The 121,896-nt window shown below is 53.5% G+C and overlaps 1 pseudogene across 1 annotated transcript; it reads left to right on the forward strand.

Moving 5' to 3' along the window:
• Positions 1 to 56,358: 56,358 nt before the first annotated feature.
• Positions 56,359 to 121,690, forward strand: LOC307100305 (bifunctional heparan sulfate N-deacetylase/N-sulfotransferase 3-like; annotated as a pseudogene). The gene is made up of 10 exons: positions 56,359 to 56,513; positions 56,546 to 57,300; positions 68,203 to 68,275; positions 79,137 to 79,295; positions 109,630 to 109,814; positions 111,323 to 111,446; positions 113,959 to 114,029; positions 116,528 to 116,702; positions 119,764 to 119,915; positions 121,540 to 121,690. The product of its transcript is annotated as a bifunctional heparan sulfate N-deacetylase/N-sulfotransferase 3-like (transcript).
• Positions 121,691 to 121,896: the final 206 nt, after the last annotated feature.

The raw sequence follows: 121,896 nt of genomic DNA on the forward strand, positions 1-121,896 counted from the left end.
TGAGAGCACCCTGGATTAAGTGGGACCCTAAATACGAGGACAGGGGTTCTTCTAGGAGACAAGGCAGAGGCCATGGGAAGGCGGAGGCGGAGATGGGGGGACACAGCCCGGGACCCTGGGAGCTGCAGACCCTGCATAGAGTGGTCCCTGAGGGAGGGTGCCCTGCCAACACCTGGAATTTGGACCTCGGCCTCCACACCTGTGAGAGTAAGTACGTGGCTTTTGTTGCCTAAGCCACCGCTGTGGCCATTTGTACGGCCACCACAGGGAATGGATACGTGTGATCCTGTCCTTACAGTAACGACGAGAAGTGGATGTAGCGTCCCCGTTTCTACACCGAGAAACTGACCCAGGTCCCCGGGCTGGAGGGAGGCTGAGGCAGGGCTTCCGCAGAGAACTGTCCAGGTTTAAGGCCGTTTGAAAAAAATAACGAGGACATTTTAAACCTTTTCTTGAAAACATCATTCCCTCTTCTAAGTCCACGGCAGGAGCATCTCACTGTGGCGTTTTGTCACCATCTCCTGGGGGAGGGGGTGTGTCTGTGTGCCATGTGCACTGAGTTCTGTTCTTCATCCCCATGGTTCCTGCCAGGGAGCTCTGCAGGTGCGCAGAGCAGTGAGGGTTGGGGTGGGGAGTGGGGGAGGGATCAGCTCAGGAAGTGAGCCAACATCACGCAATCCTTCCCCTCTTGTCCTGGATCTCAGGTCTGATCCTCCCTGTGATTGTCCTGGATCCCAGGTCTGATCCTCCCTGTGATTGTCCTGGATCTCAGGTCTGATCCTCCCTGTGATTGTCCCGGATCTCAGGTCTGATCCTTTCTGGTTGTTATTGTCCTGGATCTCAGGTCTGATCCTCCCTGTGATTATCCTGGATCCCAGGTCTGATCCTCCCTGTGATGGTCCTGGATCTCAGGTCTGATCCTCCCTGTGATTGTCCTGGATCTCAGGTCTGATCCTCCCTGTGATTGTCCTGGATCCCAGGTCTGATCCTCCCTGTGGTTGTCCTGGATCCCAGGTCTGATCCTCCCTGTGATTGTCCTGGATCTCAGGTCTGATCCTCCCTGTGGTTGTCCTGGATCTCAGGTCTGATCCTCCCTGTGGTTGTCCTGGATCCCAGGTCTGATCCTCCCTGTGATTGTCCTGAATCCCAGGTCTGATCCTCCCTGTGATTGTCCTGGATCTCAGGTCTGATCCTCCCTGTGATTGTCCTGGATCTCAGGTCTGATCCTCCCTGTGATTGTCCTGGATCTCAGGTCTGATCCTTTCTGGTTGTTATTGTCCTGGATCTCAGGTCTGATCCTCCCTGTGATTATCCTGGATCCCAGGTCTGATCCTCCCTGTGATGGTCCTGGATCTCAGGTCTGATCCTCCCTGTGATTGTCCTGGATCTCAGGTCTGATCCTCCCTGTGGTTGTCCTGGATCCCAGGTCTGATCCTCCCTATGATTGTCCTGGATCTCAGGTCTGATCCTCCCTGTGATTGTCCTGGATATCAGGTCTGATCCTCCCTGTGATGGTCCTGGATCTCAGGTCTGATCCTCCCTGTGATTGTCCTGGATCCCGGGTCTGATCCTCCCTGTGATTGTCCTGGATCCCAGGTCTGATCCTCCCTGTGATTGTCCTGGATCCCGGGTCTGATCCTCCCTGTGATGGTCCTGGATCTCAGGTCTGATCCTCCCTGTGATTGTCCTGGATCTCAGGTCTGATCCTCCCTGTGATTGTCCTGGATCCCAGGTCTGATCCTCTCTGTGATTGTCCTGGATCTCAGGTCTGATCCTTCGGATATCAAGCGTGTCTGTTCTTGGTGGAGGGCGTGCCCGTGTGATCACAGGCCCTCCAGCCACAAAGGTGAACTGAATTCTGGAGCATGGCATGACAGGGCATTCCATGATGTGTCCTTACACCCATTCATCTCCATCCCACACCCTGCACTTCTACCCCAGAGACTCGCGAAACTGAAGGTCCCCATGGGTCACAACAGATCTCCAGGGCCTTGGCCGGCACTTCTGCCTGGATGCTCCCTCCACGTCCCCATCTGGAAACCAGCTCAACGTCCTTTGGGACCCAGTTTATGCCTTTTGTGGGAGCCGCCCTGACGTGGCCCTGCTGATTCCAGCTCGAATGCTCTGTAACTTTTTAACTCTGGATGTAACTCCATGATGCCCATCAGAACGTGGTAATTGTCCATGGCTGACTCCCATCTAGATCAAAAACACATTATGAACACAGAAAATGTTTTTCACCAGTGTGAGCACCTATTCGATGTTTGTCTGAACACCTGCGTGAAATGGCCAGATGAATGAATGATGCATAATGAATTGGCTATGAACAGAAACAGCAAAAGATAAATGTTCATGAGTCTTGAAGCAACAAAAAGTCAAAGTCAGAACAGGATCCACATTGGTTTTTAATCAGAATTAAATAAATGTAAACTCATGCGCTGACTCCATCCTGTCAATGCCGATGGGAGTCACTTGAACAATTGCACACAGAGTTGTAGAGTGACAGCCACACAGGTAATCTGCCCTTGTCCCCATCTACCTGCAGAGTCTCCAGTCTTCTTGAAATGTGCCCCCGGTGTTTCTTAGGCCTCCCCAGGGGAGAGGACCCTGGGCTGGCAAACGGACCTCCAAGCTATAAAACCTGCCCCACCTCCGGCCTCTTCTCCTGCCCGGGCCTCCTGGGCAGCCCTGCTCCCTCCCCTGGCTGAGTGCCTCACGGGCATTTCCCTCGGTGCCCCCCGTGGTAAGTCAGCGGGATGCTGTCTCCCCAGAGTGCAAAGCCGCTGCCCACCCAAACCAGGGCCCCTCCCTCTGCAACCATCTCCGCTACCCTTGCTCTCCGGGGAACTGGGGTGCTCTCCTCACCGCGTCTGAAGAAGCGTCTCATGAAGACAGAGCTTCATCCTGCACCTCGTCCACCGGGGCCCAGACAGTGCGCAGGAAGCTGGAGAGAGGACTGGGCGTGGTGATCCCTTCTCCGTCCTTCTCCGTCCTTCTCAGCCCTTGAGCACCGAGCCCTTCTCCTCCCTCTGCCAACAGTTAGGCTGCCATAGACATAGACCAGTACATGCCCGAATCACAGGTTCCTCAGACAGACCCAGGAAATCTGGACTCTCTCTGGGCTCAGCGAGGATTAGGATGAGGTCATAATTTCAGAATATTGCCCCACAATGTCATTGCTTCTTCATGTGCAGGAGAAAATAAGGCTGAGCTGGGACAACAAACTGTGGCTGTTGACGTCATGGGTGGGGAACCTTGTTTCTACCAAGGGCCATTTGGATATTTATAACATCATTAGAGGCCATACAAAATCATCAACTTAAAAGTTAGCCTGCAAAGAATAAAACCAAAAGTAATAATAACACACACACACACACACACACACACACACACACACACACACACGAGCCTGCTCTATTTGGTCAAACATTTAACTCACCCCTAATGCCTTGGCAGAGCCAGAGCAAGTGATTTCTTGGGCCCTCGGCTCGACGTTCCCCACCCCTGGCTGTACTGAGTGACCCGGGAGGCACACCTCTGTTGCATTGAAGAGGGACATTGTTGGGAAATGAGAGGACAAGCCAGAGAGACCACCCAGAATGAGATGTCTCACTCCTGGCAGATTAAAACATTGCAAGTTCCCAAACACCAAGGAGAATGCTGATTGTGTTTTAGTCATGACAACAAATAGCCCCTAGAATTGGTTTTATCCCTGTAATCAGTCAGGGACCCTTGCCCCATGAACACACTTCTGCCACCCACATGGACAGTCTCATGTGAAAGTCAGCCGATTAGCTATGGGCTCACCCCAACACGCAAGCTCCTAAAAGCCAATCCACCAGCCCCGCGCTTACCCAGAGGCCCCTGTTTCAGAAGCTGACACCAGCCCACCAGTCCGTCTCAAACACTCCACCAGCTCCCGGATTCAGCATTTCCCAGGGACCCTACAGCCAGCATGACAAACCCAAAGTCTACCACAGGCCAAATACACAAGGTGTAAGTGTATGTGGCCACAAAAAAACACACAAAAGCTTCCATTGTCATAGAAATGTAGGTTTATTTCAATAGAGACATGCTGAATACAAAGGGCTAAAATAAATGAGTCATCGTTAACAAAAAAATAATAGAACATTTTAATAAAAATTAATATTTTTTCTTGAACATTAACCTACCGGACACTGAATCACTGCACAAATTAATAAGTGTAACGCCAATAAACCTATTTTTCTTGTTCTCTGAAAGCTAAATAGTTCCTGTTGCGCACACCCAACAAGTCAGTCCAAGACTAATGAAGTGGCCATCGGCTGCTAAAATATTCGCTGCTGGTGTTAGTGGAGAGAAATGGTGCACCTGCACATAAGGTGTGTAAGGGAAATGAATGCAACACGATGATAGTCATCAATCATTAGTGAACTTCGTAGTTTGTGGGGTTTTTTAAATTTCTTTATTGATTAAGGTATCACATATTTGTCCTCATCCCCCCCATTCCCATCCCACACCCCTCCCCACGCATGCCCCCACCCCCCTGTTGTCCTTAACCACTGGTTAGGCTCATATGCATGCACACAAGTCCTTTGGTTGATCTCTCCCCTATATCCCCACACTCCCCTACCCTCCCTCTGAGGCCCGACAGTCTGATCCATGCCTCCTTGTTTCTGGGTCTGTTCTTGTTCATCAGTCTATGTTGTTCATCATTTCCCCTAGATGAGTGAGATCATGTGCTACTAGAAATACACTTATAAGAACCGAAAATGAGACAAGCAATAATGATTATGCTGAAAGGCAAATGAATCATGATGTTTGTAGTGAGTTTCTTTCTGGGCCAACAGTTCTTTTGAGACCCAATGTCCAACAGTTCCTTATGTGTACATGTCAGCACTGACATTTCAGTTCTGGATGGTGAACAAATGGTGGTAATGCAGGTCCGACCCTCTCTGGTTTGGTCTTGTGCAACCTGCAGTGATGCACAGCTGCTGACTGCTAGTATGGCAAGGCGACGTCAGCATCTTCCATCTCTGGACTGCTTTTCTTCTGTCTTCATGGCTGGAGTAGTCCTGTCGATTCCTCTCTGTTGCCGGAATCCACATGGTCTCGGAGTTGTTTTCTGAAAATATACAAACATATTCTTGACCAAAAGTTAATAAAGGAATATTTTCTATAAATTTGACTTGGGATCCTATTTCATTTTTTTCCCAAATTATTTTCCTCTGGCTTGTTTTGACACCATGTGTGTTTTTCATGAGTGTCTTGCTTTTAGCATTACAATTAATTTTCTAAAGTACAAATTTTCTAGATGTAATTTACTTACAGGATATTTTTCCTTACATGATATTCTTCTACTATCCCCCTTTTTTGATTTAAATATTAGGAGGCTTTTGAAAATTTTATAATGTAGTCTTGATAGCTTTTAAATTTTAATTTTTTGCACTATAATATGACTGCTTTAGGTTCATTATATGTTACGCAATTTTATCATGAGATGAACTACCAATAAAAAATTTTAGTTAACATTTTAGGAACTGCTTTTTGTCCAGTACTATTAATTTTTCTAGAATATTCGCTTGTTTCAATTAGCCAATTTAAATTAGCCTGAAAACTTGACTACTATTTTACTGTCAAATTTATTACTCTAACAACAATCTTATTTTACCCTGTAAATATTAGTGGAAAGGATTATTTGCCTTCTTGAGTAGGCCCTGAGCATTCCTGGTGGTAGGCTGGATTTAGATCTCAAAAACCCTCTTCCCCACACCATGGGTTCAAGACAACTCAAACAATTCTTGTTGCAGTGAGAGGGCAGCTGCTGTCGACCAAGTCTCTGTTTGTTACCCAGGTCCCGATTTGTGTAGTTTGTTATTAATAACTATGTATAACAGGACATTGTAAAAATTAAGTTATGAAATTTTTATTAAAACGTTTCTTACATACCGTCACATTGGCTGGGCCGCAAAAATATTCGTTGTGGGCCGCGAGTTTGACGTGCTTGCCCTACACAGTCAGTGCCTATAGAGCTCAGAGAGGACTGCTGAACCAGCCTAGCTCTTCTTACCAAGCAAGGAATAAACTCATCAGTGTGTGTGTGTGTGTGTGTGTGTGTGTGTGTGTATTTATACTGGTGTGTGGTGTGTGTTTGCATTGTGTTTGCATGTATGTGTATGTGCTGTGCATGTGTACATTTGCAGATATTAAGTGGTGGTCTTGTCCTTAGATATCACCAAGGCTAACCGCGTAGCATTGGTCGGAAGCTGTGCAGGCATGTTCAGAGGGTGGCAACAACTAAAAGGCAGAGTTTGACCCACTTGGGGCCGCTTCCACTGAGTACCTTTATGAGTCACCCCCTGATTCTGACTCTAGCAAGCTTTCTGATTTTGTGCGACTTACTTAGATCTCCTTAGCCTCTCACTCCTCATCTGTAAAATGGACATACTGTCTGTGTGTTAATCTGATCTCTAAACTATGTGATAATACAGGTGTTAGACAAGACAAAGCCTCCCAAGGCTAGTAAACATTCGTTATCAATTCACACACCCCCTTCACTCTGGATCAAGAAAAAGAAATAGAGAAAAAATAGATCCCCCTTCAGCCCCCGTGGTATCTCCTCTTCCTCTCTTAACTCCAGACACAGTAGACGCTCTTCTGGCCATGTTCCCACGCTAACATACACATGAGGGTATAATACGTACATCACACACACATGCATCCTCTTCTGTGGCTAACTTTTTCACTTCCCCGTAGGTTCTGAGGCTCGTGTCCGTGCTGACAATCCACAGGGCTGTTGCGTCATTTGTAATGGCGGCGTGGCACTCCACACCGTTTCAGAGCAGATCCAACCTACAATCCGCGCGGCTGTCGGTGGATCCCAATCCTGGGCTGTATCAAACGTCTTCTCCTAATGAAGTTAGATACATTTCCACACATGCTGCTTAGCTAAACTGCAGGAAGTAGTTTTCAAGGTAGGATTGCTGGGTAAATGTGTCCGTATATGCATTTAGCATTCTAGTTGATATCATCGAAGAGCCCTCCATCGAGCTTTGGCAATTTCACACTGCCCTCAATAGAAGAGAAAATAAATTTCCTGCCCAGCTATTTACCAGTTTTTTACTAAAAATTTCCTCAATCCAATAAGTGAAAACATGTTTTTTATTTAATATAATTTGTGCATTTATTATATGTAAACTTGAATATCTTGCTTAAAAATCATTGTTATTTTTTCCCACAAAATCCAATCATGCTATTTACTCATGGTTTAATTGCCTTTATATAGTCTTTCTAAATAGATTGGTAAGAGCTTTTTTATGTTTTGTAGTTAGGTCTTTCTCATATATTTCCAGATATTTCCCATAGTTCACCATTTGTCTTCTGACCTTGTTTATAGTATTAATCTAATTAGAAGAGTTTATGCATTTTTATCAGCATTTTGTGTCTTTTAAACGTTTCTCATCTGAAATAACACTTAGCTTTCAGGTGAGGTGCTTGGCTGTTCCGGAAATGCAGCCGATCCCCTCCAAAGAATGATAATTTCCCATCCCCTGGCCCCTCTGTTGCAGACGGTGACCCCTCAGGAGTGTGAGACTCAGCCCTTTGGCGCCGCCCTGGAGGCGGGTGAACAGGGCATCTGTGGGAGCTGCCTGTGCCGAGCGGGAGGAGAGGCCCTCCCCCTCTGAGAGCCAGCGCTCCGCAGGAAGAGCCACACAGCTGCCCTTGGGGTGAAACCCCCGGGGCCCGTGCCCCTGCTCTGCGCCGAATCTCCTGGAGAAGAAGGACGGAGCGTCTCGCTCTGAGCCAGCGCGCTCACCAGGCACCCTCCCTTTGTGAGGAGACATGAGCACAGAAGCAGCAGTGTGTCTGTCATAGAGACAAGGACAACCTCAGAGAAGGCTTGAAGGTGCCAGAGGACCCCAGCGCTGGGCGGGACGCTGGGCGGAACGGCAGGTGGCAGGGACGGGCCATGTGGGAAAGCGACCCATGTGTCGGGGGTACGGGGGCTGGATGGAGGGGGTCAGAGAGGAGCCACCACCGAGTGGCACCTAGTGATGGCACCAACCCAAACACTCAACGCCTTTTGTCTTCGTGTTTCTACCCAAGATGAACTGCAGTCTTCATGCTTTCATTCCCCTCGTGTCTCAGTTCTACACCCATGACTGATGCTTAACAAATGACTATACATGAACCAATGATGCTAATGATTATGTATCATCTATTTATCATTTATCACCCATGTATCATCTATGTATCATCTATCTATCTATAATCTATCATCTATCATTTATGTATCATCTATCATCTATCTTCTATGTATCATCTATCATCTGTGTATCATCTCTACACTTACCTATGTGTCATCTACCTATCTATCTACCATCTCTGTAGGTATCATTTATCTATCATCTATCTATTTATCTACCTAGGTATCATCTATCTATCATCTATCATCTATCTATCATCTATCTAACGATTATATATGTGTCATCTGTATTTCATCTATATATATCTCCTCTCTAACTAGCTGGGATTGAGAAGTGTACATAATAACATTTCCCTAATTGCTTTGCTAATAAGGTTAGTGGCAATATGAAAATTAGAGTCCCAGTGCAAATCATCCAATCTCAATTGTCAAATCATTAGAATACAATTTGGTTTTTAAAAAGGAATTTTTTAAAACCTTAATTCACTTTAAAGAAAAATATCTAATATTTCTAAAGTCCTAACGTAAGTCTGCATATACATAAGTGGGAATAATGTTTCATGACAAAAACTTGTCAATGTCCATATATTAAGCTATAATTTAGCATCTCCCATCCTCCTTGTAATTTTATCAGGCCTACAAATATTGGCAGAACTTGGCTTTATAATTTAAAACTGGAATGTCCTTGTAAATGATGCTATTTTGGGACTGAATGCCCGAGCCGTATCCAGCTGGCCAAGGATGGTGTAAAGCTGAAAGTGCTCGGAGAGTGAAAGTGACGTGCGCACATCTGGGGCATCTGCTCGGTGCGCGGGGAGAACCCGGGAAGCCCTCCCGTGTGCATGCAGGGCCCTTACTCCTGCGACACCTGCTCTCCCTCGCCCTCACCCACAGGCCTCTCCACAGGATGTGGCTTCCTGACTTTCTCCAGGGGGAAGGCTTGCGGCCTCCGTTCCACAGCAGCCTGATAAACACCCGCATCGAAGGTAGATCACTTGTCAAGAGAAGTGAATTAGGTCTTCCACAGGAAGAGCAAAGGCCGCCTTGCCATCTGCAGTCCACCCCAGCAGGGGATGGTAAACTGAAAGAACAGTGGGGCTGATAATGGCACCACGGCCACCACGGCTCACTGAGGGGTTGGGAGGTGAGTGGCACCCTCCACGAGATGCATATCAGTCTGCATCGTGACTCAGCCTCACGGGACTGCATCCAGTTCCAGGGCCAAGCCCATCAGTCACATCCCCCAGTTTCCCTCTGACCCAGTGAGTCACATACCCCAGGTCCCATCTGACACTGTGAATCACATCCCCCAGGTCCCCTCTGACCGTGTGAGTCACATCCCCCAGGTCCCCTCTGACACTGTGAGTCACATCCCCCAGGTCCCCTCTGACCCTGTGAGTCACATCCCCCAGGTCCCCTCTGACCCAGTGAGTCACATCCCCCAGGTCCCCTCTGACCCTGTGATTGCCAATCACCAAGGTCCCCTCTAATCCTGTGAGTCACATCCCCCAGGTCCCCTCTGACCTTGTGAGTACCCATCATCAAGGTCCCCTCTGACCCTGTGAGTCACATCCCCGAGGTCCCCTATTACCCTGTGAGTCCCCAACACCAAGGTCCTCTCTGACCCTGTGAGTCACATCCACCAATCCCATCTGATCCTAAGAGTCACATCCCCCAGGTGCACTTTGACCCTGTGAGTCCCCAACATCAAGGTCCCCTCTGACCCTGTGAGTCACATCCCCCAGGTCCCCTCTGACCCTGTGAGTCACATCACCCAGGTCCCCTCTGACCCAGTGAGTCATTTCCCCAGGTCCACTCTGACCCTGGGAGTCCCCATCACCAAGGTCCCCTCTGACCCTGTGTGTCGCCATTCCCCATGTCCACTCTGACCCTGTGAATCCCCATCACGAAAATCCCCTCTGACCTTGTGAGTCACATCCCCAGGTCCCATCTGACCCAGTGAGTCACTAACTCCAGGTCTCCTCTGACACTGTGAGTCACATCCCCCAGGTCCCTTATGACCCTGTGAGTCACAGCCCCAGGTCACTTCTGACCCTGTGAGTCACATTCCCAAGGTACCATTAGACCCTGTGAGTCCCCATCATCATGGGCCCATCTGACCTTGTGAGTCACATCGCTAAGGTAACCTCTGACCCAGTGAGTTCCCATCACCAAGGTCCCCTATGATCCTGCGAGTCCCCGTCACCAAATACCCCTCTGACCCTGTGAGTCACATCCCCCCGGTGCCCTCTGACCCTGTGAGTCCACATTCCTCAGGTTCCCTTGACCCTGCAAGTCACATCCCCCATATCCACTCTGACCCTGTGAGTCTTACCCCAGTTCCCCTCTGACCCTGTGAGTCACATCCCCCAGGTCCCCTCTAACACTGTGAGTCACATCCCCCAGGTCCCCTCTGATCCTGTGAGTCATATCCCCCAGGTCCCCTCTAACCCTGTGAGTCACATCCCCCAGGTCCCCTCTGACCCTGTGAGTCACATCCCCCTGGTCCCCTCTAACCCTGCCAGTCACATCCCCCAGGTCCCCTCTGACCCTGTGAGTCACATCCCCAAGGTCCCCTCTGACACTGTGAGTCACTTCCCCCAGGTCCCTTCTGATCCTGTGAGTCACACCGCCCAGGTCCCCTCTGACCCTGTGAGTCACATCCCCCAGATCCCCTCTAACCCTGCAAGTCACATCCCTAAGGTCCCCTCATACCCTGGTAGTCACAACAACCAATCCTCTCAGATCCTATGAGTCACATTCCCCTGGCGCCCTTTGACCCTGTGAGTCCCCATCACCAAGGTCTCCTCTGACCGTGTGAGTCATGTCCCCCACATCCTCTCTGACACTGCGAGTCACATCCCTCAGGTGGATATGACCCTGTGAATCACATCTCCCAGGTCCCCTCTGACCCAGTGAGTCATTTCCCCAGGTCCACTCTGACCCTGGGAGTCCCCATCACCAAGGTCCCCTCTGAACCAGTGAGTCCCCATTCCCCATGTCCACTCTGACCCTGTGAGTCCCCATCACCAAAATCCCCTCTGACCTTGTGAGTCACATCCCCCAGGTCCCCTCTGACCCTATGAGTCACTAACCCCAGGTCCCCTCTGACACTGTGAGTCACATCCCCCAGGTTCCTTATGACCCTGTGAGTCACAGCCCCCAGGTCCCCTCTGACCCTGTGAGTCACATCACCTAGGTCCCCTCTGACCCAGTGAGTCATTTCCCCAGGTCCACTCTGACCCTGGGAGTCCCCATCACCAAGGTCCCCTCTGACCCTGTGTGTCGCCATTCCCCATGTCCACTCTGACCCTGTGAATCCCCATCACGAAAATCCCCTCTGACCTTGTGAGTCACATCCCCAGGTCCCATCTGACCCTGGGAGTCACTAACTCCAGGTCTCCTCTGACACTGTGAGTCACATCCCCCAGGTCCCTTATGACCCTGTGAGTCACAGCCCCAGGTCACTTCTGACCCTGTGAGTCACATTCCCAAGGTACCCTTAGACCCTGTGAGTCCCCATCATCATGGGCCCATCTGACCTTGTGAGTCACATCGCTAAGGTAACCTCTGACCCAGTGAGTTCCCATCACCAAGGTCCCCTATGATCCTGCGAGTCCCCGTCACCAAATACTCCTCTGACCCTGTGAGTCACATCCCCCCGGTGCCCTCTGACCCTGTGAGTCCACATTCCTCAGGTTCCCTTGACCCTGCAAGTCACATCCCCCATATCCACTCTGACCCTGTGAGTCTTACCCCCAGTTCCCCTCTGACCCTGTGAGTCACATCCCCCAGGTCCCCTCTAACCCTGCGAGTCACATCCCCCAGGTCCCCTCTGACACTGTGAGTCACATCCCCCTGGTCCCCTCTAACCCTGCCAGTCACATCCCCCAGGTCCCCTCTGACCCTGTGAGTCACATCCCTCAGGTCCCTTCGAACCCTGCGAGTCACATCCCCCAGGTCCCCTCTGACACTGTGAGTCACTTCCCCCAGGTCCCTTCTGATCCTGTGAGTCACATCGCCCAGGTCCCCTCTGACCCTGTGAGTCACATCCCCCAGATCCCCTCTAACCCTGCAAGTCACATCCCTAAGGTCCCCTCATACCCTGGTAGTCACAACAACCAATCCCCTCAGATCCTATGAGTCACATTCCCCTGGCGCCCTTTGACCCTGTGAGTCCCCATCACCAAGGTCTCCTCTGACCGTGTGAGTCATGTCCCACACATCCCCTCTGACACTGCGAGTCACATCCCTCAGGTGGATATGACCCTGTGAATCACATCTCCCAGGTCCCCTCTGACCCAGTGAGTCATTTCCCCAGGTCCACTCTGACCCTGGGAGTCCCCATCACCAAGGTCCCCTCTGACCCTGTGAGTCCCCATTCCAAATTCCACTCTGACCCTGTGAGTCCTCATCACCAAAATCCCCTCTGACCTTGTGAGTCACATCCCCCAGGTCCCCTCTGACCCTATGAGTCACTAACCCCAGGTCCCCTCTGACACTGTGAGTCATTATCCCCCAGGTCCTCTCTAGCCCTGCTAGTCACATTCCCCAGGTCCTCTCTAACCCTGTGAGTCACATCCCCCAGATCCCCTCTGACCCTGCTAGTCACATCCCCCAGATCCCCTCTGACCCTGCTAGTCACATCCCCCAGGTCCCCTCTGACCCTGCGAGTCACATCCCCCAGGTCCTCTCTAACCCTGCGAGTCACATCCACCAGGTTCCCTCTGACCATGTGAGTCCTCATCACCACGGTCCCCTCTGACCCTGTGAATCAAATCCCTCAGGTCCCCTCTAAACCTGCGAGTCACATCGCCCAGGTCCCCCTGACCCTGTGAGTCACATCGCCCAGGTCCCCTCTGACCTGTGTGTCACATCCCCCACGTCCATTCTGATCCTGTGAGTCACATCGCCCAGGTCCCCTCTGACACTCTGAGTCACATCCCTAAGGTCCCCTCATACCCTGTGAGTCACATCACCAATCCCCTCTGATCCTATGAGTCACATCCCCCTGGTGCCCTTTGACCCTGTGAGTCCCCATCACCAAGGTCTCCTCTGACCCTGTGAGTCATGTCCCCCACATCCCCTCTGACACTGCGAGTCACATCCCCCAGATCCCCTCTGACCCAGTGAGTCATTTCCCCAGGTCCCCTCTGACCCTGGGAGTCCCTATCACCAAGGTCCCCTCTGACCCTGTGAGTCCGCATCACTATGGTCCCCTCTGACCCTGCGAGTCACATCCCCCGGATCACCTCTGACCATGTGAGTCATATCCCCCAGGTCGCCTATGACCCTGCGAGTCAAATCCACCAGGTCCCCTCTGACCCTGTGAGTCACATCCACCAATCCCATCTGATCCTACGAGTCACATCCCCCAGGTGCCCTTTGACCTTGTGATTCCCCAACACCAAGGTCCCCTATGACACTGTGAGTCACATCCCCCAGGTCCCCTCTGACCTTGAGAGTCCCCATCACCAAGGTCCCCTCTAAACCTTGAGTCCCCATTCCCCATGTCCACTCTGATCCTGTGAGTCCCTATTGCCAAGGACCCCTCTGACCCTGTGAGTGCGCATCACCAAGTTCCCTCCTGACCCTGTCAGTCACTCCCCCAGGTCCCCTCTGACCTTGTGAGACACATCCCCCAGGGCCCCTCTGACCCTGTTCGTCCACAACACCAAGGTCTCTCCTGACCCTGTCAGTCACATGCCCCAGGTCCCTTCTGACCATGTGAGTCACATCCCCCAGGCCCCCTCTGACCCTGTGAGTCACATCCCCCAGGTCCCCTCTGACCATGTGAGTCACATCCCCCAGGTCCCTTCTGACCCTTTGAGTCACAACCCCAGGTTCCCTCAGATCTTGTGAGTCACATCCCCCAAGTCTCCTCTGACCCTGTGAGTCACATCCCCCAGGTCCCCTCTGACCCTGTGAATCACATCGCCAAGGTCCCCTCAGATCTAGTGAGTCACATCCCCCAGGTCCCCTCTAACCCTGCGAGGCACATCCCCCAGGTCCCCTCTGACCCTGTGAGTCACATCCCCCTGATCCCCTCAGACTGTGTGATACCCATCACCAAGGTGCCCTCTGACCCTGTGAGTCACATCCCTCATGTCCCCTCTAACCCAGCAAGTCACATCCCCCAGGTCCCCTTTGACCCTGTGAGTCACCTTGCCCAGGTCCACTCTGGCCCTGTGAGTCACATCCCCCAGATCCCCTCTAACCTTGCTATTCATATCCCCCAGGTCCCTTATGATCCTGTGAGTCCCCATCACCAAATTCCCCTCTGACCTTTGAGTCACATCCCCCGGTGCCCTCTGAAACTGCGAGTCCCCATCACCAAGGTCCCCTCTTACCCTGCGAGTTACATCCCCCCGGTCCCCTCTGACCCTGTGAGTCACATCACCCAGGTCCCCTCTGACCCTGCGAGTCACATCCCTAAGGTCCCCTCATACCCTGTGAGTCAAATCCACCAATCCCTTCTGATCCTATGAGTCACATCCCCCAGGTGCCCTCTGAAACTGCGAATCCCCATCACCAAGGTCCCCTCTTACCCTGCGAGTCACATCCCCCCGGTCCCCTCTGACCCTGTGAGTCACATTACCAGGTCCCCTCTGACCCTGCGAGTCACATCCCCCAGGTCCCCTCTAATCCTGTGAGTCATTATCCCCCAGATCTCCTCTCACCCTGCGAGTCACATCCCCCATTCCCCTCTAACCCTGCGAGTCACATCCCCCAGGTCCCCTCTAACCCTGCGAGTCACATCCACCAGGTTCCCTCTGACCATGTGAGTCCTCATCACCACGGTCCCCTCTGACCCTGTGAATCAAATATCTCAGGTCCCCTCTAACCCTGCGAGTCACATCCCACAAGTCCCCTCTGACACTGTGAGTCACTTCCCCCAGGTCCCTTCTGATCCTGTGAGTCACAACGCCCAGGTCCCCTCTGACACTGTGAGTCACTTCCCCCAGGTCCCTTCTGATCCTGTGAGTCACAACGCCCAGGTCCCCTCTGACCCTGTGAGTCACATCCCCCAGATCCCCTCTAACCCTGCGAGTCACATCCCTAAGGTCCCCTCATACCCTGTGATTCACATCCACCAATCCCCTCTGATCCTATGAGTCACATCCCCCTGGTGCCCTTTGACCATGTGAGTCCCCATCACCAAGGTCTCCTCTGACCCTGTGAGTCATGTCCCCCACCTCCCCTCTGACAATGCGAGTCACATCTCCCAGGTGGACTATGACCCTGTGAATCACATCCCCCAGGTCCCCTCTGACCCAGTGAGTCATTTCCCCAGGTCCCCTCTGACCCTGTGAGTCCGCATCACCATGGTCCCCTCAGACCCTGTGAGTCACATCCCTCAGATCCCCTCAGACTGTGTGATACCCATCACCTAGGTCCCCTCTGACACTGTGAGTCACATCTCCCAAGTCCCTTATGATCCTGCGAGTCCCCATTACCAAATTCCCCTCTGACCCTTTGAGTCACATCCCCCCAGTGCCCTCGGACACTGTGAGTCCCCATCACCAAGGTCCCCTCTTACCCTGCGAGTCACATCCTCCAGGTCCCCTCTGACCCTGTGAGTCACATCCCCCAAGTCCCCTCTGACCCTGTGAGTCACAGCCCCCAGGTCCCTTCTGCCATTGTGAGTCACATCCCCCAGGTACCCTTAGACCCTGTGAGTCCCCATCATCATGGGCCCCTCTGACCCTGTGCGTCACATCGCTCAGGTCCCCTCTGACCCAGTGAGCTCCCATCACCAAGGTCCCCTATGATCCTGCGAGTCCCCGTCACCAAATTCCACTCTGACCCTGTGAGTCACATCCCCCCGGTGACCTCTGACCCTGTAGGTTGCATCACCATGGTCCCCTCTGACCCTGCGAGTCATATCCCTCATATCCCCTCTGACCCTGGGAGTCATACCCCCAGGTCCCCTCTCACCCTGCGAGTCACATCCCCCAGGTTCCCTCTGACACTGGGAGTCATACCCCCAGGTCCTCTCTAACCCTGCGAGTCACATCCCCCAGGTTCCCTCTGACCATGTGAGTCCTCATCACCATGGTCCCCTCTGACCCTGTGAGTAACATCCCTCAGGTCCCCTCTAACCCTGCGAGTCACATCCCCCAGGTCCCTTCTGATCCTGTGAGTCACATCGCCCAGGTCTCCTCTGACCCTGTGAGTCACATCCCCAGATCCCCTCTAAGCCTGCGAGTCATATCCCTAAGGTCCCCTCATACCCTGTGAGTCACATCCACCAATCGCCTCTGATCCTATCAGTCACATCCCCGAGGTGTCCTTTGACCCTGTGAGTCCCCATCACCAATGTCTCCTCTGACCCTGTGAGTCATGTTCCCCACATACCCTCTGACACTGCGAGTCACATCCCCCAGGTGGACTATGACCCTGTGAATCACATCCCCCAGGTCCCCTCTGACCCAGTGAGTCAGTTCCCCAGGTCCCCTCTGACCCTGTGAGTTCCCGTTCCCATGTCTACTCTGACCCTGTGAGTCCCCATCACCAAAATCTCCTCTGACCTTGTGAGTCACATCCCCCAGGTCCCCTCTGACCCTGTGAGTCACTAACCCCAGTTCCCCTCTGACACTGTGAGTACAGCCCCCAGGTCCCTTCTGACACTGTGAGTCACAGCCCCCAGGTCCCTTATGACCCTGTGAGTCACATCGCCAAGGTCCCCTCAGATCTTGTGAGTCACATCCCCCTGATTCCCTCAGACTGTGTGATACCCATCACCAAGGTCCCCTGTACCCTGTGAGTCTCCATCCCCTGGTTCCCTCTAACCCTGTGAGTCACATCGCCAAAGTCGCCTCAGATTTTGTGAGTCACATCCCCCATGTCCCCTCTGACCCTGCTAGTCCCATCGCCCATGTCCCCTCTACCCTGTGAGTCACATCCCCCAGGTGGACTATGACCCTGTGAATCACACCCCCCAGGTCCCCTCTGACCCAGTGAGTCATTTCGACAGGTCCCCTCTGACCCTGGGAGTCCCCATCACCAAGGTCCCCTCTGACCCTGTGAGTCCCCATTCCCCATGTCCACTCTGACCCTGTGAGTCCCCATCACCAAAATCGCCTCTGACCTTGTGAGTCACATCCCCCAGGACCCCTAGGACCCTGTGAGTCACTAACCCCATGTCCCCTCTGACACTGTGAGTCACATCCCCCAGGTCCCTTATGACCCTGTGAGTCACAGCCCCCAGGTCCCTTCTGACACTGTGAGTCACATCCCCCAGGTACCTTTAGACCCCATCATCATGGACCACTCTGACCCTGGGAGTCCCCATCACCAAGGTCCCCTCTGACCCTGTGAGTCCCCATTCCCCATGTCCACTCTGACACTGTGAGTCACATCCCCCAGGTCCCCTATGACCCCAGGTCCCTCTGACACTATAAGTCACATCCCCCAGGTACCCTTAGACCCTGTGAGTCCCCATCATCATGGGCCCCTCTGACCCTGTGAGTCACATCGCTCAGGTCCCCTCTGACCCAGTGAGTTCCCATCACCAAGATCCCCTATGATCCTGCGAGTCCCCGTCACCAAATTCCCCTCTGACCCTGTGAGTCACATCCCCCCTGTGCCCTCTGACACTGTGAGTCCGCATCACCATGGTCCCCTCTGACCCTGCGAGTCACATCGCCCAGGTCCCTCTAACCCTGCGAGTCACATCCACCAGGTTCCCTCTGACCATGTGAGTCCTCATCACCACGGTCCCCTCTGACCCTGTTAGTCACATCCCTCAAGTCCCCTCTAACCCTGTGAGTCACATCGCCCAGATCCCCTCTGACGCTGTGTGTCATATCCCCAGGTCCCCTATGACCCTGCGAGACAAATCCCCCAGGTCCCCTCTGACCCTTTGAGTCACATCCACCAATCACCTCTGATCCTATGAGTCACATCCCCCAGGTGCCCTTTGACCCTGTGAGTCCCCATCACCAAGGTCTCCTCTGACCCTGTGAGTCATGTTCCCCACATACCCTCTGACACTGCGAGTCACATCCCCCAGGTGGACTATGACCCTGTGAATCACATCGCCCAGGTCCCCTCTGACCCAGTGAGTCATTTCCCCAGGTCGCCTCTGACCCTGGGAGTCCCCATCACCAAGGTCCCCTCTGACCCTGTGAGTTCCCATTCTCCATGTCCACTCTGACCCTGTGAGTCCCCATCACCAAAATCCCCTCTGACCCAGTGAGTCAGTTCCCCAGGTCCCCTCTGACCCTGGGAGTCCCCATCACCAAGGTCCCCTCTGACCCTGTGAGTTCCCGTTCCCATGTCTACTCTGACCCTGTGAGTCCCCATCACCAAAATCTCCTCTGACCTTGTGAGTCACATCCCCCAGGTCCCCTCTGACCCTGTGAGTCACTAACCCCAGTTCCCCTCTGACACTGTGAGTACAGCCCCCAGGTCCCTTCTGACACTGTGAGTTACAGCCCCCAGGTCCCTTATGACCCTGTGAGTCACATAGCCAAGGTCCCCTCAGATCTTGTGAGTCACATCCCCCTGATTCCCTCAGACTGTGTGATACCCATCACCAAGGTCCCCTGTGACCCTGTGAGTCTCCATCCCCTGGTTCCCTCTAACCCTGTGAGTCACATCGCCAAAGTCGCCTCAGATTTTGTGAGTCACATCCCCCATGTCCCCTCTGACCCTGCTAGTCCCATCGCCCATGTCCCCTCTACCCTGTGAGTCACATCCCCCAGGTGGACTATGACCCTGTGAATCACACACCCCCAGGTCCCCTCTGACCCAGTGAGTCATTTCCTCAGGTCCCCTTTGACCCTGGGAGTCCCCATCACCAAGGTCCCCTCTGACCCTGTGAGTCCCCATTCCCCATGTCCACTCTGACCCTGTGAGTCCCCATCACCAAAATCGCCTCTGACCTTGTGAGTCACATCCCCCAAGTCCCCTAGGACCCTGTGAGTCACTAACCCCATGTCCCCTCTGACACTGTGAGTCACATCCCCCAGGTACCTTTAGACCCCATCATCATGGACCACTCTGACCCTGGGAGTCCCCATCACCAAGGTCCCCTCTGACCCTGTGAGTCCCAATTTCCCATGTCCACTCTGACCCTGGGAGTCCCCATCACCAAAATCCCCTCTGACCTTGTGAGTCACATCCCCCAGGTCCCCTCTGACCCTGTGAGTAACTAACCCCAGGTCCCTCTGACACTGTAAGTCACATCCCCCAGGTACCCTTAGACCCTGTGAGTCCCCATCATCATGGGCCCCTCTGACCCTGTGAGTCACATCGCTCAGGTCCCCTCTGACCCAGTGAGTTCCCATCACCAAGGTCCCCTATGATCCTGCGAGTCCCCGTCACAAAATTCCCCTCTGACCCTGTGAGTCACATCCCCCAGTGCCCTCTGACCCTGTGAGTTGGCATCACCATGGTCCCCTCTGACCCTGCGAGTCACATCCCCCATATCCCCTCTGACCCTGTGAGTCATACCCCCAGGTCCCCTCTAACCCTGCGAGTCACATCCCTAAGGTCCCCTCAAACCCTGTGAGTCACATCCACCAATCCCCTCTGATCCTATTAGTCACATCCCCCAGGTACCCTTTGACCCTGTGAGTCCCCAACACCAAGGTCCCCTCTGACACTGTGAGTCACATCCCCCAGGTCCCCTCTGACCCAGTGAGTTCCCATCTCCAAGGTCCCCTATGATCCTGTGAGTCCCCATCACCGAATTCCCCTCTGACGTGTGAGTCACATCCAACAGTGCCCTCTGACCCTGTGAGTCGGCAACACCATGGTCCCCTCTGACTCTGCGAGTCACATCTCCCAGATCCCCTCTAACCCTGCGAGTCACATCCCTAAGGTCCCCTCAAACCCTGTGAGTCACATCCACCAATCCCCTCTGATCCTACGAGTCACATCCCCCAGGTCCCCTCTGACCCTGTGAGTCACATCCCCCAGGTCCCCTCTGACCCTGTGAGTCACATCCCCCAGGTCCCCTCTGACCCTGTGAGTCACATCCCCCAGATCCTCTCTAACCCTGCGAGTAACATCCCTAAGGTCCCCTCATACCATGTGAGTCACATCCACCAATCCCCTCTGATCCTATGAGTCACATCCCCCTGGTGCCCTTTGACCCTGTGAGTCCCCATCACCAAGGTCTCCTCTGATCCTGTGAGTCATGTTCCCCACGTGGACTATGACCCTGTGAATCACATCCCTCAGGTCCCCTCTGACCCAGTGAGTCATTTCCTGAGGTCCACTCTGACCCTGGGAGTCCCCATCACCAAGGTCCCCTCTGACCCTGTGAGTCCCCATCACCAAAATCCCATCTGACCTTGTGAGTCACATCCCCCAGGTCCCCTTGACCCTGTGAGTCACTAACCCCAGGTTCCCTTGACACTGTGAGTCACATACCCCAGGTCCCTTATGACCCTGTGAGTCCCAGCCCCCAGGTCCCTTCTGACACTGTGAGTCACATCCCCCAGGTATCCTTAGACCCTGTGAGTCCCCATCACCATGGTCCCCTCTGACCCTGCGAGTCACATCCCCCAGATCCCCTCTGACCCTGTGAGTCATATCCCCCAGGTCCCCTATGACCCTGCGAGTCACATCCCCCATGTCCCCTCTGACCCTGTGAGTCACATCCCCCAGGTGCCCTTTGACCCTGTGAGTCCCCATCACAAAGGTCCCCTCTGACCCTGTGAGTCACATCCGCCAGGATTTCACTGACCCTATGACTCACATGCCCCAGACCCCTTATTATCTTGAGAGTCCCCAACACTATGGTCCCATCTGACCCTGTGAGTCACATCCACCAATCTCCTCTGATCCAGTGAGTCATATCCCCCAGGTGCCCTTTGACCCTGTGAGTCCACACCACAAAGGTCCCCTCTGACCCTGTGAGTCACATCCCCCAGATCTCCTCTGACACTGCGAGTCACATCCCCCAGGTCCCCTCTGACCCTGTGAATCACATCCCCCAGGTGCCCTTTGACCCTGTGAGTCCCCATCATAAAGGTCCCCTCTGACCCTGTGAGTCACATGCCCCAGATCCCCTCTGACACTGCAAGTCACATCCCCCAGGTCCCCTCTGATCCTGCGAGTCAAATCCCCCAGGTCCCCTCTGAACCTGTGAGTCACATCTACCAGGTCCCCTCTGACCCTGCGAGTCACTTTCCCCAGGTCCCCTCTGACCCTGTGAGTCACATCCCCCAGGTCCACTCTAACCCTATGAGTCACATCCACCAGGTTCCCTCTGACCCTGTGAGTCCTCATCACCATGGTCCCCTCGGACACTGTGAGTCACATCCCCCAGATCCCCTCTAACCCTGTGAATCACATCCCCAAGGTCCCCTCTGACCCTGTGAGTCACATCCACCAATCCCCTCTGATCCTATGAGTCACATCCCCCAGGTGCCTTTTGACCCTGTGAGTCCCCATCACCAATGTCCCCCCTGACCCTGTGAGTCCCCATCTCCAAGGTCCCCTCTGACCCTGTGAGTCCTCATCACCAAGGTCCCCTCTGACCCTGTGAGTCCCCATCACCAATGTCCTCCCTGACCCTGTGAGTCCCCATCACCAATGTTTCCCCTGACCCTGTGAGTCCCCATCACCAAGGTCCCCCCTGACCCTGTGAGTCACCATCACCAAGGTCCCCTCTGACTCTGTGAGTCCCCATCACCAAGGTCCCCCTAACCCTGTGATCCCCATCCACAAGGTCCCCTCTGACCCTGTGAGTCCCCATCACCAAAGTCCCCTATGTCCCTGTGAGTCCCCATCCACAGGGTCCCCTCTGACCCTGTGAGTCCCCATCCACAAGGTTTCCTCTGACCCTGTGAGTCCCCATCACCAAGGTCCCCTCTGACCCTGTGAGTCCCCCTCACCAAGTTCCCCCCCACCCTGTGAGTCCCCATCCACAAGGTCCCTTATTCGGAGACTGACATACCTTTATCCCGTGACGTGGCCCTGACAGGGCAGGGATGTCTGAGCTGTCACATGAGTGATTCCTGCTGGTTCTCCCAGTGCCTGAGAAAGGAATTGTCACACCTGCTACCCACAGCCAGAGGGCTGTCCACAGCTGACCCAGGTGACCGAGATCCCACGGTCCCCTGCCGTGGAGATGGAGCAGGAGCCATGCCCGTGGGGCGGTCTGAGGGGCCTCACAGGTGCACCAGTACAGGGTCACCCCTACCCTGTGGGAGAGCTGTCCCTTCTGCTTAAACAGCAGCAGAGGGAAGGGAGGGCATGTGAGCGGAAGGAGGACGTGTGCAGAGACAGGTCTGACCCTTGTGTGGAAGTGAACGCGGTGTGTCCCGATCCTCTGATTTCCCGCCTGGGTGATAGTCTATGTTCCACATTTACTCCAAAGCGTTCTTAGAACTGAGAGTGTTGACAGTTCGTTACCAAGATCGATTACAAAGTCACCTGAAAGCACAAAAGTCCTACCATCCTCCCATGTCAGAGAGAACCAAGGATCCTGTCACCCGGCAGGACTTTATTCTGTATTTAGCCAATGCAGAGCAGCATTCCTTACACGGTGCGTCTGCTAAGCCGTGACTGCCCCCCCACACCCAGCTGCTAACGGCCATGCGTGGGCTCTGGTAAGCACCTGTCACATCTGGCCCAGCCCCTAGAACATGCTGCGTGTGCATGCGCACTTTGCACGTTCTGCATCCAGGCTCTTCTGCGTCGAGGCTGGAACTCCAGTCTTGCCCACCGCGGGGTAAATGCGTGTCATGCACGATGTACCCACACAGGACTGCTGTCTGGGACGCGGTGACATGGGAACAGGTGCAGACGTGACCCGTCTCCCAGGGAACGTGCAGCAGAGGGGTCTGGCTCTTCAGGGTCAGACCCCAGGGCGGCCGGGCTCCGGCTCGGCGTCAGCAGTGACGGTGCAGCGTCCACACTCCGTGGCGGCAGCTCCGGCTTCTGGTCGTTTAGTGGCTGAGTGGAGGCCCTCAGTCCACAGCAGACGCTGAGGGGATATATACGTAATATGTTTATTGATTTCAGAGAGGAAGGGAGAGGGAGAAAGAGAGCAACATCAATGATGAGACAGAGTCATTGACCAGCTGCCCCCTGCACGCCCCACACTGGGGATGGAGCCCGAAACCTGGGCATGTGCTCTGACCGGGAATCTAACCATGAGCTCCTGGGTCACAGGTCAACACTCCACCCCTGAGCCACGCCAGCCTGGCGCCACATGAATTTTAATAAGCACTTTTAGAATCAAGGGTACTGAACTTGTAAAAACAGAGACCCTTTCTTCCCCAGCCCTCTTTAACTAAGAACTCGTTTAATTTCTTTTTAAATGCCATTGGCTTTGTGAGAAGCAGGGCGAGGCTCCCTCCTAAGAACGTAGATAAATGATGGCTGATATTCACAGAACTTGGCAGTTTTCACAGCAGTCGTACCCGCCTTTCCCCTCTAATCGCCATGGTGACCTCAGTGACGTGGGCAGAGCGGGTCTGTTCCACGCTCCGTTCCCACGGGCAGCACGGGCCCTGAATGACATGAAAGCGGGGATTAGCATCAGCAGGACGTGGGACCTGTGGCTTTCCCAGGACGCCCTGGAAGCACCCAGGGCCCTCATAAACAGTGTGTCTGAGTGGCTTGTTACAGCCCAAAACTAACCCGAGATCATAAACCAGCAAGTCCCGGATCCGTGTCTCACCATCTTCATTCCCAAGGTGACCTTCAGATTTCAAAAGTAATTTTCACCTCTCAACCCAAACCAGCAAGTTCACCTCTCAACCCAAACCGAAGCGCCTCCCCGTCCCGTGTCACCTGCTCGTGTCCTTGGGCGCCTGTAGCTGGGCTGCCTCACACCACACCCCTCGTTCCCTCAGTGACCCCCACGGGGCTCCAGAGCCCAAGCAGGCTGCTTGAGCGCCCGTGACGATGTCCAGGGGACAGCACCTTCTCTCCACGTAGATGGGACCCTGTGCACAGAAGGGAGCGGTGCCGGAAACAAATGAGTTTCACTAAAAGAGAGATGTTGACAGGAAGCCAGGAAGGCTGGTCAACAACCTTAATTGCTCTAACCACTCACCCTTTAGTTGAGATATTGTTAGCTGAAGCAGCTTCCACCTTGGTTTGTCCCATTAAGTTTTTGTTATTTCCTGCCTAAGGGCTACATGTATATTTCTGTTTATCTTGACTAAGATGTTTTCCCCAAAGCCTCAATAAAAGGGATGGCAGAGCCAGAGCAGTGGTCAGTTCTCCCACTAGAGGTGGACTACCGCCTGGCCCCCCATTTCGCCAAATTGAATTTCTTCAAGTCTCCATTCATTTGTGTGCGGCCCTTCTCCAGAACTCGAACCCTGAACCGGAACCCTGGACCACGCTGGACGTGGAAAGGGATTCCTACAGAGCGGTCACTCCCCCGGGAATGAGTCCCCGGAGGCCGTCCGTGTCAGACTGTATCTGACCCAGCGTCCATGGAGGCGAGCGGTGAGCGGAGCTGACCATCTGACCCCACCTCCTGGGAACCATGCCCAACCGGTGGCTCAGTTGGTTGGAGCATCACCCCGCTACGCCAAGGTTGCGGGTTCGATCCAGGGCCAGGGCACGAACAAGAAGCAACCGATAAATGCAAATATGAGTAGAACAACAAATCTCTCTCTCTCTCTCTCTCTCTCTCTCTCTCTCTCTCTCTCTTTTTCTCTCTCTCGATCTTTCTCAAGTCAAACAATAAATTAAAAATGGAACATAGTAGTCCTAGCTGGTTTGGCTCAGTGGATAGTGTTGGCCTGCGGACTGAAGGGTCCCAGGTTCAATTCTGGTCAAGGGCACATGCCCGGGTTGCAGGTTCGATCCCCAGTGTGGGGCGTGCAGGAGGCAGCCTATCAATGATTCTCTCATCATGAATATTTCTATCTCTCTCTCTCCCTTCCTCTCTGAAATCACTAAAAATGTATATATTTTTTTAAAATGGAACATAGTAGGTAAAATTATAAATGACAAGTTTAAACGTTCAACCTGTGAGTTTGCCTAACAAGACAGGGAGGGTGTTGGCTTACACGCCGGACTATCTCGAAAGGTACCCGATAAAGGGACTCGACACAGTGACTCCAGCGGTATCCTCCAGGCTCTGTGTCTTCCCAGGTGCACCACCCCGCTTCTGCCCTGAGCGCATGGCCTTGGCTCCGCCCACCCACCCAGGTGGCAAGGCCTGCGGGCCAGGAGTACAGCACAACCTTCATCACAAGGAGCCCAGGGCCAGTGCTTGGCGGCTCCTGGTCAGTTCGCCACTCCAGCCGGAGGGGAGCAGGTGAGCGCTCTCACTGTCGATAATAATAACTCATCCTGGGGCCAAACACTCAACACATGGGGAGGGAGCAGTTGTTAAAGAACAGACTAATCTAGAGCAAAGCAGAAATGCCACAGGGCACTGCTGCTGCTCATGATTCCTGCTGAAAGTTGCTTAGCTTCGTACAAACGTGCGTGCTTGGTGGGGAGTGGTGTTGTTTTTTTTCTGCGAACGGCAGTGGGGAAGTTTGAAAGGGGTACTTAGAACAAGACAAATGTGTCTCCTTCCCAGAAAAATCGGGGTGCTGTTGGAAATGCAACGGACCCTGGGTAGCAGCCGAAGGAGAAATAGATACCATGTGGCATTTATTTGCGACCCACTGATTTATCGTCTTTCTAAGATGCAAGCGATGTGCCCTTTTACTCACCAGTTTCCCAAAGTGAGAGCAATAGCCGTGTGGCAGGTGTTTCTGTGAGTCTGGAAAAGCGATCCTCTTTAAAGGCCATTGAAATCTCTCATCTCTGCCACGGGACGGGCCCGGGCCGCCGACAGGCTCCTGTGCCCTTTAACGAAAGGTCCCTGTGCCCACGTGCCAGGTGGTTTCTCCAAACTCTCAGGCTTCTCCGCTCAAGGTGCTTATTCCCATTCTACTCTGGAGACTCTCCGTACGGCCCGTCTCTGGCTGGTGTCCACGTGCACAGAGAAGGGAGAATGGGACAGAGCGGGCACACGGCTGGCCGCCGGGACCCCAGCCAGTCCCAGGCCCAGACAGTCCCAGGGGGGCCCAGCCAGTCACAGGCACCCAGTCAGTCCCAGGGGTGCCCAGCCAGTCCCAGGTGGTCCCAGCCAGTCCCAGGCCCAACCAGTCCCAGGTGGTCCCAGCCAGTCCTGGGCCCAGCCAGTCCCAGCCTCCCGGTCCTTCCCTGAGTCCGTGCTCCGTTTCTTCCCAGGTTAAAAGAAGAAAGATGGGAGGGTCCCCCTGAGAAAAGGCCCACCCCACAGGCCTGTTTGGGAACAGTCAGAGGAGCAGGGCGTTCTGCTGTCCATGAAGAGCAGGTGAGGGCACAGCACCTTTCACTCCTGTCTGGCCAGGGCCAGGCATGGCAGGAGGAGAGGAGTCCCCTGATGAAAGGGCATGAAGGAACACGAGGCAGGACCGTGTCCCGCCAGAAGACAGCAGCCAGCGAGGGAGGGACGTGCGCACCTCTCCATCCTGCGAGCCCTGCGCCACTGCCACAAGTTCTCCGTCTGGTTCGGTTGTTTGTCACGCTCCAGGTGGTCTCCCATTCCCTTCCTACGTCCTCTTCCGGGGTGCAGAGACCCGACCTGAGCAGGTGCAGAGTCCGACCAGGGAGCAGAGACCAGGTGCAGAGCCCCAACCAGGTGCAGAGTCCAACCAGGTGCAGAGACCTGAGCAGGTGCAGAGTCTGACCAGGTGGGAGAGGCCCGAGCAGGTGCAGAGTCCGACCAGGGAGCAGAGCCCCAACCAGGTGCAGAGTCCGACCAGGTGCAGAGTCCGACCAGGGAGCAGAGACCAGGTGCAGAGCCCTGACCAGGTGCAGAGTCCAACCAGGTGCAGAGTCCGACCAGGTGCAGAGTCCAACCAGGTGCAGAGTCCGACCAGGTGCAGAGTCCGACCAGGTGCAGAGTCCAACCAGGTGCAGAGTCCGACCAGGTGCAGAGTCCAACCAGGTGCAGAGTCCGACCAGGTGCAGAGCCCCAGGGGTGACGGAGGCAGCAGGGAGCACCGGCTCATGCTAGTCCTGCAACCTCTGTCAGGCTGCTTAAATCCTGTTTCAGTAAAACTGAGAAGAGTAAAGACCTACAGCCGTGTCCACTGAGGGAGCGGGCAGGTGTAAGATGCACCTGGTAGTGTCTGGTCGTGGTTGTTCTAACAGGAGGAGAGAGGCAGCAATACACAGGTGGTAACCGATGCTTAATTCCATCAGTAACACAGGAACACAAGAGTGTGGGCGTAGACCGGTTTCGCCCATCATGAGAGAGGCCGACCGAGGGGCCCGCCCCGCGCTGGGCAGGTGTGAGGTCCAGGTGTAGCGCCTGGGTGTGAACCCTCGGGAATAAAACAGTAACAGGCATGTCCATGTCCTGGTAGTACAGGGGAGTCCTGTGTGTGTGTGTGTGTGTGTGTGTGTGTGTGTGTGTGTGTGTGTGTGAAAACCTTTGACATTGCACAGGAACTTAGCAAATGAAAATAAAATATTTTTTAAAAATAAGAGGCAAAGGTGAGAGGGAAGAGGGGAACAGAGGCTTGGAGTCAGATGCTGAAATGGTCCAAGGCCGATTCCCTATAAACACACCCAGATGGCCAGCTCGGCTCCCAACGTGCCATCGCGAGGAATCCCTTCACAGGGCCAACCACGAAGGCGAGCTGAGCCTGAGGGACCCCACGCGGCGTGACTAATGTCTCCTCTGGCCCAGCTCTGAGCTATGGATCGTCTGGATAAGAACCTCCACAGTGAGACGCCACCCTCCCAAGATGCGGAAACAGTGGGAAGACAGGAGGTCGCGTCAGCGGCGGAGAGTGGAAGCCCAGAGGCGAGCGCCCGCAGAGCTGGGCGGAGGGCAGAGCTGCGGACGGAGGGCCCGCACCGTCCTCCTGCACGGACACGCCAGGTCCCCAATGGCCTCTGGATAAACCAAGACGCAAACGTACCGCACAGTCCCCAACGCCGGGGAGCTGAGGAGGAAGATAAATAGGAACCGCTCCTGCACCTGCAACAGCCCCGGCATTTAACAAGGAGGCTACTTCCTCCCTGCCAGGCCCCTGCCCTTCCCGGAATCCCAGTGAGTCCGGAGTTATAGTGTCTCCCTCCAACCATGTCCCACCGGAACCTCAGAGTCCGACCTGGTCTGGAATAGGGTCTCTGCAGATGTGATTAGGTGAGGAGTCTGAGAGCCCAGAGCAGCAAGGGCTGCCGGCCACCCCAGAAGCGAGGGGAGGCCTTGGGACCTTCTCCCCCACAGCCCCAGGGGCTCCAGCCCTGCCCACACCCTAAGCTTGGACTTCTGGGACGGAGGACTATGGGAGAATACATTTCTGTTGTTTCAAGACTCCAAAATAGTGTTAACTCAGTGCCATAGCCCAGGGAGCTATGACATGCTCCTTCCTTTACGTTAAAAGGATAATTCATGGTGTAACCGGCCAACCAGGGCGTCTGGCGCCTGTCACTCCTGAGCCAATTCCCCAGAGACAGGGTTGGATCCTATGTGAGTGTTTATTCCAGTCCTGCCGGCAGCAGGGGGAGCAGCAGGTCACCCACAGACATCTGCGCTGCCCCCCCATAAGCCGGCTGCTTATATGGGGTAGAAGGACAAAGATTACGTGAGGATGTAGGCAAAAGGGTACACCAAAGGGGCAGTTTACAGGCAATGGGGGCTGGGGTATGCAAAGGCCTGTGGGTATGCAAAGGCCTGGGGGTTTGCAAAGGCTGCTGGTGTGCAAAGGCTGGGGGTCTTCAAAGGGCTGGCGGCTCTGGTTTCTGCAACAGGTTGTGATCTTCCCATGATAACAGGCAGCTCCGGCTGGGGGGGAGGGGCCACATTTCCAGGGGAGCCCCCAGGGCCCCCTGCACCTCCCAGCCGGGCTGGAATGTGCCTCTTTAACCAGAGCAACCCAGTCATGGCCAACGGAGCAGGACTGACATCTCCTACAATTACCGCTGGCCCCACCTTCTGTTCCTGCCCCCGTCAATGGCAGGCACAGGACAGCATGTTGGCTGAAGGAAGGGAGGGTGGGAGGGGGGTATTCCGATAAATAAGAAAGAGTTATCTGTGTAATAATTAAATTAACGGGTCAATTTGAAAATATAGGACTGTCTCGGATGCTGAAAAGGCTTTTGATTAGAGAAAAGTGAGTGAAGCTTGGGCTGAAGGAGCCATCCTTAATGTGATAAATGGAGCCTGTGAGACATTTCCCCAGTGCCCGGCACCACGGCATCCCGCTCCCCGGGGCACGTCAGGGCGCCCCGTCAACACCAAAACCGTACCCTAACATGTCCACAGGATGCCAAAAGTAGACCAAAATAATGTTTCAATTGGAAAAGAAAAGTGAGAATAACTTTATATTACATGATTGCTTGCCCAGAAAGCCTAAGAGAACCAACTAGGAGATCCTTAGATTTCATGAGAAATGCAACCAAGTGGCTGAATGAAAACACACAGGAAAAGAATTTGGGGGCATCTTCCGTCTCTAATGCAATTTATCCTTTCGGTGGGCAACACTCGCCCCCATAAACGATCGCCGGTCAGTTAGACACACGGGATTTGCCGCAAACACAGGTATGCCACACGGCTGCAACAAAAAGCAAATAGAGTCAGATCTATCTAATTGCTAGATCCCACAAATAAAAAGCAGGAATCCTCTAAACATTTAGATTACAATAGTCGGTAACAAATTGTTTTTTAAACAATTTTAAACAGTCGGCGGGTTTCCTAAGCAGCTGGCGGCGACGCTGGCCTGGCTGTGTGGATTTGGGGATTGCCTAATCTAGAATGTCCTCTCATTGATTGTGCCTCCCAGATTTTCCTTCCAAATCAAAATGCCTGAGTTGTTCTGTGTTTTTTTTTTAATGTAAAATTCAGCAAGTCGGTGATTTCCTCAAGCTTTGGTGACATCAATGTTGACATGAGGTAAGATCTGGGTGGCAAGTTAGCAAATAGCTCCTCTCCTTCCTGCTCCGGGAACAGAGCTGCTGTAGAAAGAAAAGCCTGGTCACGTCTGCAAGCATGTTATTGCTTTCTGACAGATTTATTTTTTGTTAATCCTCAACCGAGGACATCTTTCCCCATTGCTTTTCAGAGAGAGTGGGAAGGAGGGTGGGAGGGAGGGAGAGAGAGACAGAGGAGAGAGAAACGTGAATGTGAGAGAGATACATCGATTGGTTGCCTCCCGCATGCACCCTGACCGACCCCCCGACTGACCGGGGATCAAGGCTGCAACCCAGATGCACACCCTTGACTGGAATTGAACCCGGACCCTTCCCTGCTCAGCTGGACGCTCTAACCCCTGACCCACACCAGCCAGGGTGCTATGCAAACATTTTAGAGATCTCCTTCTGTTTTTTTACATCAAACCAACTTTAGAGCTTTTACTTAGAGAACCAGATTAAAAGAAACAACCAAAGTGTCCCGCAATAGAGGACTGGATGCGGTCCATACACACAATGGAATACTACTCAGCCACAAGGAAGGATGAAAAAGCACCATTTACTCCACCACCGACAGACCTTGGGGGCATTATGCGAGGTGAAATATGTCAGTCAGAAAAAGCTAAGAACCATGTGACTTCACTCATACGTGGGATATGAAACTGAAACTCGTAGCACTAACAGCAGTGTGGGGTTGCCAGAGGGAGGGGTGGGGGGGAGGGTACCCTAATATGAGGAGTCAGGAGGAGATCTGACTTTGGGTGGCGGGCACGCGGTGCAGTACACAGATCTGTCACACAGAAGCCCACCCCTGGAGCCTGTACGCTCCTGTGGACCAGTCACCCATCAATGTAATGAGTAAAGTACAGGCTTTTTTAAATGCTTGGAGATTAAGCGCGGGTCCTAGAGGGACGGGTGGTTATGCTGCGCCGTGTTGGAGTGCAGCTTTCTCGTCACACACACATACGAGCCGGTGTGCGCTTTCTAGCGATGGAGTGCACGCAGCTGACGGAACAATGCGCCTTTCAGTGTCAAATTACTGAACTGTCCTTCCCATCTGACCTCCCAGCTCGCTGGCAGAATCAAACAAGAGAAACCGAAGGCCCTTCACACTCCTAAGCTCAAAGGCACCAGGGAGCTGGTTTTATGCAAAACGTCTGCCGAGGCTGAAGGGTGGAATGGCAGCCTTCCTTGGGCTCCTTGGGCCTCTGGCTCTGTCCCCGGCCCTTCCTGATGAAGCCGCAGTGGGACCGGGCGTGGCCATCCGCAGAGCGCAGCCCGGCACGCCTGCCGCACGCCACAGGGCAGCGTGCGTTTGTGAAGTTACAGCAAATGTCCTTTTCTACGCTGATGCATTGCTGTAGGCTCCCTAGTCCCTGACCCTGGAAGCCACGCTTTGTGCCCGAGTGCTTTAAGCAAAGAGCCGTGGAGAACGTTCCCGAGTGACCTCACACAGCGGCACGCGGGCAGGACACAGGCCGGCGCCTGACCACAGCTTGAACGTGACAGACACCACTGGCCATCCTTCAGCTGGAACCACAGAGGCACAGATCACCGGAAGACAAGGCAGACGCTTTCATAGGCTGGCTTCTGTCCACAGTGGGACGCAGCCCCGATTTCCTGCGGGAGCTCTGCCGTGAGGGTCACGGGCAGACACCAGCGAGAGGAAGACAGTGGTGAGAGCCAAAATCACATTCTCAGCCCGGCCGGCGTGGCTCAGTGGTTGAGCATCGACCTGTAAATGAGGAGGTCATGGTTCAATTCGCAGTCAGGGCACATGCCCGGGTTGCAGGCTCAATCCCCAGTGTGGGGCGTGCAGGAGGCAGCCGATCCATGAGTCTCTCTCGTCATCGATGTTTCTATCTCTCTCTCCCTCTCCCTTCCCCTCTGATATTAAACACACACACACACACACACACACACACACGCACACGCACACGCACACACACAAAAAACCACATTCTCATTAGACCTAAGACCAAATCCTTGAAATCTACAAACAAAGCAATTGGGGGGAGGTGTCTGCATTGCCCAGTAAGCATCGTCTTTTAGTAAGGCACGGGACACACTCGAGTGTGCACACATCACCGTGTTTGTGCATTTGTGAGCCGTGTGCCTTCCCGGGAGCCTGTGCACGTGCTGGTGTCAAGGAGGAGAACTAGTACAGCAGAAAGGAAAGGGAGGCCGGACGCCTGTGCGGAGGCACGGAATTCACCGCCCTCATCCATGGTCAGCAGTAAGCTCCGAGGGCTGTTGGAATTAGAAAAACTAGGCAGGACAGACCTAGACATTTCATGCTCAAAAAAACCCCAAAAAACCTTGGCTCGCAAAAATCATGGTCCAGTAAACATGAGGGAAACCAAGTGTTTCAAAGTCCAGCTGTTCTACATGTACTACAGGTGATGTCTTTTATTAAGTCACGTGATGGTAGCGACAGAGCCAATCGATCAGTTTGCGTGGGAGAAGGACTGGAAATATCATCCTGTAGATAATGCATACCATCAGCAGATGATGCATTAGTTACTGTCCTAATAATTAATAATTTATTTGAGACTGGAGCTTAAGTGTTAGCCCCTTGCTGTTCTTCTCTTCCTGTCTCTGGCCAGGCCAGTCCTTGGAGACCTGTCTTAAAGCTATTAGGAGAAGGGCGGAAGGAAATACATTGTGTAAGGCGCATGCTGCCCCGTATCGTGTGTCTGATAACGAGGTCAACTAGATGGATGGGGCGCCTGGGACAATGACCTCAACGCCTCCGATTTCCGCCACGCTGTGCATCCTTACAAATGTTTTGTGGTTATTTGTTTATCTGCTTTAAAAAAATGCTCCTGCCATCCGATGCTATGAAAAATCGAGATCTGGGATTTGTGGCTTTTTCATTGGTCGTTATAAGGCAATAGTTAAGCAGTGGTCACAACACGCTGGAATGTTCTTAGATATTTCTAGTTTTCCAGTTTAAACTCTTTATTTTAACCATCCGTGTTAGGAGACAGGAAAAAGTATTTCCTCCTGAATTGGAGGCTAGTAACTGAAGCCGAGAAACTCCCATCTGCCCCAGCCCAGGCCCGGGCCGAGGGCGCGTCCTCGCGATGGAGAAGGAAGATTCATGCTCGACCAGCACTTCCTGCAGACGGCCCGTGGGCCTCAAGGCAAAAGTGCTTCCATCTTCTCTCCTAATCCTGCGCCAGGCCTCCAGCTGTAAGGCCTGCCGGTATATATGTTCCCGCTAACTTCTCTCTGATGGAAAAGTTTACTCTGATCTCTCTCATGTAAACTCTCGGCATGTGAGAGATGAAGGTATTGGGGGACAGGGCCCTGGGGGGGTGGTCCCAGGCCTCAAACACTATCCCAGACAACCATGACCTCAGGTCTGCACCTGCCTTCCTCCTCTGCAGAATAAAAACACGTTAGTTCTGCTCTCTCCTCATCTTTACGGCGCATCTGTGTGTTTCCTCTGTGGCAGTCAGGGTGCCAGCAGAGGAGGAAGCCACGGGAAGAAGAAGCCGTGCTGTTTTTTAAAAATCACACGTGTGTGCCCTGCCAGCGTGGCTCAGTGGTTGAGCACCGACCTATGAACCAGGAGGTCACAGTTCAATTTCTGGCCAGGGCACATGCCTGGGTTGCAGGCTCAATCCCCCATGTGGGGCGTGCAGGAGGCAGCCGATCCATGATTCTCTCTCATCATTGATGTGTGTGTCTCTCCCTCCCTCTCCCTTCCTCTCTAACATCAATAAAAGTATTTTAAAATCACACACAATAAAGCTCCTCGGGGGATTGTACAGGGCTCGCTGCCCTTGGGAGCTTGCGGTACTCAGGGGTGGGAGGTTCCTCCACCCTGATTCAGTGCCCCCCCCCCCGCCCTCCCAGATTCCATTTGACTGCTCTCTTCGCCCCTGCAGCCTCGCCATCATTCCTGTTTACTGTCCGGCTTCTCTCGGGGACCAAAATCTCGCAGCAATCGGGCCTGACTGCGGGTCACTGTAGGGTTTGTCGGCAGCGCGGTCATTAAGATTTGGCTCTAGCCGGTTTGGCTCATTGGATAGAGCGTCAGCCTGAGGACTGAAGGGCCCCGGGTTCGATTCGGTCAAGGGCACATGCCTCGGTTGCAGGCTCGATTCCCAGCCCTAGTGGGGCGTGTGCAGGGGGCAACTTATCTGGGTGTCACACGGATGTTTCTCTGTCTCTCCCCCTGCCTTCCACTCTCCCTAAAAATCAATGGGAAAATATCCTCGGGTGAGGATTAACACAAAAAACAAAGATTTCGTGAGCAGCTCCTTTGTCTATCTTCCTAACTTAACACTGACGTGGCCCTTTCCCTGGGAAGAAATCTTTTCTGTATGTTTAAAACCAGGAGCCAAGGAATAGCACTGCTTCTTCAGACATTTTACGTGGAAAATAGCCCTGATGAGTTCATAACAGATGGCTACACTGCTGCTAATTGTAACCATTAGCTATACTTACACATTGTACCTTTTTTGTTTATAGAGCTGGTAATTTAAACAGAATAACGACTATGCTCCAAAAAGGCAGTACCTAGAGGTGAATGGAATCAACAGAGCTAGAAAATAAAAGCAACTTAAAATTTTGAAATATTTGATGGTTTCACGCTACAGGTAAGGAAAATTTAGGAAACAGAAAAAGGAATAGAGGATTACTTAAGGCGATTGATTAAGAATTGCTTAAGGAGATTAGTTAAAATGCAGCTTCCCTAAGTACCCCCTCAAGATTCTAATTTGATGGGCCTGGGGCAGAGTTTGGGGATCTGCATTTTATTTTTATTTTATTTATTTTTTAAAATATATTTTTATTGATTTCAGAGAGGAAGGGAGAGAGAGAGATAGAAACATCAATGATGAAAGAGAATCATTGACCGGCCGCCTCCTGCACGCCCCCCACTGGGGATCAAGCTCACAACCCAGGCAAGTGCCCTGACGGGGAACCAAACCGTGACCTCCTGGTTCATAGGTTGACGCTCAACCCCTGAGCCGCGCCGGCCGATCTGGGGATCTGCGTTGTAGCAAATATTCCCAATGCTTCTGCTCAGCGTTAGTTTAAGAACCACTTTGAATGAATGGGCAGAACTCGGGCCCTAGGCTCCGGGTTCAATATAGTTTCTGCTATTCCACAAGGCCTTTGACTTCCAAGGGATTTTTAAATCCCATTTTTAAACAAGGTGCTGCTTTTGGAATTACAGTTTCAAAGTGTCCACTGAGTGTTGGCCATGATTCACAGGGGTTAGTCGCTGGAAATGCTACCTTCCCCTCGGGAGTGCGGGCTCAGAGCGATGCTGAGATCCGATGCGTGGTCTCTGGTCAGAGACACAGCCAGGGACTCGGAGCACCGCCCTGGGTTGGGCAGAACCACTGACCAGTGGTGAGAGTTACCAGGACACCCCGCCCTGAACAGGAAGCACCACGGGAACCACGCAGACACTTCATTCCCTTCATGTCACCTTTCCTCCTTCTTTCCCTCTGATTCTCACTGGCCTCCCCAGTGCCTGCCTCCCCGGCATCCCCTCCCTGCCCGTCCCTCCCTTCATCACGGAGCCCGCAGGACCATGGGGTCCTGGTGGCGGCAAATAATCTTCCGGACAACGCCTGGGATCGCTGACCACAGAGTCTGAGCTTCAAACCGGAGACAACATCTGAGCCTCGGCTGTTTCAGCTACAGGCCCAGAAAAGTGGGACAGCCCACTGACCACATCCTTGCAAAAGCAGACACAGCAAGGCCACGGGGACACCAGGACCCGCTGCTGGGATCAACCAATCACGAGAGAGCAGGGCCCTGACTGCATCCTGGTCAATGGCCCTCCCTGGCACCCGTGCCCAGAAGCCGCGGAGCCAGCCTTGGCACAGCTGCTTGCCCATGACCCCCCTCCAGGCCACGTCCTCGTAGCATAAACCCTCACCTTCTTGGCAAACACAGCTCCTGTGTGTTTGACGAGGCTTGGACACGGCAGATGGGGGCCCTTTAGTTGGTAACACCATCCCTAATGCGCTCCGGGTTTTTTTTAAAGTTCTGCATCTCTCTGAAGCTGGCAATTATTCTCAAAAGGGAAAATCATTGGAATGGTTTACTTGACATGGAAACCTAGAGAATAAAACACGATGAAATGGGTGCGGAGTTGTAGGCCCCACGTGGGAACCACGGGCCAGTGAGGAAGAAAGGAAACCCCACCTTCACCAGCTCCGGCCCCTCCGAGGCCGTACTCTGCTGGTCGCCTCCATCAGGTAGAAAAGCAACTGGATCTAAAACTGCCAGATGCAAGCAACATGGTAGACGGCTTCTTTTTTAGTTTTTCAGAAAGTGAGAGAGAAAACAGAGCTGTTTAATTTAGGATAATGATCAGCTTTTTGCCATGTAAATACCAACACGCTTTTTCTTCTCTCACTTGGTTCCCTGGCACAGATGCAAAGGCCCGCACCCCACAAACAAAGTCCCTTCTCCCGGGGAGGCGAGCGGGGTGCAGAGCAGGAAGGATGGGGCTGGAGGCGTCCCTCCCACTCACGGCCCCGCCCCGCCTCGCCTGTCGGGAAGACCTGGAATCCTAAGCGCTCCAGGAAATTGGGGGATTCAAAGTCCTTTTGGAAACCATACAGTCACATTTCTAATCCCACTTACATTTTAATTTTCTAATTAGAAATCACATTTCCGTTTTTTTAAGTTTCTAATAGAATGATAAGGATTTACCAAATTAAAAAAAGAAAAAGGCAGCATTCAATTAAGGGCATCCGGGCCCTGCCCTTGGGTCCCGGGTCCTGTGCTGTGAAGGCACAGCTAAGGGTGGGGCCCCCTCCCAGGGGCACCCCGAGATCCTGTCCGCCTCTGCGCGGGACTCCTCCCCGGGAGAGCCTCAGGGCTCACCGCACCTTCACCTGCAATCGGGGCCTCTAAGAACTATCCCCAAGGCTTTTATTACTTATTTTTATTTTTTTAATATATCTTTACTGATCTCAGAGAGGAAGGGACAGGGAGAGAGAGATGGAAACATCAATGATGAGAGAGAATCATGGATCGGCTGCCTCCTGCACGCCCCCTACTGGGGCTCGAGCCCAAAACCCAGGCATGTGCCCTGGCTTGGAATTGAACTATGACCTCCTGGTTCATAGGTCGACGCTGAACCACTGAGCCACGCCCACTGGGCACCACCGTGGCTTGTAACTGCCATGCTGTGCTCCTCACATCGCTGTATTCTGTTTTCCGCATTTTCAAAGGGGATACAATAGGCCTGCACAGACAGGTGTGCGTCCACGGAGGTCCCTGCCGGGCTAACTGAGGACGGGAGCCGCACCGAACGTGCCCTCAGGTCCGCACACACGGCTGACCAGCTCCTGCACCACTGCTGGCCGGGGGCAGGCCCGGGGCTGACAGAGCCCGGCCCCCACGGGCTTCACGTTGTGCACACGTGACTGTGGCGCGTCCCACGGAAGACAATCATTTATTACGTGTCGATCCAACCCTCCGGAAACACTAAGTGGGTCAGTAGATGCAGACACAGACCTTTCCACGCACGTTCTGCTCAGCCGCACGCTCCCGCCTGCCCTCTCCGCCCGCACGCTCTGTCTCCTTGGCCCTGAGGCTGGGGCTTTTCCCTGGAAACAGAGAAACCAGGCTGGGATGTGATGCCCTGGGCGGCAGGCCCAGAGGGACTTTCTCCGACCTCCCCACTGCCACCCCCAGACCAGGACGGGGGCCCGCGGTCACTCATGACGCAGCACGTCCCCATTCAAACAGCGAGTGATGGTGGGTGACGCTGCACTGATTCACTGGGAGGCCATGCTGTGTGTAACGGTGTGAAGGTCAGGATACGCCATGTATCACTCCAGCTCACCCTTATATGACCTTGTGTGTGGATTTAGCCCCACTTGTTGACGGTCTAAAAACACCAACTCATGCCCAGCCGGCGTGGCTCAGGGGTTGAGCGTCGACCTATGAACCAGGAGGTCACGGTTCGATTCCTGGTCAGGGCAGATGGCGGGTTGTGGGCTCCATCCCCAGTGTGGGGTGTGCAGGAGGCAGCCGATCCATGATTTTCTCTCATCATTGATGTTCCTATCTCTTTCTCCCTCTCCCTCCGCGCACCCCACTCCCCCGACATCAATAAAATATTTTTTTAAAAAAATACGCATGGGGAAAGCATCACCATAGAATGAAATGAGCCTGAGTTCTGGAATTCAATTTCTGCCTCCCATCTTTGTTTCTTTTCTCTCTCCTCACCACCCCACCCCAGCCCACCGCCAAGGTCACCTTCATGTGTTAGGCATTGGAAGGTCACCATCACTTACCTGTGCTAGGCCTGGACTCCTACGTGTGCACAGTTCTAATCATACATGTGGGGCTCTCGTACGGATTACGTTAACCCAGCCCGTCCAGAGCGCCCCCAGGGACAAGCGCTGATTCTGTTTCCTGCTCGCTGTCACCGCTGTTGCTGTGACTGTAGAAGTTCTGTGGTTACTGTTCGTCAAGCTGGTTGAGCTCTTAGGTGAAGGCGACAGGAAACAGACATGGTGGACACCTGTATACAATGACCACGACCGAGGCAAGGAGCGCGGACACAGACCCATGGCTCCGGCAGTCACATGAGTAAAATGGACACGGTTCCCCTGGCTTCCTTCAATCCCATCCTCTAGGGAAAAGTAATCTTTTTCTAAATTGAGTTACAGTCGAGATTTTTCACAAGAGCCAGAAAACTGCCAGCCCCAGAGCCGTCAGGCTGGAATGAAAAATACGTCAGCTCCCACCCCAGACCGTTAGTCCAGTTTACACGTACTTCTCGCTGTAAATGCAAAGCTATTAGACGTTCTAGACCTCGAGATGGTGTCTGCTCACCTTACTCCTCGCCCAGAGCAACCAGAGAATTAAGTTCTAAACGTGTAATTTCTACACGAACCCCAGGCACAGACGAGGCGTCTTCCAGACATTGGTTCCCAGGGACACGCACACACGGGGCTCAGGCAGAGCCCCCCGGGCGGGAGCAGCGTCCTGCGAGGGAGGGAGAGAATGACCTTGGGTCCCGGCCGCTGAATGAGACTGTGGGGGAAACGGCTTTGCGTTAACCCTCCGGGCCTTCAGGTCCACTTCCTGCGGGTGTCTGAGACGGGGGTCAAGCGTGCGGCTTTAGGACAATGACCGAGAGTCCTGCTCTGCTCCCGGAACGCCACAGGCCGAGGACGCGAAGGTGTCATTAACGCCGAGTGAACGGGCCCCCTTTTCTTCCTCCCCTGACTGCGGGGCACCGCGTGTCCCGTGTCCCGTGTCCCGTGTCCCGGGAGAGACGCTGCCGTCTCTGTCTCCCCTCTCCCGGCCTCGGCCCATGTTCTCGCTCACACGGCTCTGGCCTTCGGTGGAGAATCAGCCTCAAAGCCTCCATCTGTCGTGCCAAGCTCAGGCGCCTGGGTCTCCGCAGTCCCGCCTCCCACACCGCTCACACCACGGGCTCCGGGACAGACTCGGGGCAAAGCAAGAGCAATTCCAACAACTCCAGCTCCTGGGATAGTGGCTATTTCCCCACTTCTTGAAATCGAAGGATCAGATCTACTAAAAACATCATCTGAGGAGCCAGGCCAAGGACGCCGGGTCTTCCTGAAGCCCATTGTCACGCGTTTTGGGAGAAAATCATCCATTTCACTCATTTCACAGTGCATTTCCCTGTACCACGTGGCGTAGGCCAAGCTCCAACAGGATGCTTTAACGTTTCAAGCTGGACCAGAGACACCTCGCGATGCCCGGGCCCCCAACTATTGTAAGGACTGTTGTGAGTCCCAGAGCCTGGTCCTCCCTGCGCCCTCCCATCAGGACGGAGCAAAGCCGTCTCCTCTGGTTTATGCTGAGCCTGCGGGTGCGGCAATGCTGCACTCCCGCCACCACCCCAGGCCGCGTCATCCACACGGCACAGCAGCACATGGACCCCAACTGGCTGCTAGCAGGAAAAACGAGACTTTTGAGGACCAAGCATTTGAAAATAATACGTAGAGCTGTTTGTGTGTGTGTGTGTGTGTGTGTGTGTGTCTAAAGAATAAAAACATTTAATGACAGGATAGAGCAAGGTGACCTCCTGCATCAGGGACAGGGTAACACGTCGCCTAGCGTACTAAGGAAACTTCCTTTCTCCTCGGTGTTTCACAAGAGGCTGTGTGAGGCCCTGGGCCCCACAGCAAAGGACCAGGGACCCAGGGAGGAGGCAGCGCCAGGGCTGCGTGCAGCCAAACTCCTGCTGCTTCCAAATCTTGCTGCTTTCCTACGCCAAACAGCCTCTACTTGTCAATACACCATCGTCCGCTTTTCCCAGAGTTTATCTCATTGACTGTGTGGTAAACCAACGAAAACACTGACTTTACTGTACATATGTAACGTGACTAACATAAAAGCAGGATTAATTTGAAAATCAAATAGTTCATATAATAATAAATGTTGACTCTTATAGACCCACATGAAGACAATCTGTGTCCTGGAAACCTGTTTAAAATGCCAATTCTCAGGCCCTACACCACCACCCCTGCTGAATCTGACACTCGGGGTGTGCCCGGCGACCTGTGATGTAACATCCCCCCACCACCACCCTGAGAGGCACTAGTCTGTGAACCGCCGCCCTAGTCTAGCCTAGTAAGCTCCGGCGTGTTTTATAAGATAAGACAGGATTTTCATGAGGAAGTCAGCCCTGCACACGTCCCGCAGGCCACTGTTAGCGAAGAGACGGTTAGGCAGGCAAATCCACCTTCTGAGGCTCAATGCCCCTGCCATCTCCCTGCCTCCCAGCAGTCATTGTGCCCAGACTTTGGCTTTGATCTACTTTCACTCTAACACCTCTCCAGACAAGTGGGGTACATTATCTGGAACTGAGTTAGCAGTTTCCCGCCTGACTGTGCCTTGTAAGCCTTCGCCCCATTACTTTTCAGCAGCTTAACCGGGTCACTAATTACTGTGTCTGTCCGTCCACTCTGACTGTTTTTCAAGGAAAGTAGTACTCACACATACCAGCTATGTTAGGTCAGAAACAGTGATACGGTTTTCATAAACATTTGCATTTTTAAAAACTTGTGAGAATAGCATATTGCTTTAATTGGATGTTGAAAGAGAGAAGAGGGCTCTGTAAATTGAAATGAGTTTCCCAAATGCTTCTGTGATCATCCTCCACATAGAAGCATTTAGGTCAGTGGTTCTCAACCTTTCTAACGCCGTGACCCTTTAATAGTTCCTCATGTTGTGGTGACCCCCAACCATAAAATTATTTTTGTTGCTACTTCATAACTGTAATTTTGCTACTGTTATGAGTCATAATGTAAATATCTGTGTTTTCCAATGGTCTTAGGCGACCCTGCTAGTGGTTCTCAACCCTTAGCATTAGAAAGGTTGAGAACCACTGATTTAGATGAAGGACAAACACCTATCAGAAGATATAATTTGCACCTAAATGAAGATATAATGTGTCCCTATATAAAGATATAATGTGTCCTTATATAAAGATATAATGTGTTCCTATATGAAGATACTAGAGGCCTGGTGCACAAAATTCATGCAAGGGGGGAGAGGGGGTCACCTCAGCCCAGCCTGCACTATCTCCAATCGAGGACTCCTCAGGGGATGTCCAACTGCCAGTTTAGGCCCAATCTCAAACCAGCAGTCGGACATCCCTCTTGCAACCCGGGACCACTGGCTCCTAAGTGCTCACCTGCCTGCCTGCCTGACCACCCCTAACCACCCTCCCCTGCCAGCCTGAACACCCCTAACTGCTCTCCCCTGCCAGCCTGATCGCCCCTAACCGCCTCTGCCTCAGCCCCTGCCACTGTGGCTTTGTCCGGAAGGAGTGGACAACCGGAAGATGCTCGGTTGACCCAGTCTAATTAGCATATTACCCTTTCATTAGTATAGATAATGGGTCCCTATATGAAGATATATTGTGTCCCTACAGGAAGATATAATGTGTCCCTACATGAAGATATAATGTGTCCCTACACGAAGATATAATGTGTCCCTACAGGAAGATATAATGTGTCCCTACATGAAGATATATTGTGTCCCTACAGGAAGCCCACGTTGGTAAATCTCCACATCGGCGCAATTCACCTCACTTCAGTGACTGAACGTAAGTAAGCACTGATGATTTCAGTTTAAAAAGTGAACACAGCCCTTTTGGTTGATCTTCTTATGGTTTCCATAGCGACTTAATTTACAGACAGCTCTTCCTTTCGGGTCTAAGCTGGATCTCAGATAACACTCTGTGTATCAGGGCTTCTCCCAGGCAGACAGGGGACTTCTCCCACTCCCTGAGGCGCCAGTACTGATGTAAATAGTAATAGGTCCCGGATGGTGGGTACAAAAACCCAGGTCCCTAAGGGGGGGAGGGGGCGGGAGGAGGGGAGTCCCAGAAAGGTTTTGTCTCTGATTGACCACAGACCTGGGTCACACACTCTTCTGGGAGCCATGCCAGCCACAGCAGGTCCCACATGTCTCCGTGGCGGCTGGGTCCCCGCCACCAGGGGGCGTGGGGACTTGGCATCCATCACCTGCGCAAAGGGCGGAGGGGCCGGTCCTGTTTTCACGGAGAGGAGTGAGCCCTGGGCAGCCAGCCCACCACGGGGACCCACTCCCACTCCCTAAGACTCACACGGCTGCGTTCGTGGATCAAACGGAGGTTACAATCACTCCCTGGGGCTCCTGATCACAGGACAGGGAGAGTGTGACCCACACCTGGGCCCACAGGCCGCTCAGCCGCCGGCCTGCCTTTCCCCGGAGCGGGAACTCCCGCCAAGTCCCCGCGGCCAGGTCCTGGTCTCCGGCAGAGGCGGGAGGATGTGGGCGCCCCACCTCCCCAGCGTCACCCCGGGGGGCGCCCACTTCCCTGAGGCACCCGGCGGCGGCGCCACCCCGTGCGGCGTGGGCAAAGGACTTGGGGGTCCCCCGCACAGGCCGGGGTGCAGCTCCCGCAGCGCTCAGCAGTCAGAGGCCCCTCCTCCCTGTCCCCTCCCTCCCTCGCTCCCTCCCCGAGGCGGGGCGGGGCGGGCCCAGGTCCCGGGCGCCAGGAGCGAGCGCACCACCCGACCACCCAGAGCCGCTGCGCTGCCGCCCGCGCGCTGGGCCCCGGGGCCCCGCCTCCGCTCCCGCCCAGCCAGGTGACCCGGACACTGAGATGCCGCCTCCTGGGTGAGGCAGGTGAGTAGTGTCGCCCCAAGTTCTGCGGGCGCGGCTGCTGGCTCCTGCGCCTTTGCTAACCTGCTAACGCAGCCGCTGGGCAGGAAACTGACATTTAAATATTCTTTGAGGAACGTGACAAGTTCGCCTCTGCGTTCCGCCCCGCGTTACCCATCAGCTTAGTTAGCATCCGCTCCCCTGGTTGGTACCCAGCGGCCCCTGGGCGCCATCTCCGTGCGACACGCTCGCCCTCTAGCGCCCGTGGCAGCATTAGCCAGATGTCACCTAACCGGGACCGGCCACCGCGGCGCCTGCTGTCCCTGCCGCTGGGAGAGCACGGCCGCGGGTGGGAGGGGGTGCTGCCTTTTCTGGCTGCGGGTCTGCGTGTCCGTGTTTCTGCCGAAACGTTCCCAGCCGGCCTCAGCCCTTTCAGCCTTAAGTGCAGGTGAGTGCGTCTGTGTATGACACAGTAGCCAGGGGCCCGCTCCTAAATGCAGGGCTTTTCAATAAGAGATGGCAACTTTGTGTCCCATTCATCTCAGAAGGTCAGGCTGCACTGGTGCCCAGCCTTATTCTTGGTGAAGAAATAGAGCGCTTTGCTTGGAATAGGTGGCACAAAGGATCAGTGTATCATTCCGGGTCATTTTAAAGCTTCTCTCGTTCATCGAGTTTTAGTATTAAGGAGGTGATTCCTTACAATTGTTAAAGGGTCCCCCAGCAACCTGTCCCTATTCCGCAGTAGACTTGTACACAGAACAGATGCCGCTGGTTGGACTAAAATTTTAACCATAACTACCTTTCTACACAGCAGTGATTCTCAACAAATCTTCCTGTTCGGTGCAATTCATTTTACAAACACTGTTTAAAGTTATATAATTAATACAATTCAGTGCAACTGGAAAGAAATAACCAGCCCAAGTATTGAATTCGATGACTTCAATTCAAAGAAAATGCATCTTCTTTTCTCTTTATCCATCCACTTTGCCTACATCATCTTCCCACGAGGTCTTCTAATGGCTAGAAACTCCTGGCGCCTCAGACTCATTCACAGCTGACATTTTATCCACATCTTTACAAACACCAGAGTTGTACGTAAGCTTGGAGTTTTGAGGCAATCACTCCTAAGGCATGTAAACCGCGAATCTTCATCATAGACTAAAACCAGACTATGCGGAACTGAGCTCAAAGGCCCTGTTTCTTTGACCTCAGCAAGTAGATTTCCAGCGACAGAGCCGTGCTGCTCCCCCCGAGGGCAGGTGGCCGGGGTGGGACACGCAGCATCTGACATTCAGCTGAAGGGCATTCTCCCCTTCCCTTCGATCACAGTTCCCTGTTAATATTACACTTGACACGCAGCTTTCAAACACCAGTTTGAAAGGGACTCTTGGAAAAAAGTCGTGAACGCAGGACGAGGCTGGCCCTCGCAGCAGCCCTGCCCGGAGGGCTCACGGCCCCCTTCAGCTGCCGCGTACCTGCCGGCTCCGGGGTACTTCTGTTGCTCTTCTTCTCCATCTGACAGGCGGAACAGCGGGCTTCTTTCTTTGTACGAGCAAATATCAAACCAAACTGGTCACATGAGCCTTGGTCTTTAAAATGAAGGATTCTCAGGTTACTAAAATCTTTTAGATAAAACAAAACGTTTACCTCTTTCTGGAGAGATTTGTTACAGTGCAGCTTGGTTGAGTTATCGTACATCTTCTCTTTTTAAAAATTCTTATTTATTGATTTGAGAGAGAGAAACATGGATTTGCTGCTCAGCTTATTGGTGCATTCATTCATTGGTTGGTTTTTGTGTGTGCCCTGACCTGGATCAAACCCACAACCTTGGTGTATTGGGACAATGTTCTAACCAACTGAGCTACCCAGTCAGGGCAGTATATCTTCTCTTTAATACTTTTTTAAAAGAGAAGTATTGTCTCTGGAGAGCAATTTTTGGTGCAAGTGAAAGGTTTGCTGAAAACCATACAGAAGAAATGACCAGGCATCTGAGGTTCTTTTTGTGCATTCTGCTGAAGAAGTTATGACGAGCCAGGAGCTAAATATTCAGTGGTTGACTTGTCATTTCAGAAGTTTGAAGCAGGAAAGAAATGACTACTTTTTCTTTTAATCAGGAAACCTTAGTATATGAATCCCTTGAAACCTGGTTGAGTCTCGATGTGTCTTTGGTGGTTAGTGCCAACTCTCAGACCTAAGCATGTATTTGTTGGGGCATAAAATATGTCCAAGAAAACTATATTTTAATACTTCGTGGTTTGTATGTACTATAAACACAGGGAAATAGAATTAGTGATAGAAACACTATTCTCAACTAAATGAACGCCTTGGGTTCTGATGGCTTAGCAGCTGGGACAATGGGGAGGAGAGGGTGGGAGTTAGCGAGATGGCTCTTCCTGTGTTTTGTTGCTGAGGGTTCCTGTTCACACTGGAATGCACGAGTCCCAATGCCTGTCCAGGTCGGAGGACACTGCCAGGCCAGTGACTGCCGCCTGGCATTGCAGAGACAGTGAGTCTGCATGGAGCTCAAAGCTGTCTTGTGGCTCCAGTTTCTCTTGCAATACCCACGAGCTGGTTTAACAGAAACCGAATGGCTGGTTTGCTTGTGTGTGTGTGTGTTTAGTAAAAACTGTACCGTTAGCCTGGGATGTGTGACAGTGAGTAACGGGTCCCTTCTGGTTGTGCTAAACATGTTCCATCCATTTCATGGAAGTTGTATAACTAGGAGGAGAGGCAGGCTCTCCGACAACATGTGAATGAATTCTATCACAAAGTCTCCAATGACTGAGCTGCAGCTCTTCATTACCCCGTGCCAAACACGAGCTTAGAAGTCAAGTACTGGACTGTACAGGTGCCTTTTAGCATCTGGGTTGGGGGGGTCCCCATTTTACATCCATTTGTGTGTTTTTTTATTCATTTCAAAGAGGAAGGGAGAGGGAGAGAGGGATAGAAACATCAATGATGAGAGAGAATCATTGATCAACTGCCTCCTGCACGCCTCACACTGGGGATCAAGCCTGCTACCCGGGCATGTGCCCTGACTGGGAATCAGACCTGGTTCATAGGTCGATGCTCAACCACTGAGCCACGCCAGCCAGGCTACATCCATTTCATTTTTAATCTTTTCCTTTGATCTCAGTGTTAATAACATGAGGTTTGATGGACTGGGCGGTCCTAGCACAGTCTTGGACGGATAACTGCCGCCCGGGCCATGGTCCCTCACAGGGACACGCGGGATCTCAGGGGCCCTTCCCTGTCCTCGCCGAGGGAATTGTCCCGGAGGACAGGACACACAGACAAGAAGACCTTTAGAGACTAACACACAATGAGCTGGTGACAAGTGCTGTGGTCTGGATTTTCACTGGCAGACACGGAAGACACGGAAGTAGCGGTGAACACTCATGGCGCGCCTGGTGGCCTGGGACCGGGCACTGTTCTCAGCACCGTACTGTTCCTTGTTGGCTCCTGTCACCTTCACAAAGACGACCTGATGCGGATTCTGTATTGCTTCCCTTTCACACAGAGAAATGTGAGCCCCGAGAGGTGACCGCCTGGCTCAGACACACCCCCTGCAGGCGGGAAGCCGGCGCAGTCTGAGGCTGGCTGCAGCACCCTTGGCCTTCACCACTCACAGCCCTGCGTCACTCGGCGGCAGGGCCTGTGTGAGGACTGCACGTCGGGCGAGGTCTCCACGTGTGAGCATCGCAGAGGCACCCACAGACCCGGGTGGCGCCCCTGGGCCCCTGGGCAGCCTCCACTCTCGGGCTGCGCACTGCACAGCGGGTGCTGTACAGCGTGCAGTAGGCGACGTAACACAGCGGTGAGCATCTGTGTATCTAAACACGTCTACACATAGGAGAAGTACAGCAAAAGTCCTGGATAAAAGGTGAAAATGGGCCCTGCCCAGGGCGTGTAGTAGGAGTGCAGCCTGTGGGCCTGGAGGCGGCTCTGGGTGAGGGCTGAGGGCGAGGGGTGTGAGACCCTCAGACACCACTGTGCCCGGCTGTAGACTTTATAAACACTGTACTCTTAGGCTGCATGAAACTTATTTTTAAAATATTTTTTTTCTTCAATAGTACATTAATGGCCCTGGCCGATATGGCTCAGTGGATAGATCGTCAGCCTGCGGACTAAAGGGTCCCGGGTTCAAATCCTGTCAAGGGCACATACCTCGGTTGCAGGCTCGATCCCCAGCCCTGGTCAGGGCGCATGCGGGAGGCAACCAATTGCTGTGTTTCTCTCACATTGATGTTTCTCTCTCTCTGTCTCTTCCCCTCCCTTCAAGAAGAAAATAATAATAATACATTCATGTTGGCTTACTGTAAATTTTTTACTTTATAAACTTTTTATTTTTTTTAACTTTTTTACTCTTTTATAGTACCACTTAGCTTAATACACGAACACATTGTATGGCAATACAAAAATATTTTTTCTTTATATCCTTACTAGAGGCCCAGTGCACAAAATCCGTGCATGGGTGGAGTCCCTAGTGGCTGCCAGCTGCTGGTCAGTGCCTCTCTTCGTTCTGCACCACTCACTGGTGGTCAGCGTGCATCATAGCGAGTGATGGAACTCATGGTTGGTCGAACTCCCGAGGGGACACTTTGCATATTGGGCTTTTATATACATAAATGCTATACACTTTTTTGTGCTTAAACATTTTTTTAACTTTCTAAAATTCTTTTAAAAGGTAAGATGCAAGCACACACATTAGGCCTACTAAGGCCAGAACCATCAGTATCACACTCTGCCACCTCCACACGCTGTCCCACTGCAAGACCTTCGGGGGGATAACAGGCCTGGAGCTGCTGGTTCCCATGACAACAAGGCCGTTCCTGGGCATCCCCTGAAGGGCCTGCCTGAAGCTCTTGGTGAGGAGGTGCCACTCTTTCCAGAAGCATGTCCTGGGGGCCTGCTCGGTGTTCATTTTCCCCACCACAGACTTGCTGGTGACCAGATAATTCCCCGTGAACATCCTCCCCGGGAATGAAAACCTTTCTGAGTTGGGTCCATGTTTTCAAACATTTAGGGAGCTTGTTGGGGTCTGCGAAAGCTTCTGCTGACCCTGCTCCGTGAATGTTCCCGGGCTCTTCTTCATGCTCCTCCTGCAGGTTCCTCTGCTCTTGCCTCTCCATCAGCCGTGCGTTCCTGGTCCAGTTGCACACCTCCTCCTTCGCCAGTTCCTCCGGAACGGCCCCTCGGAGCTCCCCAGTGTCACCCGCATCCACAGGTTACCGCTGTTGCCATCTCACCTGCAGCCTCGGTGGTTTTTGCACCCTCCCCATCCTTGGCAAATCCTTTGAAGTCAGGGACTAACTTCTCGAGTGCCTTCTTCCCCATCCATCATGCATCCTTGGTGACCTCACCCGAGCTCAGGCAAGGCTCCGATGCAGTCACGGAGGCTGTCACCCCTCCAGAATCGCACCAGTTCCCCCAGTGTCTCCCTCGGCTGCAGCAACAGGAGGCCTTAAGAGCTGCTATCATTCCTTGATCCGTCGGTTGGAGGAAGAAATACTAGCGTATACTGGGATGAATATCGCCAGTAAAAGGGAGGTGTCAGGAGCATTGCCAACAATAAGCAAAACCTTGAAAGTCCTGTCATTGCCTAACAGTACTTCTCCCTGTTGCTGCGGCAGCAATGCGGGAGGGCCTCCTGGAGGAGGAGCTGGGTCACCCGTGACAGCTCCTTGCCCCGGTGCTGTGCTGGCAGCGTGCGATCATCGGTGTGGTTAGGGGCCCCGGGGTCCTCACGGTCAGACCACAGAGGGTTTCCATGTGTAGCCGGCAGCATTGCCCCGAGCAGGACTGCTGGCCTGCCCCTGAGGCCTGGACCCCTGGCGTGGACGTGGCCTCCTTAGGCATGAGAGGCCTCTCGGCATCCTGTCCAGCACAGGGAGGCTGCATCCGTGGTGACTATCTGCTCTGACACGTGATTTTCCTCCACAACCAGCTTAGTCCTATGGGCAGCGGGAGAGTGCTCCTGCCGCCTGGACAGCAAAATGGGGGGATGGGGGAACAAAGCGTATTCCTCCTCATTTCTAAACGCAGGGGCGGGAAATGGCAACAGAAAGCCGTTTTTCATTAAATGTATCAAAGAAAGCGAATGCCCGCCACTCTCTCATCCATCTTAAAACACTCCCAGACATAGCCCCCCGGCGTGGGCGTGGCTCAGCGGTTGAGCGTCGACCTATGAACCGGGAGGTCACGGTTCGATTCCCAATCAGGGCACATGCCAGGGTTATGGCCTTCATCCCCAGTAGGGGGCATCCAGGAGGCAGCCGATCCATGACTCTCATCATTTATGTTTCTATTCCAAAAATAAGTCGCTTCGTCTGCCTCCTGGTAATGGCAGCTCATTACCTAATGGCCGTTTCCCGGCGGAAGACAGGTGTTTTTCCTTTTTAAAAACAGGTGCAGGGCAAAACCACTCCCGCCCATGGAGTCTGAAATATCAGAACCGGAAGGTGGGTCTCGGAGCAAGCCCGGGAAGGAGCCCGCGGGTGCGCCTGGTCTGCGCTGTGGCTGAGCGGCCCGCCGTGGCGTTACCTGGTCGCCCTGACGGGCTGAGGCCAGTGCGGCTGATGGGGGTCCGTCCAGGGAAGACGGTCATGGCTGCCCTCGCGTGTGAGCGCGGCCGCTCCTCCCAAGTCAGTGGAGGCTCCGTTTCCACTCATTTCACTCGTCTTCAGCAGGTGCTCTTCCTTCAAGCACCGTGCTGCTATCAAGACTGTAGAGGCACCTTAGCTGGTGTGGCTCAGTGGATGGAGCGTCGGCCTGCGGACTGAAGGGTCCCAGGTTTGATTCCGGTCAGGGCACATGCCTGGGTTGTGGCTCGATCCCCAGTGTGGGGCGTGCAGGAGGCAGCTGATCCATGATTCTGTCTCATCATCGATGTGTGTGTCTCTCTCTCCCTCTCCCTTTCTCTCTGCAATCAATGAAAATATATTTAAAAATAAATAAAAAAATTTAAAAGACTGTAGAAGTGAACAGGGCAGGCACGTACAGATGCTTCCGATCCACAGGAAAACACCTCACAGAGAACCACGTGCCTGGTGATGACTGTGGAACATGCCGCAGAGGCACAGCAGATGTGAGCTTGTGGTAGAGGGACCCACAGATCTGGGGCCCAAGGGTTCTGGGGAGGCGGGGACGCTAACGTGGGTGAAGATTCAATATCCACCATAGTGGCTTCTTAACGGAGAAACATTGAGCCGGGCCAGCATGGCTCAGCGGTTGAGTGTTGACCTATGAACAGGAGGTCAGAGTTCGATTCCCGGTCAGGGCACACGCCTGGGTTGCAGGCTCGATCCCTTATAGGGGACATGCAGGAGGCAGCTGATCAATGATTCTCTCTCATCATTAATGTTTTTATCCTCTCTCCCCCTCCCTTCCTCTCTGAAATCAATAAAAAACATATTTTTTTTTAAAAAAGAGAAAAACATTGATGTGAAAGAAATATCAATTGGTTGCCTCCTGTACACACACCAACTGGGGATTGAACCTACGTATGTGCCCTGACCAGGAATCGAACCCACAACCTTTTGGTGCATGGAACGACAATCCAACCAACTGAGCCACCCGGCCAGGGCCCCCACCATAGTGGCTTTTTTCATCTTTGTTGGGACAGTGTGATTACATTTCCTTAGTATTTAATAGAACAGAGACATTACATCAGCATGTTTGCGGTTACATTACAGCGATCTGTAGCCTGGAACACCAGCGAAGGCACGGACTGACTGCGAGTGTCAGATTAGCCTCAAGTTAACGTGCGATTATATTCAGCCAGTTCCCCAGGCGGCACTGGTCTCCCCGAGCTGGCACCGGGCCCTCCATGCACCACTGGGGCATTACCTGGGCCCCCTGGAGCGCACAGTGAGGCAGCAAGTGGACTTCAAACAAGATGTCAGTGAACAGGCCAAGTGCAAAGGCCAAGTGCAAAGGTCAAGTGCAAAGCTGTTCCACAGGGCCACGTGGAACGGCTGGGCGCAGCCCCTCTGGAGCCAGCTCCACCTGAGAGGGGTCCCGGGGACTGACAGGAGCCTCACGTTCCACAGGCACCTTCCTCCTAATGGCGCCCCAGGCCGGCTCAGGAGGAGCCACCACCGTGCGTGTCCCGCAGGAGGGACAGCCACACTGTGTGCAGGAGGGACAGCCACACTGTGTGCAGGAGAGACAGCCACACTGGGTGCAGGAGGGACAGCCACACTGTGTGCAGGAGGGACAGCCACACTGGGTGCAGGAGGGACAGCCACACTGGGTGCAGGAGGGACAGCCACACTGGGTGCACGAGGGACAGCTACACTGGGTACAGGAGGGACAGCCACACTGGGTGCAGGAGGGACAGCCACACTGGGTGCAGGAGGGACAGCCACACTGGGTACAGGAGGGACAGCCACACTGGGTGCAGGAGGGACAGCCACACTGGGTGCAGGATGGACAGCCACACTGTGTGCAGGAGGGACAGCCACACTGTGTGCAGGAGGGACAGCCACACTGGGTGCAGGAGGGACAGCCACACTGGGTTCAGGAGGGACAGCCACACTGGGTTCAGGAGGGACAGCCACACTGGGTTCAGGAGGGACAGCCACACTGGGTGCAGGAGGGACAGCCACACTGGGTGCACGAGGGACAGCCACACTGGGTACAGGAGGGACAGCCACACTGGGTGCAGGAGGGACAGCCACACTGGGTGCACGAGGGACAGCCACACTGGGTGCAGGAGGGACAGCCACACTGCGTGCAGGAGGGACAGCCACACTGCGTGCAGGAGGGACAGCCACACTGGGTGCAGGAGGGACAGCCACACTGGGTGCAGGAGGGACAGCCACACTGTGTGCAGGAGGGACAGCCACACTGGGTGCAGGAGGGACAGCCACACTGGGTGCAGGAGGGACAGCCACACTGGGTGCAGGATGGACAGCCACACTGGGTGCAGGAGGGACAGCCACACTGTGTGCAGGAGGGACAGCCACACTGGGTGCAGGATGGACAGCCACACTGGGTGCACGAGGGACAGCCACACTGTGTGCAGGAGGGACAGCCACACTGCGTGCAGGAGGGACAGCCACACTGTGTGCAGGAGGGACAGCCACACTGCGTGCAGGAGGGACAGCCACACTGCGTGCAGGAGGGACAGCCACACTGCGTGCAGGAGGGACAGCCACACTGTGTGCAGGATGGACAGCCACACTGGGTGCACGAGGGACAGCCACACTGGGTACAGGAGGGACAGCCACACTGTGTGCAGGAGGGACAGCCACACTGTGTGCAGGATGGACAGCCACACTGGGTGCACGAGGGACAGCCACAGGCGACCACAGGCGACCAGAGGTGGCAGACGCACAGGGTATGGAAGCCCTGTTGGCGGACAGGGTCGCAGAAGGACCCATATGTTTCGCAAGCCCACACCAGAGACTAAATTTGGCCACAGCACCATGAGATGTTCGGTTAAAAAAAGGTTTGTAGAAAACTGAGTGCATCTCAATGTATCCACGTAAATAGGTGAGGCCGAGTCCCGCCCCAGGAGGCTGCTGCAAGCACTGGGCCCCGGGAGGGAGCTGGAGGGGACTGGGCCCCGGGAGGGAGCTGGAGGGTCTGGGCCCCGGGAGGGAGCTGGAGGGGACTGGGCCTGAGAGGGAGCTGGAGGGGACTGGGCCTGAGAGGGAGCTGGAGGGGACTGGGCCTGAGAGGGAGCTGGAGGGGACTGGGCCTGGGAGGGAGCTGGAGGGGACTGGGCCCCGAGAGGGAGCTGGAGGGGACTGGGCCTGGGAGGGAGCTGGAGGGGACTGGGACTGGGAGGGAGCTGGAGGGGACTGGGCCTGGGAGGGAGCTGGAGGGGACTGGGCCCCGGGAGGGAGCTGGAGGGGACTGGGCCCCGAGAGGGAGCTGGAGGGGACTGGGCCCCGGGAGGGAGCTGGAGGGGACTGGGCCCCGGGAGGGAGCTGGAGGGGACTGGGCCCCGGGAGGGAGCTGGAGGGGACTGGGCCCCTGGAGGGAGCTGGAGGGGACTGGGCCCCGAGAGGGAGCTGGAGGGGACTGGGCCCCGGGAGGGAGCTGGAGGGGACTGGGCCTGGGAGGGAGCTGGAGGAGACTGGGCCCTGAGAGGGAGCTGGAGGGGACTGGGCCTGGGAGGGAGCTGGAGGGGACTGGGCCTGGGAGGGAGCTGGAGGGGACTGGGCCTGGGAGGGAGCTGGAGGGGACTGGGCCTGGGAGGGAGCTGGAGGGGACTGGGCCCCGGGAGGGAGCTGGAGGGTCTGGGCCCCGGGAGGGAGCTGGAGGGGACTGGGCCTGAGAGGGAGCTGGAGGGGACTGGGCCTGAGAGGGAGCTGGAGGGGACTGGGCCTGGGAGGGAGCTGGAGGGGACTGGGCCCCGGGAGGGAGCTGGAGGGGACTGGGCCCTGAGAGGGAGCTGGAGGGGACTGGGCCCCGGGAGGGAGCTGGAGGGGACTGGGCCTGGGAGGGAGCTGGAGGGGACTGGGCCCCGGGAGGGAGCTGGAGGGGACTGGGCCTGGGAGGGAGCTGGAGGGGACTGGGCCCTGAGAGGGAGCTGGAGGGGACTGGGCCTGGGAGGGAGCTGGAGGGGACTGGGCCCCGGGAGGGAGCTGGAGGGGACTGGGCCCCGGGAGGGAGCTAGAGGGGACTGGGCCCCTGGAGGGAGCTGGAGGGGACTGGGCCTGGGAGGGAGCTGGAGGGGACTGGGCCTGGGAGGGAGCTGGAGGGGACTGGGCCTGGGAGGGAGCTGGAGGGGACTGGGCCTGGGAGGGAGCTGGAGGGGACTGGGCCCCGGGAGGGAGCTGGAGGGAGCTGGCGCTCACTGGGCCTGGGAGGGAGCTGGAGGGAGCTGGCGCTCACTGGGCCTGGGAGGCAGCTGGAGGGGACTGCGGAGAGGAAGAGCCAGCCTGTGATCCTGGTGGGAAAGGCGGCTGCAGCAGGACCTCAGGTCTCCCTAGAGCAGGAGCAGGTGCTCCTCGCCTCACTGCAGGTGAGCGTGGCCTGGGACACACGGTCTCCCTTCCGACACAGGACAGACCACTGGAAGATGCTGCCTGAAATGCAGGAGGTGGCGACTCCCCCCCCCCCCTCCCGTGCCAGCTGGAGCGCCTCCCGGGGAAACCCACAGGCCCACAGGCGGAGCGGGTCCTGCCACTGCCCTGGACTGTCACTCAAACACGCTGGGATGTCAGCAGGGCAGTTAGTCTTCCAGGTGAAGTGACTGCGGGTGGAGGGGAGCTCCGGGCCCTGGAAGGTGGGCTTGCTCACTCACACCTGATGCTCCGCTAGGTCTTTAAAAGGCAATGTCCTCCTTCCTATCGGGTTCACGTCGGAGCCCCTCAGCTCAGTGTTGTAATGATGGTATGATGCCAGGTGGGTACTAGAAATATCGGGGAACACTTTGTAAAGTATATGATTGTCTAACCACTATTCTATAACTAATATAAAACCTGAAACCAATACAAAATAATATTGAATGTAAAGAAATGAAAATTGGAGTGAAATTTTTATAAATTTCAAAGTTTAAATAAAAGCTGTAAAGGAAGGAAGGGGAGAATAAAAATAGTGTTTTTCATTTTAAAGAGTTGTCTTTATATGGTGCTTTTATACTTTTATACTTTTCTAAGTCATTATCTCATTTTAATTTCCGGGCAACTTAAAGACAAGATAATTATTCCCTCCACTATTCAAAGAAAGGAAATCTTGGTGTCTGGTCTTAATGATTCAATCGTCAAGCCCTTATTGTAAAGCAGGGTTAGTAAAATTTTCTGTGCAGGGTCATATCTATACTAATAAAAGCCTTGGGGGTGATCAGGCCAGCAGGGGAGGGTATTTGGGGGCAATCAGGCCCACAGAGGAGCAGTTAGGTGTCAATCAGGCCAGCAAAGGAGCAGTTAGGGGGCAATCAGGCAGGCAGGTGAGCGGTTAGGAGCCAGCGGTCACGGATTGTGAGAGGGATGTCCAACTGCAGGTTTAGGCCACAGGGATCGGGCCTAAACCTGCAGTTGGACATCCCCCGAGGGGTCCCATATTGGAGAGGGTGCAGGCTGGGCTGAGGGACACCCTCCCCAGTGCACAAATTTCGTGCACCGGGCCTCTAGTCTATATATATAAAAGCCAAATGACTGGAATGGTGGAAAGACCGGAATGACCAGAATGACAGGTCACTATGATGGGCACTGCAGCGGCCAACCAGCCCAATGGGGGCCCCAATTGCCCCCCCCCAACCGCCTGTGGCTCCTCCCCCAAGCTGGTCCCATTCCTGATCGGCCCCCTACCTTGATCAGAGGCAGGGCCAGCCAGACCCCACCCATGCACAAATTCGTGCACCAGGCCTCTAGTTCTTCATAAAATTACTGAGCTCTTTTCCTAAAAGTAGAAACAGAACAAAATGAGTGTATAGGTCCATGCTTCCTCCACAGAAGTACAGGCTGCCCCGTGATCTCTCGCCACCAAGCCCCTGAGGAGGTATTTACTCCTCACGCTCATCTCACGCACTCTGTACGTGCACAGCTCTAAAGTGGTCATTGGGTTGGGAGGCCTCGTCTGCATGTTGAAGGTTTAGTCTCATGAAAGCAACCACGATAGGGTTGCTTATCTAATAGACTTGAAACATAAATGCAATGTCGAAATTCATTGCGTCAACACTTTTCAGAAAAAAACACACGAGTGTCTTCATTGTAGCATTTAACGAACTATGTCCAAACGTTTATACTTTGTCAGCACACGCAATCAAACGCAAACAGCCCAGAGGACATTCTGACGTGGCAGTGAGCGGCTCAGGTGACCTCTGCGGTCTGGGGTCTGTGGCCTCAGAGCTTGAGGCAAAGCTCCGTTCACCGGGTCTTCCTCCACCAGGCCCCCCAGCCTGCCCTCATCCCAATGAGGAGACAAGGTTTCCTACGGAATGCACACTGTGCCAGGCTGCGGGGTGAACACCTGCTCATGTCACCGCCACAGACTGAATGGTTTCTGTTCTGTTGTTCCCTCCTTTGCAGACTGTTTCTGTGCGTCCCAATCGAGCCTCCCCAATGAGCTGCAATGCGACCTAAGTCTTGGCTGAGCCCGGAGAAGCGGCCAAGCCCCATCTCTCCCCTCCCCGTGTTACGGTGCCTCTGGGGGAAAGTCCCCGGTCCCCGGTCCCCAGGAGGGGCCCCAGCCCCAGTCTGGCCATGAAGCTTCACCGGCACTTCCGGAGGACGGTGGTCCTGCTGGCCTCGCTCTGCGCGCTGAGCATCCTCGTGTACACGGGCTACATGCAGAGAAACGAGGTGCACTCCGAAGGGGACTGCGGGAGCTTCCCGCTCCCCCGCCCCGGCCCGGGAACGTGAGGGCCAGGACACGCTCGGGTGTCTCGAGGCCGGATCCCCGGGCCCTGGTGTTGGTGGAGAGCCAGTACTCACCGCTGGGCCAGGACATCGTCTCCATCCTGGCTCAGGGAGATTCCAGTATCATGTTGAATTTTCCCCCGTGAAGGGGGACCTCCGGCACTTACAGAGAAAGGGAAAGGCAAATACAGTCGCATCGTTTAGGAGAACATCTTGAAGTACGTGAATCTGGACTCTTGGAGCCGGAGCCTCTTGGACAAGTACTGCGCGGAGTACAGCGTGGCCTCATCGGGTTCCACCGCGCCAGCGAGAGGGGCCTGCAGGGCGCCCAGCTGAAGGGCTTCCCTCTGTCCACCGCGGAGACCTGGCCGTGCAGGGCTGCTGCGTTAGCCCTCACTCCCCGCTGCTCCGGGCGACCAAGCCGTCGAGGCTGGAGGAAGGCTCGCTCGCTCCCCGGAGCTGACTGGACAGTCCTTCAGGTCAATCACTCCGCATGCCAACTGGTCATACTGGCCAAAGTGAAGACCCCAGAGAACGTCCCCTCCCGTCTCTAAAGGCACCTCCCACGCCACGGTGGTCCAGGACCTGGGGCTGCACGACGGCATCCGGCGGGTGCTCTTCGGCAACAACTTGAGCTTCGGGCTGCACACGCTCATCTTCGTCGATGCCGTGTCCTTCCTGTCGGGGAGGAGGCTGACCCTGTCCCTGGACAGGTACCTGCTCATGGACATCGACGACATCTTTGTGGGGAAGGAGGGCACGCGGATGAACGTCAAGGACGTGAAGGTAAGGCTCTGGGGTCTGAACGCTCCGAGGTGGCCTCACCTCTCAGGGGGCTCACCAACCGCCCACTTTCCCAGGACTCAGGACCCCAGTGATGTCAGGAAAGCCTTGGGCACATTAGAGTCAGTGGCTTCCCTGTCTCTCAGCCCTAGAAAAACAAAGTAGAGAATATATTTCTCTCTGAATTAAGAAAGATGAGCATAGCCCTAGCCGGTTTGGCTCAGTGGATAGAGCGTCGACCTGCGGACTAAAGGGTCTGGGTTCGATTCTGCTGAAGGGCATGTACCTGGGCTGCAGGCCCCGGTCAGGCACATGCGAGAAGCAATCAATGTTCCTCTTTCTCTCTCCCTCACCCCTCCCTCCCTTCTTCTATTCTCTTCAAAAGTCAATGGAAAAATATCCTCGGGTGAAGATTAACCAAAAAAAAAAAAAAAAAAGGAAGATGAGGATTGTTCGGTAGGGAACCTTTTTCCTGCCAAGGGCCATTTGGATATTTATAGCATCATTCGTAGGCCGTACAAAACTATCAACTTAAAAATCATGTTACTATGAAAAAATGACCTAGATTATTGAATTTCGAGTCCTGCCTGTGGTTGCCTTAGTAGGGCCAGACCGAAGGATACGGCCCGGGGCCGGACATTCCCCACCCCTGGTCTGAAGGCCTGATTGCATGTGGCTGGATCCTGAAATAAAACTACAGAGTAGAGCCATTTTGTTTCATTGCTTTCCAGAAACTATCTACCTTAGAAAGCTATTACTGATTTACGTCTTCAGTCTAAATATGAAATCCAATGAAATGTTTATTATTCATTAAGTGATAGGGCTGCCATTGGTTATGTGTACAACTCTACGATACATCATCTGTCTATTGCACTGTGTTCACCACCCAAAGTCAAGTCGTCTTCCGTCCCATATATTGGATCCCCGTTACCCTTGACTACTCCCCCGCCCCCTTCCCCCCGGTAACCACCCAAATGTTGACTGTATCTATGAGGGTTCTTTTTTTTTTTTTTTTAATTTCAGAGAGGAAGAGAGAGGGACAGAGAGAGATACATCAATGATGAGAGAGAATCATTGATCGGCTACCTCCTGCACGCCCCACACTGGATATGGAGCCCACAACCCTGGCATGTGCCCTGTCCAGGAATCGAACCATGACTTCCTGGTTTGTAGGTTGATGCTCAACCACCAAGCCACACCAGGCAGGCTCTATGAGTTTTTGCTTGTTTGTTTTTCTTATTTGTTCATTTGCTGCTTTCAGTCTTGGATCCCACATATGAGTGAAATCATATGGTCCTTGACTTTTTCTCTCTAATTTCGCTTAGCATGATATTCTCAAGATCCATCCATGTTGTTGCAAATGGCAGTATTTCATCTTTTCTTATGGCTGAGTAGCACACCATTGTATACACAGGATGTCCCCCCAAAAATGTGTACACACTTTAAGAGCTGATGGCTCAATTTTGAAGATGGAATGTATTTTAATAAACACTACCTTTGTCATTATTCACAGTGTGTGTACACACTTTGGGGGCACCCTACCTACAGTTAGATGTCACAGAAACGGCTGAGCGTCTGAATGCCCTCCATCTCATTTTCTGTCTCTAGGGAACCTCCTATTCCTAATTAAGTCGTGGAGCCCCACTGGGAGTTATGGGTCGGGACTGCACTCCATTTGTATCTGACACGCGCTTCTCCATCAGCATGCACGCTCCTCATGATTAGATTATGAGGCAAACTTTTTTTGCCCTAAGTGTTTATTGGTTTTTTAGAGAGAGTGGATGAGAGAGGGAAAGAGAGACAGAAACATCCATGGGAGAGAAACATCATGGAGGGGTGCCTCCTGCACACCCCCACAGGAGATCGAGCCCACAGCCCGGGCATGTGCCCTGACCGGGAATCAAACCGGCGGCCTCTTGGTTTCTAGGTCAAGGCTCAGCCACTGAGCCACGCCGGCGGGCATGAGGTGACTCCTGTCCTTCACTGCCCGCTGCAGGGGAGCACACATGGTCCCTCTCGAGTCTGTGGGTCAGCTATTCAGAGAGACCCCAAGGGACGACTCGTCTGTGCATGGCCCCACGTGAATAACGAGTGCTGAGGCCGGGGTTACCTTGCTCTGAGGAAGAGGAGTAATTAAATTTTATTGCAGAAGGAAAATGACCCCACTGGAAACCCAACAGTGAGTCCAGCTCGTCGATAGTGTGTCTCCCCAGGACCCACCGTCCTCTGCGGCAAAGGAGCGAAGTTACGTGGAGAGCTATGGGCTTTGCTCTTGGGCAAGAACTTACGTGCAAATCTCAGATTCGCACAAGTCCCTTAACACCTTTCATGTTTAAATAGATTTTTTATCGATTTCAGAGAGGAAAGGAGAGAGAAACATCAAGGCTTTTTGTACTTGTGGGTCCATTAGCCTCAGTACACATTACCGTTGTGTACTTGTAACATCTAGTGTGTTTTTAAATGATGCATGCAACGCAGGTGGTAGATTGTGTGTGTGTTCTCTGTAGATGTGAAAGCATATTGAGGTATAATGTGCTGTTCAGCTTCACATAAGCAAACTGGCTTCTTTGTAAATTAAAACATTGGCACAAGACTCCGCCTGCAGGAGCGCCTGCTGCCGGGGCGCGGGTTTCCGCTCTCACAGATTTAGCAGGCGCCCAGGGAGGGGCTGCCATCGCATCCTTCCTGCCCCAGAGCATGGCCTGGGGGAATTGGGTGCATTTAAAGCAGAAAAAATGCTCCTTTGCTGTATTCCCACTAAGCCACTGTTTCCTGACTTACTGGAGCTTGTTAACCTTCTTTCTCCACTCCATGTGCCAGAGCCAGCAGTTGCATGAAGTTGGAAACCAGCCCAATGGCTTCCTGGGACATGAAGCAGCTGCCGCAGCCCTGAATTGCAGGAGGACTTCATAGCTTTTTGTTTTAATATTTTTTATTGATTTCAGAGAGGAAGAGAGAGGTAGAAACATCAAGGATGAGAGAGAATCATTGATTGGCTGCCTCCTGCACGCCCCCTACTGGGGATCGAACCTGCAACCTGGCATGTGCCCTTGACCAGAATCAAATCCGGGACCCTTCCATCTGCAGGCCGACGCTCTATCCACTGAGCCATACTGGCCAGGGCCCACAGCCTTTGTGAATCCAGGACCGATGCTCATTTTCAAGCTGGGAGCAGAGTGTGGCCGCTTCGGAGCCCTGGAGCGAGTCTCTGCCCGGCTGTGGAAGGAGACTTTTCTCTGAAGTCTTCATTGACAGCCGAGAACCACGTCCAGAGCATCCCACATGTTGCCTCTAGCCCTCAGGAATGCGCCCGTCAGGAAAACTCAGAATAAGAAAGCCCTCCTAGCAGAGCTTGGACCCGCCTGGAATTTGCATGCGACTTTGCACCGCTAGCAGGGGGTCGGCGCTCAGGGAGAGCCGCTGTGCTGGGTGAGGTCACAGGCCCCGGGGTGGTCGGAGAGGGCAGCGCTGCGGCTCTGTGGTTACCGCTGTGGACCCAGACTGCCCGCCCGCTGCACTCCTCGTGTTTATAAGGGTGGTGGTGTTGAGTTTCCTGTTTGTGTTTCGCCCGTTTTAGGGGAAACACACAGATGTCTGTTGGCCCCGTGAGGAAGCCGGACGCCAAGCCGTGAAGTGAGGAATTCCCTGTGCCCAGGCGATCGCCCAGGAGTCCAGCGACCGGGCGGCCTTTGCGGAGACCCGGCACCTGCTGAGACCGAGGCCTCGAGGGAGCGCCGCGGGACAACACGGGCGGGACTCACGTGACCCGTAGTCCTCCAGGCGCTCAGCGCGATGGCTGTTCTGCCCCCGCCGCTCCTCCTGGAGGAAAGGGCTGCTCTGTGGCTCGATGCAGTAGTGGGTAGGCATTTCATTTTCTCCGAGACATGCCCTCCGCTGTGGCCATTTCTGAGAAACCCTGTGACATTCTCATAACGGTCCCCCAGGAGGCCTCGAGCCCTTGCATACGAGGGACTGCGTGTCTCCACTTCAGCATCTCAGAGCCACGCTCCCCCCTAGAGCTCGGCCTGCTTGGAGGCGTGAACAGTTGGGGAATTTCCTCTCTGCACCGACTTACTAAGCTTCCAACAATGCAGTCAAGTCTTTGAACGTTTTCCTCGACTCCTTGACACAATCCTCTCCTCTCTGTGCATTTCCCTCGAAGCGGTCGCTCGCACAGATTTTTCTATGCCTCCCCTTTTACCGTTAGTCACTCAGACACCGCCCACCACCCAGCACCCGCCTCCTGAGAGGTGGAAGCGCTCCTGGGTCTGAGTCACTCCTGCCAGCTCCCCGGCTTCCATAACAGCAATCGGCCAACCAGCGCGGCCGGGGAAGAATCACAGTCAGTGTGGACGTGAGTCATTCCTGCTCGTGGAGAATCACAGGAGGAGGACCGCAGACCTTCACTCTCAGGAGGTCCGGCCTCAGTCTACGCGCTAGAGCACGCCTGTCAGACGCACGGCCAGCGGGCTGCATGACAGGAGGCATGCGGCCCACCAACGAGAGTTTGACACGCTTGTTCTAGGGTGTAGATGGGTGGATGTGTGAGTGCCGTACTTTCATCAGCTTGGCCCAAGCATCTTCCATGTTAAATGCCTGTGTGTGTGTGACAGAAAAGTAAGAGTCTAATTCATACGAGGAAAGACCGTGTGTGTGTGTGTGTGTGTGTGTGTGTGTGTGTGTGTGCGCGTGTGCCCATTAGGGAACTGAGCAGCCATTGCCGTGGGCAGAAGGCTCCCATCTACATCATTTGTTTCCACCTGAACTTGGCCACTGAGGGCAACGGCTATTTGGTGACCCAAGTTGAACAAAATAACCTCAAAAAAGCCACACACTGAAAAAAAAGAATAATGACTCATTTTCCCAGTTTGAGAGTCAAATTACTAACCATAACTCAACATTTTATTTCATTTTTTAAATATATTTTTATTGATTTTAGAGAAGAAGGGAGAGGGAGAGAGAGATAGAAACTTCAATGATGAGAAAAAAATCATTGCTTGGCTGCCTCCTGCACGCCTCCTACTGGGGATCGAGCCCGCAACCTGGGCATGTGCCCTTGACTTGAATCAAACCCGGGACCCTTCATTCCACAGGCCAATGCTCTATCTGCTGAGCCAAACCAGCCAGGGCTATAACTCGACATTTTAATCAAGCCTATGATTGATCATTAGGCGAGAGATTGAGAATGGTCCTAAGTCACAACATAAAATGAATGATTCTAATGGGGGAATTAAATGAATGGTTATAAACAAATATACACCAATAGTAATGCTAATAAATTCTGTAAAGAAAGAGATAAACCAGAGAAATCAAATAGAGAGGGATTTATCTAAAAGAAGGTAGTCAGCCTGGCTGGCATGACTCAGTGCTGGAGCATCGACCTATGAACCAGGAGGTCACAGTTGGAGTCCCAGTCAGAGCATATGCCTGGATTGTAGGCTCGATCCCCAGTAGGGGGCGTGCAGGAGGCAGCCCATCAATGATTCTCTCTCTTTGTGCAAGAAGCTTCATATATATATATATATATATATATATATATATATATATACACATATATATATATGTATATATATATATATATATACATATATATATATATATATATATATGCCAATGCCAAAAATGCAAACAGCCCAAATGTACCACCAGAAAGAAATGGTGTAATAAGTGATAGAATACTCATTTGATGCCATATTCTGCACCATTAAAATGTTGATTTTGAAAGATGGATGTGACAAAGGAAAGCTCATCACATATAAATGAAAAAGGCAAAATTCACAATTTTTAGTCATAATTGGTATAGTTTTAATTTTTCCTCTCGGGCTCCCATGTCATTTACCCAGATAGCTATATACCTGCGTATACATAGGTATATGTAGAAACAAATCGGAAGGCAATTTCTCTTTACTCTAATTTTTTAATGAGGAAAAAGTGTTACTTGAAAAATAAGTGCTTGGAATTGTGAGTGACCTGCTAACTACATGCAGTGTGTCAGAACCCTGAAAAGTGGAAGTGCCCTTTGGCAGGAATTGCCCGGCCTGGCAGTAGCATTGAGTCCTGGACTGGGGTGACCACCGGCGGGCACCTCCCTCTGCAGGGGTGGGAGACCCTCCAGGCCAAGCACTGTGCATGGAGGGTATGCCTGCCTAGGCACACATGGTTTTAGAATGTAGCACTGAAGCATCGAGTTTGTGCATTATGATTGGACTTTAGATCCTGCCACACTATTTTAGACGTGTTGCACATCCTATATAATAAAAGGGTAATATGCAAATCGACTCTAACAGCAGAACGACTGGGAACGACCCGTCGCTATGATGTGCACTGACCACCAGGGGGCAGACACTCAATGCAGGAGCTGCCCCCTGGTAGTCAGTGCACTCCCACAGGGGGAGCTTTGCTCAGCCACAAGCCGGGCTGATGGCTGTGAGCGCTGCGGCGGTGGCAGGAGCCCCTCCCGCCTCCGGGGCAGCGCTAAGGATGTCTGACTGTGGCTTAGGCCTGCTCCCGCATTGGACATCCCCCAAGGGCTCCCGGGCTGTCACAGGGATGTCTGACTGCCAGCTTAGGCCCAGTCCCCCAGGGAGCAGGCCTAAGCTGGCAGGTGGACATCCCTTGAGGGCTCCCGGACTGTGAGAGGGCACAGGCTGGGCTGAGGACCCTCCTCCCCAAGTGCACGAATTTTCGTGCAGAGGCCTCTAGTAGAAAATAAAGCAAAGTAGCCCAGCTGGTGTAGCTCAGTGGTTGAGCATCGACCTATGAACCAGGAGGTCAGGGTTTGATTCCCGGTCAGGGCACAGGCCCGGGTTGCAGGTTTAATCCCCAGTGGGGGGCGTGCAGGAGGTGGATGATCAATGATGCTCATCATTGATGTTTCTCTCTTTCTCTCCCTCTTCCTTCTTCTCTGAAATCAATAAAAATATTTTTTTTTAAAAGAAAGCAAAGAGTTTTGTTTCATGTTTATACTATTTTATCAGCAGTAATGGTAGACTCTTCCAGTTTAAAACAGAATCATGGTGATAAAGTCCTCCCAGGAAAGCAGTATTGAAGGTGAAGGGTATGACCTAGGGCAGGCTTGGCGCCCAGCTTCTCACTCAGGAGCACATTTTTAAGACGTGGAAGTGATGGGTGAATGTGTAACATTGTTCCCATAGACACCCCCACATCTGGCTTATAAAAGCAACCAAAGAGGGAAGAGGTGTCCCTGCTTGTCTTAAGTATAGAAAATCCCACCTCAAAAATAAATAAAATAAAATAAAATACCACCCTGAGGTAGACTTCGCCCTTGGCCGCTCGTGGGCACACTGTTCACACCTGCCGTGTCTCAGGGCAGCTTCCACGTGTTAGTGTGTGTCTAGAACATGAAATAAACATGTGGAAGGCCAACTCCCACGTGCAAAAGCAGGGTCAGTAGCATGTGAATCAGTGTAACTGCACTGAGTGAGCGGCTGGCTCACAGGCACTTCACGTGGCCCCTAAGTCCTAATGAGAACAGGACAGGTTTGTTGGTTTTTCCCACCAAGTATTGTAAACGTAAGCTTTAAAAGGCAACCAAAAGTCACAGGTTCAAGGTAAAGTTTAGTTTGGGGGTTCTAGTTTTTAGAAAGACAAAGAGGAAAAATGTCCCACATACCCGATGTTAAAGCATTAAACACACAAGAAATAATTTTAAAATGGACTTTGAATCCGTGAAAGGAGCAAAAGTAAGAGAATGAAATGAAGTGAGTAACATGGGTGACGAAGGGAAGAACTAAGGGAAGACAGGAGCGCCCACTGCAGGGCTCAGTGAAGGGCAGGGAGGTGAGAAAGAGGAAGAGGAGAAGGAGCCCAAAGGAAAATAAAATGAAGGGAAAAAGAAATGCAATCGATGTTGCTGATAATTATAATATTGACTAATGTTTTATGCCACTTTTTTTTAAAGTGTACCAAGCACCCTTGCATAGATTATCCTATATAATAAAAGCCTAATATGCTAAGTGTCCGGTAGTCTGGTCGGCTGTTCAACCAATCAAAGCATAATATGCTAATGATATGCTAAGGCTGCTCAACCATTCACTATGACATGCACTGACCACCAGAGGGCAGATGCTCCGACTGGTAGGTTAGCTTGCTGCAGGGGTCAGGCCAATCGGGACTGAGTGAGATGGGCAGGACATGCCCTGGAGCCCTCCTTCAGTCCCTCCCCACTGGCCAACCTCCCGCTCCCTCCCCAGCCCTGATCAAGCACTGGTGGGGTCCTTCAGCCTGACCTGCACCCTCTCGCAATCCAGGACCTCTCAAGGGATGTCAGAGAGCCAGTTTCAGCCCAATCCTGCAGGCCAGGCCGAGGGACCCCACTGGTGTATGAGTTCGTGCACCGGGCCTCTAGTCTTTTATAATCCTCATCACAATTCTGTGAGTTAGACCATTGCTTCCACTTTAACAAGCGAAGGGAGAGTTCAGAGTTCTAGGAGAGGTCTAACACCAGTGACAGTAACCACCATATGAGTAGCAGCAGTAACAGTAGCAGCAGCGATACCTAGAGCGAGACCTCGTCATTGTCATGCACATACTCGGTGCCAGTCACCAGGCCAAGAGTGTATAGGAAGTATTTCATTTAGTCCTTACAACAGGACTTCCAGGTGCTTAGCATAATCCCTGTTTTACAAACGGTGAGTCTGAGGCGTGGGAAGCTGAACCACATGCCCGGAGCCGAGTGCAGCTGAGCCAGGCTGCCCCACGCCTGCCCTCGGAGTCACTGCCCCTTCCGCCGGAGCTGGCGCTGAACCCGCACCTCAGACTCCCTCCTGACGCTCCTCCATCAGGGCACACAGGAAGGCTGGCCCGCCCAGCAGGCAGCACCCCAGGCCCTGCGTGCCTCCTGCGAGCCCCACTCCTCACTGCCTTCCCACTCAGCGCCCCCCCTCCAGGACGGGGCCTCCCCTGTCCCCAGGGCCCGCCTGCCATCAGTAACCCCTGCACTTCTGCAGGGTGTGCAACACACCAACAGTCCCGGGTCCCACCTCTGGGGCCCCTGGGGACCCCTGTTACACGAGCCAGTCATGCACGCCGAGGAGGGGGCCAGGCCAACAGGGAGGTGATAAAAAGACTCAGGCACCTGAACTTCAAGAACTCACCATTCCGATGAATTTAACCCGGTTCCCACGTTGTCCCCTGCCGTGGCCATCAGGGAGAATCGTGGGCATCCACAGACAAGTCTCTGAATAAGACCAGTCTGTCTGTTTATCCCCAAAACAGGGAGGGGAGCCCGCAAACAGGATGGGGCTGGCTTCCGGTCGGCTCTGCTCTTAGACCAGCGGCCCAGCTGTGCTGCGGGACCACAGGGCTCGGTGCGCAGAGCAAAGGAGCAGGATCCGGAAGGCGTCCTTGATCGCGGATCTGGGCGAGGTGCACTGTGGAATGGGTGCGTCACCTCTCCTGCTTCCTTCTGAGTAGCAGAAGTTTAGATTCAGATCCTGACACGTCTACCTTTTAGTGTTACTTTCTGCCTCCCTCATGTACCTTGGGTGTGTGGGGGCGGCGGGGGGAAGGGAAGAGAAGAGAGAGAGGAGAGAGGATTAGGGATTTGCTCTGGCTGGTGTTTCTCAGTGGTTAGAGCGTCGCCCGTATACCAAGCAGTCCTGGGTGCGGTTTCTGGTCGAGGGCAAGTACCTGGGTTACCCGTTCCATCTCTGGCCGCAGGCGGCGCGCATTCCAAAGACAGCTAACTCGTGTGTCTTCTCTCTCAGATTGATGTTCCTCTCTCTCTCTCTCTCTCTCTCTCTCTCTCTCTCTCTCTCACACACACACACACACACACACACACACCCTCCTTTCCCTCCCTCCCTTCCACTCTCTCTAAAAATCAATGGGAAAAACACCCTCAGGTGAGGATTAACAACGGAAGAATAGGAATTTAAAGAGCAATGAGAAAAGAAGCAGAACGAGTCTGTTAAATACTGCTCATAGCATCACACATGCTCATGAGTATCCCCCTGTGTCTGAAGAATGCTCTTATGTTTGTTTCTCTGCTTTTCAATGAAGTGGCATGACTTAGAAATGGAAAGGCCACCCTCGCTGGTTGCTCAGTGGTTAGAGCATCAGCCTATGGACTGAAGGGTCGAGTCTGCGATTCTGATCAAGGGCAACCAATTGATGTCTCGCTCACATCAATGTTTCTCTCTGTCTCTTCTCCTCCCTTTCACTCTCCCTAAAAAAAATCAATGGAGCCCTAGCTGGTTTGGCTCAGTGGATAGAGCGCTGGCCTGAGGACTGAAGGATCCCCAGTTCGATTCCAGTCAAGGGCGTGTAACTCGGTTGCAGGCTCGGTCCCCAGTCGCGTGCATGCGGGAGGCAACCAATCAATGTGTTTCTCTCACACGGATGTTTCTCTCTCTGTCTCTCCTCCTCCCCTTCACTCTCTCTCAAAATCGATGGAAAAATATCCTCCAGTGAGGATTGACCAAAAATAAAAATAACTTTGAAAAATAAAATGAACCAATGGGGAAATGTCCTCAGGGGGGATCTAAAAAGAAAGGAGAGGACTTGAATGTTGAGGACGAAGATGTGTGTGAGGAGTAAGTCTGTCCCTCCTCGTGCCGGAGGGTGACCTTCTGACAGGGGGTGACCTGGCCCTGGGGGTAAGAGAAGATATATTTTACGTCCTACACGCGGTTTGTTGGTGCATGCAGAGCACGCTTCCTCTTCCGTCCTGCTCCCGCTGACGCGCCGGCTGGTTTGTCAGGAGCGCGGAGGGAGGAGTATCTGTAACCCCGAGAGCATCTCTCTGCCGCTGTGTGATAGGACCCTCTCCATCGCGACACTCCCGTGTGCAGAGCGCTCCCCTCTGAACGCGGACCGAAGGCATTTGAAAGCTTCTCAATGCCCTTCTCCCCCTGAGACTTTCCTGAGCATCATGTCTTTCAGGGCCTGCTTGAAACTCAGAGCCTTTTGCGCGCACAGATCACCAATCTCACCTCCCCCTGGGATGCTCAGGGAGGTTTACCACACAGGAAAGAAAGGGGCGCAGCGTTCCCCGGAGGCCCCTCTGGCCACTCCGCTTAGCATCGCGCTCCCCTCCCCGCACCCCGCACCCCGCCCCACGCTCCCACTGCCCCCACTTTATTTTCTTCCCATCATTCGGTTCCATTTAGCATGTTAGTTTTAACCTTTACAAAATGTTAATGGTTGAAGCTTGTTTCCCGTGGCATTCTCTAATGGCTTTCCTTTTCTATCGAGCGACAATTTGCACTCACAAAAGTGCCTAAGTAATAAGGGTGCCCCGCCAGTGCTCACCAAGTGCACAGGGCGTGTGACCGGCATGCAGACCACAAAGGGAATGCTCCCAGAGCCCTCCCCGGCCCCCACCCCCGCCGCGGCCCCCTTACCGTCACCAGCCTCCCTCAGAGGAAACCCGTCCCTCCCTCGTTCCTAACTGCACCTGCCTGGCGCTGAGACGCATGTAGTGCGGCCCGCGCTCTCCAGCTGGCCTTGGTGTCACAGATGGCATTGGGTGTAGTTGTAACCCCGTCCTCATTGCTTCGTGGCGTCCCACTGTTTGAATATACCAGGGTTTCTTTATTCCGTTCCTTTCCACCGAAGACCATAGGGTTGTTTCCTGTCTTTAGCTTCTTTTGTGTGTGTGTGTGTGTGTGTGTGTGTGTGTGTGTGTGTGTGTGTGTGTTTTGTAAGAGAACATTTACTGGGTAAGTCCCAGAGGCAGAGGAAGTAATTCCTAGAAGAAATGAGTTTAGGAAACAATTTGTGGAGGTAAAGTAAGGGTCCTTGGAGCTTGGGAGAGAGGAAGCTAATAGGGGGGGGGGCGGGGAGGAAAGGCAGGGCGGGGGCCCAGGAAGGAGCGCCTATTGGGTCCTAAGGGGTAAAGGTGGAAGTGTTAGGGGAGGTCCCAGGAGATCTCAATAGAATATGCAGCAGTTTTCCAGGGGTGTCCTTTCAGGGCCATGGTCTCCACTGATTGACTGGCGGGCACCAGGGTGGGGGTGGGGAGGTCATTATTCCATGCAGCTGATCCTGAGGTCAGCCTGGCTGGTTTTATTGCTCTTCTGGGCCTGGAGCTGAAATACAACTGATACCTAGATGTTGCCTCTAGGGAGGAAAGGTGAGGGGTCCAGGATATGCCAGGGAAGGAAAGGTCACCCTGGGGGCGGGGTCCCACCCTACAATTGATTGCCTTTTGCTAGGCACCTGGGGCTTTCCACCCTGGTCACCTTCTGTACCTGGCCCATCATCCTTGCTCTGCTCAAGTCTGTCTAACTGCCCACCCCATTCCCCCTCAAGGATCTTGGCCCTGAATTCTTTCAGAGGAAAGGGGGGCAGGGTCTCTTCTGTAGCTGCTTCCTGCTGAAAGGGGGCTAGACTTTTTCTTCAGATCCTTGCTCTCTGTCAGAGGGACCATGAGGCCTGGGCACGGAAGGAGGTGGTATCCTTGAGTTCCAGTAGGGCTTGTAACCTGGTGGAGACAAACTATTGTAAATCTCAGTATTGAGGCAAAAGCTAGAACAACAAGAATTATGACAAATGGTCCAGTGGAAGGAAAACATTTTAGTTCTCAATAATTCCAAGTCAAAAGATGAGAGGAAAATGAAACATTAGTTTGAAGGGTTACAGCCAAATACTTAAGAAAACTGGATAAATTCAGGATTTAGTTCAATTCATAGGTGAAAAATAAAACTCTGAAGACAATTAATTGAATTAGAATCTACTGTTCACAAATGTGTATTATAGAGTCTGTTGAAACACATTTTCCCCATAAAATCACCCTCATTTTTATTTATTTTTATTTTTTTTAATATATTTTATTGATTTTTTACAGAGAGGAAGGGAGAGGGATAGAGAGTTAGAAACATCGATGAGAGAGAAACATCGATCAGCTGCCTCCTGCACACCCCCTACTGGGGATGTGCCCGCAACCAAGGTACATGCCTTTGACCGGAATCGAACCCGGGACCCTTCAGTCCGCAGGCCGACGCTCTATCCACTGAGCCAAACCAGTTTCGGCACCCCTCATTTTTATTAGAGCGCCAAATTAAGACCAATTTATTTACGGTATTAAGTCCATTTTCAATTTGGTCTGGTTATTTGCATAGACACAACAAGACTAGCAATTGATCATATAGGCTTTTAAAAATCTGCTTTGCTGGAATTTCATGATTGAACTTTAATTAGCCCCTCAGAGCAAGGAAGCTGAGCCATCTAGTTGCCGTCAGGTTTTCCTGCAATTCCTGTAGGCTTGGGTTCCCAAAATATCTTGAGGTTTATTCCTTGTCATCTCTCAAAAAAGCAACCTCCTTCCTTACCTGGAAAGATTGCCATGAACCCCGTGACCAAGCCAGGTACCAGGCCATTTCCAAGGGGCTCTTATTGGCTCCTTAAGGCTTTCTGATGGCACCAGAGCCCAGGCACATTCTTTCTAACATGACAGTCCAATAAGTCTTAGTTAATAAAACCACAATTGGAAACTTATTGAATCCGTGCAAAGAAACCTATTGCCCTGACTCATTAAGAATTGCCAAATTCTGGAGGGATAAGGTAGGGGGAAAAATATATATAATTCTCCAAATTGTTTAAAAACTGAGTTTCCTTGTATCTGAAAAGCAAGAGGAAAATTTTTGTCCTTTTAACAGAGTGGAAAAGAATTAAATTCTAACTCTGTATTAGCTTACTTTTGATTCTTGAATTTATTGGAGAGCACATGCTGGGCCTTCATTTTGAGGTTTTAAAGACTGGGCGTTTAGGGGAGGATCTCAATAGAATTCATCAGCTTTCTGCCGATGTACCAAAATGAGGTTTATTCTCTTAACTCCACTTGTCCTTGGGTGTGGTCTGCAATGGCACTACTGGATTTCTGCTGTCAGTCTCCCAGAGAAGGTGGGTTGGAGCTATTTACCCTCTGGTTGGAGAGGAGAAGTACAAATAAATCATTCACTCTTTAGTGTCTTAGTTTAGGGAAGATAGGATTTACTAGACGGCTGCAAACTGCTGTTTAACTGTCTGCCTTGGTTTTCCTACTCAGCTTGCTCTAGCTTACTGGCCTGTGCCATTTATATAACTTCCTCTTAACACTGCTCCACGAATCTTCTATAATTTTCACAAACCTTTCTACAACTTTCACAAACTTGTTTTACCCATTCAAAAATAGCCGGCTTTAGGGCAACTCACTTTTTTCCTTTAAAATACATTTCCAGCCCAGCCAGTGTAACTCAGTGGTTGAATGTTGACCTATGAACCAGGTGGTCATAGTTTGATTCCTGGTCAGGGCACATACCTGGGTTTGGGGCTTCATCCCCAGTGGGGGGAGTTCAGGAGGCAGCTGATCAATGATTCTCTCTCATCATTGATGTTTCTATCTCTCTCTCACTCTCCCTTCCTCTCTGAAATCAATAAAAATATATTTAAAACATATTTCCATACCTTATACTTTCTATTACCAAAACCACATAATTTCTTTCTAATTAATTAAAATTCTTAACTCTTAGAAATCTTAATTTTTAAGTGACAACTTAAAAAGTAAGTAATTAGCATTTTTTAGATTGGCAAATGCATTTTATAACTTCTAGAAACATAGGATCTTCCATTGGCAAACACATTCATACTTTTAAGAGACATATTTCTAATAAAGTATAACAGTTTCAAGTAAGTGTATTTTCTAGTTTTCCAGTAATAAACAGCCAAAATTAGATGAACTTAAGACTTGTTGCCCGGCCAGCGTGGGTCAGTGGTTGAGCGTCGATCTATGAACCAGGAGATCACGGTTTGATTCTCAGTCAGGGCACATGCCCAGGTTGCAGCCTTGATCCCCGATGTGGGGCATGCAGGAGGCAGCCGATCAAATGTTTCTCTCATCATTGATGTTTCTCTCTCTCTTCCTCTCCCTTCCTCTCTGAAATCAATAAAAATGTATTTTTTAAAGGACTTGTCTAGCAATCAGTGTTTAACAGCTGAAATGAGTTAATTTGATCTGTTCACATGGCTAAGGTTTTTTCCTTTCAATAAGGGTTGCCACTCAGACACTTGCATTTTAAAAGATGGCCTAGACAAGAGTCTTGGAAGAAGACCAGGTATTTGTTGCAAAAGAAGCCTGAGGGACTTTGGTATCTCGAAGGCACAGGGAAAGAAATGCAAGTTTCTCCTAGGACATGGGTTCCATCAGGTCAGTTATCTATGAGCACTTTGAGGTTTGGGGAAAGCGAAAGGACTTTGCAGGCTGTGGTATTCTGGAGCCATGCCTTGGTCCTATAAAGACTATTTGTAAAACAAAGGCCGTCGTTTTTGATACCTAAGGTTTGGCAAAGTTGGCAAAGGGCTAACAAATTTAAGCACCCATTTTTGAAATGTTTCTCTCCAATTGGGTATATTTTTCTTTCAGGCTCTGCAGCAATTACAGAGAAATCTAGTTTACAGGTAGCACATAGCTGAGGGTCATTCCTGAGAGTGATAGATAACGGCTTGCATGTATGGAAAAGACACATTGATGTAAGAAGGCCTCATCCTCCTTTCACTTCCCTGGGAATGGGAAAGCAGGTCTAGCTGCAGGCAGGGTAGCATTAAACTCAATGGTGCTATTAACTGGCCAAACCTCTTCAATGTTCACTTTATAGTGGGGCCAGACTACGTTGCAAAAGAAGCTTGAGGAACTCTGGTCAAACTTCTCACAGTTGGCGTGTATATATCCCAAAGGGCGGGTATGTATCAGATAGGCAGACTCCACGCTACACGAAACCAATCCCAAGGGAGGCATCCTGCTTGTCTGCCTCCGGACTTGGCCAGCCTCACTGGAGGCGCCCCCCACCCCCATCATCACTGTCCATACAGGGGGTACCTAGAAAACTCGCCCCACAATGCTCTTTAGTAGTTGGCCTGGTGACCTGTTGCCCTGCCTTTCATGTTCCCAAAAGCCCCGATCCCTTAGGAGGCCTAGGAGAGAGGGAGCAGCCAGCTGTTGAAGGCAAGGGAGAGTCCTTGTTAAGTGATCTCTGAGACTTTCATAGAAGTTGGTGTCAGGGGCCAGAGAAGATTCCTGGTGACCTATGTACGTGAGCTGGGCCGGACAGACAGACAGCACCTGTGCCCTGAGGGCAACTCCTGAGGCCTTCTTCTACCGAGGACACCATTTGGGTATCCTGTTTTATGAAACACACTAGAGGCCTGGTGCACAAAATTTGTGCATGGGGGGAGCGGGGGCTGTCCCTCAGCCCAGCCTGCACCCTCTCCAATCTGGGACTCCTCGAGGAATGTCCGACTGCCTGTTTAGGCTCAATCCTACTGGGATCAGGCCTAAACAGGCAGTCGGACATCTCTCTCACAATCCAGGACTGCTGGCTCCCAACTGCTTGCCTGCCTGCCTGCCTGCCTGATAGCTACTAACCGCTTCTGCCTGCCAACCTGATCACCTCCTAACCACTCCCCTGATAGCCTGATCAGTGCCTAACTGCTCCCCTGCCAACCCAATTGCCCCAACTGCCCTCCCCTGCTGGCCTGGTCACCACTAATGACCTTCCCCTGCTAGCTGGGTCTCCCCTAACTGCCCTCCCCTGCAGGCCTGTTGCCCCAAACTGCCCTCCCCTGCTGGCCGGGTCACATCTAACTTCCCTCCCTTGCCAGTCTGGTCACCCCTAACTACCCTCCCCTGCAGGCCTGATTGCCCCCAACTGCCCTCCCTTGCAGGCCTGGTCCCTCCCAACTACCCTCCCCTGCTGGCCTGATCACCCCCAACTGCCCTCCCCTGCTGGCCATCTTGTGGCGGCCATCTTGTGCCCACATGGGGGCGGTCATCTTTAACCACATGGGGGCGGCCATCTTGTGTGTTGGAGTGATGGTCAATTTGCATATTACCTCTTTATTATATAGGATGGGTATTTTTTTCTAGTGAGTTGTCTGTTTTTACTAGTGATTTTTAAATACTCCTTATATGTTCTTAATGAGTCCTTTGTCAGCTTTATGTGTTGCAAATAGTTTCTCCTACTGTGTGGATTGTTTCTTTTCTTTTTTAAACTGCCCTAATGGTGTTTTTTAATGAACAAAAATACTTGAATGTGGTCCAATTTATCTTTTATCCCTTATGGTCAACTCTTTGTCTTTTTAAAGTCATTTTGAATATGACAACATTGTGAAAATATGTTCCTACATTCCTGAAATTTACAAATCTGAGATCCATCTGGAATTTATTTGTGTGTGTCTGTGCTTTTTGTTGCAGTAGTAAGTGGTGTCCTGTTTTTATTTTATTTGCCATTTCTTTGTTGTTGGTCTGTAAAAATACATCTGAGTTTGTGTGTTGTTCTTGTTTCCAGAAACCTTGCTACCCTGACTGTAGTCTTTGGCTTTCCTGCTGATACAATCATGGAATTTTTGAAGAGTGAAACTGTGACTTTTTCCTTTATGAGCCTAATGGATTTTGTTTCTTTTCCTTGCCTGCTGCACTAGCTTGGATCTCTACTACAATCTATAATAATAAAAGCATAACATGCTAACTAGACCAGAGGGAAGCCTGGGTCCTGGGTGCTGGAGGGAAGCCAGTGCCAGCAGCCGGGAGAAGGAAGGCCTACTCTTGCACGAATTTCATGCATTGGGCCTCTAGTGTTAAATAAAACTGGTGAAGGTTACACACGTGTCTTGTCTCTGACCTCAGGGTGAGATCTTTCAATAGATGTACTCCTGTTCTCCAGGGGAATTCTTTTTTTTTAAATATATTTTTATTGATTTCAGAGAGGAAGGGAGAGGGAGAGAGAGATAGAAACATCAGTGATGAGAGCGAGTCATTGATTGACTGCCTTCTGCATGCCGCTACCTGGGATCAAGCCCACAACTTGGCATGTGTCCTGACGGGGAATCAAACCGGCAACCTTTCGGTACATGGGATGATGCCCAACCCACTGAGCCACACCTCCCAGAGCCAGTAAACTTTGTTTTTAAATTGCATATATTGTTCCCCTTCCTTCAGTCAAATGATTTTATTTATTTTTTTCCAACACCGTTTATCCCCTCTATACCCTCTCCCACCTCCCCCACCCCACCACCCACAATCACCACACTATTGTCCATGCCCATGGGTTCTCCCTCTCTCTTTTTGTTTCTCTTTTGCTCAATCCTCCACCCCCACTCCTAACCATACCCCTCTCCCCTTCCCCTCCCCCCCCCCCCCACACAGCTGTCTGCCTGCTCTCTATCTATGAGTCTGTCTCTGTTTTGCTGGGTAGTTCAGTTTGTTCATTAGATTCCACATGAGTGAGATCATATGGAACTTGTCTTTCTCTGACTGGCTTATTTCCCTCAGCATAATGCTCTCCGGGTCCATCCAGGCTGTTGCAAAGGAGAGAATTTTCTTCCTTTTTACGACAGAGTAGTTTTCCATGGTGTAAATGTCCCACAGCCTTTTACCCCTCATCCCCTGCTGGGCACTGGGCTGCTTCCAAACGCTGGCTGTTGTAATTAACGCCGCGATGGACATAGGGGTGCACATAGGCTTTAGAATTGGTGTTTGGATGTCTTCAGATAAACTCCCAGAAGTGGGAGTGCTGGGTTATAGGCAGTTCTATTTTTAACTTTTTGATGTAACTCCATCCTGCTTTCCACAGAGGCTGCACCCGTCCGCATTCCCACCAGCAGTGCACGAGGGTGCCCTTCTCTCTACATCCTTTCTATCATAATGTTTAAAGTAATAAGCAACAGAGGCTTTTTCTGAATATAATTAATTCTGATGTAAAACATCCCCAAAGTAGGATGACAGGAGCTTGGGTGAGAGAGTTTGAAGAGAAGAGGAAGCACCCAATCGTGCCCGCTGTGAGCTGGCATCGGGCTGTCGGAGGGAGGACCTCGTCTGGCTGACTCCGGCACAACTCAGATGCACGGACATTTCTTTCTTTTTTATATATATTTTTTATTGATTTCAGAGAGGAAGGGAGAGGGAGAGAGAGATAGGAACATTCATGATGAGTGAGAATCATTGATTGGCTGCCTCCTGCACGCCCCCGACTGGGGATGGAGCCTGCAACCTGGCATGGGCTCTGACCTGGAATCAAACTTCGACCTCCTGGTTCATGAGCCACGCCAACGGGGCAGATGCACAGATTTCAGCAGCACATTTCTCCGCGCATTGAGGAGAGGACAGACGTCAGCCATCATTTCAGAGGACCCTGAGGTCTGGGAGCCTGTCCTGCACTCGGACTTCGCAGCGATGAGAAGATGCAGGGGGGGGTGGGGTGCCAGGCCCAGGGAGCAGCGGCAACCAGCGGCGGGAGGGCGCCGCTTCATACACCGGGAGCCTCCGCCACGCCACCCGGGAACGGAGCTCAGGAGTGACGGGCTGCTGGGAACCGCATGGCCACTCCTGCCCCTTCTCAGTGTGGGAAGTAAAACTGCGACGAGGAACCGGTTGTGGTCCAAGGACATGGGTCCTGAGGGCACGCGGCGGGGTGGGGGGGGGGGCTCACTGGTCGGCTACGAGTAAGACGTTTAATCTCAGGGAAACCAGATGACATCCTCATGTCAACCAGCGACACCAGAACACAGGCATGTAAGCCTCGCCGCCCATGTAGCACTGCCCCTCCCTCCCCTGGGCACCCCGCTCAGCACCTAGAAAGCAGCGGAGCCCGCCGGCGGGGCTCAGGGGCTGAGCATCCACCTATGAACCAGGAGGTCAGGGTTCGATTCCCGGTCAGGGCACGTCCCCAGGGTGGGGTGTGCCAAAGGCAGTCAATCAATGACTCTCATCATTGATGTCCTATCTCTCCCTCTTCCTTCCTCTCTGAAATCAATAAAAATATATTTTAAAAATTAAAAATGAAATGAAATGAAATGAAATGAAAGGCCGCAGGACTGAGAGCCTCCCTGAGTGGGCATGGGGGTCTGAAGCTCAGACGCCACGCTCCTGTTCCCGTCCCCGCGAGGTTGCCTGGGCTGTAAGACCCCCCAGGAGCCCCGGAGCCGCCCATGTGCCCTCGACCAGGCCAGTCAGTGCACGTGATGGCTCGGCCGGTTCTAAATACAATGTCCCCTCTGCCTCAGGTCACTCGGGTGAGCCCCCCCATACAGTATTGGGGGGAAACAGCACAAAACTCGGGGAGACGGAGAGGCCCGGGAGAGCCGGTGGGAAGACAGGCGGCAAGGGCAGAGATGGGCACGTTGGATGCGTGTGCCAGGGCCACGGACCTGCCTCCTCAGCACCAGCACTGCTGGGGTTGGGACGCGCCGCAGCGGGACCTCCCGGGGCGCTGTCCCCTGGGCTGGAGAGGAAGCCGCAGGGGAATGAGGCAGGTTCCGCTGAGAGATCCGCGCACGGAGGGAGGCTTCCTCCCAGCGAAGGCTCGTCCTCAGCCAGACGGCAGGGCCGAGCGCGGGCAGGTGGCCCTGCCGTCTGGCTGAGGACGAGCCTTCGCTCACTGGTCGCCCTGCTCCTCTGCAGGAGTGAGCCGCCCGCAGCCTGGCCCTGTCCTGCGGAGCCGCTTCAGCGCCCCCGTCACAGGGCCCCTTCCCTCCGGGCCCAGGGCCGCCCTCCTCCTCCTGGGGAGTCAGAGGAGGGACCGGGGAGCGAGCTCCCGCCCCATCGTGCGGCCAAGGGGGTGCGGAGGGCAGTCCCCAGCGGAGGGGACACCAGGCCTGAGGCTCCCCTACTCGGCCGCTGGGTCCGTGTGGCCGAGGCAGGCGCGGCCGCGTGACATGACCACCGTGACCGCCTGTGACGGGGACAGCGAGCTCCTGCACTGCCCACCGGGCGCCTGGTGCGCTGAAGGAAGGCTCCCGAGGGCGGAGCAGGGCCCGCAGCCCTCCAGCAGGCTGAGCCTCTGTGCACCCCCATCTCACAGCGTTTGGGGGGCGGGCGGCGTGCCGTCAGAGGACAGGCCTGCTGACTCTCAGGGAGCAGGCGTTTCCTGCTGGCGGCGCTGGAGAGGAGGGACGGGGGATGGCGGCCACCAGGAGCCACAGGGTCCCTGGGACTGACCGAGCCTCAGCATCTCCTCACGCCCGTTGCCCTCCCTCCCTTCCCTTGTCTCTCATTTCCCGACAGCGATCCCTGCTGTCCTCTCGCCTCCTTTCCGTGCCTCAGTTTCCACTGTTTCTGGAAGCTTCTGCTCACACGTCTGGAGCAGCCAGGTCAACGCTGGTTTTGCTCGCTGTGACTCGTCATCCACGTCCAGGCTTGCGGGAGCCCGGCCACCGCTCCCAACCCCGTCCCTCCGTCACATCCTCCCCCACTTTCCGAACAAGTTACCCAAAGAAGCCGCAGCGAAGAGGCCTCTGTCCTGGCCATGGCCCTGGCCCCCGTGCGGGGCTGCGTCTCCCGCTTCAAACACAGAAAGGCTTTCTCCGGGAGCCCCGGCTGCTCCCCAAGTAACAGGCTCGTTGTGCTGCCTTTTACGTTCAAAGTCTCCTGTGTCTAAGACCATAGGCATGGCGTCTTCTAAACATGCATCTAGGAGTGTAGAGCTAGATAGGAGATAGGTGGATAGATAGATAGATAGATAGATAGATAGATAGATAGATAGATAGACTGATAGGCTGATAGATAGATGACAGATATAGATGATGGATAGATGACATAGATGATAGATAAATAGAGAGATGATAGATGGATAGATGATAAATAGATGTTAGGTAGACTGATAAATTGATTGATAGATAATACATAAATAGGTAATAGATTAATTGATAGATGATAGATGATTGATAGATAACAGATTATCAATAGATAAATAGATATTAGATTGACAAATTGATTGATGATAGATAAATTGATCAATGACAGATAGATAGATAGATAGATAGATAGATAGATAGATAGATAGATAGAAAAAATGACTGATGATGGAGAACCAGAGCAACAGGAATTAATTGCATGATCCCGCCAGGGACCGAGGAGGAGGACGCGGGCGACGACCTGCTGCTCAGGTCGGTGGACGAGTTCTGGTGGTTCCCCCACATGTGGAGCCACATGCAGCCCCACCTCTTCCACAACGAGTCCTCGCTGGTGGAGCAGATGGCCCTCAACACGGAGTTCGCACCGGTGAGTCCGCGTTTGGGCATCCCGTGCACCGGGCGGGACGCCCAGGAAAGGCCGCTGCTCACCGAGGGCCTCTCGCGGGCGTGGGCTGGCGCCTCGGCAGGTGCTCCTGTGCATCCAGGAGGACTCCGTGGGGCCGCCTCCGTCTGCGGCTTCCAGTACGCACCAGGCTCAGCACCAGCCAGGCACCAGGGCTCACGTGTAAGAGGGACTTCGCCAGACACTCGCAGACAGTTACTGCGTGAGGGTCAGCGCCCAGGACAGGCGGCCGCGTCCAGGCGCCTCCTGTACACACAGCCATCCTCCAAGCCCAGGTGCGCCCGGACCCAGGGCCAAGCACAGACACAACGCCCCGCGTCAGAGAAAGGCGGTCATGGGCGTGGCCAGGAGGCTCCCTGTGGACGGGGGTGGGGGTGGGGGGGCCCTTAGGTCAGGCGCAGGAAGCACCGGCTGAGGGCTGAGGGAGGCACGCAGGAGGGCCGGGGGCATGAGGCCTGGACGGGGAGGCAGGGGGCAGGTTTGCTGAGAGGATTGCCTGACCTCCCGCCTCCGAGGTGGCTTAGGAAGTATGTCCAGTTCTCCCCGGGGCCAGCTTGGGGCTCAGAGGGACGTTCCCACGGGGAGGTCCCTGAAAGCACATCTCTGAGACAAGGACTGCGTGTCACACTGAGTCCTGACCGGAGACCCACGGCACTGAGCTTCAAGGCTGGGACAAGGCTGTGGAGGGCCCTCTCACAGACACGGGCAGCTTCCTCTCCACCAGCGTGGAGGCTCCGAGCCAGAAACTGGACGCGAGGGTTTCCCAGCGAGGGATCCGGGCTGGTTAAACAGGACAGGAGGTCACAGGCAAAGCTCAGCACTCGAGGATGGCTGAGTTCAAGGATATTTTTAAAAACTATATTTTTCTTTATTTCAGAGAGAAATGGAGAGAGAGGGGGAGATAAAGAGAGAAACATCAATGATGAGAGAGAGCCATTGATTGGCTGCCTCCTGCACACCCGACACTGGGGATCGAGCCCACAACCCGGGCATGTGTCCTGACCGGGAATCGAACTGTGACCTCCTGGCTCATAGGTCAACGCTCAGCCACTGAGCCACGCCGGCCGGGCTCAAGGCATTCCAATACCTGCTCAACTCAGAAGAGGGGTCGAGGGGTCAGGTCTCTGCTGGGGCCTCTCCATCCCCTCCCACAGCCCACACCTGCCGCTGGCGCCGCGTATAGCAAGCACGGGGCTGCCTGCTCTGCTCGGCCTGCACGTCCCTCACAGGGCTTTCATGTCCGTGTGGACTTAGCTCTGAAACCTCCGTCCGGGGCACGGGAGGTCAGGCAATCCTCTCAGCAAACCTGCGTCTGCCGACCACAGGCTCCAGGAAGTGCCGCCTCCGAGGTGGCTTAGGAAGTATGTCCAGTTCTCCCCGGGGCCAGCTCGGGGCTCAGAGGGACGTTCCCACGGGGAGGTCCCTGAAAGCACATCTCTGAGACAAGGACTGCGTGTCACACTGAGTCCTGACCGGATGGACCCACGGCACTGAGCTTCAAGGCCGGGACAAATCCCCTCAGAAAAGTGAGACAACGGATCGCACTTACTTTTCACTTACTTGTTTGTTTATTTTGTTAATCCTCACCGAGGATGTTTTTCCATTGATTTTTTCACAGAGAATGGAAAGAAGGGGAGAGACTGAGAGAGACATCAATGTGAGAGAGACACATCGATGGGTTGCCTCCTGCACGCATCCCAACCAGAGCCCGGGCCGGGGAACCTGCAACCGAGGTACATGCCCTTGACCGGAATCGAACCCGGGACCCTTCAGTCCGAGGGCCAACGCTCTATCCACGGAGCCACACCGGCCAGGGCACCTATTGCATTTAAATCTCAGAAAATCACCAGTACTGATGATTTGAAGAACTGGACCTAGAGTTTGGCAAATGACGGTAGTTTAATTTTCAACGATGAGATAATTGGTAGGAATTCTCGTCACAGAACTCATTGCCAGGGTCGGTGACCCCTCGCCCTGTCCAAGGCCCTGTTCAACTCAGCGCTGTTTCCTGAGCGCGGGAATCTCGCCAGGCGGTCCTTCTGCTGGCGCTGTCATCGCCCCTCCGACACTGTCCCCCCCCCCTCCGCTCAGCAGCCCTGCCCTCCCTCCCCCCCCCCTGACGCTGTCCTCCCCTTCCCCCCACTCAGCAGCCCTGCCCTCCCTCCCACCGAGTGCCTACGGCCAGCCCTGCAGCTCTCCCGCTCAGGGAGCGCCTTCCTTCTCTAACTCGAAGCAACGGCCACAGCATGAAACGTAGCTTCACGGAGCTGAGAGGCTGGCTTGTAGGAAGCGGTTATAGGGTTAAGCCTCGGACTGACCTGTGGCAGGGTCACAAACAAGTTCGTTTGGAGGGCAGACCCCTCCCAGCATAATTAAGCCTGATCCTGTAACTGATCCCTAGATCCTTCCTGGGTAGCTAGTGGGCTGTGGGAGGGGCAGCAAGTGCTGCCAAAACAAGTGAAACTTACAAGAACATTGTTAATTGCCTTGTTTGTCCCTGATTATAAATAAAGCCTCAGCTTTGCAGGCTGGATCTGTTCTGTGGCCTCAGCCAGGCACAGAAAGATCCACCCAGCTCCCAGCTTCATGAATCTATTTCTGCGTCTTGTTTTCTTTATTTCTAATATTTCTCAATCCCTGGCCGCCTCCATTTAGAACCGGTTCGTTCATCTCTCTTTCTGCGCGGGACTCGGAAAAGGGAGATCCCCGCCATGTCTGGCCCCCGCCGCATCAGGCCCCTGCATTTGGTGACCAACGTGGGCCATGAAAGAGGCAACAAGAGGTAAGAGGCAAGGGATCGCTCCCAAGAATTGCGCGCGCCACAGATTTAAGAAATGTAAGGTATTGGGGAGTGTATTGTATTGAACTGAATTGAAATAGCCGGGTGTAAAGCATGGGTAATCCTTCTAAATGCTTTAAACTATGCTCATAGCTCAAAGATGCTGTTAAGCATAGTCAGATTCTTGATTTCTTTCTTAAGTTTTGTTGATGAAACCTGGGAAAAGGTTAGAAAGCAGTTGTGTGACCAATACTCAGCAAAAGTCCAGAAAAAATTCCTATTTTAATTGGTGATGGCCTTGATTCAGCACAGGAGAGCTTAAGAATGTCTATGTGGGGTGCAGTGGAAGGGTGCAAGTCTCTAAGAATACCATCTGCACCTCCTCCGCCTCCACGTATTGTTATGCCCAGAGTTCAGGGTCCCCAATAATCAACCACCAGGGAGCCTTTTCTCCGATGCAAAAGCAAAGAGTCTTTATTCAAACCCGGGTTTGGCTCCCAGCCTCCTCCTGACGCAGCAGTGGGGCCAGAGAGCGATCCCCGGGGGAGCGATGGGTTATAAAGGGTTGGACATTTGGGTGGGCTTAGGGAAGTGACGTGGGTTACAGAGATCACCTTAATAGGCCAGGGTTTTTCAGCAGGGTCTTACAGCATAAAAGTCAGGAAGTGACCAGTAGTGGCCAGTACATTCTGAGGCTGGAGCCGTCCCCCATTGTTTCCTGATTGGTCAACAGTGATGTATAGGGAGTATCCTGTGGATATGCCTTATTAGGACCTAGCTGCGCTTCTGGAGCTTCATTGGTCCACTCAGGCAGTGGTTGGGGGAGTTAGGACATTCCTGGTGCTCCTGTGGCCACTCCCAGCAAGGGGGGGGGGTCCTTCCGCAAGATGGAGGATAGCCAGTTTTGCTTTGCCCTTACATTCCCCCCTTGTCTTAGGACACCCGGCTCAATCATGAGACGGGCTGCATCTCTACCCCATCTTCCTTTGCTAAAGGCCGGTATTGGGCTTGCAAGACCATTAATTGTACTACTCCTATGCGTTCTTTGACAAAACGAACTAGTTTGTTAATAATACAAGGACCGAAAGTCAACAACATCAGGAGAATTATAAGGGGTCCAATGAGGGCGGAAATAAGAGTAGTTAACCATGGGGACCAATTAAACAGGGATTCATACCATGACTGAGACCGCTCTCTTTCTAGCTTTCGCTTCTGCAATCCTTCTCTTATGAGAGCCATGGATTCTTTGACGACTCCTGAATGGTCAGCATAAAAACAACATTCCTCCCCTAAGGCTGCACATAAGCCCCCCTGCTGCATGAACAGTAAATCTAATCCCCTCCTGTTCTGGAGCACCACCTCAGACAAAGAGGTGAGGGATTCTTGCAAGTGGGTGATGGATTTCTCAATCCTTTCTATGTCTAAGTCGATGGCTGCTCTGAGGGTTCCATAGTTCTTGTCTTGTATGACAAGCGAGGATATTCCAGTTCTGGCTTCTGCTAGTCCTAGCCCCAAGAGAGCTGCCTATACAAGTTAGGGCAGCAATAGGCTCCCTTTTACTTCGGGGGTTAATGGTGTCTACTCTGTTAAGTACTTCTTCTCCCGAGTGGTATGTTAACTTAGGGATTAACTGCACAAGTACGCAGAAACCCTCTTTTCGGGAATTAAGGACTAAGGAGTGGACGCAAGAAGCGAGGCCACTGGAACAGGCCCACCATGCATTCTCAGGGGGCAAAAGATACGCTGCCACCCTAGGGGTAGCCAGAGTTTTGTTACCGAGATGTGACTGTTCAGAGGGGACGTTGCCTATACAAGTTCCCTGCCCTGTCACCGCCTGGAGGGTCAGCCTTGCAGCTGTTTGCTGCCACCTGCAGGAGTTGGCAGTCGAGGCTGCTGTATAATTGCCCTTAATTGCGACGCCCTCATAGTACGGTGGTTTGGCGTCTAGACAGAGCCAGCAAGACTCGGTTAGGTCGGGCCTAGAGGCGTTTAGAATATAATACGCCCCTACAATTATGCCCCAAAGGGGGTCTACCTTAGACGGTGAGGTATAACCCAAGGTCAGGTTCCCCGTGGTAGGTGTAAGTGGGGTAAAGGGCTGAGATCGGGGTGTGGACACTCGGGGTGTGGTAGGCCGAGGAGGCCGGGGAGCCAGTATTTGGTTGGGCCCTACTCCCACAGGGTCGTGATGGTTGAGGGGAGTGTTCTGGACCCGGAGGGTGAACAACATCCCAGGGTCAGTAGTGGACACCGTTCCACATTCTCTGCACCGGTAAAGTCGGAGTCCCCAAGTCTTTCCGGTGTCCCATCCGGTAGCCTTTCCCCTCCTCCGTGAAGGAGACGCTCACGGGGCTGCAGTAAGCCCGGCCAACACGGGGACCAGGTGGGCAGACGGCGTCCAACGGAGATTAGGTCACCCCTTCTCGGGGCCGCCCACCAACGTGTCCAGTTGAGACGCATGACCAGGAAGACAGAAATAGTCCCCAGCGTCTCCGCAGGGGTTCTTCCCCCAGGACCGAGTTCGCGAGGGCTCAGGGCAGACGTAGAAATAGACGGTCCTTAATGGTTTTGTGTTTTTTTTTTAATATATTTTATTGATTTTTTACAGATAGGATGAGAGAGGGATAGAGAGTTAGAAACATCGATGAGAGAGAAGCATCGATCAGCTGCCTCCTGTACACCCCCTACTGGGGATGTGCCCGCAACCAAGGTACATGCCCTTGACCGGAATCGAACCTGGGACCCTTCAGTCCCCAGGCCAACACTCTATCCACTGAGCCAAACCGGTTTCGGTCTCCTTAATGGTTTTGAGTCCCCAATCCCTTGGCCTATCCCAGCAGGTCTGCAGAATGGCTCAGGGTAGATTTTTCTGGGAAAGAGAGTCAGGAGGTCTACTCGCAGTTCAGGGAACCAAGTGTCTTTGGGATGGATTTGAGAAGTCTGATTAAGAACTGCCCCTGATTTGGTGTTTATAATTTGCCAGGTAACTTTATGGGGTGTGGGCGGGCTCCCGGCGGCAGGAGTGATCGCGAGCAAGATTACCAGCATCAGGCAGGCCGAGCACGTCGTAGCTTGAGCTTGAGCGGGTTGCACTGGTCCTGATCGATGCTCCATCGCGTGATGAAGTTCTCCTGGACTGCAGAGGGGTCAGCTGGGTGGACATGGGTGTGATGGACCCAGGTCACGACGCCGTCTACCTTGAGAGCGGTGGGTATAGTCAGCACCACGACGTAGGGGCCCTTCCAACGTGGCTCAAGGGTCTCCCGGCGGTGCCTCTTGACGAACACCCAGTCTCCCGGTCTGTACTGATGAGGCGTCGGGGTTGGGCCAGCCTCATAGATGGCGCGGAGGCGCGGCCAAATGTCCTCGTGCGCCCTCTGGAGCCCTCTCAAGAGAAAAGATATTTCCTGATTTTCAAACTCAGCAAGAAGCTCAGCCTTGAGGTTAGGAATGATAGGGGGAGGTCTGCCAAACATGATCTCGTAGGGAGTAAGACCCAGGTGTAGGGGAAGTTCCTAACCCGGTAAAGGGCATATGGAAGGAGAGCCACCCAATCCCCGCCAGTCTCCATGGTTAATTTGGTAAGGGTCTCTTTTAGAGTTCTATTCATCCTCTCTATCTGCCCTGAGCTCTGGGGCCTATAGGCACAATGTAATTTCCAATCTGCCCCTATGACCTTGGCTACCGCTTGCATTACCTGTGAAATGAAAGCTGGTCCGTTGTCTGATCCTATCATGGCTGGAAAACCATACCTGGGTAGAATGTCCTCCAGTAGCTTCTTGGCTACCGTCTGGGCGGTTTCATGCTTGGTTGGGTACGCCTCTACCCAGCCAGAGAGGTGTCTATGAATACTAAAAGATATTTATAACCATACTTTCCTGGTTTGATTTCAGTGAAATCAACCTCCCATTGTGCCCCTGGTTTGGTGCCTCTGAGCCTGGTTCCTTGTTCACCTGACCCAGCTCTTGCGTTCGTGAGTTGGCAGGTTTTGCAGGAGGCTACAACTTGATTTATTTTGGAGTCTTGTTGGTGAATTTTGATTCTAGCATGCTGGATTAAGTCTCTCAATTTCCGGATTCCCAAGTGGGTGGATCGGTGCATGCGCTCTAACACTGTAACCCCAAGCCAGTCCGGTAGGATGAGCTCCTTGTTTGGTGTGTACCACCATCCTTTTATTTCCTGGACGTGGGCGAGCCTCCTGATCCGCTGCAGCTCTTCCTGAGAGTACCTCGGCTGATCTGGCAAAACTGGGTCCCCGGGGTCTGGTAGTTGTAAGGTCATGGTAGGGACCAAAGTGAGGGCCGCTGCTTTGGCTGCCTGATCAGCCTTCTGGTTACCTCTTGCTATTGGGTCATCTGCCTTCTGGTGCCCTTGGCAGTGGATAATAGCTAGCTTAGTGGGAAGCCATAAGGCCTCAAGCAGGTTGAGAATTTCCTGCTTGTTCTTTATTGTCCGTCCCTCTGCTGTCAATAGCCCTCTTTCCTGATAGATCGCTCCGTGAACATGAGCTGTAGCAAATGCATAACGGCTGTCTGTGTAGACGTTAAGCCGTTTCCCAGCCCCCAGTGTCAATGCCTTGGTGAGTGCAATAAGTTCTGCTCGTTGAGCTGATGTCCCAGGGGGCAGAGCCTCCGCCCATACAGTGTCTGTGTCGGTGACCACTGCTGCACCCGCATACCTGCACCCGTCTCGCACGAAGCTGCTTCCATCCGTGAACCAGGTGGCCTCTGCGTCATGGAGGGGCCTATCGGTCAAGTCCTTCCGAAGTCCGTGCACCTGCTCCAGGATTCCCACACAGTCATGTAGCGGGGCATCCAGGTCGGGGTCAGGCAGCAGGGTAGCGGGGTTAAGGGCTGCGCTTGGATGGAACCGTACTCTGGGAGGGTTGAGCAGTAAGCTTTGCTAGTGGGTCATACGTGCATTGCTCATCCATCTATCAGGAGGCTGTTTTAGGACCCCCTCAATGGCATGTGGGGTTGTGACCCAGATCTCCTGTCCTAGGGTCAGTTTGTCGGCATCCTTGACTAAGAGCGCAGTTGCTGCAATGATTCTCAGGCACGGCGGCCAGCCGGCAGCTACTGGATCTAACTTTTTGGACAAGTATGCTACTGGGCGGCTCCAGGGGCCTAAAGCCTGAGTTAGAACTCCTTTTGCTATTCCCTTGCGTTCGTCTACAAAGAGGCGAAAGGGCTTAGTAATGTCTGGCAGCCCCAGGGCTGGAGCAGCCACGAGGGCTGTCTTTATCTGATTAAAGGCAGTTTCTTCTTTTTCAGTCCATTTAAATGTTCTCCCCTCCTTGGTAGCTTCATATAGGGGCCTGGCGATCTCAGCAAAACCTGGTATCCAGAGGCGGCAATAGCCAGCCGACCCTAGGAATTCCCTTACTTCCCTCCGGGAGGTAGGAGTAGGGATTTTCAGGACTGTTTCTTTTCTAGCATCAGACAACCTTCGCCGTCCGCCCTCCAGGATGTATCCCAAGTAACTCACCCTCTCTTTGCATATTTGAGCTTTCTTCGTGGAGGCCCGATACCCTAAGGTCCCCAGGGTGGCCAACAGGTCCCTGGTCCCCTGCTCGCAGTCTTCGGCGGTATCGGCAGCAATCAGGATGTCATCTACATACTGTAGGAGGGTAATACTGGGGTGCTCTCTCCTGTACTCACCGAGGTCCTCATGCAGTGCCTCGTCGAAGATGGTAGGCGAATTCTTGAACCCTTGGGGCAGTCGCGTCCAGGTTAACTGTCCACTGTAGCCCTCTTCCGGGTCGTGCCATTCAAAGGTAAACAAGGGTTGGCTTTGAGGCGCTAGTGGCAGGCTGAAGAAGGCATCCTTTAAGTCTAATACAGTATACCAGTCTTTAGAGGGTGGCAAAGAACTTAGAAGAGTGTATGGGTTAGGAACAGTTGGGTGTATATCCATGACTCTTTTATTTACTTCCCGGAGGTCCTGTACTGGCCAGTAGTCATTGTGTGTGGCTTCCTGACCGGCAGGAGGGGGGTGTTCCAGGCAAATTGGCATGGGACCAGCACCCCCAGGCTCTGCAATCTCCGTATGTGAGGCTGGATTCCCTTCCGGGCCTCCTGGGTCATAGGATATTGCTTGACTCTTATTGGGCCTTCTCCAGGTTTTAGTTCCACCAGGGTTGGGGCCCTGTGAGCAGCCAGTCCAACCCCCCCACCCCCCGCCCCCTTCTCTGTGGGGAATTCTTGTAGCCATCTGTCCACAGTAATTTCTACTGGGGGTGTTCCTTGATGGAGACGATACTCATCCTCCAGTCTCAGAGTCAGAACCTGGATGGGGTGGCCTTTACCATCAGTGACCTGGGCCCCCCCTTGTCTGAAAGTTATTTGGGCTCCAATCTTGGTTAGTAAGTCCCGTCCTAGTAGGAGGTAGGGGCATTCTGGTATTACCATAAATGAATGGGATACCCAGCCCGTTCCTAGGACTACTGTTCTTCGGGTAGTCCATGAATACTGGCTCATGCCAGTCGCCCCTTGCACCCAGGATTTCTTGTTGGCTAGTTTCCCCTGAGGTGTACGAAGGACCGAATGTTGGGCCCCAGTGTCCACAAGGAAGTCAACTGGGGTCCCCTCCACTCTAAGAGTTACCCTGGGCTCGGGGAGGGGGTCCGAACCCTGACTCCCCTAATCACTTAACTCTTCTAGTTCTAAGACTTCTACTTGGTCCGTCTTGTTTCCCTTCTTACCGCCTTTCTTTGGGCACTCCCGGACCCAGTGTCCTATCTCTTTGCAGTAAGCACACTGGTTCCGCTGCAGCTTCTTTTTTCCGCCCTTGACGGCCCTCTTACTTTCTTCTTGGTCGTCTGCAAGCTGGCGAAGGCGGCGAGTCCGCTTCTCAGGGGATTTTGTGGTAGTGGCTAGCAGGATCTTGGCCAGGTTCCGGGCCTGCTTGTCACTGGCAGCGGCCATGGCGCGGGCTTGCCTATCTTCCGGGGACTCCCGGTTATTGTACACTTTCTCGGCCACCTCCAGCAAGTCCCTAAGACTTTTTTCTCCTAATCTATCAACTTTCTGCAATTTCTTTCTGATGTCTGCGGCTGACTGGTTTATAAAACTCATGGCTACAGCTGCCCTATTCTGAGGGGCTTCTGGGTCCATGGGGGTGTAAGTGCGGTAGGCCTCCATGATCCATTCTAAGAAGGCGGCTGGAGACTCATCCCTTTCCTGATGTACGTTCCCTACTTTGGTCAAATTGGTAGGCTTTCTAGCAGCCATGCGGAGACCCCTCATTAGAGTCTGCGGTAAATTCGGAGCCTCTCCTTACCTTCTGCCGTGTTGAAATCCCAGTCAGGTCTAGTTAAGGGAAAGGAGACATCAATCAGGGACTGGTTAGTGGTTGGGTTCCCGTCCACGCCAGGAACCACCTTGCGAGCCTCACTGAGGATTCTTTCTCTCTCCTCCGTTGTGAACAGGACCTGCAATAGCTGTTGAGAGTCATCCCACGTGGGTTGATGGGTGAAAAGGACAGAATCAAACAAGTCGATAAGCCCCGCTGGCTTCTCGGAGAATTTAGGGTTCTGTGCCTTCCAGTTATAAAGGTCACTGGTGGCAAAAGGCCAGTAGGGATGGGGCTGATTGCCATCCGCGTCCGGGGGGCCCGCGGCTCGCAAGGGCAGAGTCTTAATAGTGGAGTCGGGGGCTGCAACATGCAGTTCCCTCTGAGCCCTTTGCCTGGTAAGGGGTGGGCTTCCGGCTGGAACCGCGGCCGCCGGAACCGGAACCGCAGTCACCGGAACCGGAACCGGAACCGCGGCCGCCAGAACCGCGGCTGTTCCCGGAACTACACTCGCGACTTCTGCCGGAACACCGCCCACTGCTGCTGCCGAAGCACTGCTTCTCTCCGGCAACCTGGGAAGCTGGTACGGGGGAGGAAAGATTAGCTCTTCCCCAGTTCCCCCCTGCAAAACCGGGTAGAGGGGAGCCGGGGCCGACGGCGGGGTGGCTTCTTTCTCTTTCTTCTTTTCTGCTTCCTGTAAGGCAAGAATGGGCTCCGGCTCTGCAGGGCGCGGAGCCAGGAACGGCTTAAGTCAGGAGGGGGGTCCTCCACGAGGTCCTGCCAAGTAATAATGTAAGGGAGTTGATCAGGATGGCCTCCCTTTGGCCGAGAAACGATTTCTCTGACCCGGCGGATGGTGGGGAGGTCGAGGGTCCCCTCCGGCGGCCAGCCGACATTAAGAGCTGGCCACTCGCTGGAACAGAAAGTTTGCCATTGGCCCTTCCTCACTTCTGCACTAAGGTTGTTAGCTCTTCCCTTAACCTCTTTAAAATGATCAACCATAATGCTTAAGGGGGTAGTCTGAGTCTGTCCCATAACGTCCGTCCAGTGAGTCCACAGAAGTACACAAAAAAACACAGAAACCAAACAGACAAAGACACTGAAAAACTGGACGATGGCCCTGTGCCAACCAGCGGGAGCGACCCGCTTCGTCCCAGAGTTTTGAGGGGAAGCCACTCCCCTCCAGACGGGGGTTTTTACGCCCCTCCAGATGGAGAATCAGAGCGTCCTCTGACCCTCCTACCCAAGGTCCACCTGTGCATCCACTTAGACCGTTTTTGGGCACTTCAGGCTTCAGAAGCGAGCTCGCACAGAACAGAATAAACAATACAGAGAATAGACGATACAGACACTTACCGTGGTCAGTCGGCAGTCAGACTCTTCGGATCGGGTCCCTCGTGGGTATTGGGGAACCCCGGGCGAGCCCCCAGATGTTAAGCCCAGAGTTCAGGGTCCCCAATAATCAACCACCAGGGAGCCTTTTCTCCGATGCAAAAGCAAAGAGTCTTTATTCAAACCCGGGTTTGGCTCCCAGCCTCCTCCTGACGCAGCAGTGGGGCCAGAGAGCGATCTCCGGGGGAGCGATGGGTTATAAAGGGTTGGACATTTGGGTGGGCTTAAGGAAGGGACGTGGGTCACAGAGATCGCCTTAATAGGCCAGGGTTTTTCAGCAGGGTCTTACAGCACAAAAGTCAGGAAGTGACCAGTAGTGACCAGTACATTCTGAGGCTGGAGCCGTCCCCCATTGTTTCCTGATTGGTCAACAGTGATGTATAGGGAGTATCCTGTGGATATGCCTTATTAGGACCTAGCTGCGCTTCTGGAGCTTCATTGGTCCACTCAGGCAGTGGTTGGGGGAGTTAGGACATTCCTGGTGCTCCTGTGGCCACTCCCAGCAAGGGGGGGGGAGGTTCTTCCACAAGATGGAGGATAGCCAGTTGTGCTTTGCCTTTTCAGTATAAACTACTTGTAACCAGGTAGAAAAGGATAAAAGGAACTTCTCAGCAACTGCCAATAATTCTTTTATCTTAAAACTCTTTTTCTTTCCTTAAAAAATAAAAATATATAAAAATTGAAAAAGTAAAAAAAAAAATAAAAGCAGTAGATGCCAGACCATTACTGAAACTTCCCCTGAAGGAACAAGGAGGTGGGGGAAAGGCCACTTTGAGAGGCCTCATCTTCACCATCCTTACTTATTTTCCAGCTAATGACTTAAAGCTTTTAAAAATTCAAAAATGCATCCGGGATTTCTGTGCACATGTAAAGGGAAAAGGCAAGTTTAAAAACGAGTGCGCATAGTTTTGAGCTGAACTTGACTTTTTGCTGTGTACAGAATAAAAACCCGAGACTGTTTTGGCCTTAAAAATGGCAAAGATGAACCTGAGAAAGAAATACAGGCCAGTTTCCCAAGACATCTAAAGTAACTTTTGAAATTTCCCACCAGAGGCAAGTAAATAGCAGGAAGAAAATAGTCAAGTTTACATATGAATGGCTGAGAGTTTGCTTCTTGACTTCCCCAGCAGGAAAATTGTGACCGTTTTGAAATTTAGAGGCTGGGCCAGGCCTATTGGCTGGAAATTTAAAAAGAACTTGGAAGTTCACTAAATCAAATGATAAATTTAAATGATCTAAATGTATTGAATTGTTATAATACTGAAATGTTGATCTGAGTATGCATTGCATGAAGTCTAGAGGATAGAAGTTAATCTATTAATTAAATATGCCTTATATTTTATTTGAAATGTATCCTTAAAAATGTAAAAGTATTATTGATTTGAGAAATGCTAAGTATTTAATTTTGCTACCTAAAATTTAAAGCTCTGAAAGTTCAAGGTCTCTTTTCTTGCCATAAAGAGGTTTTAAAGCTACACCCTTTTTAAATTTGCATTTAAATGGCTACAACTTTTGCTAGCCGACCTTCCTAGAAAAGGTCAAGTGGCTAGGTCAAAAGGTTTTCCTGCCAAAGTGGCTCCTTTAACCTACAAGTTTGCTTCTCAGTTTCTCCAGGCAGAAAAAACATGGTTTAAAGTTAATTATTAGATTTTAAAATTTATTCTTAAGAATATAAAATTCTTAAGAACTGCTAATATTTGACTTGCAAGCTCTGAAAGTTTAAGGTTCAAATTGAATTGGGAGAAATTATATGAATGTGGTAATAATACCTAAAATATAAAAACGTGTTTTTGAGAAAATAAAATGTGTTTTCTCTTAAATAATTAGGAATTCAAAATATGTTACTTCTTGGTCTGATTTAAAAAAGAGGATTAATTCTATGATCCAGTTTAAATGTAATTGATATTCTTTGAGATAATTTAAGTATATAATCTTTAAATCATATATATAAATATATATATTTGATCTTTCCAAGTGTATTTCAAGGTTTTGAGAGTAGCTTTTAGACATTTCACGGGCCCCGAAATGTTTCAAAAGTCTGTTCTCTCTTAAAACAAATATATTTTTTGAATTAAACCGATTGATACCTGGAATCACATGGAAAGCTTTATCAAATAAAAATTAATATATTTTACTTATATACATATATATTAAATGTTATGAAAGTTTTCGCCTATAAGAAGGGCAAAAACAATATATTTCTTAAATATAGCCCAAATTTTCAACAGTAGAATTTCAAGAAAGACAAAAGCCTCAAGCACCCTGCATTTTTTAATTGGCTGGAGGTGGAACACTGTTTATGCTTTTAGATCAGACCAATAAAGTATCAAACCTATAAGTTTACTGAATAAGTTTCTTTGCCTTTTTTTTTTAAATTAAAGATACCTACTTAAGTTACTTTATAAATTAGCTTTTTAAAATATAATCAAGGTCTCATATAAATTAAGTTACATGAGAAGCCAAGGTTTTTATAAGTAATTGAATCCAAATAATATTTAAGAACAGATTAGAAGCCACCATTTACTGCATGACTTTATGTAGCCTCCTGCATTAAGCTAGAGGCGGGGCAACATTTGCGGCTTGTGAATTCAGATGTAATTTTGCTTTATTTTTAAAATGAAGATACCTACTTTAATTACTTAAATAAATTAGCTTATTAAATTATAATAAAGGTTTTCAGCTTGATGAAAAGCCAATAATTTTATAAACAATTCTAATAAAGACCAAAAACAGCTAGTGATTGCCTGAAATGTGATTTGTTACTTTCTTTTAAAAGAACAGATTGAGCAGCCTCCATGACGGCCATGTCTTACCACTCACGTGGCTTGGGGGCTGCCATCTTGAAATAACAAAGGCCAACCCCCTTCCTTTAAATAAGCCAATGTCTTTGTAAGCAATTTAAATCAGTCTTCTAAGAAAGTTACTGAAGGCTTCCCATGATCCCTCTGTATATGCAAATTAGCTAATGGGAATACCCTTAAAAATAAATTTCTTGCTTAATAAAAAGGAGAAATTTGAAAATTTTGAAATCTCTTCCACTGGTATTACAGGATAAACTGAGGATTGTTATTAAAATATTAAACCTAATCCATACTAGTGGTCACCATAACCTTAAGAGAAATTGTTTCATGTGGCAAAGATTTTAAATGAAACTCTATAGCCTGAAAAATTATTTTGGAAGGAAATAGAGGTCTCCTTCAAATATCATAAGGATTGTAATTGATAACCAATGCATTAGGCCTCCGAAGGTGGAGATAAGAAAAGATTAAATGACTTTCAGAAATTATTAGGGGACATTAACTGGTTAAAACATTGTCTATACAAAAAGAAATTGATAGCCAGTTTGAAATTGAATTGCCATGGCATAGAGCAAAGAATATCCTTACATGATATTATTCTACATTTTCATAATTTTTTTTATATTTTACAACAGCATGTTGTACAATTATTCCAAACAAACTTAAAAATCTAAATTTTTGAATGTTTGGCAGCAATTTAAAAAGGACATGAAAGGATTTAATCCCTTCCACGGTATGGAAGGCCCCCTGGGAAGGCACCTGAGCATTCTATATTGGCCCCTCTTGCCCTTTTTGCCAAGAGGGACCCTCTTCTCACAATCCAATTGCTCACAGCTGTTGCCTGAGTTCTCTGTTCATGCTGAGGTTGAAGCCTCATGGTGGCTGGCACCATGGATCTATCTCTCGAACAATGGCGTGAGCTGGGCCCTCCCTGGAGAAGAAACCTGGGTTCCCCAAGATATGTGGATTAATGCCAGGGCCCCGCCAGCAGGCGAGGGGATCCAAAGGCAGGTGCTGGGCATGGAGGCCATAGAGGCATAGGCTACCAAGGAGACAGAACTGAACCTCACATCACCCTGCTTGGCCCCGGAGGATGGCTGGTTAGTCAAAGACGGGTAAGATTCCTCAGGGGAGGAACAACCTAAGACAGGCACAGTCGCAGAGGGGCCATCAGGAGAGAATTTTGGGGTCAACAGAGGTGGGGCACAGATCCTCACCCCCCCAACATTACAGGGGCTTGAACACTCACCCCTTCTGAGGGAGGTCTCCTGCCCCATGGCTGCTTCGCGCTTCCCATGCCAGCTCAGATAGGGACCCAGGCAACAAACAGAGACTTGGCCCAGCTCAGATCGGGAACCAGATAACAGAAAGAGACTTGGCCCAGCTTGGATTGGGACCCAGGCAACAGAGAGCTGGCCAATGGCAGCTGCCCTATGTCTAAATCCAGCCTAACACCAGGAATACTCAGGGCTTTCTCAAGGATACAAATAATCCTTTCCATTAACATTTACAGGGTATTGTTGTTAGAGTATTAAATTTGACAGTAAAATAGTCAAGTTTTTCAGATTAATTTATATTGGCTAAATGAAATAAGTGAATATTCAAGAAAATCTAATTATACAAAAGGCTGTTCCTAAAGTATTAACCAAAATTAGTATTGGTAGTTCATTTCATGGTAAAATTGCTTAACACCCAATGAATCCAAAGCAGTCATATTTTTGTTGCAAAAATTAAAAATAAAAGGTCATCAAGACTGCATTAATTTTTTTTACAAAAGCCTCATAATAATTAATCAAAAAAGGATAGTAGAATAATATCCTGTAAGTAAATTACATCAAGCCTTAATTGCTTTAAAATTTTACTTTAAAAATTACTTTTCATTTATAATGCTGATAAGGCACCCATGAAAAATCTTATGGTGTCAAAATAAGTCAAAGGAAAATCATTTGGACAAAAATCAAAAGGACCCCAAGTCTAATTTATAGAAAGATTTCTTTATTAACCTTTGGTCTAGAATATGTTTATATTTCCAGAAAACTCCAAGACCATGTGGATTCCTGCAACAACGGATCCCAGAAAGGACCTGATAGAATTGTTCCAGCCACAGAATAAATAGTGGCCCACAAGAACAGAGGAGAAATAGTCCAGAAATAAAGATAGTGAAGATGCCTTGCCATAATAGCAGTCAGCACCTGTGCATTATGCAGGTTGCCCAGGACCAAAGGCAAGGAAGGTCAGTGTGCATGTGCTTCCAGACCATGTATGCACACCCTTCTGCATAGAAGTCAAAATGTTTGATGTTTTGTGTTCTACCAGGACCCCTGACTTGAGGGTCTTGCCTTATTTCTAACACAGGGAATACTATTAACTGCCACATTAGGATGTCACTCAATAGTGGAAAGAGCCAATCGTACTCTTAAAATCATTTATTAAAACAAAAAGGGGGAGACAGGTGTTATGTGTCACCTCAAAAGAGGCTCAGTCATGCTTTTTATACTTTAAAAATTTTGAATTATAATGCAAAGGATCGTACAGCAGGTGAAGGGCATCAGGCCTCCTGTACAATAGCTTCCACCGAGTCAGCTAGGTGGAAGGAAGCATAAACCAGAAACGTTTTATCAGATTCAGTAATAATGTGGGGAAGAGGTTGTGTTTTATATCTTTCCAGAAGGAGCAATGCAGCCAATTTGGGTGCCAGAGCATTACGGCTGTCACCACAATGGACCCAGAGAAGCTCCTGTGTCCCTTCACTCAAAAGGACTGAGAGCTGCCCTGATGACAGTAAAGCAGCAGAAGAAGAAAACTGAAAGCTAAGCTACACAGGGGACTGAGGTGCCAACATGGAGTCATCTGAAGAAAACGACTGAAGCACAGCAGATTGTGGAAAAGCAAGAAGTTGAAGCTACTTCTTCAACCATGTTCCTGGCCATGCACAGCCAAGTCTGAGGACTCTTGAGTAAATCAGCAAAAGAAACTTTCATTTAGTAGGAAAATGTTACTGTAGTTTGATTTCTTTATTGTTGTGTTGCATTGGCATTGTTTTATTAATAGCCATGTCTGGATTTTGCATTGGCATTGTTTTGTTATTGGGTTTTGCAATGGCATTGCTTTGTTAATGTTTTAATAGTCAGAAATTTGTTCTTGATGTTTAAATTTTACTTCCATTATTAGTAGCTTAAATTTAAAAGAAAGGGTGAGATGTAGGAAGCAGTTATAGGGTTAAGCCTCGGACTGACCTGTGGCAGGATCACAAACAAGTTCATTTGGAGGGCAGACCCCTCCCAGCATAATTAAGCCTAATCCTGTAACTGATCCCTAGATCCTTCCTGGGTAGCTAGTGGGCTGTGGGAGGGGCAGCAAGTGCTGCCAAAACAAGTGAAATTTACAAGAACACTGTTAATTGCCTTGTTTGTCCCTGAGTATAAATAAAGCCTCAGCTTTGCAGTCTGGATCTGTTCTGTGGCCTCAGCCAGGCACAGAAAGATCCACCCAGCTCCCAGCTTCATGAATCTATTTCTGTGTCTTGTTTTCTTTATTTCTAATATTTCTCAATCCCTGGCCGCCTCCATTTAGAACCGGTTCGTTCATCTCTCTTTCTGCGCAGGGCGCGGAAAAGGGAGATCCCCGCCATGTCTGGCCCCCGCCGCATCAGGCCCCTGCACTGGCTGGCTTCAGGATCACATGACGCTGGGTTGGTGGGTTTGCATGGCAGCTGGAGAAGGGATGAACTCCGTGATCTGTACCGAGTGGAGCGCTTTATAAGAAGGTACGTTTGATGTCCCTTTATGGATATTGGGAACAGGGGTTCCAGGGGTCCTGTGGGAGCAGAGGGGGTGGCCCTGCGGAGTCAGCTGGGCACTGCACCCGCCACGCGCGGGCAGGGGGCAGGGTGGCGATGCGGTGATGTCTGTGCTGGCTTCACAGAGACGTTGAAGGACCTGGGGAGGGAGGAGGCGCGGGGGTGTGTAAGCAGGGCCAGTGTTCATCTTAAAAACATGCAGGCCGTGCCAGTTCCTACATAACTGAAATGAGTTCATACAGTGGCCTTACCCCATGCCACCCACCCTCCCGCAGCTGTGGGGCCCAGCTCCACAGCGGGGACTCAGGGCCAGTGCCCACTGCCTGGCAAATACTGTGAGGGTCTCCCCTGAATAGAACAACCAACCTGAGGATGTAGGAGGGACTGGCACCGTGTGTTCAGAAAGTTAGTCACAGCCCTGGCCGGTGTGGCTCAGTGGATAGAGCATCAGCCCTTGGACGGAAGGGTTTCAGGTTCAATTCCTGGTCAAGAGCATGTAATTCAGTTGTAGGTTCCATCCCCAGTCAGGGTGCAAGCGGGAGTCAACCAATCGATGTGTGTCTCTCTCATGTCGATGTTTCTCTCTCTCTCCCCTTCCCCACTCCCTTCCACTCTCTCTAAAAATCAGCGGGAAAAATGTCCTCACTCCTCAGGTGAGAATTAAAAAGGGAGGGAGGGAGGGAGGGAGGGAGGGAGGGAGGGAGGGAGGGAGGGAGGGAGGGGAGGGAGGGAGGACAGTTAGTCCCAGAAGAGGGACTCGAGGGCAGGCACACTCCAAGGAGGCCTTCTGCTCATGAAGCGGGTGCCGCGTGGCGATGCCACCTCGGTGTCTGTGAGATGAAAAGTGAATAAATGTTTCCTCCAGATCTTAGGGTTCAATCACTGCTGTGTAAAATGTAGGTTATTAATGGTCTGGCTCACCCCGCCACGCAAGGCTACAGCTACACCCGAGTTGGGGGCCAGGGGCCGAGACAGAGAGAGGGAGAACGTGGGCAGGAGCCGCTGCTGTGGTTTCTGCAGGGACTCAGCGGCACGGAGGTGTGGCCAGTGCTGGCTGCCTGACACCTGGTGCTGAGGCGAAGGGCAGGGAGGTGGCCCGCAGGGGGCAGCGAGGGAGGGTGAGGGGCCCCTACATGGGAGGACCAGGCTCTGGGAGGGTCACACTGAGGGGGGGGGCGGGGGGGCGGCGCAGCCCCAAGGGGCCCGCCTTAATGTCCTTAGTCACCTCAAGATGCACTCAGAACAACCCACACTTTACTTTGTAAATTGCCTGACCATGCGCTCTTCTGAGCCGGGAAAACACAGAACTAATTCCGTGGGTTCTAGCTTACAGCTGAGTTTCTTTGTCTTTCCATCTAAGTCGCTGTTCCTGCCACCGCTGGCCCTGTGACGCGTTCCCTCTGACAGGCGTGGGAGCAGAAGCGAGTTTTCTGCTCTTCTCTTATCGGCAGTTCAAGCGTTTTATTTTATTGTTGGTGCCCCGGCTGGGCATCGAACTGGCAACCTTCTGGTGCATAGGACGATGCTCAACCAGCTGAGCCACGCAGGCCAGGGCTACATCAAGTATTCAGACCCGACCCCGGCTGTGAGGTTGGGGTAATATTCCTTGTTTATCTCTTACGGATCCAAGGCGTCGTTAGCAATTTTGGGGAAATAGACTCATCCTGAGACAGCCTCCTTCCCATTAGTTTTATATCATTTTTATTTGTTTCATTTTGTTGGTTGATTTGTGTCCTTGGTCACTCCAGAGCCTGTGCGACCAGCATTAAAAATTGGCAGCCCATTGATGCTGTTATTGATCGCTATAATAAAAACCTCACGATCCGAAAGTTACTACTTCCCTGAAGAGTCATATTTTTAAACAAATTCAGAATATTAAAATCTGACTTCTTACCAGGTTTTTCTTTCCGATGGCTGTGAACAGGACTCAGTCATTTCTGTGTTCTGCAGCCTCCACCACAAGCATCGCCCGGCCAGGCGGCTGTATCACACCCGGGGGCATGCGACAGTCACACAGACCGCGGTCAATGTCGGCGTTCCTGTTCCTTCGGGGACAGTAAACTCACATTAGCATTGGCACTGTGTGTACTCAATGACCCTCGTCTGCAGTCAGCCTTGGATATTTCCAGAACGGGTCGCTGTGTCTGCTGGCCCGTGGGAATCAGAGCCTGCCCCGCATGGCCTCTCCAGGAGCCCCAAAGTCCACGGAGAACTCCTCACCTCGGACTCCGAAACCACACCCGCCGAGCTCTCCGCTGGCCTTCAGAGCATTTCATTTTCGGTCATTTTGCTGCAGCAGAACAAAATGAAAGCTTCACAGGTTCTGTTGTGGTTGTTCTTACATTTCTACAAACCCCTTCATGTGTCCACTTGAAGAAACCACGGCAATTCAGAACGACCACGCGGGAACACAAGTGTTTACATCGCTCTGTGGAGTGTTCTTGCCAAAGTGCCCCGTTCGTGGTGTGTTTACGTGGGAGACACGCAACGAAGATGGGGCGGCCCTTAAAGTATCCTGAAGGGCCTCTGAGGGGAGCAGCACGCTCTGCTGGGTGGAAACCCACTTGAAAGACAGGATCTGCTATTAGGAAGAGAGCCTGTCACCGTCCCCAAGTGGCTCTTCCTCGGAGGTCACCGTGACAAGGAAGGTTAAAGCTGCATCGCACCCTTTCCGAACCCCTCCCGGGGCCGCTGCCGAACGGGGAGCCTGCCTCTCCTGTCTGGGATTCCTGGCTGCATCCGGCTGGCAGGTCCCACCCGACGCCTCCAGACAGCTCTGCGGTCAGCTGGGCGGTGTCGGGAGGGAGTGTGGTGTGTCCAGGAGGCTGTGCTGCTGTCACTGTCACGACCTTGTCCAATGTAGGGATGGTTTTACCTCCTGTCCACACGCAGCCTGGTACTGGGTCCAGAAGACATGTGTGCTGGGTAGGGAAACAGGTTCCAGTAAGACGGGTGACAGTGTGTCTTCGTTTAGAAATGCCTGCTCTAAAGTAAGAAGGCGGGTTTTCCGAGGGTGGGCTGCTGGTGGCGGAGTCTTAGTTTCCCTTTGTTTCCCTGTCTTGTTTGTTACTAGAGGCCTTGTGCACGAATTCGTGCACCAGTGGGGTTCCTCAGCCTGGCCTGCAGGAATGGGGCCCAAACTGGCTCTCCAACATCCCCCGAGGGGTCCAGGATTGCGAGAGGGTGCAGGCCAGACCAAGGGACCCCACCGGTGCGTGATCGGGGCCGGGAAGGGACATGAGAGGTTGACCAGATGGGGAGGGATCACGGGAGGGCTCCAGGGCATGTCTGGCCTGTCTCGCTCAGTCCTGATTGGCCGGACCCCAGCAGCAAGCTAACCTACCAGTTGGAGCGTCTGCCCCCTGGTGGTCGGTGCACGTCATAGCGAGCGGTTTAGTGACCTTAGCATATTATTAGCATATTACACATTGATTGGTTGAACGGCCTACCGGATGACTGACACTTAGCATATTAGTCTTTTATTATACAGGATTGTTTCAAGAAGAAAGGGAATAACGTTAAGGAAATGCAAGGACGTTGAGAAGCGCTTTACCAGTGACGGTGCTGACATCATGTCTTCCATCCTCTCAGTGGGTCCGAGGGTCCATCTATCACCTGCTGGGCACATAAGGGAGTGAGTCTTGGTGACATATACCCTGCCAAGTCTGGTCAGCAGCCTGCTGACCCATGACTGTGCTGCCCCCTGTCCCCGGGAGTCCCAGCAGGTACTGGCCATTTCATTTTGTTTATTTTATTTTTTAATGTATCTCTATTGATTTCAGAGAGGAAGGGAGAGGGAGAGAGAGAGAGAAACATCAATGATGAGAGAGAATCATGGATCGGCTGCCTCCTGCATGCCCCACACTGAGGAGGGAGCCCACAACCCAGGCATGTGCCCCGACTGGGAATCGGACCATGACCTCCTGCTTCATAGGTCAATGCTCAGCCACTGAGCCATGCCGGCTGGGTGGCACTGGCCATTGTATTGTCCTGGGCTTGGCTGTCTCTGGTCTGAGAAAAACAGGCTCTTTTCCCTCCTGTCCAGTTAACACTCTTCTCGAGGCCTGAGCAGCCTCCACACGATGAGGCCACATCTCTGCTGTGAGAGCCACTGCAAGGCCGTCTCGCTCATGGGATCTCATTACACCTCCCTCCAGAGACTTCTGTTACTTTGTCACTGTAGCCATGCTTTTTATTTTATTTTTTTAATATACTTTTATTGATTTCAGAGAGGAAGGGAGAGGGAGAGAGAGATAGAAACTTCAATGATGAGAGAGAATCATGGATCGTCTGCCTTCTGCATGCCTCACACTGGGAATGGAGGGTGCAACCTGGGCATGTGCCCTGAAAGGGATTCGAACCGTGACCTCCTGGTTCATAGGTCGATGCTCAACCACTGAGCCACGCTGGCCGGGCTTAAAAATCTAAACTAGCAGACAAAGAACACCACGCTGCTGGGGTGTCTGGCCCACAGGACTGTCACTCAGGGCAGCTCCCCTTGGCCGTGGTGGGCGGGGTTTGGTTTGGGGTTACATTTTGGAGGCGTGGCTGAGTCACTGGCCACAGGGCTGAGCTCCATCTCCAGCCACCTCCCCTACCTGGAGGTCTGGCTGACCCCGGGCCCCAAGCCCGTGTCTCTGGCACGTGCTGGTCTGTCTGGCTGGGCCCAGCCCCATCCGGAGCCTCGCTGGCAGGTGAGCTCAGCTGTGTTCCCGGGGACTCGGAGGGACAGAGATGCCCATCCCCTGGAGAGGCCAGGGAGGGAGGCTCACCTCCGGGAGCCAGGGGTGAAGGCTGCCAACGAGGGGACTTGAACTTCTTAAACGAACCCGTTAAACACAGCATGGCCGTCACAGGGGACTCTTCACACAGCAGCAGGCAAACACATGTATGTGGTGAATTAAGATCACCATGTGAAACACTGGAAAGAATTCCACGGCCAAACCTGCAAAAATATTAACCCAACGCATGTGTTCACATAAAAGCATTCAAGCCGGTAACGAATTTTGTGAGTTTCTTTGAGCCAAACTGTCCACAATTGCCAGGAAGCGATATCTCAGCGGATTGGGATAATGCTCCGGAGAATGGTGGGTTTTCATCTATTTTATATACTAGAGGCCCAGTGCATTAAATTCGTGCATGCAGGGGGGGTGTCCCTCAGCCCAGCCTGCACCCTCTCCAATCTGGGACCCCTCGAGGGATGTCTGATTGCCGGTTTAGGCCCAATCCCACCGGGCCTAAACAGGCAGTCAGACATCCCTCTCACAATCCAGGACTGCTGGCTCCCAACTGCTCGCCTGCCTGCCAGCCTGATTGATGCCTAACTGCTCCCCTGCCAGACTGATTGCCCCTAACTGCCCTCCCCTGCTGGCCCTGTCACCCCTAACTGCCCTCACTTGTCAGCCTGGTCACCCCTAACTGCCCTCCCCTGCCAGCCTCTTCACCCCCAACTGCCCTCCCCTGCAGGCCTGGTCACCCCTAACTGTCCTCCCCTGCTGGCCTGGTCACCCCAACTGCCCTCCCCTGCAGGCCTGGTCCCCCCCAACTGCCCTCCCCTGCTGGCCTGGTCCTCCCCCAACTGCCCTCCCCTGCCGGCCCGATTGCCCTTAACTGCCCTCTCCTGCTGGCCTGGTCACCCCAACTGCCCTCCCCTGCAGGCCTGGTGCCCCCCAACTGTCCTCCCCTGCAGGCCTGGTCACCCCCAACTGCCCTCTGCTGCTGGCCTTGTCCCTCCCAACAGTAGCAAAATTACAGTTATGAAGTAGCAACGAAAATAATTTTATGGTTGGGGTCACCACAACATGAGGAACTGTATTAGAAAGGTTGAGAACCACTGTTATATAGGATTACAACCAAAGGAGGGACGTAGGTGGGTTACATGAGACCCATTGGAGATAGACTAGAGAGGCGGGAGAAAGCAAAGCGGGGAACCTCTGGGATTGGATAAAGAGTAAAATGATAGACATGTGCTTCTTTTATTAGGTGGGTGCAGGATAGTTAACATTCAACAATTATTATGATAACAATAACAATGAGGGAATTTGTAGTCTCTGTCCTGGTGCCCAGGGCATTTGGTTGTGCCCTGAGGGCTCCAGAAAAAGGGAAGTTAACAAGTTTCCCAGACACTTCAAGGGTATGTTATTATAGATGCAAAAAGACACATAGCCTCAGTTAAGGTAAAGGTTGATGTTGTCAGGGAAGATACAGGCCTAGGATGTAACTGCCCCCATAACTGCGTTTAGTTAAAGTTTAATTTCAGACCATCCTTTGTGGTGACTTTAGGTCTCTGAGTTTGCAAGACTGCCATGCAGGCCTCCCCTGAGCTTGTCAGGTCAGCATGGGGCCCCTTCCGTCCACATATGTAAATATGGCAATCCCGTTTTAGGAGGTTATTCCTTAAATATACGGGAGGAAGATTACACGTGTTAGTTTAGGATTAGATCGTGGATTAAAATAGGACCTTCCTATTTAGCATTCGAATATAGCAACACTTCTAAAACCACAAAGAGCATGTAAAAAGAACACAGAATTTTAAAGCAAAACCTTAGTGATTACTTGTGCAACCCCTTTATTTCACAAATTGAAAAAAAAGTCAGGTTCCTATACTAAGCTAATAATTTCTTTCCAGATCTCCCATGTCAAAACATACCAGGAACATGCTTGAACACGTGCAATGTTAATGGTCAGAACCAAACCTCAACTCTCTGACCTACAGCTGAGCCTGGCTCGCCCGGCTTTGCCCCTGGAAGTGGTGTTTAAACATGAGACAAGGCTAAAAACTCCTATTTCTTTAATATTAAAAGCTAGAAATAAAAAACATGTGCTTACATCTGTTCACGTAAAAACATTGAAACCTGTAAAGAATTTTTATGAGTTTATCTGAGCCCAACTATCGACATATGCCGGGAAGTAGAACCTCAATGAATTGAGATAATGCTCCAGAGAATGGCGGGTTATATCTATATTTATACATTGCAATCAAAGGAAAGGGACGTAGGTGGGTTACATGAAATCCATTGGTGACAGACTAGAGAGGCGGGAGAAAGCAAATCAGGGAAACCCCTGGGATTGGATAAAAAGTAAAATGATGGACACATACTTAGGTGGGTACAGGAACAATTAACATGATAATGAAGGAATTTGTTGTCTCTGTCCTGGCACCCAGCACATTAGGTTGTGCCCCAAGGGGTCCAGAAAAAGGGAAGTTACAAGTTACCCAGACACTTCAAGGGTATGTTATCATAGATGCAAAAAGACAGCTAGGCTCTGTTAAGGTAAAGGTTGACCTTGTCAGTGAAGATACCGGCCTAGGACGTAACTGCCCACCGTAACTGCGTTTAGTTAAAGTTTAATTTCAGACCATCCTTGGTGGTGACTTTAGGTCTCTGGGTTTGCAGGACCACCATGCAGGCCTCCCCTGGGCTGTCAGGTCAGCATGTGGCCCCTTTCGTCACACATCAGTTCCCAAATATTGGGGAATATTCCAGAACAAGGCCAGGTCTCACGGTGCAGACCTCCCTTTCTCCCTGGGTCCCTGGGGCAGAGCAGGCTCCTGGTGGCTCAAAGCCCCCTGACTGTCATCAGCAGCGCTCACAGGTTTGGAGGTGCTGGGATGTGACCTGCGGTTCATGGCTGGGAGTGCCGCCCTGTTCTGTCCTGTGCCCTTTGGAGACGTCCGTTCGCTGCAGCTGCTCACTGCCTCCTTTGTGCTCCCGGGTTGCAGTGCATCCGCTCACATGCCCAAGCCGATTTAGATGGAAAGGCCGCTAGCCTTTCCCAGCACAGAGTATGTGTCTGGAAATAAGTTTTTGTTGGGGAAAAAAAAAAGTGCTTTAATTTCAGTTTTATAACATCAGCAAAAAAAGTAAAGAAGCAATGAGCTATTTTCATTCTGTTTTTAGCGAAATTATAAATGGCATAAAAATAATTGCATAAATGTGGTCATTTCTAAAAGATGCAACTGAAACGAAGAACTGGAGACTTTGGCTCTCGTTCTTCAGAAACCCCGAAGGTCCTGGCTCCCCCCACCCCAACACGCACAGTCACGTGGCGCCCCCTCCAGCCCCCTCCCCACTCCCCACCGCTGACTGCCCTAACCTTAAACCATGACCATTCCAGGGGGGCGTACGTTGTACAGTGTGCATCACACCTATGATAACATCTATGAGGGCGTCGCCAGAACGGGGGGGGGGGGTGGGGGCGGCGGCGGGGAAGGTGGAGGGAGGCCCGAAGGCAGGCGGCCGTGGGAAGGAGTCGGGGGACTCTAGGTGAGGACATCATTGTGGCTGTCTCCCTCCTGTGTCCGGGGTTGCCACACCCGCCTTTGCCCCCATCATTCAGGCTGTGGCATCGTGCCCGGCCTCTCACTTCTTCGGTGCCCTCAGGGGGCATCTGCCGCCCCTCAGGGCACTGCACAGCCTGATGGCCCCTGTACCTGCGCCTGCTCCTCACTGGGGAGAGCCGGCACTGGCTCACAGGGAGCCTGGGCGGAGCTGCCGAGGACTAGGGGCAACTGACAGAGCCGGAGGGGAAATGAAATACCCGCAGAGGGGACCCTGCTGCCCACGCCACAGCCCTTTCCGGAATCCCGGCTCAGCTCGCAGCCACAGACACCGTCGGACCAGCCACCCTCTCGCCGCCCAACGTGTCCCAGCCCCTCCAGGGGAGTCCAGGTCACACGGTTTCCTTTTGGAATTCACAGGACGAACCGATAGAAGAGAGTTGTATCTGTGTGCGTGTGTGCGAGCGTGTGTGTGCATGTGAGTGCATGTGTGTGTGTGCGTGTGCACGTGCATGTGAGTGTGTGTGCATGTGCATATGTGTGAGTGTGTGTGCACGTGCGTGTGTGCGCGTGTGAGAGTGTGTGTGTGTAATTTGGAACTATTTCTTTAAACTGGAAGTACCACAGTTCGACCTCAAGTCCACTTAGCTTCCAGACGATTTGGCTCCCAGTACCTTGCACTCTCACCACCACAGGGCAGTGACGTCACAGCCCAGGGCTCTGTAAAGTGTCACCCGGCCAGGGAGTGTCCTCTGTCGCTAGCCACACGCCGAGGGACGACAGGAAGACGGCATACTTGGTAGAAACTGGGCAGCAGGCACATACCTGCCGCCTCAGGTGCAGCGGCCCGGGAGGCTCCGTCCGAATGAATGCGGTCTGTGTAGCAGGCGCGCCGAGTGGGTGAGCACGCGTGGGAACAGAGCGCAGGACACGGGGCTGTGCCGGGTGCGGAGGCAGGTCCCGCACGTGCGTGGAAGTCGCTGGTCCTGTCCTGCAGCTCTTACACAAACGCACCCGCAGCTCTTACACAAACGCCCCGCAGCTCTTACACAAACACACCAGCAGATCTTACACAAACGCACCCGAGCTCTTACGCAAACGCCCCACAGCTCTGACACAAATGCCCCGCAGCTCTTACACAAACACACCAGCAGATCTTACACAAACGCACCCGAGCTCTTACACAAACGCACCCTCAGCTCTTACACAAACGCACCCGCAGCTCTTACACAAACGCCCCACAGCTCTTACACAAACGCCCCACAGCTCTTACACAAACGCCCCACAGCTCTTACACAGACGCACCCTCAGCTCTGACACAGACGCACCCGCAGCTCTTACACACACGCACCCGCAGCTCTTACACAAATGCCCCACAGCTCTTTCTTACACAAACGCCCCGCAGCTCTTACACAAACGCACCCGCAGCTCTTACACAAACGCACCCGCAGCTCTTACACACACGCACCCGCAGCTCTTACACAAACGCACCCGCAGCTCTTTCTTACACAAACGCACCCGCAGCTCTTACACAAACGCACCCTCAGCTCTTACACAAATGCACCCTCAGCTCTGACACAGACGCACCCGCAGCTCTTACACACACGCACCCGCAGCTCTTACACAAATGCCCCACAGCTCTTTCTTACACAAACGCCCCACAGCTCTTACACAAACGCACCCGCAGCTCTTACACAAACGCACCCGCAGCTCTTACACACACGCACCCGCAGCTCTTACACAAACGCACCCGCAGCTCTTTCTTACACAAACGCACCCGCAGCTCTTACACAAACGCACCCTCAGCTCTTACACAAACGCCCCGCAACTCTTACACAAACGCCCCACAGCTCTTACACAAACGCCCCACAGCTCTTACACAGACGCACCCTCAGCTCTGACACAGACGCACCCGCAGCTCTTACACAAATGCACCCGCAACTCTTACACAAACGCCCCACAGCTCTTACACAAACGCCCCACAGCTCTTACACAGACGCACCCTCAGCTCTGACACAGACGCACCCACAGCTCTTACACACACGCACCCGCAGCTCTTACACAAACGCACCCGCAGCTCTTACACAAACACACCCGCAGCTCTTACACAAACGCACCCACAGCTCTTACACAAACGCCCCGCAGCTCTTACACACACGCACCCGCAGCTCTTACACAAACGCACCCGCAGCTCTTTCTTACACAAACGCACCCGCAGCTCTTACACAAACACACCCGCAGCTCTTACACAAACGCACCCGCAGCTCTTACACAAACGCCCCACAGCTCTTACACAAACGCCCCGCAGATCTTACACAAACGCCACGCATATCTTACACAAACACACCCGCAGCTCTTACACAAACGCCCCGCAGCTCTTAAACAAACACACCAGCAGGCTCTTACACAAACGCACCCTCAGCTCTGACACAGACGCACCCGCAGCTCTTACACAAACACCCCACAGCTCTTACACAAACGCCCGCAGATCTTACACAAACGCACCAGCAGCTCTTACACAAATGCACCCGCAGCTCTTACACAAACACACCCGCAGCTCTTACACAAACGCCCCGCAGCTCTTACACAAACACACCCGCAGCTCTTACACAAATGCCCTGCAGCTCTTACACAAACACACCCGCAGCTCTTAAACAAACGCCCCGCAGCTCTTACACAAACACACCCGCAGCTCTTACACAAACGCCCTGCAGCTCTTACACAAACGCACCAGCAGCTCTTACACAAACGCCCCGCAGCTCTTTCTTACACAAACACACCCGCAGCTCTTACACAAGCGCACACGCAGCTCTTACACAAACACACCCGCAGCTCTTACACAAACGCACACGCAGCTCTTACACAAATACACCCGCAGCTCTTACACAAACACACCCGCAGCTCTTACACAAACACACCCCCAGCTCTTACACAAACACACCCACAGCTCTTACACAAACGCCCATGCAGCTCTTACACAGACGCCCCGCAGCTCTTACACAAGCGCACACGCAGCTCTTACACAAACGCACCCACAGCTCTTTCTTACACAAATGCACCCGCAGCTCTTACACAAACACACCCGCAGCTCTTACACAAACGCCCTGCAGCTCTTACACAAATGCACCCGCAGCTCTTACACAAACACATCCGCAGCTCTTACACAAACGCCCCGCAGCTCTTTCTTACACAAACACACCCGCAGCTCTTACACAAGCGCACACGCAGCTCTTACACAAACACACCCGCAGCTCTTACACAAACGCACACGCAGCTCTTACACAAACACACCCGCAGCTCTTACACAAACACACCCGCAACTCTTACACAAACACACCCGCAGCTCTTACACAAACGCCCATGCAGCTCTTACACAGACACACCCGCAGCTCTTACACAAGCGCACACGCAGCTCTTACACAAACGCACCCGCAGCTCTTACACAAACGCCCATGCAGCTCTTACACAGACACACCCGCAGCTCTTACACAAGCGCACACGCAGCTCTTACACAAACGCACCCGCAGCTCTTTCTTACACAAATGCACCCGCAGCTCTTACACAAACGCCCCGCAGCTCTTTATACAGACGCCCCCGCAGCTCTTACACAAACGCCCTGCAGCTCTTACACAAACACACCCGCAGCTCTTACACAAACACACCCGCAGCTCTTACACAAGCGCACACACAGCTCTGACACAAACACACCAGCAGCTCTTTCTTACACAAACGCCCCGCAGTTCTTTCTTACACAAACGCCTCACAGCTCTTTCTTACACAAATGCCCCGCAGCTGCCAGTGACCGCTGCCAGGGTTCAGGGCGTCTAGCGCGGGACACGTGGACTAATTTTACCAACAAGGGGCGATGGGGTTAAAGGCGGCATAACACACGTGGCCTCCGGGGAAGGACGAGGGTGGAGCCGGACGCGCCCGCACTAACCAGCCTCTGCTCGTCCTCAGCACACGGCCTCCTCACGGACACGGGCTACGCGGTGGCCCCGCACCACTCGGGCGTGTACCCGGTGCAGGGGCAGCTGTACGCGGCCTGGAAGCAGGTGTGGGGCGTCCAGGTGACCAGCACGGAGGAGTACCCGCACCTGAAGCCGGCGCGGCATCGCAGGGGCTTCGTCCACGACGGCATCATGGTGAGCCGGGTGGGGCGGGCGGTCGGGGTCCCAGCGCACTGGGAGGGGAGCCCCAGCGGCCCCCTGGGAGCGAGCCTGCAGGAATGGCTCCCAGCGGGAGGTGCGCCCTCAGAGCTAAGTCAGGGGTCTCCTTTGAACTCCGGAGTAGCTTCCCCTGTCCCGCCGCCCGCACTGCGGTAGGCTAAGGGAACACGGCATCTGAGCCACAGTGTGGGCACGTCTCCTCCAAAAGAGGCCTCGTGCGTAACCTCCGCGGGCTCTGCGTGCTGACCGTGCTCCCGTGACAGGCCCGGTGTCCCCCACTTCACCAGGTCAGACTGAACCCAGCGCTGACCGCGCCCAGCGCCTGTGAGGTCCCGCCTGACCCGTGCGGGTCGCAGGCAAGCACACAGCAGGCCCTCCCTCGCCGCCCGCCCTGCGTGTGTTTGGTTGTGTGTTTTTCACGCTGGTGACAAACGTATGTTGTAAGACCTGTCGCTACCTAACACCTGTGAGCCTTCCCAGAGGGGTTCCGGCCTCATCTTCTCCCAAATCAAACAAGGCGGGGACGGGGGGGTGGGGGGAAGCGGGCAGGCGCTGTGAACCCAGTCAGACCGCTGCGGACTCGGCGCTCAGGACAGGAGCAGGGCCGCGGGGGAGTCTGTAGAATGCGTGGGCCAAAGCCCTTCGTTCACGGTGGGAACGGGGTCGCGATGCCAGGCCCGGCCAGGGCACGGCCTCCCCCGCACCGTCTGCTGTGACCGCTGAGAAGAGGGGGGAAGCTGTGCGGTTTGGGCAAGTCCTCGTCACCAGCGAGCGCGCTGAAGCGTCATGGCCTCCACATGCACGGGGCGGGACGGGGGCTTTCCACTAAGTGGCCTTCTGTCGTGTGCTGTGACACTTGATAAAGGGACTGACCGGTGCATCACCCTCTGACCTCTGCATCACCCTCTGACCTCTGCATCACCCTCTGACCTCTGCATCACCCTCTGACCTCTGCATCACCCTCTGACCTCTGGGCCTGGGGCCGCGGACCTGGGCCCCGGGCGGGCCCTCCCCACGGGGGCAGCGTGGGCCCTGACTCACAACGTCACCTCCTAAGACCCGCGTGACGTCAGTGACCGGCCTCATTGCCGGTGCGTGTGCAGGATCGGGCAGGAAGGATCGCCTGACACTTTCCCGACGAGAATCAACGCAGCGCGGACGCCCGCCGTTTGTTCCGTCTCGTGCCCCTCGTTGTGGTTTTAGTTCTCAGACGCTGGAACACCCTGGGCTTCGTAACAGAAGTACCGCTTGGGGGTTTCACGCAGACGCGTGCCTGCTGGTAAGATAACCCAGTCTCGCCCAGTTTAACGCGTGTCCTGGGCGCGCCCGGTGCCCGCCCGACCGAGACTGGGAGGGGTTCTGGCCCAGGGCGGCCTGAAGCCTGACGCCAGCTTGTGCGCCTTCTTCGGCGAGAAAAGAAGCGGGATTCCAACACACGAGTGGCTTGGGAGGCTCCTTCTCCTGACGGTTCATTCCTCCTGCAGGTTCTCCCAAGACAAACGTGCGGGCTCTTCACGCACACGGTTTCCACAGGGAGTGCCCGGGAGGCCCGGGGCCGGACAGGAGCAGCCAGGGCGGGACCTCTTCTTCACCCTCGTCCTCAACCCAGTAAGTCCCCCGAGGTCTCCATAAATAATGAAACGTAAGGGCAGGTGCAAATTAACCTCCACCCCAACACCAACAATCCCGACTCATACACCGGAAGTAACCTGATCGTCTAACTTCTCTGTTCCTTTTTTTTTTTTTTAATATATTTTTATTGATTTCAGAGAGGAAAGGAGAGGGAGCGAGAGAGAAAAACATCAATGATGGGAGCAAATCATTGATCGGCTGCCTCCTGCATACCCCACACTGGGGACCAAGCCTGCAACCCGGGCATGTGCCCTGACTGGGAATCGAACTGTGACCTCCTGGTTCATAGGTCGATGCTCAACACTGAGCCAGGCCGGCCGGGCTGTTCGCAGGGGTTTTGGTCATGGACTCAGGTTCAGGGGCAGTTAGTGGATGAGCCCATCAGGCGTGAGCCTGGGGCCATGAAGAATTCAATCCTAATTCTTTTTCTGATTCCAAACACAACAAGCAACTTCCCGATTATCCTTGGCTTTCCTACCGAGGTCCTGCGAAAGGAACGCAGCGTGGAGCCCAAGAGCCTGCAGCCGGGACCGCACTCTGCCACGCAGCCTTGGAAACCTCCCTTCCATGGCGAATAGCCCACGTGCCCTGGCTGCCGGGAGGGGCCCTCTGGGGTGCAGGTTCCCATGCTGCGCTTCCTCTCCAGGTCCCCATTTCCCACTAACAGACAGCGCTCCGGTTTTGTCAGGGTCATGGTCTTTGCTAACTTGATTCTACCCTTGAGAAGTGGATGCATCTGTCTAACCGCATGCTGAGGAGTGGATGTGGCCGCCACTGTGGCTGATATGCCTGAGAATTTGCTAGAAGCACTGACAGGTGGAATCGAGGCAGGCAGTGCGCTGCGGGGCTGGCTGCAGGGAGGGCTGTGCTGTGTCAGCGTGATGTCTGCGGTCTCCCTGCCATGGATGCGCCAGAGCCCAGCTCCGCCTCCCGTGCGGCTGGAAACGGCTCGATGCGCGGAGAGCCTCACAGAGCTCAGCCGTATGTTGGACCAAACTTGACAGGAAAATGATATCGGGTTCCAGCTTCTCCCCGAGCAGAGAGAGGAGCCCAGGCCTGAAAAATGTAACAAGCATCCGTCTGCACAGGAAATTCCGCTCCGAGATTTTGCAAATGATCCCTGGTTATGGTGCCAAAGAAACTGGATCTCATGAACTATGTCAGCAGCAATGTGCCGTTTTGTTCAAAATGTAAAAATGGGTCGGAAATTCTGACCGGCTGGCTGGACGGGGAACTGAGCCTCCTGGTGCCGAGACCCGGCCAGGGCGGCCGGCAGGACCGGACAAGGACGTGCGCGGTGGGAGGACACGGGCTGTAGCAGCAGGCCGCTAGCGCGCCCACCTGGCTGGACGCACCCTTGTGCTTAGCTCTGCGCCCAGCACGAGCTGCGGCGGGAGGGCTCGGAGCAGCGCCAGGGCTGTTTGGCTTGGTGCACGCTCCTGTCTGACCTCCCGGCCCCGGAGCCCGGAAGCTCCTCGCGCAGCCGCTCACCGGGTGCGGGCAGCCTCTGTGAGAGTCCGCGTCCTTCCCACCTGCTCCCACCGCCACCTGCAACGTGTCATTTCCTCTGCCGAGATGAAAGCCACGGCTTCCTCTCACTAGGTGACCCGCACAAGATGAGCAGCTGAAATCCGTGACCAGACCCTGATCACCCATCACAGTCCACAGAGACCTCCCGCCCCACAGCGCTCTCTCGGACTTGACCGTGAGCCCTCGGCCGTCTCCCTCCACTCAGCCATCTCCATCTGCTCGCCGGGACTCGCTGCTCACTCCCCTCCCTGAGGGGGAAGACCTTCCACCAGAACCAGCGGCCTTCTCGTCCTGCCACGCCAGTCTCACCCCTCACTCCCTTTCACCATGGAAACATAAAATAAAATAAATACATCTTATTCACTTCACAGAGGAAGGGAGAGGGAGAGCGAGATAGAAACATCCATGATGAGAGAGGATCGTGGATCCTGCACGCCCCACACTGGGGACCGTGCCCTGACCAGGAATCGAACTGTGGCCTCCTGGTTCATAGGTCGACACTCAGCCAGGAGCCGCACGGCCGGGCCGTCAGTTTTTATTGTTACTTCTTCCCTTCCCACCTTTGTCTGGCCCACTGCTCACTCGGTGTCCTATTACCATCACTTGTCCATCAGCGAGCGCCGCCCTCAGGACCACCTCCTCTGGTTGCCTGCTGCTGTCGCTGCCACGTTCCCTCCTTGACAGGCAAAGCTCGGGGTGTGTCCCTCCCCCTGTCCCATCCCAGGCAGCACGACGTTCTCCCAGGCCAACAGCCCCGGGAGGCGCACCTCGGCCCACTGCCCACGGGGCACTGAAGGCGTCCCTCTCCCCCTGCCGAGACGCACAGACCGCAGGGCCCTCAGCCCGGACCGTGTGCGGGGGGAGCGACCCTCAGACGGCACCGCCTCTGTGGCCGGAGCCTCGCGCACACGGGAGGGTCCGCGTCAGCCGGTGCCCGGCTCTCGGTGCTCGGCCTCAGGATCGGATGCTGGCGGCGCTCTGCCCCCTCCATGCCCGCGGCGACCACACAGGGCTTGTTCTTACCGCAACGTGAGGCCGAGGTCAATCTGCACGTTCCCCCGTCACGGCGGGGCAGGCCCTGCAAGGCCCTGGGCTTTGTGAGCACCATCCGGTTCCTGCCGACGCTGCCGGTTCCCGGAGTGTTTACACCCACGTCACACGCCACCTTCGTAGACTGACACCACAAAAGCCCGCCTTCCTGGGACCCCGCTGCCGCCGAGTGTGAGTTCACGGGGCCAGCGTGTGTGACCACACAGGGCAAACCACTTCGCGTCGTTCCAGCCGCACCCACCCGGCTCCTGGCAGCTGCAGCCGCTGCTCCGCTGTGAATTATACTAACACCCGGGGAGCGTCCTCCGGCCTGGCTGGGAGGCCCCTCGGCACGCAGGCAGGCGTGAGCGTGAGAGAGGGCAGGGGTCTGCCCTGCATGCAGCGCGCCCTGCAGCGAGGACACAGAAAGCCGGGCTCTGCCCGGTGGCTCACCCGCAGTGCCTTCCTCGTTCTGATCCGCATCCTCCTGACCCACCTGACCCCTACTGCCACGCCCGTCGGGGTCCCGCACCTTCCTGACCCACCTGTCCCCCTACCGCCATGCCCGTCGGGGTCCCGCACCTTCCTGACCCACCTGTCCCCCTACCGCCACGCCCGCCGGGGTCCCACACCTTCCTGACCCACCTGTCTCCCTACGGCCACACCCGCCGGGGTCCCACACCTTCCTGACCCACCTGTCCCCCTACCGCCATGCCCGCCGGGGTCCCACACCTTCCTGACCCACCTGTCCCCCTACCGCCACGCCTGCCGGGTCCCACACCTTCCTGACCCACCTGTCTCCCTACGGCCACACCCGCCGGGGTCCCACACCTTCCTGACCCACCTGTCTCCCTACGGCCACGCCCGCCGGGGTCCCACACCTTCCTGACCCACCTGTCTCCCTACGGCCACACCCGCCGGGGTCCCACACCTTCCTGACCCACCTGTCCCCCTACCACCATGCCCGCCGGGGTCCCACACCTTCCTGACCCACCTGTCTCCCTACCGCCACGCCCGCCGGGGTCCCGCACCTTCCTGACCCACCTGTCCCCCTACCGCCACGCCCGCCGGGGTCCCACACCTTCCTGACCCACCTGTCCCCCTACCGCCACGCCCGCCGGGGTCCCACACCTTTCTGACCCACCTGTCCCACTACAGCCACGCCCGCCGGGGTCCCGCACCTTCCTGAGCCACCTGTCCCCCTACCGCCACCACCACCGGGGTCCCGCACCTTCCTGACCCACCTGTCCCCCTACCGCCACCACCACCGGGGTCCCGCACCTTCCTGACCCACCTGTCCCCCTACCGCCACCACCACCGGGGTCCTGCACCTTCCTGACCCACCTGTCCCCCTACCGCCACGCCCGCCGGGGTCCCGCACCTTCCTGAGCCGGCCTGCTTCGGGCAGCGCTGGGCCCACCGGCGCCTGAGACGCTGCCGCCCGCGCCGCTGGCCGCTAGTACTTCGCCTCTTCCCGGAGCAGAGGGCCGCTCTGGCAGGGGGATCGGGTTGGGAACAATGAGTTGCCCCCACGCATGTAGCTTGGAGTCCGGGGAAATCATTCCGATCTGAACAGTGACGGCACCTGCGGGCGGGCAGGTGGGGCGGGCAGGCGGGGCGAGGAGCTCACACACGTTGGAAAGGTTAGGAGGCTTGATAAACGATTTCTTCCTGAATTGAAGCAAACCCTCCGTTCCCACGCCCAGTGGGGACCCCGTGAGGGGCTCAGTGGGTGCACTGGTTTTGGTGGGGAGTGAGGGTCAGTGTGCAGACCAGTCGGCTGGGGGTGAGGACATGTGTCGGGTGTGGGGCGGGCAGGCTGGTCCGCCTGGAGTGCACGCCCCTCCAGGGACCAAACACGGCGCAGGGACAGGCGAGCAGAGTCCGAGCTGAGGTCGGAACCACGGGCCCCAGCAGCCGCAGGGGTGGCAGCTGTAAAGGCACAGCTCAGGAACGACTCGGGACGAGGCAAAGCTCTGAGCTCCTTCGGAGAAAATATCACACAAATGAGGCCCCTGCCAGCTGCCCCGGTAACCAGGCTTCGATACACTCTCGTGTGCCCTCGGATGGCAGCAGCGTGTTTTGAACTTAAATCGCCCCTCCGTGGTCGGAGGAGAGTGATCGTCTTAGCAGATACTGACATCAGACAGGGTTCTTTACATGGGAACTCGTTGAATCCTCACAGCTGTCGCATGTGGCAGGTACAGTTATCATCCCATTTTACAGAGGAGGAAACTGAGGCACGGAACGGCTGAGACACTGAGCAGGTCCCACAGCGGGCGGGGGGCAGGGTGGGAGCCAGCTCCAGGCCGAGCCTCGGAGGCTGTGCGTCAGTCGCGGTTCTAAGTGCCGAGTTACCGAGTTACCGGCAGCCTGCGGCACCGCGGCCCTCTCCCTTTTGTTTGGTAACGGCATGAGTGTGTGGGACGCCTGTGACGCCTGCATCACCAGGGGCCGAGGCTGCGCGGGGCCTGACTTGAGACGCGTTCCTTCCGCAGGTACATGGATGTCTTCCCGGCGCCGTCTAAGGCCACCACCGACTTCCTGTTTGAGCAGAGCGCCACTTACTTCCACTCCGAGGAGGCCCCCAAAAGGGCCACGTCTCTCCTCCCCAAAGCCAAGATCATCACCGTCCTCATCCACCCGTCGGACCGCGCCTACTCCTGATACCAGGTGAGGAAACCCCGACAGAACCCGCAGGCCCAGGGAGGACGCAGCCGGGACGATGGTCTCCCACCTCAGGTGGTGGTGGTTGTTTTTAATCGCGCTCAGAGAGGAAGGGAGAGGGGGGAGGAGGAAGAAACATCAGAGATGAGAGAGGATCATTGATGGGCTGCCTCTTGCACGCCCCCAAATGGGGATCGAGCCCACAACCCGGGCCTGTGCCCTGACCGGGAGTCGAACCGTGACCCGGTTCATAGGTTGACGCTCAGCCACTGTGCGAATCCGCTGGGCCCACCTCAGGTTTTAACGAGAAAGATTTGCTGGTTTTCACATCTGCACAAGCGTTGGTAAATCTCCCTTTGTTGCCATGGAGAGACTAACTTTCTCCTTAAGATTTTATTAATTTTGTACTCATTTAATTCACTTATTGAGTAAGATGCATTAGTGCAATGAAGACATTAAATTCGAACGTAACAAAATGATACGTGCTGATGTATATCTGTGCTTCTGTATGTCTGCATCTTAAAGGTAATAATCACTTAACATCGTCATTTTTCACCTAAAACAGTGTGTGCTGCTGCTCTTACCTCGGGTTACTCCCTGAGGCAGAAGCCACGTGTCCTGGGGTAGGGGCGGGAGGCAGTCCTTCCGCCTGGCAGGCGGGCTTGGTCCTGCTGCAGGCTGCCCTGTGTTTTGAAAGCAGCCAGGAGAATATGTGAATGAATACGCTGGGCCGTGCTCCAGTAAAACGTCATGTACAACAGCAAGTGGCCAACTGCCCCAGCCAGTGTGGCTCAGGGACAGAGCATCAGCCCGTGGAATGAGGGGTTCCAGGTTCAATTCCGGTCAAGGGCACGTGCCTCGGGGGCAGGCTCGATGCCCAGCCCTTGTTGGGCTCATATGGGAGGCCAGTAATCGATGTGTCTCTCTCACATGGATGTTTCCCTCTCTGTCTCTCCCCCTCCCTTCCACTCTCTCTAAAAATCAACGAAAAATACCCTCGGGTGAGGATGAGCACAAAGCACACACCAGGAACCCTGAGGACAGGGGGTCCCTGTGAGGCCTGAGATGAAAAGGGGGTGTCTTACGGGCACAAAGCGGGGCTGTGGGCAGGGAGGGGGTGTCGGCGGGTCGGGGCTGGGAAGCAGACCCGGCTCCTCTTTCCTCGGACGCCAGAAAGCTGAGACAAACGTGGATGTTGTGTCCCAAGCCGCTCTCCTGAAACTCGGCACCTGAGGGGCAACACGGTGGCCCCACGGCTCCCAGCCTCCAGGTGAGACAGGGGCGTGGTCCCCGGGCAGGATTTCCCGCAGGTAAACCCGTCACCCAACAGGGGAGAGTCAGGCTCCCCGCACAGGGCCCGCTGCTGGCAGCAGAAGCCGCTTCCCGTCCACAGCGGGGAAGGCACAGCATCGGGCAGTTTCGTGGCGGGCCGGGTGGGAGGGCACCCAGCAGGCCGGGTGGGAGGGCACCCAGCAGGCCGGGTGGGAGGGCACCCAGCAGGCGGGGGTGGGAGGGCGCCCAGCAGGCCGGGTGGGAGGGCACCCAGCAGGCGGGGGTGGGAGGGCGCCCAGCAGGCGGGGGTGGGAGGGCACCCAGAGGGCGGGGCTGGGAGGGCACCCAGAGGGCGGGGCTGGGAGGGCACCCAGCAGGCGGGGGTGGGAGGGCACCCAGCAGGCGGGGGTGGGAGGGCACCCAGCAGGGGGGGGTGGGAGGTCGCCCAGCAGGCGGGGGTGGGAGGGCACCCAGCAGGCGGGGGTGGGAGGGCACCCAGCAGGCGGGGGTGGGAGGGCACCCAGAGGGCGGGAGGGAGGGCACCCAGAGGGCGGGGCTGGGAGGGCACCCAGAGGGCGGGGCTGGGAGGGCACCCAGCAGGCGGGGGTGGGAGGGCACCCAGCAGGCGGGGGTGGGAGGGCGCCCAGCAGGCGGGATCTCGGCATGTGGGTGCGTGTGGCTACAGGCCGGGGACGTGCTGGGAAGCGGAAACCCACAACTGTGCCCAGCCATCGCAGCCAACTCCCGGAGCCGCCTCTTAAACCACAGCGAACAGCAAACTGCAAATTGGTTCGATTTTGCGTCCTTTTCCTTTCCACCAAGTGCCTGGAGAAAGAGGAATGAGCCTTAATCGGCTCAAAGGGAAAGAAGGAAAGTGGAGCCTGGCCACCACTCGGCCGGAAAAACGGAGCCTTTCCTGGAAAAGGCGGTCACAAGGCCGCAGCTGAGGAAGCGCCTCCATCTCACCCGCAGGTCACCCGCAGCAGCAGGTGCAGCCTCCATCTCACCCGCAGGTCACCCGCAGCGGCAGGTGCAGCCTCCATCTCACCCGCAGGTCACCCGCAGCGGCAGGTGCAGGCGCAGCCAGCGGCCGGGCAGCGGGCCCTGGGAACTGGGCCGCCGGGTTCGCTGCTCCGGGACAGTGGACGCCCACAGGTCCCCCCACCCCCAAGCACGAATGTTTATGGGGCGAGTTCCTCAAACCCCGGGGCCCAGCAGGGCCATGAGGGAACCCTTTCCCACGAGGGGGGCTGCTCCCTGCATTTTCTGTGCAGCGAACGATTCCGCTCCCGGAAAAGGCTGCCGCTCGGCGCAGTCAGGCCGGCTCCAGCTGTGGTGTGCGCGATGAAGCTGTGGGCTCAGACAGGGCGCTGCAGTGGGCTAAGCAGAGTCTCCCTCAGGGCTTTTGTAAGGTGCGTACGGGGGGGGGGGGGGGGGGCGCCTAGGTGACAGGAGCGAGTCCCCGGCATGCTGACACTCCCACACAAGGTAAACGGTCTGTCTGTGGGCTCCAAGGGGGCGTTCACGCAACCTCAGAAAGTTTATTTTCAGAATAAAATATATACAGGACTCTGTGCAGCGGGTTAGGAATCCTGTCAACAAGAATTCAGCCGCCACAAAAATTCCCAAAAGCGCACCCTCCCGGGGCCATGGCTTTCACTCCTGCTGCCCCAGAAAGCGCTCCCGCCTGTATGTGCTCTGACCCATGGAGACAGCCCCCCTGCCTGGGACTTGCCAGAGGGGGTCTGGGATTATGATGCCTGTGGTGCCAGCGTAACCCTCCTCTTTCTCGCAGCATCAGCGATCGCACAAAGACCCCACAGCCCTGAGGTTCAGCTTCCATGAGGTGATCTCAGCCAGGCCCCGTGCACCAGCTGACTTCAGGCCTTGTGCCCGGGTGGTACGCCAGCCACCTCGATCGATGGCTCCAGTACTTCCCCCCTCCAGGTACGCGCAGTGAGGGCCTGCACCTTGTCTAAAGCTCACTGCTCCTGCACCTTCTCACAAGCTCAGTGCACCTGCACCTTCTCACAAGCTCGCTGCACCTGCACCTTCTCACAAGCTCACTGCACCTGCACCTTCTCACACATTCCTTGCGTGGAGGGAAGTTTTACTCATGAAAACAGTACCAGGGTCTACTCCGTACTTGCACGTAACGAGATGGTGGCGACAAATAAGAAATAGGCAGGCGTAGAGAAGCACTTAATTTTCTCTCTGTGAGGGTCCCCGGATCATTCTCCCTGCTGTTTCCTAGTCCCACCTTCCCTGACTGGTGGGTTTGGACGCTCCGTAGCCCTGATTCTTATGCTGAGATGAGAGCTTGGGCACCTCTCAACCGAACAGGCCGATGCCAGTGTGCTCAACTAAGTGCCATCGATGCCCCGGCACCACTTGGTTAATTTCCCATGAGGCCTGTTGCTCCTGGCTTCCCCACGTCTCTCCTGGGCCCATCCGCCTGGAGGACAAAGTCACTGTGGACACTGGTGGCCTAGAGCAGTCCAGTCCCGTCCCACGTACCCGTGTGCCTGCCACCACGCTGTCCCGTGACACAGTGGCTACACATAGGGCCGTTGGACTGTCTACGGAAGTTTATGTAAAATTTAGTTCAGTTCCTCAGTCACATGCCCCACTTTTCCACTGCTCAGCGGCCCCTGGGGACCCACCTGTGGGACGTGGCATCCGCACAGAGAGGCTACTGAACGGTGCTGGTCGGACCGAGCAGGAACCATGGAGAAGTGTGGGAGAGAGGCCGGGCTGTGGTTGGGTGACCTCCATCCGGGGTCCTGTCCATCTTGCTGGCCCCACCCCCACCCCCACCCAAACCCGCCCAGGCTGATTCTTCCACGCAGTCTGTGGAGGAACTTCTTCCCGCACGCAGGTCTCTGGGAATCCTGCTTTCCCTGGGACTGGACTCTCAAAGTGTTTCCTACACTTGGCCGTGCCCCCTCAGGGGGACCCCGGAGACCGGCTGGTCCCCTGAGTCACTGCCCCAGGTACTGCTCCAACCTCTCCCCGTTTGCACGGCGGCCCTCGGGGCCTTGTGTCTTTAGACCTGGTTTTATAGTCCCATTTCTTTCCCCCATTTATTGGTTTTGAGAGAGAGAGAGAGAGAGAGAGAGAGAGGAAGGGAGAGGGGGAGAGAGGAACATCAGTGATGAGAGAGAATCGTGGATGGGCTGCCTCCTGCACGCCCCACACTGGGATGGAGCCCTTAACTCGGGCCTGTGCCCTGACCGGAAATTGAACTGTGACCTCCTGGTTCCTGGGCCGATGCTCAAATGCTGAGCCACACGGCCGGCCGGGCTATAGTCACGTTTCTTAAGCTGCCTCCCCCCACGATGGGCCTTTTGCGCTCAGGGTTTGCAGGACTCCTCAGATTCCATTTAGTTCTCAAAGCGCGTTTAATTCCGGACTGTTTCCTGGACCAGGTCATTGGTGGGCAGGCGGGCGCCGGCTCAGAACCCCCCGCACATCCCTCGCACCCCGCGCACCGAGTGAGCGTGGAGGGTGCTGCGGGCACAGGGGCCGACTTCCTCGGCGTGCCCTGCCTTCTTTTCCTTTGCTGATTTAGTTGCTGATTATCGATGGGCAGCAGCTGAGAGCCGACCCCACCGATGGAGGACGTCCAGAGGTTCCTGGGGGTTGCTCACCATTGTAATTACTCCGGAGCTCTAACTAAGTTTATGTCGGATGGGTGGACTGGGGTTCCAGCAGAGAGCTAGGGTTGAGGATGCCTTGGTTTGGGGCGCAGTGTTGGTCAGCTGCTCTGTGCACACTGTCTGGGGTGACGCGACCCCAGGGGGCCGGGGGGGGGTGAGGAGGGGGTATGGTGGAGGCGCCCTCACCTCCGCTGGTTTCTATGCGCGGCTCCTCCCGGGCTCTGCCCTCAGTGTGGGGCGTGCAGGAGGCAGCCCATCCATGATCCTCT

Source organism: Cnephaeus nilssonii (assembly GCF_951640355.1).
Source record: "Cnephaeus nilssonii genome assembly, chromosome: 5".
Lineage (NCBI taxonomy): Eukaryota > Metazoa > Chordata > Mammalia > Chiroptera > Vespertilionidae > Cnephaeus > Cnephaeus nilssonii.